The sequence below is a fragment of the Harpegnathos saltator genome, unplaced genomic scaffold (genome assembly GCF_003227715.2).
Source record: "Harpegnathos saltator strain DR-91 unplaced genomic scaffold, Hsal_v8.6 scaffold213, whole genome shotgun sequence".
Classification (NCBI taxonomy): Eukaryota; Metazoa; Arthropoda; class Insecta; order Hymenoptera; family Formicidae; genus Harpegnathos; species Harpegnathos saltator.
Genome location: NW_020229999.1, coordinates 752763 through 893685, shown reverse-complemented (window position 1 = coordinate 893685; position 140923 = coordinate 752763). Strand labels below are relative to the sequence as shown.

Sequence of the window (140923 nt, the reverse complement as noted above, 5' to 3'; positions counted from 1 at the left end):
GAGCGCGACGAGCGCGACGAAGCGAACCGCTTTCACATCGCTGATATATCGCTGATATATCGCTGAGCAAAAGAGCCTAAGCCCGGGATGTGGTGATTCGGTAAACACGACGAAGACTCATAGATCAGTCGCTGATCCGTGCTGCCGAGCTGTTCTTATCTCGCAGGACGGACCGCAACGTTCAGCACGGTGACCGGCAGGCATGGATTGGTGTTGGTCGAGTCGATTGTGTGTAAGTGCCTCAGAAGAGAGAGAGAGAGAGAGAGAGAGAGAGAGAGGAGAGAGAGGTTGTGACCGGGAGAGAGGAGGTGACGGCGAGGGCGAGCTGGCGAGAACGCGAGGGGGTTGGGAAGAAAGAGGGAGGCGATGCGATGGAGTGAGGGACTCGAGGGGTTGCGGGAGGCTGGAAGGAGCTAACCGCATCGTAATCAACGTAAAATGGCGTCGGGAACAGGGAACGGAGAACGGAGGAGCCTCCTGAGGTCGTGCCGCCATTGTTGATCACCCTCACCCTCGTATAATACGTGCTATACGGTTCGCCCAGGGATGCACCCTCCGCGGGCACCCCGTTTCGACGTTCTTACGTCGCCCGGAGGAACTTTACACCGCGCGGCGCAGAGATGGGCGCGAGAAGCGCTTTACACGATCGTGTAGGAGAACGAGATTTCGGAACGTAACTCGAGACTTCTCGAATCACCCGATGAGACACCGGTGACATCGCGTGACAAGGTAGACAGATAGAGAGAGAGAGAGAGAGAGAGAGAGAGAGAGAGAGAGAGAGAGAAATTCGTCTGGGTATTCGCGTCGTGTTCAAACAACCCAGAAAACGATTCAGCAAACGGCGCGAAAGAATTAGCACGGGTAAAAATAAGCAAAGTGAGATCCCGGCTCGCGCGAGAGCCGGCTGAGCCGCACATAATTATTTCGGCAGGGCGTAACATTTTCCTCAACTTTGTTTCTCGCAGCGTCATAAGAAGCGCCACAATGTAGTAGCCGGATTTTGTATTAAGTACTTGCGCAAACCCCTTTTTGTTACTCGCGCCGCCGTTTCGCTCGGCCCGGCTCCGCTCCGCGTCGTTCCGCGCGCGCGGGCGACGCTTCACTTTTGTATTTTACGATAAATCCACGGTTCGCGCGCTTCGCGGCGAGGAGGAAGCGCGCCTCGCCCCGTCCGAAGTTGGATTCGACCCTGCGGGATGCTCGGCAAGTCGTAATAAATTACGTAGAAGTGGAGCCGTGAGCGGAGATTACTGGCCCGGTTTCTCCCACCAGCCGACGGCTCCTATTTCACCACCAACCACTCCCCTTTTCACCACCGCCTGCACGATGGCGATGGCTGTTTCACTTAAGCCCGCCTGCCTGCCTGCCTGCCTGCCTGCCTGCCTGCCTGCCTGACTGCCGTTGCAATTTTGACGAGCGCACGCCAAATGCGACGCTAATGAAATCGGCTCGCGATTCACGCTGCGAATCCAACGGCATGGAAACCGCTCCCGTGTTTTACGTTCAGGCACGTTTCACTCGTGCCGTATGATCTCATTTGCAGCTTCGCGCGCTGCGGCTCGTATTCTTCAATCTCTTACCGAGCGGCGAGATACTCCCGAACTCCCGAAGGATACGAGCGGCTAAGTGTCGCAGCGTGGCGATTGACCCACAAATCCTACTTGCCCACTCTGGGCCCGGATTTCTCAAAGTCGCGCGAGCTTATCGATTTTATCAACGTACCAAATTGGGGGGGAGGACACTTTTTTGTGGAAAATATATTTTCTTTTGTGTGACGTATCTTTAGACTGTTCACCGATAGCTGACATCATTCTCGCTATACTTACGTACGACTTGACTTTTTTTTTCCACTTCCAAAAATAAAATCGTTAAGAAAATGCTAAGTAGTCCAAATACGAAAAATTGCGAGCGAGGCATGCGCTGCGTCTTTAACCTTTCGTAATATAATTGTATCTAAAGTGCGCTTCCAATATAAACGAGCGCTTTGACATCAGGAAGATACGAAAACGAATTCGTTTGCTCAGAGACATTTTCGAGGTCGACACGGCGAGAACGTCGAATTAACAATCATCTCTCGTGATTTCGAATCCGTCCGCAGCGAGCATCGCCAACAAAGTCGGGGTAATTCGGATTGGCTGCGCGACGGATCGCATAAAAATTCAGGGAAGTACCCTCTGAACGGTTCATTTCACTCGAGCTGATCGTGTTCGACTCAGCCTCGAGGGCAACATACATTATGGTGTGCTGACTACCTACCATCTTCTCCAATAACGCAATTTAATCCCGAGAATGATGTAAGGAGCGCTTTGCACCCGTTTCGTATCTAGAATACGGTATCCGTTCTTTCTTTTTCTTCACCTCTCCCTTTTTCTACATCTGCCTCCCCTCGAAATTGCGCAAGCTACACGAGTGAGATTTAAACGCATTTTCTAATTCACAGAGTTGCAGTACTTTGCTCATGGCGATCGTATCGGAAAAGCTTACGAGATTACTGGAGCGTGAATCGATCTGGATGAAGTTCTTGTTAAGAGAAAGGAATGCGCACGAATATTCCGAGTCTCGTTTCTTCTCTGTTTGACAAATTTAGCATATACCTGTCTGGTATAATTATTTACATAGTTTCACGCGGGCAATTTTTAGCAAGGTTTGTATCATTCAAATTCGAAACCTATCAAAGCGTGTCTTTTTGTGTTTACAATTTCACACGATTATATGTATCTTTTCTATTGTTGCATAAAACGCAGACAGCTAAGCCTCATAATTATTCAGTCCACGATTTTTAATATTTTATATTTAAATTTGAAAAATGTAGATATTGCATATTATCATGAATTGGAAAATATCAATCGTTCTAAGATTGAGCAAATGTTCGTTACCAATCGTAGTAGCGGACTATCCGCAATACTTCTACCTTATCGGTTGAACAGGAAGCATCTTCAGCATCTCTATCTGATAACTATGCTGAATATTAATGTCATACCTAATGATTTATCCTCAGCAGCGCAACGTTATCAATGACTTTTCAATCAAGCTACTAAAGATAAATCACCAACCATGATACTAAAGATGCATCCCACTTTCCGACGGTAACAATTGCCAGCTACTAGTCTTCTACCGACTACTAATCTGCTACCGACTATTGGTACAGATTCGAAAGCTTACATCTCTCTCGGAATATTTTATGAAATATACTTTATTCTGTGTGATAAATATAATTCTGTCTTTTAAAACGTGTGCATTTAGAAAAATATTTCGTACATATCATTCTCTTATTGACTGTTTCAAGAAAAGCGACAGAAGCGCCTTCCAAACATTATTCAGAATAAACCAAGATATTTCACGATGAGAGCGAAAATTTAATTTAGATACGACGACGAAATGCAACTATAACATTATAGTATATAATATCAGCCTCAACTTGGCCAGCGACAGTAATACATCACAGCAACATTAAATTGCTGTTAAAATCTCACAACTATAATCAACTTTCGTAGCTACCAAATAGAGCCAACAGGCCTAACAGATCGAGGAGAAACCGTACAAACGACACAGTCTAAATTCCACAGAAATTTTACGCTGGAATATTATCGGGACTAGAATTTTTCGTCAGCATCTCGCCGCTACTTCACACCGTATAATCGCGAGTACGTTTGAATAACCCGCCCTGTGAAAAGTCAGCATGGCGAAGCGCGCTCCCACACAGAAGCGACGCATCCGACGACGTGCGGTACCCTGTGAAATGAGCCGTACGGATCGATAAGCGATACGCGACGTGTTCTACGACGTGGTCGTGTCGCTCGCACGCCATAAAAAAGGCATCACGTGTTGATAACATTAATCAACGGAGATAACACGGTAGCGCGCTATCCCAGCAGAACGTTGCGACCGGCCGCAGAATAAGGTACGTGTACGAGTTCGCTCTTCAGAGCTCTCTCTCTTTCTCTCTCTCTCTCTCTCTCTCTCTCTATTGATATTAAAAATATCACGCGTCGCGTTCGCCACGTCGCCGTTGCCGCCGCTGCACTGTGTGTGTTTTGCTTTCCCACTCGCCACAAGCGAACAGCTGACGCGACGTCTGCCGGCGCGCGTGCGTCTCCGCGCTATGTATGCACGTGCGTCCGCGTATGCACCACGACGACGACGACGACGTCGACGACGACGACGATGACAACGACGACGACAACGACGACGACGACGATGCGATGCGACGCGCCGCGACGCGCCGCGCCGCGCTCCGCTCGCGGTTACGGCCAGATGTGTGTGTATGTGTGTATCGTGTGAGATAACTCGCGTGTAAGTATAAAATAAAGATTGCGATATCCGGACTACACAGTGCTGTCGGTGGTTTGACTCAGGAACGTGCTTCAAACACGCTGGATCGCTTCATAATCATTCATGACGCCACTGTTCATTAATCTCGCGGCGCGGCGACCCGCGCTCTTTGACGCTCTAATGGGGAATTTTTAATTTAAGGAAATTTTCAAGACGTAATTTACGACGTCGAGCCACACGGAGAAACGGTGCTATTCGTATTTAAAGGACGGTATTACAGACGGCATTATTTGCCTGTCCCAGAGCGAGATTTCAGAGCGAAAGATTAATTTCGGTCGCGGAATCGTCACTGTTCGCGTCCTCGTAAAAATGAAAGAGGACAATCTTCACGGACGAGTACAGCCGTGACTTTTTCTTCGGTTTGGTCTCGCGTGTGGCAAAAGAAACACGGCGGATCTGCGATTGCGCAATCCATAGCATATGTTCCTAATCGGCCACATAACAGTTTCGTGAGGAAGATACTATAGTATCGATGTTTCCAAACACATATCGATGCGCGTTTCACAAACACAAGGACGTCCAACACATGCGTGTTGTATCCCGAGATTTATTCGACTGGGATGTACACGAGTTAACGTTATATCACGCCGTTAACCGATGGGTTTACGGTCCGATGATACGTAAAAAACCGCCACCTATCGACATTTTCATACCCTCGCTGAGGAAAAAATAAGTTGAAATTGCAGCGAGAGCTCGTGCGGAATCTTAGGCATTTCTCCATATTATAAGCTACGAGACTCTAAGCGAATGCGCCTCCCGGGAAGATATGACGAATACAAATCGCTCATGTATTCAACAATATGTTGCCGCATATCACGTGTAATATCAGAGCGCGACTTTTACGAGCACTAGTTCATCATTTATTAATAAATCAGCGGACGCGGCGAAGCGTGATAATTATATCTATGGAAATGGATATCGATTGGAAGACAAGATGAAGGAAATCGTCGACTTCAAGTCTTCATCTTTCCGCCTGGCACTTTTTACGTTGAATATTAAAATTCGGCATTTTCTACGTTAAATATTAATTCGGGAAAGGGAATCGTTGACGCTTGGATGTTTAATATTTATCCACGCCAAAATGTTAAACATATATATCTCGAAGATTCTGAGGTATCAAAACGTTTGATTAAACCGGATTAAACCGGTTAACATTTCCGCAGCGAAAAAAAGCTTCCGCGTTTTATCGGGCGAGCGTATTGTAGCCATCTTATATTATATCTTATCGTTTGATAAACGATCAGATATATATTCGTAAATTCGATGGTCCAAGCTGCAGAAACAAAATCTTGCATTACAACACGGAAGTTTCAACGCGCTTCTAACGCGTTTCTTCTTGCGAAAGTCTCCGGCGCGCACCTCCCCACACACCTCCAAAAGAAGTCCACTGAAAGGTAAAAAATCGTCGCGATCGTTCAAAACGATTCGCAGTATCGATCGTTCGATTACTGATACAATCGCCACAAACCTAACTACGTCGTTGTATACGTTAGCAACTTAGCAAATCTTACTCAGACTGCATTAATCCGTCAATAATAATTTGACGATAAAGCGAACAGTTTTCCGACACACGTGGTCGTCTCCTCTCCCTCCTCCTCCTGTGTATATATCGCGAGCGTCATTTGCATTAAATACCATTCCGAGAATTAAGGAACGAGCTCGCTTCTGGCTCGCGACCTCAATAGGCATTTGAATAAAAGGCCTTGCGCCTGGGAAATATGCGGCTTCAGATGAAATTTAATCAAAGTCACCTCTATATTGTGCGCCTGCTCGATCTCGTCGAGAGCCTTCAAAAAGGCCCACGTCGCAATTCTCGTCGCGGTAACAAGTCAGCTAAAGAGAGCGAGACGTCTATAAATTATTTCACCCCACGAGTAATACCCCGTTCCCTCTTCGGCAGAAATTAAACGGCCCAATCAGTTTTAAACGTCTCACGTCTACTCTGATCCCTTTAGGTGCATTTTAGCACTCCGTGTATATCGATTTTTAAGATTTTTGGGGCACGTGTCGCCCCCATATATACTATCTCATCAACGGTACAAAGCGTGAAGTTATATTTAGAAATTGTTATTATACGGAAGGGTAATCATCAGTCAGGGCGTCATCTCGTATTTCTTATTACGCGAGTGCTCGACTACACCGGAAATAAGAGGTTCAAATTAAGATCGCATAGCCGAGTTGCTCTTATGCATGCTGCCGCTCAACTTGTTTACCGTGGCTGCATCTCAAACAATAGCGTAATTACCGTAAAAGACAAGCGAGTTGTGCCGCCAACCTGAGCGAAAGCATTCAGCTATGCAACAAATCGTACAACCGCATTGCGCGATGCCGTAATTTCATTAAGACAGAACGGTGAGGTTAGGGTAAGACGGAGAGAGAGACGTTACAAAAGAGTCGCGAATGTATTCGGATGAGACTCTCGCGGGCGATTCAAGCTGTGTTTTCTTCTTCTTCTTCTTCGCGTGTCCGCGATTATACAGCTCGGAAGAATGTCTTGCCAAACGAACGGAGGAGACCACGCCGTCGGAGCAGAGGACCGCTTTGTGCCCGTTCTGACAGCCAGCGCGGACATTTCGCCGCGATTAGAGAGGCTGGCGATTCACTTCGTCTCTAAGTACAGCGTGGAGCCTGCCTTTTTCGTCCGAGTGCCAGGACGGTGAGCTACTTCTCGATAAATTTACATGCCAAAAGATTGCTCACACGTGAAGAGTACCACAAAAGCGGTGAGAATCCTCCACGGAGAAAAAGAATTGGTCGAATTACCGCGACGGTGCACGCACCAAGTTACTTTTGGCTGAAGGGACCGGAATTTCTGACGTTTAAAAGCAAATTCGGCTCACAGGAACCAAAAATTCTGCAGCTCTCTCTCAACCAAAACGCGTCCGATTCGTTCGCCGTGTCACGTCAAGCCGATCAATCTTTTTTCTCCGTGTAGTCAACAAAAAAAAGTAAAGGCCAACTTTACGATCAAATTCCTTTTTTATCCTTTTGTTTGTTTTTAACAAAAAGCGTTATACCGCTTTCGCGCTTCACATAGCGATTCAGTCGGATATTTTCCGACTCTCCGTCTAGATGATCTAGATATTTTCGCAAAACGATACCAGGCACGTTTACGAATTAGGGATCCCGACTCGCGTGCGTGTTACAGAGTAAATTTGATCGGCGAGCACATTGATTATTGCGGCTACGCCGTTTGCCCGATGGCCATCGAGCAGGATATACTTGTCGCCGTGGCATTGTCAAAAGATAACGAGATTCAGCTCACCAATGTGGACCCCAAGTACAAGGACTTTCGATGCACTTTCGAGGGCGTAGGGTGAGTACGTAACTCGATAAGGGCCTAAGTTTGTTAAGAGGCGGCGCGGAGTTAGCCGTATAATAGTTTAGACAAGTCCGCCAATTTATCGACAAATGTTTTAATAGTCCCGCGTGCACAAGCCGCGCGACATCGTTATGAAAACTTTTCCTCCCCGAGCTACCCCGACGGGGTGCCGTATCTGCCACGCACGTACAGCGCGTTTATAGCGCATAATATCGCAATATCTGCCCCATAACGTACCCTTGCGCCTGCAGTTGCGGTCTCCCGAGCACTTATAAAGCACTTATAGCCCCTTAACAATTTAAGCCTCTCTCGATCCCGCGGTCCCGGCCATCTTGGATTACGCGATGTTGAAGCGGGAATTATCTTCAATTTATCCGCGCGGCGTCTGCATACATCGACGACACTCGCTCGTGAGTAAGGTCCGTTAAGGTGATTTTCCACTTGGCGAGCGAACAGAATCGAATAAAGAGCGGGAATGGTTAGCTCACGGCGTGAGGAATCCCCGACGAGGAATTATAGTCGTCCGGCGGACCGACCGGCACGCGTAACGCAAGAAAAACAAATGACATCGCACGCGCGTGCACAACTTCTCCTCCTCCCTTTCTCTCTTTCTCTCTCTCTCTCTCTCTCTCTCTCTCTCTCTCTTGGATTAAATTAACCTCTGCGCTTTCTTTGCTCCTAGTATAATACCCGGCAAGATAATACGAACTTTCTTAATCTCATTCATTATTCAGTGTCGCGCCACGTCAGATAGCGTATAACTCAGCTCGGGAGCTTAACGAACGTCCTGTAATCGATTTTCCGGATTTTCGCGCGTTATATGTAGATCTCACGTGTACTTAATTACACGGCGATATTACGTAACGATGGGAACATACACCCGTGTGTATGTGAGACAGAGAATAGTAAAGGAGGGAATGGGAAGGGAAGAGGGAGGGGAGGAGGGAATTTTTGATAAATCAGGCGGAATCTGTCGAGCGTTGATCCTGACGAGCGAGGCGAGAGCGGAATCCTACGTGCGAACGTAAAATGTAGCGCAGTCGCACGTTTCAGAGGCCGCATTAGCGATAGCGAGAACGGAGGACCGACGTGGTACAAATATTTTCTGTGCGGTGTAAAAGGAGCTCTCGAGGTAATCCCGACGGAATCCTACGTTCCTACGGGAGTCTTGGCCGCGGTGTGGGGCAACATTCCTGCTAATTCCGGCCTCTCCAGCTCCAGCGCGCTCGTTTCGGCCGCGCTACTTTCAATCGTGCACGCCAGTCAGGTGAGGGAGGTTCAATTACTTGTCTCGAGCGAAATTTAAGGTATCACCGAGGACACGGGATTACGATATCTCGATGTCGATGTCTCTCCCCCGGTTCGGGGGCGTTCTCGTCTCGTCGAGAGCGCCTCTCGCTTCCGAACACTCGTTTATTATAACTTCGAGCAATCGATAGAAAAGTCATTTGATGCTCCTCGATCAACAGCCGTGACACGCGAATACTCGAATACGATACAACGGTGACTCGGAGATATTATTTGAAGGGCGACCGGCGACTCATCGTTTTACAAAATAATATTATAAGCATTTGTCTAATGTTGAAGTCGACGAAAACAACAATTGATGAGCGACTCGCTGAAGAATCCCGCGAGCGTCAAAGTTGCAGTCGGCGAATTACTTTTTCACAATTTAACTGACACTGAGTCTGAAAGTTGTCTTCTTCAAGCAGAGTTAGATTGGGCGAGGTAGCCCGAAAATTGGAGTCCTCTCACGTGTGTGTCCGACCTATATTTCTACGAACGATGTGAAAACGAAAGCGCGTATTCGTCGCGAACAGCGGAGACCCTTGGAAGTATTGTGTTTGCCAAGTGGATCAAACTACCGATCACCACCTCGTATAACGTTTCTTCATTTCTTCCACGGACACCCCTCCGAACGTAGATCCTATTTCCTCTGACGGTTTCGTGTTTGCTCCAACGGATATTGATATCGGACGCGCGCGACGTAACTATCTTCGAGATACTTCCTCCAAACACTTTGTATTGCTCTTTATACGTCATTACCCCGTCCCCCTCAATTTCCTGTCAGTCCAATAATCAACGTGTTGACTGGGAGAAGTTTGCCTTTGTCGTATTCCGCGCGCGATTCCTTTCTTATTTTATCTTTCGTCGCGATTGACAGTCGACATCTACATCTATATTTCAAGTTATCGATATTTGTTACTGCGACGATTGTCATTGCTGTTTCGCGCCAATATGCGTGTTATGTGTTACAGTGTCAATTGTCGAAGCACGAATTGGCGACTGTCAGCGCTCGCGCGGAGAGACATATCGGCACTCAAGGCGGCGGAATGGACCAGGCTATCGCTTTCCTCGGAAAATCAGGTAACCGCGCATCTGTCAAAAGCGCATCTGATAAATTAATCTCATCCCGTTAATTAAATTAAAGCAGCTCGTAAGATTATTTCTTGCATAATTCCGAAAAATCATCCTGTACCTTTCACCTCATTTATTCAACTCAGTCAGTTTTATATTTGCTCTTTCTCAGAACAGTCAGCGAGTATGATGATCGATGAGAAAAAAGCAATTGCGCACAATTTAAAAAAATATTAAAGAATTAAATAAAAAAAATCACATTTGACTACCAGGAACAGAGGTACGTCGCGAACTTTTCTGCGTGGAATAAAAGATAAGATACGAAATCTCGGGTCGCATAGGAAGACTCATCGGTGTCTCACTCTGCCACATTATTTTATTTGTTTATCAAGGCACGGCCAAGCTGATAGAATTTAACCCCTTGCGCGCTACCGACGTGACGCTACCGGAGAATGCCGTGTTCGTGATAGCGCATAGCCAGGCTTATCACAACAAAGCCTCGACCGGCGATTTTAATCTCAGGGTCGCGGAATGCCGATTAGCCGCACAGGTATTGTACCTTCAACATCCTCCTCATATTGTTCCTTCAGCATCCTCTACCGCAAGAGAAAATCTTCCCGTATCTTTGTTACTCGCACACTGGCTTAAAATAAAACGTGGATTGTAACGTCTCGGTCTGATTGATTTTTCTCTCTTTCTCTTTCTCTCTCTCTCTCTCTCTCTCTCTCTCTCTTTCTCTCTCTCTCTCTCTCTCTCTCTCTCTCTCTCTCTCTCTTTTTCCATCTACGCTCTAAGTCTACGTTAAACTCTTTAGAGATCCGCGAATAGAATAAGAGCGAGCGAAGACTAAGCCAAGAGACTAGCGAGACTCGTTTTTCGATTACGCTCCACGCTCGTCGCACGCCAATGGACATTGATCGATGCGTCCGCTGTTTGCCGGGTGCACTTTCTGTGGCTCTTACGGCTCCTCTAATTCCATCCCTTTCGCTCGTCTCGTCCCGCCCTGACGCTTTCCGAAAACACTCAACTTCGCTCAAAAATACCGATCGCGAAGACAAACGGGAGAAAGACGGCCTTGACGGCTAATTTTTTATTTCGCTACATATTTTCCCAGCTGAATGACGCTTCTTTTCTGCGCAGATGATAGCCAAGAAAAGGAACAAAGATTGGGAGCGCGTTCAAAGATTAATCGACGTCCAAGAGAGACTCGCCTTTAACTTGGACGAGATGATTACCGTAGTAATGACAGAACTGCACGAAGAGCCGTATACACTTGATGAGGTATACATTGTTGTGTTATCCGTAACAAGACAGCGGGGTCGCTCTCTTTTCTTTTTGTATATCTCGCGGCGAGGCGAATAGATCTCCCCGGAGATCGTTATCGGAGATCTCGTGGGGAGATCAAGGGAGAGCGGGAGAGCCAGAGTCTCGTGAATTGCGCCGCAAAAAAGAAACAGAAAAAGAAAAAAGAGGTGACTCAAAGCCACGCTTCATTTATCAGTAATTTACTCAATTGCGTTAAGCGGCTCGCAGCTACGCGCGAATACGCCTCGCTGAATTTCTCGTCAACGGCGAATCAAAGGGTTATTATCGGGACCGAGTATCTTTCTATCTCCCTTTTTCTCGTCCGTAGATCTGCGAGAGCCTCGGCACGACCTACGAGCGGCTAAAGGAGACGTCTCTCGTTGGTTCCTTTAATACCTCGCAGACGTTCAAGCTACGTCAACGAGCGCTGCACGTTTTCCAAGGTAAAACGCATCAATTTTCATGCGCCGCTAAATCGCGGAATGCGGTTTTATATCCGATAAATCAAAAGAGCTCATCTGCCCCTCCCTCGCCGCATATTTTCTTCGGACGATGCATTTTCCGTCTTTTTCTTACTTCCCCACTTCTCTTTTCTTCGTCTTGTTCTCTCTCGCTCTCTTCCGCTCTCCCGCCGCATCGGGAACGAGCAAGGGTTTCAGCGCGTTTCCCGTGAACGCGAACGAAGTTCAGCCGGCTAAGAGAAAACTTCTCAAAGCTCGCTATTAAAAAAGTTGGGGCAAACTACGTTTCGCCTCATTACGCTACAGCAATTACGAGAGTGTTTAACCGTTTTGCCGCCCTGTGTTACCGCCGATATTACCGGCGTTAACGCGAAAGAGAGGCACCGCGAACCGCCGCGCCGCGCGTTGTCGATGCTTCATCGCGACGACGAGAAGTCTCGGTTTCACGCATGTGAGAACGCGCGTGCTGGCGTCATCAATCACATGCGTGCTCCTCTCCTGTTCTACCGCGCGCGAAGTTATAAATTACCACGACGGACATGTGTATCGATCGCGACCTCCAAACTCGCTAAAAACCGGCTCGAGTTCGCTCGCCCGCTCGCACTCGCGCAAAATCGATCGCTGCGGGAACTTCGTCGAGGCTGTTCCGAGGTTATCGCGTTATCGTCGCCGAATATCCCGCGACCGCGAGAGTCCTCTTTAATTTTACACACCGTAGAAAGAAACTCGAGTCGCGCGACCGAGTAGAGACGACCAGGCAAGAACTCGTGCTTCAGAAGTGAGTAAGCAGTCGAATGCCGCTTGCGAAGACGCATTCGAGACCGCATCAAAAGACTCCATTGGCACAATTGAGAATAATTAATTGCGGTTAGAAACCTCCCGCGAGGATTTTTCTGTCCCTACTTTACTGTCCGTAGTTTTCGTCCGATTCCCGGATAACAGCAGATCAGTTGCGCAAACTGACTATTATTCCGAGTAATCGCTGAGTTCTACCCGCGAGATAGATGCAAACATTAATTTAAAAAGTACTTGTTAACACCCGCCCACGTCACTTCGCGGCGACGTCCTCGACTGGACTTGGCATCTCCGCGTCGCGTCGAAAATCGCGTCGTTCGTTCGCGCGGCCGGCGCTGACAGAATTTGTCACAATTAACCGCATCGCTGCCTTTACGTCCGCAGAGGCCGGCAGAGTGCTCGCGTTCCGCCGCGCAAACGAGGAGGAAGGCGGCATAATGGAACACGAGAAGCTCCAACAGTTGGGTAGCCTCATGTCGAAGAGCCACGCCAGTCTCCATAAACTGTACGAGTGCAGCCATCCCAGCGTGGACGCGCTCGTGGAGAGAGCCGTACATTGCGGCGCATTCGGCGCGAGACTCACCGGAGCCGGGTAAATATACATCATTATGACAAGTCGGATGTGTGTCCGTAATAACGCACGCGGCTAGCGAAACGCGAGTGAAATTCAAACGGCTCAAAGTGAGTGAGCGCATTTCGGAGAGGAGGGAAAGGTCGCTTCGTTAAATACGACATCGCCGGACGCGTATCTTACCGCGCTCCCTTGTTATTTAACATGCATTCCAATTATTTTGTCAGACAATACACTAACTAACATTGAACGTCATGACGGATGATCGTGTACCTCAGTGTATTATTACTTTCGTATGCCATGATCGGTACGTTATTCGCGCCGTCGCCGTCGCGGTGATGACGAATCGCGGAGCAAACCATCGCGACTAAACTCTCGCGGCGCTCCCTGTTGCAGTTGGGGCGGTTGCGTCGTAGCCATCATCAGCAAGAACGAAGCTCAACGATTCGTGGACGCTCTCCGAGCGGATCTCTGCCAGAACGGTGCAACAAAGGATCGCGCGGAGCTCAAGGATATGGTATTTCCGACGGCACCGAACCAGGGTGCTGTTATTTACAGTGTGTCAACATCGCTCGGAATCGTAAAGCCCGAGCCATAATAAATATAACGGGGGGTTCTGTCTCTCTTTCTCTATCTCTATCCACCGGCCCGCGTCGTCCCTTTATTGACATTCCATTATTTCTCCCCATCGCCCGTCGTTTCAGTCGTTCCGGTTTTCGCTCTGTTTTTCACCTCCCACCGTGAGCTCTAATTGACGAAAGGGTGTCACCGGTGCCGTTCGACGCCGCTTTAACGTCAGGTCGTCAGGCTCGGACACCGTCGCTATTACGGAATTCCAGCGACGAATGGGCAACGCGCTTGCTCCGCGCGGAACATCGCTTTTTGCCGTTTAATTGTTTAGCTGTGCATATAAATCCGATTTGCCGCGCTCGCGTTAAATCGAACCTGCCGAATGGAGAACGCGAAAGTCGCATTCGCGAAAGACTGAGGCTGATCCCCGGTTACACACTATGCCGGATTACAAGAGTGTGATATACTCACTTTCACACATTTCTGATTATTCAGAAGAGAGAACGCTTATGCGACAATGATTGGAGCAAACATTTTTTACGAGCATGTGCGACCGTTACGTGCGAGTTACAATCTATTGTAATTTATCCAATTTGTACCGTTTGATAAAAGATAGTAATTCAAAGTATACAAGCATGTAATACCCGACAGTACGAGTGATTATTAATAAAAGCGCTCATTTTTGAGAGAGATGATTACGTATAGATAAGCAAGTAACAATGCTACGGTGCGACAAAAACCTGTAATTCATCGCTGGACGATAACGCAACGCTGGACGAGAAATGCGCCAATCGATTCTCTGAATTCACTCTTTCTATGGCGCTCTTTTACCTCCCCTCCTCCCATTCCCCCTGACGAGCTATGATGTAATCTCTAATGAGCTACGACGAAAGTTCGTCGTAGCTCTAATGAGCTACGACGAACGGCGCGACGGCGAGCCAGCCATTAAGGTCATTCTACAATACGTGTCGTAAGTTGTAAGCCGTAAGAACTGATCAATTACAGCCCATTATTTTTATAATAATCGACTGTGATTCGCCAATTCTTACGGCTTACAACTTACGACACGTATTGTAGAATGACCTTTAGACCGCTGAGGCGAGGAGACGGAATTTGCCGCGGCGAAATTTCGCTCGGTTTAACGTCCGCGTTAAATTACCGTCATTGCGCGTTACGTGCTGAAGTGTAAAGTGCAACGTGTTCACGGGGAACGCGCGATCGTAATTTATCCGTTATTTCATCGTGTGTTCCGCGCGTTCAACTTTGACACGGGACCTGCGCGAAATGCGAATATCGCGGTTCTCCCGCAACGTGAATCTTAACGTGACGTTACCGTACCGTTACGCCGACGTCGCTAGCGTCCTTAAAATATACTGTTGTCAGGTATCACTCGGCACGTGCCGACACCGTGCCGAGAAACGTGCGGGAAGATTCTTATTCATCCAATAGGACGCTGCACCTGCCGCCGCCCTTAAAGTCCGACGGCGATATTGATTTTCCGCCGACTGTCTGTGCCGATAAATTGCACGGCAAGAAATTACCGGTACCAAACGGTACCGTTCCTTCAAAGGAATCTCACTTTCGACTCCAATCGCATAGACGTTACACGCTTCGATGAGACAATCAGGATTACCCGGATACGAGAGACGCTCATTGACACTGAAATCAGAGTTCCGGAGACGCGAATATCGGTAACGATAACGCCTCGAGCGCGCGCGATCACGAGCACGTAGTTGTAATTTCTTTATTATTTTACTATCTGATCATTCCATTGTGTCACAAAGTTTCCACAACGGAGCTGTAATAAACAAGAAGCAACGACGTCTACGACGTTAATTGCGCGACCAGGCGTGAAATTAAGGTACCGAATAAATGGCAAATACTAAAGTCGAGTCTCTTCTTATCTTCATCGAGAAATTTCCGCGAATTCCCGTGTCGTCGAGATTTCGTCCGCGACGATGCTTCGCGCTCGCTGCCTCAGCAGACATTGATTATAATCAACTCACGCGCACTAGCAATATCTATTCGCGGTGATACGAGATACACCCCGCTAATTCCACGTTCGCGCTTGTGATTTCGCGTCGGGCTACGCTGCTAACACGAGCGCAGAATCCACCTAAGATCAACGATGCAACGGAAGAATACACGTGACACGTAAAGGCGGTGCGATAACGGGCCCTGTTACGTACGGCCGCAAATCACACGGCGTTACCTCCCCAGCTGTGTCGTCGCGCACTCCGAAGAGCAAGAAAAATGACTTTATAACCCCCGGCCGCATAAAAACCATATCCTAACTTCGTTTTTTAACTTGCGCGCAGATAAACCAAAGTTAAAGCCGAGGGCTGAAGTTGAAGTATGTATAGAGTCCCCGCAGGGATTTCCCCCTCGCTTTCTCGACCCTCAACTTTTCGTTCTTCATTTCGTTCGAGCAAGACGGATCTTGTAGAGAGTCAGAGAAAGGGAGATACATTAGCGATGAACTTGAGCAATTCTCACGATGGAATCCAAGTGTTCGATGTGAACTCGTAAAATCTCGAGCGATTCAATCTCTAGGTTTCGTTTCAGCGACACCAATTTCGGGTGTTTGCAAAGAACTCTTTTTCTATCAAGTGTTAGACTAATATAAAAAATACAATTCAAACCTCGTGAGATACAGATTTTGGCGTTTCTTGCGTTTCTACGTAAAAAACGCAACACGAGAAATAAATGTGTATAAGGAGAATTTTAGAATCATAAGGCCCAACTAGACAGCAGAAACTGTAGAAAGAGCACATTTGTTCTTCGAATGCATTTTATATCCGTCAGAAACGAGAAACTAACTGCTCTCCCAATATTACAAGTACCACTCGCCGACCTCTCATCGTTCTCATCACAGATTAATTCCCGCGGGGATCTCAAGACAATCGATGTTCGACAATCTATCGCGAGAATTTAATTCCAGCGGTTGATCCTCGATTTGCAGGAAAACGATGTCCCATCTGTCAGAAGCGCGGAAGTCTCAGCTTTACAACGATTTTTGTTTCACGCCTCTACGACGTCTGAAGATGAAGCTATCGACCATCTTCATCGAACTACGCTGCTCTCGATCGGCTCGCCGCTCTCCAGATGGCAGCTCAATGGCGTGTTTACGTATTATTGTACTATTTACTATTACGCGTGGGTGGGAGGAGAGTGTTCGCATTACCCGACGCGCTTTTCGGAAGACCGCTCGGAGCCACGCGTGACCCTTTCCATTCCGCAACCTACCGCAACGTGCTGCGGCCTTGCCCCCACCACGCCGCACCATGTGCCGGCAGCTGTTCGCACGAGACCGCTCGACCACGTGGTCTTCGCTCTCGCTTCCGCGTGAACAAGCGTCGCCGGAGACGAAGACGGAGTTCGCCGTGACTTTAAACCGCTGCAACTCGCGAGCGAATTGACGAAGACGCGTGCAGTAAAATGCAATCTCCTCGGCGCGCGATCCCGCATGCATACATGACACTCTTTCACCGTCGATTCGCAGGATTGCGCGGGTAGACGTCGCGATAAATGTCGTCTCGACATGCCTGCACTACACGTCGCGTTTTCTGTTGCTTGACGGGACTATCTAAATTCCCTACTGTGTTTTATCGCAACAATAGAAAATTGTTGCGATAAAAGTGGTCAAAACGAGAGAGAATAATCAGAAAGAGAGAGAGAGAGAGAGAGAGAGAGAGAGAGAGTAAATTGCAAAATAAAATATTGATCTCTTTCGCGTGAGTTCTTTCAGCCAATTAAATTTTTAATTGTTATTCTAAAATATTATGTACGAAAATATATATTTATATATCCTCAGTTTGAAATATTCACACGACATTACGCACGATATCATTCACATGATATTATACGTAGTTTGATGTTAAGTTGCAAAATATGTGTCAGAGCTCGAATATATTTCGAAGTTTCGTTTATATTACGATACTGCCGAGCGGATAATTTTGTTGCATTTTGGATATGTCTCAAAATATAGAAAATTCCTAATATATCGCAGTGATATTAATATTGTTATTTAGAATATATTCGATTTCACGTATCTGACGTGGAACTAATAATTACGAGATTAGTCAATGGATAAATAAAACACCCGAGAATATTACTACACGGTTATCTACGCTTTATCTTCGACCAATTTTCACTCAAGTTAAATTAAACCTGCACGCGTATAGCCAGAATCTACGGAAGCTTGACAACAAAGCGGTCAGACAGGCGTACATGTATTTGACCAGTACCGATTAGCTGAAGTTAAAGCCGCAGCGTGTACAGTGTCTCGCGGAACTCGCTAGGGATATCCAGCTTAGTGTATCGCGCTTGTTCAACGCCACCGCGTCTGTTTGCGAGTAAAACATTCGTTCTCAGCGATTACTTCGATCGTTGATCAACGGATATCCCGGGCGAGTGTCGAAAGATTCACGACGGCGAATGGAGTAAGTCCATAACGCGCTCGGCTCGTCTCGTGTAAATGTAACATCATACTTTAAGCAAGCTTTGTGAATCGCAAATTCGCTCAGCTTTGACTCCGAAGCAGTCGATTGTCATTTAATTACTGTTCCGACGCTGAAGACAAATTGCGATAAATACGTGCTCGAGATACGTATATCATTTTATCTCCTCGTGAAGTAAAACCGATTAATATTATTCAAACACACATCGAGGCACTCGTGTATTTTGCACAGGAATATATTTAACGCGTTAATGATTTGACTGGAATATTCCTTTCCTGTATTTTCCGACGTTAAAAGTCATGCTCCTCGTCACATATTCCTCGTTGAAATTTCAAAGCATGTTACCGGTACAAGTACAAAGTTATCATGAGTTGCCTTCGTTTATTTTTCATACGTTCGAAGTATTTCGTGCTATTTCCCGTGCGTTTATGACATGAATAAAAGAATGAACAGGGTGCGTCTCGATACGTACGGAAGAACCGCAACGACACATACAAGCGCGCGCGCGCACACACAGTTTGATACGGCAGCTTTAAATGCGCTACTCCGTAACACCCCACGCTGCGCATTTCTCGTCGATTGTTCACACCTGCGGTTTTCGCTCTTTTCCATCCTTTCCATCAGGTTTCTCGGGGTGCGCGTGCACTCTCTCCGACGAGTCGCGACGATTTTTCAATTGCCCAGTAAAATGCTCGCCAATATTCCCAGAATATATAGAAACCTATGGAACCGGTATTCCTCTTGCCAGGAAAAGACTATACCCCACGTGGTTTTTTGGTTCTCGCAAACCTCGCGATGTGTTCGACGGGACGAGCGATATGGATCTTTTATGACGTACTATTCCGCTGAAATCGAGGCAAATTTCGCCCTATCTTTCTCGATAACGCGCCAGAGAAATGCGCGCTGCAGAGCTTGCACACAAGTACATATCGCGCACGTACGTGTGTGAGCGCGTGTTTTCTCGGATTCGCTGAAAGTATAAGAGAAAACGGCGTCTTATTTCGAGAACACTATTTCCGCGTTCTATTTCCGAAACGCATCCACCGAAGCGTGAGGAAGGAGAGGAACGCCGAAAACGGGGAACAAAAATGACACGGGCCTATTTCCGGGAATACGTTTTGTTGTACACGTGGGACATTCCCCGGTGAATTGGCGTCGTTTAAGAATAATATGGAGCTATCGGTATCGCGGGCTACTTCGGCACGTGGACCGTTATGTTATTATGTGGATCCCTTCTTCGCCGAGATTAACTTTTTGTGCGAAATCGCTCTCGAGCATCGCCACGTGGGAAGGTATCGGGATAAAGAAAGTGAGAGGAAGGGAAGACCGAGCAAGCAAACAAGCACCGTCTCTAATCTCCAGCGAGCCCGAAAACAGAGAATAGAACTTCAAGAATCGACTCGATCGCTTTCCACGTGCGTTTCCACGTGAATTGAAAGCCACGTTAGCCACGCGCACATCTCAGCTTGATATCCTGTCGAGGGAATTGTCTGTCAAAAGACACAAGCATCGGATTTATTCAAAGGACCCGTTGTCCATTGATATGCATACGGTAAAGGGTCCATGTTCCTTTTCTCTCTCCTTCTCTCCCTTTTTCGACCCGCAAATAAAGTTGAAGCAGAAGAAAAGCTGGGGACGATCTCGCTATATATAGAAATATACGTCGACTAGACGCGCTATATTCGCGCGGGCACAACTGAGATTTTTTACTCTGGAAGTCATATCACGAAAGAGACATTTATTTATTAGAAATAAAATCACGCCCTATGGTTCCTTTACTTTGCTCGAATAACAAGTGACGTGTGTTATTAATTTATCGTAAAAGTATTAATACATATTGTCCACTATATTTTGCGCTTTAGCTTTAGTTCTTTTGATACGTGCGGCCTATTTAGAAGTAACTGTGGGAAAAAAGACAGAGAGAGAGAGCGAGGGGGAGAGAGAGAGAGAGAGAGAGAGGGAGAGAGAGAGAGAGAGAGAGAGAGAGAGAGAGAGAGAGAGAGAGAGAGAGAGAGAGAGAGAGAGAGAGAGAGAGAGAGAGAGAGAGAGAGAGAGAGAGAGAGAGAGGGTGAGAAAGGAGCAATTTATTTGTGCATGACTAGCTCTCGTCGATAAACGCGTCCGACAGCTTAAAGTTTAGCCAAATGTTCCAGTACGTAAAAGAAGTGAATGGAGAGCGAGCTTTTGTTGAGCGGAGTACAGTGCTAGTAAGATCTTTAATACTCTATTCAATCGCCGTCACTTTCGCAAGTGAACCCCCTCTGAGGATATAAACTCTTAAAGTTTCAGAGTCGCGTATCCTGAAAGTAGCTCACGAGCATCCATCCGCCGTAAATCTCTCCTCATAAAACGCTTGAAAAATCTCGCGCACTTATCTTGGCATTCTATAAAATGCACTGAAACGCAATGAAAAAAATTCGTACAAGTTTTATCTTTTAAAAAAAAAAAAGTAAGAAAAAGTCAACAATTTCGCGAAACCAACAACTAGCGATTTTCGAGGATTCTTGCAGGATGAAAAGGATACAAGAGAGGAATGTTGTAAGCTGGCATTGTAGCTTCCGAGCTCCTCAGAGAAATTGTCCTCTTCGAAACGGTCGTGAGATTAAAACCGCTTGAAACCGAATGATAACATCGCAATGAAAATTGCAATAAGAAGTAACGACCCGAGACGCGAGAGCGCTTTTTCACTCGCAACTCAGTCATCGGCATAAGTCTACGTTACGAAAGCGAATTCCGTGCGCAAACCGAAAAGTTGGAACAATTTCTGAATTCCCCCATAGCGACAGCCGCGTGCAATGACTTTTTTGTCAAAAGAACGTCTATAATAACGCGCGAGACACCGCGAAGAGGAGTTCCCTCGCTGTTGCTGAGAGAATGACGCATCATAATTATGCGCACGACGGCTCTCGAATGTCGTATTTAGAGAGGAAAAGACACATTCGCCTTGAAATATTATTTCTCTCTTGATGCGCAGGATTACTATAATATAATACTAGACATAAACAAGAAAAATAGGTAGAACGCGCAGTGAGCGATGGTAAGAGAACAAGGAGAAAGCTACACGGAGACCGAAGCGGAGAAGATGCGACACTGAGAAATATAGCTCATTTATTTCGAGCGCGGTTCAATACCTCATTTAATGGAGTCAGATAGGAGGGGGGGGGGAGCGGAAAGAAACGCGACGCGGAGGAGAGAGAGGAGTTTATATTAAAATATATATTTTGCGAATCAACCGAGGGGGACCAGGAGTGGAAAGTGAGAGGCACGGCAAGAATCTAAAGGAACGCTCGACGACGGAATAAGATTCGGATGAAATTCGTCGACTGGAGCGACGGATTTCGCGAGACAAGCGCGGACTACGTTGCGAGTTTAACGATGGAAATTCATTTCCAGAGAGATGCAGAAATCAACTTAACGAGCTGCGCTCTTGCCGAGGGAAAGCCGACGATATTCCCCGGCATATTTTCTCAAAGCTTTTACCGCGCGTAGTAGCATTAGTTCCCCGGGACGTAAGGTGTTTCCGCGAGAGAAAGCACCGCTACCGGCCACGTCATTTTTATCTCCCACTCGAAAAATAACCGCCCCATTTTACTGTCCGTCCAGTTTACTCTACAACGAGAGTAAATAAGGGAGACGATACATTTTCGCGTGCGGGCCATGACGGCATTCACCGAACGAGAAAATATGACGAGGTCGAAATCTCGCCTCTTTTCCTCTCGAACCACGCGTTTATAACCGCCGCGCCTATTAATGCCGCGCCTGTATATTTACCCTCGCAATTTCAACACCGTCGGAATTTTGGAAGGGTCTAACGTGAGATATGTGGGAACCGTGCTGCTGGCGACGCGTCTTTCCATCAGGCGGCGATAATCTCTGAATCCGCGTCGATAATATAAATTCTATAAAACAGCCTTACACGTGCGTATACGCGCGTGTATGTGTGTGTGTGTGTGTGTGTGTCTGTGTATACGTGTGCGTATGCATTTGCAAGGGATACGAGTTCACCGGGTCAACGTAGGATGTGGAATTTTCAATGGCTGACGCACGTGTCGTATAATGTGCTTGTAAAGTGATCCCAAGCTTAGTTGCGAAAATGTATATGCGTCTTCCTATCTGTGACGTAAGCGGCAAAGTAGAAATAGAGGATGCGCGTGCTTATCTTTATAATCAGACATTTAATTCTGTAGCCTGATTGTTATGTGCATTGCACAATTAGAATTGTTCTACTGTTTTGAAAAACAAAATAGTATATTGATACATTATTAATAAGTTATTTTGCTTCCTACATGCGATACGTGTGATTTCCCTGTTTAAAAATAAAAGAAACATTGATCCTTCACCCATATGCCTGTACTGAAAATTTAAAATGGTTGGAAGATGAAATTATTCATCGAACGGTACAAGTAAACAGCGCGTTTCACAGATAAATTATTACATACTTGTAATAACTAGTATTCGAAACTGAAATAGATCGTAATTAACTGATTGTTCATTAACGATAATTTTTCAATTTTGCACAAAACACGCCTATTGCTTTTGATACATGCGAAAGTGTCAGCGTCAGTTTTACTGCAGCGAATATTTCCGTCTAAGCGTGTTTATCGCGTGTGGCCGGTATAATTTCAGAAATGAGCTATATGCGGGCGCAGATCGATAGAATCCGCTCGGAAATATTCGGACACAAAATAACCGCGGATAATAGACAGCCACGATATGAATCAATCTTTAACCCCGTGCACAAAAACCGCGCAATATTTTCACACTTTCGTCACGCAATATTGTCACAGCCAATTATTTCGCCGGTGTAAAAGCTTGTCCTGCGCGTGAATATTCGGCCGTAAAAATTCCCGGAATATTTAAGAAACCGAATCGTACACGCGCATGTATCATTCCCCGAAAGTATTCACCCAAGCATTTCGCAAATAAAACGTTTCTTATTTTATGTTCTTATCCTGTACAGTATACTCTGAAAGTAGGGCTCAAGGACACCAGGGAATTACAGGACTCGCGAAAAGAAACACTAAATGCTCAATCGAGACAGATCGAAAGATCGACTTTGTCGGAATTAAAAACGACTTTCGATTTTGCCACAAATAGACAAGCAGGATTATACGGAGCAGCAAATGGTTTTTGTTTTCTTCCGCCTGCGAGCAAAAGTGCAAAGCAAAATTGCAAACGGATCATCCGTTTGATGGACCGTGCACAACCAGCAGCGAAAAATCACCTCACATCGAAAAACTATTTTTTCACTTATGTCAACTAAGAAAACTACCTTCGCGGAGACAGTAAAGCCTTAAAATCATCGACCGCTTTTTCCCGTCATCATCCCGTGCAAAAAACAACGGTTTCCTACCGTACTCGGAAAGAAACGAGGGTATCGAAAAGTACAACTTTCGTTCGTACCAAAGACGAAGTAGTCGGCCACCTTAACTTCATTACGCAAGTTTTAATCCCTTCGTCGGCGCGACGGTGGACGAGGGTACGCCCAAGTTACCGCGCTATTTGCGTAATACAGAGTCGACGGAACTTTACCGTCGTAAAGTCGCTCCCGATTCCTTATTGCAACCTCGGTGTCAAAAGGAAGATATACGAAGCTCCGGCGCGCACGCGCGTGCAGGAGTTTATTTACATCTACGTATCCGTGCGTCTTGTTTATTCATTAGAGTTTCAGTCGGGTACAAATATCGGAGATACCGCCAGCGCCGAGTATAACAGTCCGTGTTACTTAATAATAATTCCAGCCGCATTCTCGCGAACGCAACTCGTCTAATATCACCCGTGTCTTGCAGCGAACGCGCACTTCGTGTCTCTCTTTCCTCGCTCTTGGATTACGGCAGGATTGTGTTCGCGCAAATCCGGAATCTCGCCTTGACTCCGGTCTCGTACGAATAAATGTCCGGTTCGCCGAGCGCGACTCGCTGCGCAAACGTTTATATCACGCTACACGCATCGGTGGTTTATTTGCGATGGTTATTTAAAAGGATAATCCGACGCCTCTCGTGGCGAGCGCGGGCGTTGCGCGCACATTCCGCGTTCCATAATTACGGTTTTTCAGATCGTTTACGGTCGAAGGTCGATTTGATTAAACGACAACACGGCCAAAGGAGCAACAGCGCGTGTGTATGTCTCCCGTATGAACGCGATCATTTCCACACGAAACGATGATAATAATAACGAAAACGTATTGAAACAATAACGAGCGTCAATAACACGGGCTAAGAAAAGTACGCGAACAGTCTGGATAAGTAAATAAATAATCGCGTCTGACATCCAGCGCGCGCTAGATCCCCCCAGTCGCGATAACGATTATAGGTGGAAACTTTATAAATCATGCAGCTGACAGTTGATCAGTATTAATTGAGAGAAACGAGAATAAAATCTACATTGATTTATATACGTCGGCATTAGCGCGTGTATCAAATCAATTTTGCCTCGTGTTCGCATGGAAATACGCGGAATTAATCCGTCGGTCGTACACAATACACGTAAAAAATAAAATTGGAGCCCTATCGAATCCTCAACGTTGTTTAACGTGTGTCGCGAGTTCGCCGAAAATTGATTTGCTGCCAACCGTAGAATTTTATTGTTGTAATTATCGCACGCAAAGATGCGTAATGCGATTTAAAAAAGAAAAAATTTCTCGTCCGATAAATGCAATAGAACGTCGTATCGTCCCTCAATATATAACTGAGCTTTTAACACAGATGTGATTAAAATGTGGGAGTTTAAGTACTATTTTTTGAAATGCGAGTAATTGGAACAATGAACCTTCTTGCACTCATTCATTCGACGCTGGCAGTTTAACACAGAACGCACATCTTTCCGCTTGTAAAAGATTATTATTCGAGCGATGATTCTCGAACGAATAAAAAGGGAGGAAGAAACGTACGCGATGCACAACATGGCGAGCGCGACATCACGGTTCCATTTCCGCCGGAAAAATATGGCAAATCGATCGGAGTGTACACACTCGCAAGATATGAAACGGGGGCCTTAAAGTAGTAACTGCATAACGCGTAAACAAGCCGCGTCATAAAGATCGCTCTGCTGGTGTCTCAATACTTTTCGTAACGCTAATAACGAATCGTCAATTTCACGTTATATACCCCACCGAATCCGAAACTTCGCACAAGGGATCCTATAACAAACTCTTTGTAGTAACTTTGTAATAAAGAAAAAATTTTAAACGTGTCTCTTCTTCGCGTGATGTTTTTCAACACTCTTTATAACTCCTATATTTAACTTTAATAACCGCGCCCGTTTATTCGTTAAAACGCGATTTGCTGAACGTTCTCGCGAAATCGCAAAAGTCGCTCATCACGACTCTTGATCCAACGTCACCTTCGGTAAGGTGTATTCATCGAGACTGTAACGATGAGGCCAACGGTCGCAGCTAAAGTAAATCGGCGTCGGGCAAAGACGCAAAGACGCGACGATTATAGAAAATCTCGAGAGAAACCGATCGAGCGGTTCAAACGCACGAAAATCGCGTCGCCCGAGTAACTTTTCCCATCAACGGCCGGGAAAGAAAGGGAAGCGGTGGGACGTGTCGCTGCGTATACCGCGTAAGAAAACGTACTTTCCGATTCAATTTTGCTTTTTCCTCCCGGTAATATAATACGTGTCAACAGGCTGATCGCGTTCGCGGCTACAAGAGACTCCATAGGCGATGGGACATTATAGACATATTCGCGCAGGCGTCCTCAGGCTTTTCGCCGCGGCGCGGAGATAACTCCAGGAGGGAATTCCACGAGACCGAGAGCGAGGCAGTCGGCGCTGAGCCATCTTCGCGCGATATCGTCCGTTCTACCCCCTTGATTCTTGCGTCGCGGCACAGGAGTCCGCGACCTCGCAGGATGATCCGAGCGCGCGAGCTTAGATTGATCGCGACGTAAGAAGGAGAAAATACGGTCGTGAGGAAGTTGGGTTACATCGCGGCTGAAAGTCGCACGAAGGAACATTTCCGAATTCCGCGGGGGATCCATGTGCTCGCAGCATGGCTATCATGCAGTCCTGTTGCTGTTGGCAGTCCGTACGGAGGGGCAGTTTCGCATGTGCGATTTATACCGGAGTGAGTACCGCGGCGGTTTAATGACGAGTGCGCTTTAATGAGACGGTGCAGACCGCGAACCGAATCGCTGAAAGGGAAATTGGCCGAAATCACGAGTAAGAGCGAATGAAAAAAGGTGAACTTTCCAGATACATTGTTTAACACGCGAATTTAGCTCGATGGGACACAAACGCTACTTTCCTACCTGTACTTTTTGATTTTTACGCATGGCTGTTTGCGCGCCTATTTTAGCACGAGACGAAATTGATTTCGAAAGTTTTAGAAATTTTAGAATATTTTACACGTGCCGATTTTTTCACGCGTGTTTAGTCGCAAAAAGTGTGAAATTTTAGATTTTAATATTTAGACTTTGTTTGTATATATGTAATAAGGAGTAGCAACGATAAAAAGCAACCATTGCAAAAAAATATTGTCATAAAGTTGTAGATTATATCGCATTAGATGCGATCAAAAGCTTCTTGCGTTGCAATGTGAAAAAATGTAACAATTTGTGCAACAAATAGAACAATTTGTCTAATAGAATATGTTTGATGAGTAACCGGAGATAGATACGTGTACGTTTAATGCACGACTTCATCACTTTTGGTGGAGCTGTCATACGAATTAGTAGTGCGAGTCAATATCGAATCGTGCGTTTTAAAGCGTAACGCTAAATAATATTACGATATATCACATAATTTTCAAAATTCTCCTTTTCGTAACAATATATAAGAACACATAGATCATAAAAAATATAAATCATGTAAAAATATATAAAAGATCCGAAGATCCCGTGATTGGAAATATATCCAACCACATTGCAAAATATATCGTCGCGCAGATATGTGCGCATTTCGTAATATAATTATATAACGGAAATTACGCAAATACTCCGTTAATGCGCAACATTCGTATGTCAATACGAAGCCATTTACTGAATCAAATTCAATTATGTCATTAGTCGAGCGCAACGAAACTCGCTCGTAAGAAACGGCGAGATTAACTGGTGGCTTTCGTATGGTTGATAGTAAGAACAAGAGTTCGCTCAATCAATCTTTAATATCATATATAGTTTCACTTGCTGTGGTGAAATTAAACGCCACCGCATAAATTCCGCTTTGGGACTTACCTTGTTCGTAACAAGAGCGTCTAAAATGATTAGACGCATGCTTGGCATAGAAATATTCGTCAAAGTCAAAAAGAATGTTTGAAAAATATCAAGAAAATATCTAATATATTTCTTAATGTTTCTTAATGTTCATTTCGAATTTTATGACGTTCTTTTCGATCTTCACGTTTTTCAAATCTAACATTGTAAAAACGAAATTGTTTCTTGTTTGCGCAAGTATAAAATTACATTTTTCGCACATTTCCCAATCTGTATAAAAAGTTCCTTTTTTTCAAAATACGAAATCAATACTCTTGCGTCGATAAAGTAATGAATATAGTATTAGTGCATTAAAAAAATATATATCCCGCATCTCTCAGCCATGATACAATATAAAATAAAATAGAACGTCAGTGTAAATACACAAAAGTAATTTATGATCGGTGATTATATCGAGCCAATAATATATGAAGAGTCAAAGAATGAAACGATGGATTCGCAGCGCTGGAAAAAGTATATTCTGACATTTTACTTTTCTTTTTTCTCAAAATAATCTCGGGATATGGAAGAAAGACTTCCATATTTTTTATCAGACTTATTAAAACACAAATATAAACAAATAGAAAAATAGAAATGTGTTTTGACAGAAATTCTTCAACGATTTGTTTTTTTTTTGTTTCCATGTAAATCGACTCCGAAAGGCACGAGAGGGACAAACCGTTGTAAATTTTATATGGAGATACATCGCGAACGCAACACGTAATATTGGACATTTGATCACTATCGCAATCGACGGTTTATTAATAATAGAACATTTCATCGCGTATACCACGTATTCCGGTTGCATCATTGAACCGACTAACAACTATTGATCAGCGTGTCCTCTCGGGAACATATCAATTCAGACGAAATATGCATATTTGCATGAATATGTGCGATGTTACACCCATACGCATACACTCATACGTTCGCGTATGCGTACGCACTTCCTCACGAAGTCGCTGCTCGACGCGACACATTTTTTCGTCACTATTTCCGCGGAAACAGCTGTAACGACTACATAAAAAAGGGGGAACTCGAACCGATATATTTTGCAATATCCGCAAAAGCTTTCGACTGCGAACAAGGTCGCCGCAACCTAGCACTCGACCCGCGGACAATTTCGCCTTTCGGATTCGGTCCACAGCGACATTTTTCGATTTTCCTTTAATGGACAGAACGCTTTTGAATCGTAAAAAACACCAGACAATGTGCGCGCAATGCATTCTCCATGTTGTCAATTACATTAATTTGTTTAAAGAAAAATTTCACCAACGTATTCGATTCAATCTCCGTGTGATGAAAGTCGTGAAAGTGATTAAAAACGTCGACGATTTTTCTCGATTAAAACTTTGCGTAACACAACCGCGATAAAAACATATTAAAATACGAATTTGCATCACAATTTCCCGGACAAAATAAACGCCGCGTATTTTCGTTATTCGACGCGAAAATATCCATCTCGTGTTTCGTTACAGTGTGCGTGTACGTGCTCTCATTGCGACACAAGCGTAACGTGGAATCGAAACGCACTTGTTATATAATAAAAATGCTTCCCGTTCGCGGATTATTACGAGAAGCGTAAAGATTAGATAGAACGGAGTACAGAACGGAGGAGAGTATAGCATCCGCGCGCAGGGAAGACGAAAGGAACTTCGTCAAACTGTTATCCGACGAGAATTTGCATAATTTGAAATGAAATTAATAATACTCACGAAACATACCCAGAGCGCGTAGAAGTTACGCGAAAGTCATATTGTTAATTTCCGCGGGAGACTACCGCCGGAGGGAAGGAAATTAAACACATGTCGGGCAATCTTTATCTTATAATCGCTAAAGTTAAACGGAACGTAATATAATCGTCGTCGTTAACCTTCCGCCTATCTCCCGATTATCTTCCGGGCGAAGAAACAGTGCTCCTTTAACCGCCGAGCGTACTTTAATTCGCGGCGACAAACAGTTAGGACTTGACGCGCTCGCGAGAGAATCTTATTTTCCGGGGATCAACGTTATCATTGTCGCACAGTTATCGTTACTCCTCGCGGCTGCGAATATTCATAAAGAGAACGAGAAAAATAAAACGAAGAAGAAGGGGCAAAGTGCGCGGCGCCGGTTAGCCGGCTCCATTAATTGTTTCATTCGGTCCTCAGGTGCTGATTACAAAAGCCCGACCTCATTATACACTCTGTAACGCCAGGCAGCATTTATTCTACGACGTCGAGCTCACACCAATATCTGATCGTGTCACTAACCATCTACAATAATTGGCCAACTCGAAAGGACCGAATTATTTGACACATGCGTCCCAAATCTGTTCATCAGCCTCGACTTGCTTTCTCTCTTCTCCTGGGAAGCTTAAACATCCCCTTGTCGCCGAAAATCTATATTCTTTCGCTATCCGAAAATATATTATAGGCTAGGTTTGCTGGGCCTCGATTCGCCGATAATCAGACTCGCGACAGCGTTTCTGCTAGAGGAAATTCTTTTTTAAAAACCCATTTGAAAGTACTTTCAAGGTGTGATACGATGCAACAAAGCAGAACCGCGCTTCCCGATTGATGTTTATGCAAGGCGTCGCCATGCGAATCGCTTTTATCGTCGTTTAAAATTTAAAAGCTCACTCGGACCGCGTCGTTCTTGATGGATTTATAGAACGAGAGATTCGAGTGACCATAAATACGATCCTGAAACGGAGGGTCGAGCCGCGCAATATGCCCAGTCAGCAAGCTCGAGGGGATGAGAGACGCGATGAGACGGATAGGACGAAGCTGTGAGACGTGTTTTTGCCTTTTTCCCACCCCTTTACCGGTCTCCGGTGCACGGTTTTAGCGGCAACAGCCTCCGAGCCCTTTTAATTTCGCCATACAGCACGTTAAAAAAAAAAAGAGAGAGAGAGAGAGAGAGAGAGAAAGAGGACATCCGAGATTCGAAGGCGTCTGACCCGAAGCAATAACGGAAAAAAGTTGATCCGCGACTTTATCCAGAACTAATTAATTATATGCATATCCAGCGTGCATGATCTCGCGACGCGTCACTTAAAAGTAATATCTTCCCAGGAAACGCGACCGACGTTTATTAATTCGATATAATCAGTCGCAATAAGTATATCGCGCAAAATATTACGAGCATGCATATGTATGAGTTTCAAATTTATTCGTAATTATATACGGCGATCATGTTGTGTGCGACGGCTTAAAACAATATTATTTCGGGAAAACGTTCGGCGGCAGCGAGAAACGTTTAATTTAATATAATTTCCTACACATTAATTATACCAGTAAAATATTGCAGGTTTATGTGTCTGTAGGTGTGCGAGTCGAGAATTTATTTATAATTCTCAAATTAACTACCGGTCCATTAATATACACGAGCATTGTCGTACACGCGCGTGCACGTTATAATCAAGATATGCTTTTACATCGAAAAGAAAAGTAATAGGAAATGGAAAAAAAAAGAAAAAAAAAGAATCAACGAAAGCCAGATCTGGGGCAAAATAATTGTTTTCGTTGCGGCGCTTCTCCGATGTTAATTAAAAGACGTTTCTTCGGTGGTTAGATCAACGTTGATAAATTTAAATAGTCGAAGCGAGACGGAAATATTGAGCGTCTCTGTCATCCGTCGCATATAAATTAATCTAAAATACATGTAATACTCTCTCTCTCTCTCTCTCTCTCTCTCTCTCTCTCTCTCTCTCTCTGCAGACATGTATGGATGGCCACGCGCAAGTAGCTACGATCGATCGTTTTATAAAGTTTCCCTCGCCGCTACCACGATGATCTCAATTCTCTTTTTCAGTTTATTTTGCAAATAAATCTCAATTGTATGAGCGCGTGTGCGTACAAACGTTCGCCGCGGGGAAGAAGTTCGACGTCGCGTCTCGCGCCCCGACAAATTCTCCTCTCTCTCGCGCGCGATTTGTTCTCGGAACAATGCTGAGTGTTAAACTCCAACTGTGCTATTCGCTTTAAAAATAGTGAGACATCCGAGCCTTAGTATTCACAGCATTGCCGCGCGTAAAATCGTCATAAACAATACGAAAACACGATACGTATACTAGAATATGACACGCGAATGCGACATGCGTGTTGAAAATGTAAGCGTACTCTGCGTTGTGTAAAGGTCATTCTACAATACGTGTCGTAAGTTGTAAGCCGTAAGAATTGGTGAATCACAGTCGATTATAACAAAAATAATCGACTATAATTGGTCAGTTCTTACGGCTTACAACTTACGACACGTATTGTAGAATGACCTTTACAATGCGATATCGCGTAAGGTAACGACAATATATATATATATATATTGTACAACTTTTCGTTTAATTTAAAGCAAAACTCACACGTCGTACGCTCCCTCGCGCACCACTCGTTGCAATATTAATTAATATCACGTCATATATATATATATATATATATTATATGAGTGTCCTCAGGCTTAACTCGCGGAAGCTTGTCTATCTACGGACAAACAAGCCGAACTAATGTGTCTGGCTGGACACCCCGGGGAAATTCAGCCGCCTAATAAAGCGCGATGACCATCGTTTAATCCTTTCAGCACTAAATTATTTTGAACCTCGACGAAAAGTTCTATGCCAAGTTCATTTTTAAATTCAGCGCATGTATTCGAAATATATTCACTGCTCGAAATTCGGGAAATCAACGACCTAACTCAATATTTCTGTATTTGAATATAAAAGGTGCAAATATGCAAAGGCATATAGCTAAAACTTATGTATGTTTGTAGAAATTTAAAATAGAGATGCGAAGTAAGAAGTATATTATTATAAGAGAAAATTAAAACAGCATAAACTATTAAAAGAGAGAACAATGTATATACAATGTATGTAAAATATTATGTGTAATCAAATGAATAGGTATATGAGAGTAGGTACGTTATTTATTTATTTTCTTTTTTTGCAGGAGGATAGAGTGGAATAAAGACATAATAAAAGACATAAAATATTTAAAAAGATAATATGAAGGCAAAAATATGATTAGAATTATATGTAAAGTCACTCCGAGCATATCGTTTAAAATATTAAGATACAAATGATGCCGTAATTATTTCGAGCAATGTATATATCGAAATATGACGCAACTTTTTATTTGTAATAACGCAAGTAGTGATTTTAACCCCGGAGCAGTCGCGTGGGTGACACGTGTCAACCAATCTTCTTTTTTAATATCTCTGTCTATCTTCTTCTCTTTCTCTCTTTATTGATAAAATTTGCAATTTTAAACGATCTCTGAATGAACTAACATTGTAACGTAACAATCAACTGATGACACAAATCAAGAATATGAACAATGAAAAAGGAGCATACCCAAGATTTATAAAAAAAATAATTTAATAAGTTTTTAACTATGATTTATAACTGACACTGTGTATCGGTAAATTCGTATTTATTTTTGAAGCGCGACTGCTCGAGGCGATCAATGAGATTAAAAAAAAAACCATCAACTTAGAATTCTTTGTTTACATTTCTTACTCACCGAAACGATGGAAGTCAAGGTTGGCCATACTCTGCTGAAACATAGAAACGACCGTTTTAATCAATTCGAGGTTAAGTTTAGGTCAAACAAATACGCATAGATACGATTCGATCAACCTTTCGCGATCGTAAATTCGAGTTATCCCAACAGTCGTTACAGTTAACTGTAGCCCGGATTTCGATTGTAAAAGGTTAAATATAGAAATACAGAATCTATGAACTTACTATCGAGCCAACCCTGCTTGGCCCGAACCGGTTCCTCCGGGACAGGCATCCTCTGGAAACCACAGCGATGTGGTGGTTATCGGTGGTGGTCGTTCCGTTCGCAAAAACAGCATCTGAAACAACGAGTAGTTTTCCTGTTATTAGTTACGAGCGGCGGTAGAAGGATCGCGCTCGATCCCGACAAATTAGGAGGATGAAAATTAGAACGTGACACTCACCCTTCACATTTTGCGTGGATGCTCCCGCTGCTCACTCGTGAATCACACGCGATCACGACGCGAGTACCGTACAAATTAATTAACACATATACACTGATTAACACACGCGAGAGCAGTAATAAATTTCGCGACACTTACGGAGAAGCGACGAACGACGCCATCGACGCTTCGCGAAGGAACGCGACATGGACGAACATGTCGCGCTTTTCGCACGTTTCGCCATCGTACCGACAAACGCGCAATTTCGAACGCTTGCTCTCTAAAATTTTACGACACTCCCGTTTTGTCCACTGTAATGACCGATACGCGCAACCGCGACGTCGATATCGTAAATTAACGTACGAAAACTAATAATCGTACACGATAAATTCGCGACACTTAAAAACACCGGACAGCGTCCCGGCGAATGATGCCATCGCGATGCTTCGCGAAGAAATGCGGCGTATCCGGACGTGTCGCGGACTTATGTGCTTTGTTGACATGTTTTGTTATTGCGCCGGCAAGCGCGTCACTTCTCTGAAACGCTCACTCTCCAAATTTGACGACGCTCCTGTTATTTACCGTAACGGTCGACGCGCGAAAGCAGCGCCGAACGACGCCGTCGATGCTTCGCGAAGGAATGCGATATACACGGGCATATCGAAGGTCTAGCCGTTTTGTTGACACACTCGTCGTTACACCGAAAGACGCCTAATCTTGAAGGTCACGCGTCCTTGGTGCGCCACCGCCGAATTATGCCGAGCGCCCGCACGTACGGCGTTTTCACACAATCAGCATGTATTATCTACCGTAATGTTCGATTATCCGATGCACATTCCGACGTCAGTTATAGCGGTCCTGTACTATGCAGCAGTTGCCGCTGAAGACCGTCGCACACAAAATGACATAATGCGTTTGCATCGCGTAAGATCGTCTCAACCAATGAAGAAGTCTAGGAAAAAGTTATATTATTTTGTAAATGAACATGGCAACTTTTTCCTAGATGCTCATTAGTCGAGGCGGATTTACGCATATGCATCTATGTCGTTTTGTATGCCACAGCCTTTACCGTGTATTGTCTGTCCTTGTTTACTAGAACTTTGCTAGGTTAGAAAAGAATTTCGGAACGATCAACGGACTTTACTAGCGTCGTTTGCGTGACTCATTCGTGATCATTGCGTACATTACATGGGGAGAATTAACTGAATAGAAATAATACAGAACCTGGACTATTTCGGTCTCCACGTTGCAATAAAGTGATCGATAAATCAACCTCCGTGATCTTCGACGTGTCGCGCGCCCGCCTCCGTGCGTCTGCTCTGAATATAGTCACGATACAACTCGTGCATGAATGTATCGAATTCGATCGAACTCCGGTGGAGAATGTTTTCCTACCTCTTGGATCTTAACACTTTTTAGAGCCTTACAGAACCGGAAATCTGGCTGAATATTTCAAATTTTAAACTCGTAATTTCTTAAACTGCAAACATTCGCGCTCGTTCTTCTCTCATTTTCGGGCGAAATATTATAAAACACGAATCACGAATCGGAGCTATCCTTGAAACTCGACCGCCGTCGTCATGGTCGTCTTGGTGCCGAAAAGCCCATTTTAACGAACGTCAAATGAAAACGAGGACGTTGGTATATTCGTTTAATATATCAATACTTGTTTATAACATCGAAACCCGCACAGGATTGGATGGCATCGACGAGATCTCCCTTGCTGACGATGCCCGAATTAAACTAACTCGGATTATTGCAACGGACATACGTGGCCTTCCGGCTGCAAATTGGTAGCCGGATTGCCTCGAGTGCCAGCGCAAAATCGAATTATTCTCTGGATATTGAACCGCCGTCACCTGTCACAGCTGTTTTTACTTCCCATTTGCGTAAATCGATACCGCAACGTATATACATATATATCTATAAGCTAAGGACATCTGCTGATCTGAAGATCAGGACATCTGTGCAGGACATTTCGATCCGGTGGAGACGAGATTCAATTGCGCGAAAAGATGCCAATTATTAAGACGCGCAATGTATATGGACGAGCGTACGCTGAATTACATTCTGCTTAAATAAAGACAGGCTAGAAGGCTAGAAAGGCTAGAAGGGCTAGAAAGGGGCTTAGAAATCTCTTTTCAATCTTATTAAAAGTTCGACCATAATTGACTAAAGTTTCGATTAAAATTTTTATCGGATTACATCGCGAGTGAGCGCACGCGTTAAATAGACTCTATCCGGGCCGTGCTTATTACCACGCGGGATAATATGAAATCTCGCGGAAATTGGGAACACTCTCGCTCGGTTCCAGATATACTTCGCGGTGTTGGCTTTGACTACCGGCATGGTCCTGCTGGAAGAGAGCCAGTACTTGACGGGGAACCGCTCTCTGCCGGAGTCGTCCAGCATGCTGGAGGCGGGAACCATATCGCCGAGTAAGTACCGCACGTCGTCGGTCGCATAATCGCGTGTGCGTAACGCGTTATAAAATTCAAAAGCGAGTTCTACTGCGAGTCGACGACGCGCGAGCGTATTTAATTTTTGTGCTGTAACGGGGGAGATATACACCTCTCTCTCGTGGTATATCACGCATGGAATTGTGTACGAGAGCACTCGTGTCCACAAGTAGTAGTCGGCTTCGCTTAAAACGATATCTGCTTCTATTGCTTCAGCGACGGTTCGGTTCAACGCAATGCTGCTTGTCTGCTCCTGCTGCGGCGTGCTGTGCAGCCTCCTTCTTTTGTACGGCTTATTGAAGGTAGGGCCAAATTTCGGAGCAATCGATAGAATGTGTCTAGCGTAGTGTTGTTTCACTTGTCCGTCCGAATTAACACGCAGATCGCGTAGGAGAGATTTTGGTTGGAAAAGCTGTAGAATATTCAGACGAACTGCTTGTCTTCCCTACAATAAGTAGAACTGTCTCGTTTTTTAGACGCTCCCTCTTACTTACATCAGACAGAAGAGAAACGGTGAAATCCCCATCTCATCATTTTACGAAAATTTTTCCCTCTTTCCCCCGCGGCGAAATTTATACTCATGTTTTCGTGTCTACGTGTATTATAAGTTTACCCGAATAAATTTCCCTTCCTGTTGCCCTGCACACCAAAAATCATTCGTCTTCCTCAAAACGTCGGATTTTCGCGGGCATTTTCACATCTATTATGTTTGTTACTGAACTCGAACCCGTGAAAATGTGCTGGAAGATACTTTCGCTTCCACTTGGAACGTAATGAAACAGCACTATCGCTGCTCCCCCGAATGAAAGCAGTATGAAAAGCTACAGGTATGACGCAAACGCGTTGTTCCCAGGAGGTACGTTCCATTAAACGCAACGTAGAATGGACATTTGAATAAACGATTTATATGAGCTACTGCTAATAAATTTCTCAATGCAGCGTATCATTGATGGAGGGAGTTCAATTTTTTATTTACATCTTTCTTGCATTATGTGTCGTGTATGTTTGAGTATATACAATCACAGATAAATTTTAAAATAAAAATAGAAAACCGAACTCGCCCGCGCGCGCTGTTCTTCATTCATTGCCAAGATTGTGCGATACGATTACGTAACAGACGAATATATCGATTCTTCATTTCGGTCTATCAATTTTTTCCGGACATATTTTCTCTGAAATATCTCACACGAGGTTTTATTGTTGTTCTCTCTCCCCTTACTCCTTCTCATTTGCGCGATATTGACAAATACTTTTCTTACTGACTAGAGGGGTTTTTTCGCCACGACATTGTGCATACACCAGTCGTCGGTAAGGCGCAGTACAATTCTCTTTGCGTGTTAGATATTATTACGAGTGACAAAGATCATAAACTCGCGTGGACGAGCGAGGAAGGGAGGGAGAGAGAGAGAGAGAGAGAGAGAGAGAGAGAGAGAGGGCGAGTGCACGTTAAGAATCTCATTATTCTGAGTAGATCCGTTTGACTATGACGAATACCGTTAATAAAACAAACCGTAACAGCTCCACACGATAAGCACCATAAGTGTACATTCATAAATGTTAATAGCGGCAGACGCCGCTAATGACAAGCTTTCGAGGGAGCACGCGCGCGCGCGTAACGCATGAAAAGTGTCTAATTTGAAAAAATCAACAAAGAGAATATACCCGCCGCATATTACATCGCATTACCGAGCATTTTGCGGAAATTTCATGTTACCGCACTTTTCCGCGTTTTATTACTTCAAAATACGAAAATCGCAGACTGAATGAAAACGCGTTATGCGTTAACTTAAAATTCTTGAAATTCGCAAAACATTCCGTTTGCTACGAAACTGAATCGCGAGATAGAAATTTCACAGGAAACACGCGTGCATTTCGCGAATATCGCTCATTCCCGCGTAAATAATTGTTCCCAGGATCGCAAAATGTTGCTGATTCCGTGGATCATCGTGGTGATCGCTTGCGGCTTCGTCGACGTAGCGCATTCTCTGTACCTGATCTTCGTCGCTGTGAGTATTTTGCAGAGCGCTTTTTCGAATATATCTTCACACAATAATTATCGAGGGTAATTCAATTATGACTCGATAATAATTGATTCGCTTATTATTATTATTATTATGTCAAACCGAACGATAACTCCGAACTCTATTCAAGCTGCAACATCTCACTGTGGGTAATATCCCGTTTAGCTGGTCAATTTTTTTATAAAACTAACTCACATAGGAAACGCAGAGATAAAAAATAGTTTAAAGATCGAACAGGAAATTAACGACGTAAATTTCTAAATATATAGTAAGAATATTGAAGAAAGAATTTTTTAGTTAGTAGTTACCCTCTCCTCATACGTATGATTTCAATATTTATCATTTTTATTATATAGAAAACTTTCATATTGAATTTATAATTAATAACGTGTTAGAACGCGTTGCACGATATAAATTTGCATATAATACATTTTTTTATTGGACAGTTTTACGCAACATGGCGATCTATTAAAATTTTCAACGATTTATATAATATGTACTTTCTCCTTTTTATCTTCGTTTCTTTCATTTTTTTGAACGCTCGAAAGTTACGAATAAACGATCGCTTAAAAGGGTCGTAACTATTTTAGGAGAAGCAGCGTCGTGCTGCGCGAGAGTTATTAAAACTAAAGTTGACAGTCTTGCAGAATAAGCCGTGGAAAATCCAAGAATACATTCAGCGGAAAATAACACGAAGCATATTCGCGTTCGTTTTCGCAAGGCACTGCCATACTGTCCAGATGCATTTGAATATGTAAATTAGGTCTAACGAACTAATTGTAGCTAAATTGGTTTGTTGTTGTAGCCCAACTTCATCCCGGCAACGGTTATGCTCTACACGTTAAATTTCTTCCTCCTCTGCTTGAACGTAAGTACTCTCTGACTAAGTAATGTTGCATATTCGTCACGGTCGTAATCGCACATAGAGATCGCCAGCAACCAGCAAAACTCGTCGAAGGATATCTCAAGTTCCCCGCGTAATAAAGTACAATAAGACAATATATTCTGCTTCACAAATGATAATGTAAAACATAAAAGGAGCCTAATCTCTTCGCAGATGCGATCTTCGAAGTGAATTAACACCAAGTAGAAAACGAAAGAAGAAGAACGAATATTAGTAACCGTTAATAAAAAAAAACACTGATTACTAATTATCCGAGTGTTATTCGATTATTCGACTGCTAATTATTACACTCGTTACTTATTTTCGCAGACGTTCAATCGCTCAGCGTAAATAATCGTGCCCCTTACAGGTGTATTCGCTGTTATGTGTCATCTCGCAGTACCAAGAATATCTGGCTGGTCGCGGCACCGCCGCGCATGACTACGAATACAGGGTTAGTATTTGTCGAAAAGTTCACGAGAGAGCGGAAAAACGACGGGGTACGGGAGAAAGAGTAAAGTGGATTGCTCGGTCGCAGCCGCGTCTCGCGAAAAGCTTACCCGGCAAAATGTAAATATATGTACGAACGTATCGGGAATGTACTCCACCGAGATGAAGCAGACGATTCGTGGGAGTATCGTATAATGCGAATATGAGGATTCCCTCTCAGGCTATAGTAGCAGCAACAGTAATAGTAAACACACGGTAGAAAGCGATCCGGTGTAGGTATCGCTCGGGCAACGATAGAAACGAGAAGAGCGATAACGCTGAATCAACGGTTAGTCCACGGAGGAGGAGCGCGATCGCATGTTTCCTGAAAGCTAACGAAGTAATGAAGTAAGAGGATATCCGTAGCAACGTCCATTATTTCGTAATCAATATCCCACGGAAATTGATCGTACGTTAGGTAGTCCGCGTTGTATCTTCTTCCTCCTCGTCTTCTCTTTTCCGTACGTCACAAAACGCAGCATACGAACCTCTTCTCTCTCGTCGCAAGTTGCGTCGACATGTGCGAGCAACATGAGGATACAGTCTCTAAGATACTATCCTTGCCGATTCGAGGTCGATCTCAGAGAAACGAGAGAACAATAGCCTGAGACGATTTCCTCGTGACGGTGCTTCGACTTGAGTTGCAAACCCTTACGAAAGGACTTCTCGCTAAACGTGTGTGTTTTGACCGGCGAGCAACTGTTGAATCATCGCGAAATTTGTTCGCTGTAAACACGTCTCATAGGGTACTCTTTGAAGGTTCCAGTGGTAAAATACGTAACTCAGCCGCCGACTACGACCGCCACGTCGTGTTTAAGTTCACGAAGAGGGGCGACCAACAACGAGACAAAGGCCACGCCGACTCAAAGTCCCACGGCGTGTCACAATCCTCTCTTATCGGAGAGAAGTCCCACTGGGGGTCGGCTGTCGAGAAAACACGTGCAGTTCCCCGATACAACGTCGCCGAGTCAGGTACAGAGACCAGGTAATCACGTGTATGTTGGTGTATCTTTGTCTCGCGGGGCTGCGAAAGAAAGCGAGAAAGAGGAAGCTGAAAATTAAAGCAGAAGAAACGTCTCGCGCGTCGTTCTCTCTGCTGTTGTCGTCGACATCTCGACAGGCGTCTCGCAAATTCGCGCGTTTTAAGCTCTTGCTCGATACCAATTTCTGCTGTCATGGCTTTCCTCACTCGTCAACGGAAACCGCGATTGTTGTGACGTGTCATTTCATTCCCTGTTTCTCTCTCTTTCTCCCTCTCTCCCTCCCTCCCTCTCTCTCTCTCTCTCTCTCTCTCTCTCTCTCTCTCTCTCGTTCGCTTGAAAAATCGTCGAATATACGCGCGGCAGCGTAGCAAATATTTCGCGGTAAAAACATCGCGCCGCGAAAATGAATTCGACGTAGTTCGAAATATGCGGCTGTCGACGGAATTGAAATTAAATACTTTCATCTTCTCTTATTACTCACGCGCTTTCACGGTAACACTATCCAATATGGTCCTAACCGCGGGGTTGCGCATCGACTGAAACTATCGCCGTACCGCCCCATCGATTGCGTGAAATTTTTTTATTGGTATTTCCTTTTTCATCGCTCCAATCTCACGTGCTAGATACGTCGATCTCGAACGTCAATTCAACGTTGTAATAAATATATCCCGCTGTTAACCATTCAAAGCTGTGCATCGGATAGCTTTGAGTAGTTAAACCTGAAAGTGAACGAAATTATAAAACGACGTCTCGCGTAACTGCCGTCGACGACAGTAATGACGACGATTGCTTCTTGAAAATAATCCAAATTTTCGAGAAAAGAAAAACTGTGACATGTGACACGTGACACCGAAAAAACGAAGAGCTGCTTCTCTACTTTTATATTCGTTTGCTCGTGCTTTTTTGCCCGTCCAACTTTATCCTTTGTAGATAATTAAATGAGCAGACGACGCGGATAGCTCTTTGAGGTATCTGTTACGCACATGCATGTTTCAGAAATGCCAACGGCAGAAATCCCGACTATATGCTCGCCGAAAATTGAGCGCAATAATGCAAAAGCCTGGCTGCAACCTAATGACGCCATAACGATCGTGGTCAGCCAGTCCTCCCCGTCAAGCGACGATGGACACGTCCATTACTCGTGAACAGGAAGGAATATATTCGACCAAACGTGGAAAATTGTTAATAGTCCGAATGTATGCGAGTGCCATGTGCACTTCGCGAACGTACGCGAGTGTGTGAGTGAATGGAAAGGATGGATGATGAAAATGATGCCTCGATGTAAATATATAAATGGATTTTTATAAGAAAAAATCTGTTACAAACACCGTTGATTTACTTACCTTTGTCAGAATCCTATCTACTAACTTGTGACGTAGTAACGATCACTTGCGCTCAATCGAGCATGAAGAATTTCGCCCGATTTCAACCCTTGGCCGCGAGCGAGTCTCTGCGAGTCTTCACAAGATCCATCAAAGGTCTCGAGGACGATTCGCGTCAGCTGCTCGGGACACTCAAAGACCGATAAACCGAGACGTTAAACAGAGAAGTTCCCGTCGAAAGGGAGGGAACATCGAAAGGTAAGAGAGAACGTTATCGAAGCGCAAAACGTGAGTTGAGCGCACCGCCGCTAAATTACAACTCGATCGCCGCTCACGTCCTCACCCTTGCGTCAACATCATTAATGATTAATTCTCTAATCACTTTGGTACGTATCGTTATCCCGCGAGATTACTGGCAGACATGTAAACCCAACATCGAGATCAAACGGCACTTCCCACAAGCGCGTATAAGTCACCTTTTGCCGAAAGCGGATTACAACCGTCAACCTTCTCAGCTCTCAGCTTCTCATGGGCGTTCAATTTACTCAGGGAATACATGACCATATACAAGATCGCAATGGCGGGCAACCGTTCTAATTCGTTAGCGTCCACGTGAATGTGTCGAAGATAAAGGTACGCTTCGGCCAGTCCATCTCGACCGAAGAGAACATCAGCAACATTCGCCTACAGCAATAATCGATCAGGATCATCGATCATCGACCCGAAAGGACCGTTTCCTCTTCAAGTTAGTATGCGTCTGATCAAAGATCAATCCCATAATCAGACCCATTTCAGCCAGCAGGCTAACGTCCTACAACGTAAAACTTGCCGATCTGATGACATCTCGATCGGCGAAGAGCACGACGATTTCGATATCGTCACGATACGTTGTAAAAGAAAGACACAAGTTACATATATGCGTGTTAAACATTGAAGAAGTCAAGGTCGATGAAAAATATCTTCTTATGATTATTTGACGATTGTTAATTAGAAACGTCCAGAAAAATTCCAGTTTTGAAAGAGTTTTCATCTGCAAAAGTTTTAAGTCCAAGGCCAAACACCATCTGCGATTACCCGGGATGAATAAAATTTCTCTGGGCCCAATGTCGTTCGCCAGATCGATTTTCACGGCTAGCTCGATAGTGTCCGCTTTCTTGCTAACATCCTCGTTGCCTTTCGATTGAACAAGTGTTTTTACGGCCTCCTGCCTGTCGTCGCGACACATCAGATGGTAGACTTCGGCAATCAGATGAAAGTGATCATGAACACAAGAGGTACAAGCACGATCGCGCACACGAGAGAAAAACGGAGGAAAACGGGCCGCCAATCGAATACGCGATCAGAATGCCAAATTTTGCAGAAACCGCAAAGAACGATCCCAGAATACCGCGGATATTCGCCGGGGGAAACTCACCCAGATATATCGGCGACGCCACGTAGATGCCCAAAGATAGCCCGCACACGAATCTCGCTACATATAATTCCCAGGAAGCAGAGAAGTGACGGAAGGATGAAAAGTTTAAACGTTGAGTTAACTTTTGTCAGGTCGAATCTATTTTCCGATCTCGGACGAGAACGCAGTCTCTTCCTACAGATATTACGTCAAATCGAGAGGTAATTATAGAAAATTGCTTCGTCAAAGTCGAGTTCTCGAGTGAGAAAATCAATTTAGAAAAGTGGACAATCGAGATAGCATTCTTTTTTAACCAGAGTGACTCTCTGCGACGTACATTTAACAACGTACGTCGCAGAGAACAGTTGATATCCAGACGAACGTTGTCTCTGTGTCTGTTTTAATAAGATCACGAGATGTTTAGGAGCAATCACCACTGTCGTGCAAATTTTTTTTTTACGAGTGCAATATCACTTTAATTCTCTCTCTGTTTGTTGCGATTAGCAATATCGTTATTGATATTAATATATACAGTACACATTAATGAGAAACGTATATCCGATAAAGTAAATTAAAACTTACACGTTGCTATAAAGCTACATCACAAATTAAAATTCACAACGTCCGAAGACTTTTTGATCGTGCTTTCTCTTTCCTTTTTCTCCCCCTCTTCGTAAATTATTTCTTCATATTTTCGATGAAAATTATGCTACGTAAAGATTCTTATGTTTCACTGATATGTGCAAAAAAATGTTAGCAAACACGTAACATTCATCCATTAGAAAAGGAAAAGATATATTTACAAGAAAAGATGCGACAAATTTTTATCCGTTCGTCCATTCGCTGAAGTAAGAATGGAATAATTAACAGCCGAATCGAAAATTTGTTTATTTTAATCAATACTGCGAGGATGCCTTTAATCCCACAAGCAATGTAGAATATCGCTCGAAATATTCATATAGAAGGCGTGTAATTACTCACAGCGACGCTGCGAAGGCTATCATTAGCCAACCAATTATCGTGGGCACAGTTGTAGCTATTATGCTGCTTTTCCTGCCAATGAAGTTCACGATGAATATAGAGACGATGAAACCCATACGGACAAACCGACAATAAATGAAGACGCCGCCTACGAGTAGTCAGGCGTGGCAGCTCATCGTCACTGTCGTTCAATTTTGACAGAATAAGCGATATCCGGTCAAGAAATTGGCCAACAGACATTATACTTATGTTGCCTGGTAAAATAATATATTTCTAAGGGGATTGACGACATTGTCCTGTAGTAGGCAGGGAAAAATTATATTTATAACAAAACTTATTTTTTCCTGAAAGATTATATCCGATAATAGCATAAAGAAAAGCAAAATTTTCATAAAAATAGCAAACACCTTCAAACAAACAGGTTGTATTTCTTCCCGATTATCACGATTATCACAGTAAGCTTCTCCATTTTATTTCTACATTTTAATTCTTCTCCAATGCCACACCTATTCTATTATAGCCATAAGAAATATAATACCTTGGTGTTAAAAGTATATAAAAAGTATTAAAAGTATATAAAAAATCACAAATTTGTTGAAAGAGGTAACAATGCTCTTTACAGTAAGATTATAATTCCATTGCGTTTTTTATATCAATCGCTTTGGCCTATCGGGAAATTCTTAAAAGTTTCCTTTACAACGTCCAAGTCTTCGCTCCTCTCGAGAGTAAGTTTAATTTCAGTAACTTTCCGTTGATCACTCGGTAGACTTGTTTTGGTTGTACAGCTTGTAATATCAAATTACTTAATTGCTCGAATGCAATTAGTGCGATGCCAGACGTCAGCTTAAACTTAAGCTTAATCCCACAGTCTCACACCGCACCAACACTATTGCGCTCATGCTTACGTTGTAAATTTCAAGCGGTTACAGTACAGATTATGTCACGCGAAGTAATTATAACGGTAACAATGACGTATGCAGGTCACCCAAGGTCAAATTAAATTTGTAGTTAAAATAAATGGTTTTTTCAACATCAGTTATTAAATATCCCGATTAAATTAAGCCCATATTTAAAATGAAATAATTTCTCTCAACGTCAAATTATTAAGCATTTTAATTAATTTGTGAGGAGATATTTGTAACGAAATTTTCTCAATTATTAAACAGTCTGCATTATTCAATAGCTGACAAAAATAATTTTTCTTATCACAAGTTTATAAAGCCATTATATTGTTAAGCGTATATATAAAAAGCTACAATCTATATTCTTCATATTTTTAAAAATATCACATACGTATGTGTGTGTGTGTGTGTGTATCTAGAAAGAAAAACATATCAAGAAGTATCACTTCATCGCATAGTTCCTTCGTCAATTTTCGGAACGTACGGAAACGAGTTTTCTGGAAAAATGTACGTCGTTGGATGGCAGATATAAACTCAATTTCGAGACAAGTTTCCCTCGATACACTTCGCGAGGAACGTTTGCAGAGAAAAGATAAACGTGCAAGACTTCCCCTCTCAATTCAACGTTACGCGCGTCGTTTGCTGTGCAGCTTGTTTTGTATTTGCTTCATGGTCTTGTCTTTGGTCTAGAGTATATAGAAGAGCATGAATAACACATCGAAGAGATTGAACACAGTGAATATTCAAAAGCACACGTGCTTTCCAATATCGTAAACCAAATTGAGATACCATTTCATAACAGAAGTGAACGAACAGAAGACGTTCGTCAACAAGGCGATCCTGTAGCAGTAGTTGTTTGTAAAAAAAGATCTGGTTAAGAGGTATCGTTGTTTCCTGGAAGCTACAAAAATAAAATAATAGCAAGATAAAAAGATAAGTCAAATATATAGAAATTTCCAACTACAATATAAATATTAACTACAATATATATATAATATTTCTACAAAACAAACAGCTTAGAAAGAAATCCACTTTTAGATTTACGTTATCCAGATAAAGCGTACTAAAAGATATTCAAATATAGCTGAGAATGGTAAACGAAAAAATTATCGTAGTCGAGGTTACATAAAGAGAAAATAAAGGTCACTGGAGTGTCGGAACAAGCAATTGACGGTTATTGTGTATCGTTTTAATAGCAAATTTATTATAGATTATACGAAGATTGATATAATCTTTCAGCGAGTGACGTTTCAAATGGTATTATATAAATGTTGTATTAATTACATAAGTCGACATTGACAATGAAGGGATCGTTTCAAAAACAATTCTAATTGCTCAGATATCATTTAACATTAATTGTACACTACTATATGGTATACACAGGCCTTATATATATATATATATATATATATATATATATATATATATATAATGAAAGCTATGAATTTCAATTATAATTAACATTAGACGACATTTGTGATAACATTTGTCCGTCTCTATAAATACCGAGCTAAAAAATTTATATATATATATATATACGAGAAATGTGTGTGTGTGTGTGTGTGTGTGTGCGCGAGCGCGCGCGCGCGCGTGTGTGTGTGTGTATATTGTCAAATCGACAGTATAAAGTTATCACAGATTTACGAAGTGTTTTGAGTACGCAGGTGCGTCGCAGCATCCTATCATTAAAATAAATTATTTACAGCAGTAACAACTTTGTTTTTTCAATTTTCGTAATTTCAAAGCACGTAATATTTTGCTATAAGTATATAATTTTAATTTGCGAGTATACATATGTATATATATATATATATATATATATATATATATATATATTAACGCGAATATACAATGATCGTTTGATCGCCCAATGTTATTTCAGAAAACAGACTCTTTGTTGTTCGAAGGAAAGAAAATAGGGAGAAGAGAATCACAACGCAAAAGAGAAATCGATTGTAGAACGATGAATGTCGCATTAATAAATAAAAGCTCGATATGGCACATTTTTATATCAACACCGCATATGTTATAAAAACGCGTATGCTTATATGAGCATGTATAAATATGTTTGTTATCTAACTATACAATTTTAATTTACAATCTAATTATACAATTTCATATTATTTATAAATTATTTCCCGAATTCTATACAACGTCAAGGCGCGCTCGTTAAAGTACCTGGAACCAACATCGTGAGTAGACGCAACAATAACAACAGTAATAAATCAAGCAGTGTATTGTACCCATTGAATACTGCTTCATAAAAGCAAAAGTAACACATTTACATGTTACTCACATGAAACCGCAGTCGATCAAGTCATGTCTATCGTGCATTCTCCCCATAATCTTTTTGCAATAACAATTTACCATCATGGTAGTTTTATGCAAACATTCCTCAGCGGAGGAATGCGGTTTTATCTTTTCTTTCAATAAATATTCACGATGTAAGGAAATTTCTTCGCTGCGAATTCAAACTACATATTCTTTCTGTCGACGGTTTCGTTAACAATTGTGAATCCATTCACTAACGTCAATAATACACTATACAACTAGTTATGTAATGTCTACCGACAAAGTGTTATGTTTACAACTCGTAATATTACAAGACTCTATTGGCCAAAGACTAACGCTTCTTACCCCGCATAATAAATATATATTAATTACAGCCTCTTAAAAAATCTACGGTGTCAATACTCTTATAATCTTTTATACACGTAGAGTGAGGCATTTTCAGTTTATTCACTCCTAACAATAGATCAATGTGTCATTGAATATCCGGGCAGACAGTTGTGCTTTTTATAAATATCTATAAAAAAATATCCCTCTAAAGACAATCGATGAGAACAAAATTGTTTACTTTGCTATACGCGAAGATTTAAAAAAAATAAAACGATCATTATTTAAATAACAATCATTGAAAGTGTCAAACAAAAAGTTTCGTCGAAAAAGGACTAGTCTAGTAAAAACATAAATTTAATAAATAAATAAAATATAGTAAAAACAAATATAAAAACAAATATGAGTGTACGCTCAGATTTTATCGCAGAATTAACTTTAAAGATGCGATGCTGTATAAGCAATTGTTTTTAAGAACACGACAATGCATGATGAAATTTTAAGCGTTTAAACAATGTCAAAAATATATCGACAAAATAAAACGGGAAATGAGATGTTTAAGGAAATGTAATCTACTACCAGATAACTAAAATAAAATTTCATAAAAGTGCAATAGGGTAGATAGAGCTCGGACATTTATTTTCTTCTTTTTGCATGTATATGTGTAACTCTCCTCACATTTACGCATAATTTAAGAACATATTTAATATACAAGGTTATTATCGAGTAATAAAATGAAAAACCGATTCTTCGCGCAATTCACGTCTCATATACATGCATAGGCATGCAATTATTATGTTCAGTATCATTCCGGTGCATTCGTTTATACATTATATACATGAATATATTAATTATCTTTTAACATAGTTGCTCTAAGTTAATTTACTGTATACCATAACTATCGAGAGTTATAGCATATAATGCACACGTTTCCCTTTACGAGTGTAATATTAATATCAGTTTTTATTTGAAATATAGTGGCTAACCAAAAGACGTGTCTCAATGATCACAAATAATGTAATTGGGTCTGCTATCTGTAGTTATAAAATAATGTATTGTGCAATAAATACGAAGCCTACAGTTGGTAACCGAAGAGACTCGTCGCCGTCCGCATGATAAATCCATTCAAAACAGAAAACGATTTGCCGGAATATCAATCGCGCCGCAACAGCTGCTAGATGGTGGATTCTCATCATCAGAATTGTCGTACCGTTTCTGAACGGACCGCGAATGTCGTCCAGATAATGACAATGTCGCCTGTTGCTTCAGCTCTTCTATGTAAGCTATGGTATCGTCCGCTATCAATCCCTGCAAGTGTTTACTCAAGGTCAATAATTCGGGCCTGTCGTCCTCGTACATCCCATCAAGAGCTCCCGATTTTTCATAGAACAGTATGTAAGGTGTGTCCGGCGGCTTCAAGTTCTTGAACTCCTCGAAAGTGGTGCACGACGCAAAGCTATCGTTAAACTTGTACCAATTTTGCTTAGAGTCGCAGGCGTATGTGAAGTAATGTCCGTAATCCATATTATAACCGGAATGCACTACGGCGGCATATAAATTATACGTTTCAGTGATCGAACTTGGTACCGTGGATACCGGCAACTTTATGACATCGTTGTACACTACTTTGTGGCGCAATTTCGTCCTGAGCCGACTGTCAAAATCGTACCGAAAGTGTTTCAGCGACAAAATCAGGTGTGCGGGCGCCTGTAAAATTGTGATGATTCTGTGCGCGTCACACAACTTCATACATTTGTCACAGCGGTATTTGTTTTCGCCCGTGAGCTTCTCCGGTGCGAGATAATAGTTGATGAGATCTTGAACCGAGACCTCTTGGTTCTCCTGCATCTCTTCAGGAAAACATAGTTGGAGATCGCGAAATTTGTCCGTGTTGTGTGAACTGGTATTACACTGTGCGCACTGGTAAGTAATCTTGGACTCGCCACCTAATACTCTATGTACAAGAGACGTGGATGAGATAACCGTTTCTTCACCACCTACAGATTGTATACCACTGTCGGTGGAATCTGAATGATAATCACTGAGCCGTTCCGCTTGTACCAGATCTTCACCTGTTATAAAAACATTACGAATATAATATATACAGCGAATCGCACAATAAAAATAATTATATAATAAAAAAAAAGATAAAGTTGAAAGAAACATGAGAGCATGTTTTATATGTATAAAATAATTTTCTTATTTCTATTTTAGTAATTGCCATCATTACCTTGTGGAAAATCCGCTAATGATTGCGTTTTTTGACGGAACATCAAGCCTTCAGTTAGATCTTCTTCGGTAATCCACCGCTTGATAGTACTGTCTGTAGAGTTTGACGCAGAAGTTATTCTGCTCTCCTGTATTTCGATTTTAGATTTAATACCACACGTGGAATCATTTTTCCCATTGGTTGTATTAATTGCTTTTTCTTGCTCGTGTAAAACATCCAGAAGATGACTGTATGAAAAAACAATTTTGTCAATTGCAAATGTCTTAAATTTTTGTTCATCACATGTAAGATATCTTATTAAAATATGCTGTAAGGTAAGATGTTTACATTTTTTAACCTAAAGTTTGCATTAATATATACAGGTACATTAAATTTCTTTTAACTACAAATTCTCGAAAAACCAACTATTGCAGTAATAAAGTATATACCAACCAAAGAAATTCAGAACTATCCTGTTGTTGCCCAGGTAGAAAATATGATGGTCGTGATGCTTCAAATATTTCATTTGGTGACAGATACATCCTCTTGGAATATAATAATAAAGCAAACAAATCCTGCAGTTTCCTCAACAAAGGCATTCCTCCTGTTTGATTCACAAGGCAATTCAGTACCTCATGACAAAATTGTCGAGTCATCAGTAAGGCTTGCAACACACTATTCATGTAGCATGTATTTCCAAGGTTTTGAAGCCCAACTTTTCCAGACAATTGTCCCTCTGGTTCAAGAATTGGTTCTATCATACAGGTATCGACTAGCCATAATGGTTCACGATAAAATTCCTTGATAATATGCATGCGTGGCAAAACTGGAAAAGACTTTTCTACATTTTCAGGTAGACGATAGGCCGGAAATCTTATACTGGCTAATTTCACAATGTCGACTAAGTGCTGTATACATTCTCTGCTGGATTCTGAATCTTCTTTCATTAAACTACTTATCAATGTAGGTACAGTTTTAATCAATTTTTGTATAACTTCCTCAGAGCTTAGCTTTCTTAGAATGTGATATATAATAAAGGAAGAATTATGACGGATTAACGGTACCACTAATACTTTGCACATAAGATTCAGTATGTCTAATGAAGATTCCATGACTTCCAAAAGAACAGAATATCTCTCTTGTCTTTCTAAGCCAAGTATGAATTCCATTATCCAGATGCTGAGTTTCTTGTCACGCCACTTTGGAAGCCAATTACATAAAACCGTCAGTGCCTGTACTAATTCATGGTTTGACTGTGATTGCAACAGAATCCACTCCACTGCCTGCGGAATAAAACTGTTTTCTACCAGAGCCAATATCACAGCTAATCCCGGGCCTGGCTCCTCTTTTCTCTTCCTATCCGATATTATACGATACAAAGTTTGAAGGCAGTTGAACAGGAGTTCATGACCGCTGTTCTTGGTATTGCTACAGACCACCTTCAAGAAGTTTTTGATCTTGCTGGCATTGTCATAGAACTCTGAGATTTTTTTAGGCTGTGGAGGTAATTGGAAAGTCGACAGCCTCACGATCACTGCTTCACATAGTGCCGTGTGATCGGCCGACTTGGGCAGGTACACTCTATTATCTAGCATAGTCTTAAGAAGCGCGGCCAAATGCGACATGTCCCTGATGTCCGTCTTCTGCAGCAACGCGGCGACGTCCTTGGAGATCGGATCGGCGTCGTCGGAGTCCGATTTCTCCTCCACATGCGGCAAGATCCACGCCATGATTTTCGGCACCTCGGAAATGTTCAGTATTTGGCTGTGTAGGATATCTCTCAGAATATCCTCGAAATTGAGCAGTTGATTAAACGCTCGATCATCACGTAATTCCCTCAGCATCAACCAACCATCCGCGATCTCCGCGTCACTTCCCACTACTATGAAATCGAAGCACCGTTTAATAGAGATTCGCAAATAATGTTCCGCATCATTCGGATGGCGCATTGTCAGACTATACTCGGACCCTTCGCCGTGGCTTATTCTACCTTACAATTAACGATACGTACTACTCCCATCAACGATCCTCAGACTGACGGCGAAGCTCACGAAGGAAAATCAGAATGACCTCATGGTGGGGCAGAAGAGTAAAAAGCGAGAAAGCGTTACGCCATAAATTATACGATGCTCAAGAAGAATAAACCAAAGACACAACGGGGATTTCCAGTAGCAGACCGACCAAATCCTGTCCTCCCATCTTCGAATAGTAGTGCGAGTCAACAGCATACCACACCACTCCACCGTTGTGTCGGTGTGAATGCCACTTAAACGCGAGGCGCGCGCGCGCGCGCCGCGCGAGAACGACTCACAAATCGCCGCGAGTTTCTAGGGACACGAGCGCGTCAATCGGCGTTGGCGCCGATGGTGTCCCCTCACTAGTGGAGTTTCGACGGGAACGCTCGTTCGGCACGGAGCGCGAGAGAGCGGCCAAGAATAGCAAAGGACACGCGAATCTAGCCGTTCCGTAAATGAGTGGCTGGCAGAGGTGTACGACTGAAGGCGACCGACCGAACGACCGCTCCCTCCGATAGTCCGCGAGTCAAGTCGAGACTCGAGGCGCGTCCGACAATACAGTTCGCGACGGGAATACGGCTTCGCGCGCGCGCGCGCGCCAGGGACCCATTTCCCTCGTATATGGAGCAGATTCGCGGGAAACGCCTATTTCACGTGCCGTATCCTCGCGCCCAGTGAACGCAAGTGCGTATGTGTGTGTATATGTTTGTGTGGACGTGGAGCGCGTATGTATAGTGCAGTCGTCGCCGTCGTCGTCGTCGTCGCTGCCGCCGTCGCCGTCGCCGTCGCCGCCACCGCCACCGCCGCCGTCGCCGTCGCCGCCACCGCCACCGCCACCGCCGTCGCCATCGACGAGTATATATACGAAGAGCAAAGTTGGACAAGCTCGCGACGGAGCAAAGAGGAGGGAATCGAGAAAGAAAGAGAGAGAAGCCACGATAGACGGACCGGACAGCTAGGGCGAAACAGAGTAAGAGAGAAAGAGAGAGACAGACTGACCGTGCGCGTGTGCGCGTCCAGTAGTGCGCCAGTGTGCGTCCGCTTGCATGTGTGCGTGGATGCGCGTGTGTGTGTGTGTGCCAGCGAGAAGCCCAAGAGAAGAGGAAGAAGCCCGTAAGTAGAAGGCGCGAGAAGAGAGAAGTGTAGTAGCGGTTATTGCGGAAGTTCGCTGCTCTCCACGTTTAAGAAAGACAGAAAGAAAGGGAAAGAGCCAGAGAGAAAGAAAAAGAGAAGAGGTGCAACGGTAGCCGCCGTCGTCTTCGCCGCCACCGCCGTCGCTACCACCACTACTACTACTACCATCATCATCATCATCATCATTATCATCATCATCATCTCACCGCCGCCACTATTCTACTACTACTACTATTACTATTACCACCACCACCACTACCACCACCACCACCGCCACCGCCACCGCCACCATCATCATCATCATCATCATCACTACCACCAGCGCACGCACGCGCCACGTACATACGTATATACGACTTACGCACGCACGCACGCACGTACGCACGCGAGCGAGCACGGTCGCGAAGCTAAGCGCGTCGTGCTTCTCTTTCTCCGCCGTCGCGCCGGTGCAATGTCTCTCGAGACACGTTCGAGCTCGGCCCTGTTCAAGCGAGCCGAACAGCTCAAGCGCTGGGAACAGTCCGAGACGAATCGCGAGCCCGCACAGCCGCGGCAAGTCGCGCGCAAGATCAAATTCTCGGCGGACTGCGTGTTCCTGGCGGCTTGCGCAGCCAGCGACAAGGAGGAGGTTGTGCGTCTGCTTCAGAAGGGAGCGGACATCAACACCGGAAATGTCGATGGCCTCACCGCGCTACACCAGGTAAGGGACGCACGATCCTGTCGTGCACTACCTCGCGACGATCTCGCCGTCTGTCCGAATTGGAACACGAGAAGTTCGCGGCCGAGCGAGCTTCGTCCCGATTTTGACAGCTTTGCTCCTGCGGGATGCTCCCCCTCTGTTCCCCCTCGGACCTTCTTCTTTCGTTCTCATCCCCCTCTCTCTCTCTTTCTCTCTCTGTGTCTCTCTCTCTGTCTCTCTCTCTGTCTCTATTTCTGTCCCTCCATCCATCTGTCTCTCTTCCCTTCCGAACGTAATCCCGCAAGATGGCTGCTACGAGGCTCCAGCTGTCTAATTCGAGTATTACTCGCGGAGATTCCGTCGCATTCGACGTGTCAATGAGAGAGACCGCTCACGGGGAAGGAAAAACGTGTAACGTAACGCAACGCGTCGATCTTGGCTCTCGATGCGACGGCGTCGAAGTACGGGCCGTCTCGCCCGGGGATTGGCACGTAATCGCCGTCGCGAGAACACGAACCAACGGCGTCTGCTCTTAACCGTTAATTACTATTTACGTGCATTAGAGAAGACACCACTGCGAGCGGTAACGCCTTGCTGTGCTGCAGCAAAAACGCTAACCTCACAACGCGAGACCTGTCGATTCACCGAGCCAATTGGCGCGGATCCTTGGAAAGAACGCTGCTCTTCTAGAGAGAGACCTCTTGTCTCCTTCTCGCTTAATTCGTTATTAATACCCGATCGATAGCGTTTCAATTCCGTGACTACAATGTCGACACACGACCGTCGCACGACCGTTGTCCGTTTTACTCGATATTCCTCGGGATTTTATCTCTCACTCGTCCCTCCCGTAACATAACTTACGCGAGCTAAGAGTACGTGAATCTGCGCTAAAATCCTGTTATATTAAATTTTATTAGGCTTCGAAAGTGTTGTTGCACCGCGCGCGTGAACGTGACACGTGAGAAAAGTATTAGAGAAATGTCAAGTGAGAGAGGTCAGAATGCTACGAGAAAGCTTTAATTTTAGGATCGCGCGTTTTAGAGACGCGTTGTTGAGGTTTCTCTCTTTAAGTATTCCGCGACTCGGCAGTTCATTGAACTACGTTGCAAAAAGATGTGTCGCTCACGGGGAGGTTTTTATCTTTTCATATTTAATTTGATAAGATAATTGCAGCTTTGCATTATTAATTTTCCGCTTCTTTGTGTTTCACAGTTTCAAGTTGGAAATTGGATTGAGCAATCAGAAGTAATTCCATTTAGTAACGCCATTTAGAAGTAATTCAGAAATTCCGAGAGATTTTTCCATATCACTCCGAGACACGTGCCTTATCTCCGTATTGTTTACGATTTTACGTCGAGAATGTTGGAATATCGAGTAATCATTGAGCCCAACATGTTCCCGTGTCACATTATTTTCAGCACAATGTGTGTGACTGCGCGCGTGCAATTCACAAACACAGGACATTTGGTTTGTCGTCAGTGAGTAATTGTATTCCTCGTTGCACGTTCGTTATATTTATTTTTAGCCTGACGAGAATTCCATCATTGTTGTGGGTTCGTTAAAACCTTGCTCTTGTCGATTAATTTTACTTTTCATCCCCGCCACAAGAAAGAGAATCAATTTTCAACGCGGAGATTTAAAAAAAAATCTGAGCTCACAAAGTGACTCCCCGAGGCACACACGGTTGTGTGGAATCGTGTGGAATCTCATCACATTCGCAACGATTTTTTTCGCGGACAGTTTTTGCGAGCACCAACCTATTTCTGGGTGTTCCTGAAAGCTGACGCAACTGGGCAATCCGGAACATCTAATACATACACGCCATAATGGTCATTACACGCACACTGTAACGAAATAATTAATGAGAGTACATTAACGAGAAGGTCGGCGCAAGAATGCTCGGCGGACGTGTGGAATATTCGTGTCGCTGTTATAAGTCAGAGATATTGTTAATTAATCCGAGAGAACAAACTCGTCGGATAGTTGATTGATTAAATTAATTGATGCTCGTAATAAAATGTCGAAGCGTATCTTCTAAAATCCGAGAAAATGCTGGTCTCAGCACAATCGCGTAGATTTGAAAAGATCGATAACGACGAGACGCTACAGCAGACTTATCAAAGACTCATTAAGCGAAATAATATATTTTCCACAGCGTGGAACGACATTGATGGTTATTTAAGCGAGAAGGAAGTTAAGGCATTTCATGGATTTGCGAAAATAGAATGTGAAAATACATCAGGCATCAAATGCTATTTATAGCTCACAGGCTGCAGCATCTGTGTTCAGTTTAAATCCTCTGTGTCTGGCAATGTTGTAATACGTGCCTGATTTTTTCTCAAGTACAAGTAATAACGGAGGTCGTCGCAGGAATTTGCATGTATCAAATGACACGGAGGGCGAGATTTACGTTTTTTAACGCACACTCTATATTCGGGGGAATCGTTCGTTTCTCGAAGCAACGGGCCGACATGGACCGCCCGTGTCGTTCATTCCGCGACACGTTTTGTTCAGCAATCTATCGTTAAAATCGTTGTCCCAAATTAGAAATATCACTCCTCGAATATGCGTTCGTACATGTTTTGTAAAACATCGTTGTAACGAATTATCCTCCTCCGTATTACGCGGAAGTGCCGACTGCGATTATGGTTTCTCGACGACGCGATGACGCAATGGAAAAATCTATTAGCGCATTTACAACATAATGCCGTCGATTCGAGCTTTGGACAGCGACCAGACTGGGCAAAATCGACGGCGGTCGATCTCGAAATACGTCCGGCTGATCGCGCGCTTTCCTCGGGCACACTCGCGCGCGCGCGCGTATATTAATACAATCGCCGTGTAACGCCGTATTCACACGACGTTATCGTAATCACCTGTGTGTAACACAGGCCTGCATCGACGATGACTTGGACATGGTGGAATTCCTGGTGGAGCAAGGGGCCGATATCAATCGCGGGGATAACGAGGGATGGACACCGCTGCACGCTACAGCGTCCTGCGGCTTCGTCTCTATTGCCAAGTGAGTGTACAACTTGGTCTTTACACCGCGATCGTGTGGAAAATTACATTTCTTCGGATCATGTGTCGTGGCCGCGAAAGATGAATCAAAGATGTTAGTCGCGCGGTCTGCCTCGCGTTGCTGTCGTCGTTGCATCAATGACGTTCAAGACATACACGTAAGAGCGTATGTTCGCTTTGCAGATACCTGATAGAACAAGGATGTAATCTGGCTGCGGTTAACAATGACGGCGAACTGGCGCTCGACATTGCAGAAAGCGACGAGATGGAGGATATGCTCCAACAGCATATAAATAAAGCAGGTTTGCATTTGCATCATGTACCTTCGCGCAGGATGTCCGAGTTGCCTGTTGCGTAAATTTTAATTATAGACTTCCGAGGAAAATATCGAAACCGGCCGCTCCTACGTGGCCGTCCGTCGCCGAAATATCTCGGAGCGGCGATGATTTTGCGAACGACGTCTAATAACTGCATAAACGGCGGAAATTAGTAGACGTCTGCTTTTCACGCGTGTGTATCGCTCCTTCCCGCGAATTATTTATAAAGTCATATTTCCGAGATTGCACGTGTACGCGCGCGTTCGCGCGTAGACTGTGCGTGAACGTTGGCTACAAACTCGCACACCGCGCTCAGACGCGGCAAATCGCGTATTGGCAAAGATGCCCTCTTCCATTGACCCCTTTTCTCGTTGCTGATATAATTTTACGTACAATGGCACTGAAATAGTCTTTTAAGTGACGCCTACTTGTGACAGGGATCACACAAATTACTCGCGTCTTGCACGTGCGAATATAATAATACTCGCACAGAGATGTACCAGGAGAAATCACCGATGTTAGAGAGACGTTTCTTGTTTTTACGACGATGTAACATAAACGAACCGAGCCAACGGAATCGAGCCGAGATCCATCGATTTCTGCTTGATTATTTAAGAACGGTGAATCGTTGGGTATGTACAGCACAATATATCTAACTTACAGGCATAGATTGCGATCAGGCTAGGAGCGAAGAGGAACGGTCAATGCTGAACGACGCGAAAGCTTGGAGATCGGGCGCACCAGGCAAAGATTCCATGCATCCTAGATCAGGAGCCACCGCACTTCACGTCGCTGCTGCCAAAGGCTACATCAAAGTCATGCAGTAAGATATCGCTTTCCGAAGCAAAATATTACCGTCGTCTCACGTACGTAATTGCGCGTATAGTGATATTTGCTTTGATATCTCTGGAATAAGTCTTAAAAATGCGCAGTTACTTACGGAATGGAGCCGATGTCTATCGGATTTATTTAAGAAATTTTACAATTTTCTGTTTTAATGAACCCACCCATGTCAAGTTTATTTATCTTTCATGTAATTGTTTCAATACTTCTGTGCAGCATATTACTACAAGCTCGATGCGATGTTAATGCACAGGACTTTGATGGATGGACACCTTTGCACGGTGCAGCACATTGGGGTCAACTGGAAGCTTGCAAACTTCTTGTTGAAAACGGCTGTGATATGGATATGAAAAATTACGCCGTAAGAATACGTTTGTTTGTCGTAATTATAAAGAGCTTAGTCTAACTTAGACTGGCTCAGGCTAGTCCAAGTTTGATCTGGACTGGTTTAAACTGACAAGTATAATTTCTAGAATAATATTTTCATCTCGGTATTTCACGTTTAGGGTCAAACTGCTTTCGATGTTGCCGATGCAGATATCCTGAAGGCTCTCGAGGAGCTGAAAGAGCAACAAGCACTTATATTGAAAGACAGCCCGCAAATAATTAATAAAAAGCAATCGTCTATACCAAAGAAACGGTACGCGATGCAAAGCAATATTGACGAATCAAACATAAAGATATCAATTTTTTACTTCAATGTACTGCTAAACGTTACAGCGTCTCAACGAACAATGAAAATGCAATAGCGGCGCAAGAATCTACGGAAATCTTTGAAGAAGAAACGCCAAACAAAGTTAAGAAGGTTGAGTTAGAGATTCAATCTGATAAAGAGGATTCCAGCACTAGTACAAACAGCGACGTCGGTAAGTTGCTCGTGTGCGTTACACCAAACATTAGATCTAATCCGCACGTTCACTTCTACTTTCTATTTTCTTCTTTTTTAAAGACGTGATTATATTAATACGAAATAACGATCTACAACTTTACACAATTTCCATATGTATTTATTTATTTTTTTTTCTTTTCTGTGAAAAGAAAGTGAAAAGAGAGAGTAATCGATGTTTTGTGAACTGCTCTTTCTCACACAAATCTATATCCTAATGTCCAGTTTTGCAAATCTAGTTGATGTACGTTAACTGTAATTTGTATTTCTCATAACATTGCTGCATGGACAGAAGCAACGCGTGAAACACACATGGAAGAGAGTGATGGTGAAGGTGAATCTGAGACTAGCTCAGAATCACACTCTTCCACTTTCTCCAATCAATCTGATAAGTCTAACCACGCGACATGTCTTACAGATGACGGTAAGTTTGATCTGTAAGACTGGTTTTTTCTTACAATACAAATTATTATATCCACTTTATTTTTTGTATTGCATGTGTTATCGGATCTTGTGTTGAGAGCATCTTAAAAGCTTACTGGATTGGTTATTGCTGTAAAAATTTAGCTCTAAAAGCTCATATTTTTATATTTTCCTTCTTCCGCATCGACCATTTTTGTAATTTTCAATTAATTATATTGCAGAGAAGAAAAATAGAGTAAACAAGGATGAAATTGCACCCCATAGTCCAGTATCTCCAGTCGAAAGTAACAAAGTTCCTAATCAGGTAAAATATCTATTCTAATAGCGGAATAATTTTTGTGTTTTATACTCTCGACTAATTTTATATATCTGTACTTTCTTTCGAGGCTCCAATATTGCCTCCAAAACAACAGACTGATAACAACGAGGAAGGCGTCGTACCATCTTGGAGACGTTCAGGTTCCTTTCGAAATAGAGTTCAAAGTACTGAAACTACTAATTCAGCATCTACAAGTAAGTTTATCGCACAATACCGCTATCTCACAATTTCGAAATCGAGCATTCAACAAATGTATGTCCCTACAATCATTTCAGAACTTGAAGATAAGGATAACAATATTAAGATATCAACGGTACCGAATAAAGTGAGTGCCGAGCCCGAAGTGGTATTACGGAGGACGCATAGTTTTGAAACGGACGAAAAGTAAGTTCAACCATAATATTTCGCTTGAACGCGGTGCGCTACATCAATTTTTACAATAATTACAAGTTCACGGCTTTTATACGTAGCAGTACGTCGTGTATATTTTTTCATATTTTTCATTCGCTAATGATATCAACCGAGTATGCTAATGCTATTAACAGCAGCGCTACAAGCTACAATCAGGATACTGTATTATATATGCATACTCCGTGTGTTCGCATTAATAAGGAGTCTTAGCATTTTTGTATCTGTAATTCGTACGTCTTCATATTATATATCATGATAAATTAGAGTGTAGAGATATGCATGGCACGGTGCATGTGATGCAGGTTTTATGAGCAGTACTTGGCATTACAAGCCCGCATCAAGGCGTTCTCGTGCCCTACCCTCCATTGCTGCAATGCAGCTACTCCTACTCACACCAATGCTACGACCCGCTCTGCATCTCTACGCGAAACACACAGGTATATCCGCATGCTTTTCATCAACGTTTACAATAGCTTTGGTTCGTAATACAAGCTACAATTATGTCGACGTTCGTCAGTAATTCTGTTTCACTTGCTCAAAACCAATAATACGATATGTAGAATGTTGTAATGTGTTATCATACTATTCATGTTATTTAAAAGTATAAATATGCGAGAACGCGAGCCATTTAGCTTGTACTTTTTTTTTTTTTTTTTCCTATACGTTCTGTGTGAATGAGCTTTCGATGTAGCTTGCTATTTGTTATTTTAACCTGAAACTTTGAAGTGCTTCAATTTAAATTGGACCATAGTGCTAATCGGATTATAAAGCGTCAGCTGTTAACAATTCTGAATAAGTTACTTTTGATAATTTTATATATATATATATAAATAATTAACTTTTATTTATTTACTTGACTGTACCATGACTTGATAGATAACTATTAATTGATGATCTCTATAAAACTGGAAGAAGATAGGGATTTATAAATTTATGTTGAGATATCTTCTTCGAGAAGAAACTTGAGAAACAAGTGTTGCTTTCCTTAGCCATGGAAATGATAATGAATATATTTTTAACTTCATTTGCTTCCAAATGTTACATTTCTTTTCAAAATCATGTATTGCTGAAGAAATTCTCAATCAAAATTATATTAATGTGCAAATTCATAAAATTCGTTATTAAAATATGTAATCGCGCCGATACAGTTTATCGTTATGTATTATTTTTTTTTTTAATTATTTATTTTATCCTCACTCTAGAAAGAAAGAAGTGAAATTAAATTTGGAATTATCAAGACTGCCACAAGGAAGCAATACACTTTCACCAACATCCGCGTCTAAAACATTGGCATCGAGTCCATTGTCATCCACCACAACAACTATCACCACTGCCACCACAACAACAAGTCCTATTCCAGTCAATCAGATTCGCAGGTAAATGAATTTTTCTATTTGGAGTCTCTCTACGATTACTACTAAATATAATTTTAAATCTAAATATATCTTAAACTTCACACCTACAAGTAACATCCTAACAATTTTTTTCGCGAAAAGGGATCGAAAGTGGATTGCAGTATTTCACTGTATCTTACGAAGCATATCTTAGAAAGTGAAACAGCCGCAAAATTTAATTTTCTACTTCTGTTCTCTGCAACGCATTGAAATTTAATTAAAATCGATTTCTCCATTCTTGAACTTTCAATTCTTTCTACATGAGTAAATGAATTTTATAAATTATTAATTTTTATAGACTGATTGTGTGTATGTGTGTATTCTCAGCAATATGTACGCGAATCTCTCGAACACTTACAACATCAGAATACATTACTACATGCACATAATTGACATCTATGTATTTATATTTTGCATTGTGCGTTATAATATTAATGTGGCTGGATAGTGTTCAACCAGTGGAAGCTGCATCTACAGTTGTATCGAATACAAATAATGCAGTAGCAGCTGCTCCTGGAACTCCTACCACACCAGGAGGGAGCAAGCTAAGTCCGGGAAATATCTTCAAGAATTTCTTCAAGTGGGTACTCACTCTGCTCGGAAGATTCTCTTGAGACACTGTGATTTTTGCGTGTCCTCGAATATTTTTTTCTTTTTTATATATATACACATATATATATATATATATATATATATAACTTTCGTTTGCTGGCAGTAGCATGGAAGTTTTGCTTTTCGCAGTGTGATTATATCTTTTTGTTTGCATTAATCTTGTTCTACATTCGAATCTAGACGATATATAGTTATCTCGTTCACAAATAACCACACGTTTCTGAATCTCACCGGGGCGCTCGCCCGCTACATGATCATTAGCCAATAAATGAGAAAGAAAAACACCGCCACGAACAAACGCACTTATTACTTCAAAGTCGTAAATTGTGATTCTGTGAGAACGCACTGTGATGTGACAGACACAACGACACAAGGCTCAGCCCACTGCAGCAAAGGCCTGTCGATATTCTGTGGAAATTTTGTCGGCTGGAGCAAAGTAGAGTATTAGGACATACTACAGCTCCGCTCCTCCCTTCGAACTTGCGATTAATCGAGGGTTCGATACGGTATTTCACTACACGGAAGAGGCCGTTCGAAGCTATAGCATAATAATTATACATTACACTAGGTATATACATTTGAAACAAAGGGGATATATTAATCGTTATTTACAGGGATATACGTGTACTCTTTGCTGTTTTATGTGAAGTTTTTTGACATTGCTTACAGATTGTGTTGAATATAATGCTTACTAAGAATTTGGTTTTCATTGCACCGATATAAAACGACTACTGACGATATCGTACACATGCCTCTCTTCGCTGCATTTTGGACGAACTGATCTTCTCTCTACCTCGTGCATTTTTTTATACATATGTACAGATCCTTCGTCCCGCCGGTGCGCGATGAGGAAAGCGAGACCCAGAGGAAAGCCCATGCGAAGAGAGTAAGGGAAACCAGACGATCTACGCAGGGCGTGACGTTGGATGAGATCAAGAGCGCGGAGCAGTTGGTGAAGAAAAAACAACAGAACAACGAATCACCGGCCCTGACGCCATCCACGCAGGTAGCGTCGAATGCCGTGAGAGATTCGTCGCCGTTATTGCCAGATATTTGAAATAAATACGCGATGTGTGAAATATTAGAAGACTCATAGCGGTCGAATAGGTAGATGGACGATTGCTCATACTGCGTGAGACTATCGCTGCAAAGTGTCTTGCGCAAGTTCTCCGTCTTAGATAGAATCAAAAGTACTACCTGTGAAGTGATATTTTTATTTTTTATTGCGTTCATACGGATGGCAATGTAGCGCGAGAATTAATATGCGACACGGAGCACACGGCGTTTTATTTATGTATTTTTTTTAATAACCCAGCCTACGACTACGGTCAGCAATACAGCTTCGATCACGGCTACGATAACGACCGCAACCTCGACTACCGTGACTGCGAATAAAGTCTCCGAGGAATCTAATTTGCCCGAGAGACGACCATCTTGGAGATTAAGGGTAGACAATGGAAGCAAGGTCTGTGTATTAAGAGAATCATTATTCACGTTTATGCTATTAAACACGCGACGAACAAAGGTTCAAGGGTACCACGTTTTTAGTGAGATCCAATCGCTGACAGATCGTCGTGCCACGTCCCGATGTGATTCATCGTGCGTGTCTTTCGATGTCAATCGCCGAATGTGCGAATCTCAATGCATCCGTAATAATACTGCTGATTTACCGTTCAGTTTCAGTTAGAAGACGCCAATAACAGACCTACTGATAACACAACGGCCTACATGAGAAGACCGTCCGGTGGAACCGGCATACCTAGACCGTCATCGGCGCCAGTCGAGACTATCGCTACCAGCAGTACAGAAACCACCATTACATTACCCCTCAGAAGATCGTTGAAGCAACCAGACGACAAAGGTAAGGATCGATAAGATAATAATAACAGTAACGAGCATTTCAGAGAGAAACACATGACGTTCCTCTCTGGAATGTTTCTCCGACTATACCCAATATACTGATGTTTGATTGCCATTCGAGACGTTGGACGTTTCAGGAGAATTCCATTCTTCACGTTTGAGTAAAGTATCGAGCGGCGAATAAGTGTTTAGTGTAAATATTATTCGACATTGCTCGACGAATATTCGACGTTGGAACTCTATGAATAAACTAAAGAAAATGTTCAATCAGTTTGTATCGCGTTGGTAGCGATTGTGTTAGTTTATCGAAGTTGATGTATGTGTATTATAGAACAAGACAAGGAGAACGATAGCAGAAACGCACAAGCCACACAGGCCGTTATTCAAAGGAGACGTCGGCCTAAAAGAAGATCGACAGGTGTGGTCCACGTGGATATGGATGTGAGTAACGATAGAATCATCTGAAACGTTATGTCGTGGTTATGTCAAAAATATTCGTTAGTATCATAGAAGAGACTATAAAATTGAGAGTAAAGTTTAGAGTCTTTTTAAGTGCTAAAAAATTACCATCGACGAAAATCTCAAACTTGATAAACGCTTTCGATAATACGTGGAAATTAAAGTACAAGTGATCGCGAGTAGAAAGTACAAAGCGCGCAGAAGTCTAAAATCGCATTTTACCTCTCGCAGGAAATCGACCCAGAAAAGCAAGATCTAACTGCTGGCGGTGACTGTGACGACTCCAAGGTCAATCACAACGAAGTAAGTCTCTTCCGGCTCAGAATACTGAAACTGTTACATGCTGTGTCAATCTCAGACACTAACACGACGTTACCTCACTGTCGCGGATATAAAGCGCTGTTTCTAGAGGGGAGAAAAAAAAAGTTACTCTGACCAAAGTAACAGAGATAGATCACGCCGGTACGAGAAACACTAGTTCGCCGCTTGATGGATGGATACCGCTGCTGATCTAAAATACATCATTCCGCCTGTCGTTCTTACCGGCCTTCGGTTTACAAGACCCTTCTGACGCCAGAGCGTCTGTCCGAATTTCGATTTACGAGTCTCTTGCCACGGGTTTAACGGAGCACGTGCCAAAAATCCAAAATTGGATAACGCGCAGTAAGAAGAATGACGCAGTGGGAAACATAACGCTCGTAAATCGGAGGGAGCAGTACGCACCCGATGAGGCACCGTCTCGTTTTGGCACCTCTCAATCCTAACGAGTTTCCCTTTCGTCGAGCTCCGATTGTTGAACAGACCGAGGTGTGCGGTCAGCCTTTTGGCTGTCCCACTGCGTCATGCGAAATTCACGACGCGAAGCAATGAGACACCGCAGAAGCTCAAAGAAAAGAGACACTCGTCTGCCGTTATATTCGTGTCGATACACTTTTTCGCGATTATTCAGTAAGCGTCGCTCCAGCGTCACTTTTTCATTCATTCCGACTCATCAGGCGGCTTTCTTAAACCGTGGCAGCTTGCTGCTTATTTTTAGCTTCTTGGAAGAATAACCTCTATTCCGTACATTCTTTGACAAAAATAGTCCAGCATTTGTTATTCTGTCACCTACATTTCGCGCGAGATGCGTTCGATGTATGAGGGAACTTAAAAAAAAAGATGATGGTGCAAGACTGACGTCAGCGCATAATTTTACTTAATTCCCGAATAAACATTCGTAGTCTTTCGCGTCCGTGGGTCTTCGGATTGACTTCGGGACCGAGAAACAACGGAGCTTAAATTATATCGGAGAAGTTAATCGCTAAATTGAGCAAAGGGGAAAAGACCAAGATGATCGTGAACACGGCCTGGCCGCGTCCGAAAGTATTCCGTCCATCCTCGGTATACAATGCGACGCTGTGACATTTAGAATCGCACGCGTGCCGTTCACTTGTTGCTCTCGTGAACGCCGCTGAAACACCTCGGTCTTTTATATATCGAGATACACAGGTCGTTAACGCTCGTCTATATAAATCTCCTCCCGCTCTCTCCCTCTCTCTGTCAGAAGAGAGGTATTACCTAATATATTATGAAACTTATATTCACCTACACACGCGCAGGCGTTGAGTCATGTGTATCTCTGGTCGGACAATCTGCGCCAACGTAAAAATAACGACATCTCGTGTCACAGCGCTTGCTAATTAACTGGTCTATATTTAAATATTTATAAGCCGTCTCGCTTATATGTTAAGGCAAATGTTAAAAGCGTGATACAAACTACACTCACACACACACACACACACATACATCTTCTCGCGTCTCAGGAACACACAACCTTGATACTTGTGTGGGTCTCTGCGCGCATTCCAAAAATAGCACATAGTAGTGATGCTTTGAAGCAGCAAACCGTCTGATGTCTTGGGTTCTCCTGCCCGGTCCCCGTCAGTCTATCATTCGCGGCCCGCGCCGTTGGACACGCGCGCCCGTCTCTCGCAACGAAAAATCAACAGCGTTTGCGCTCACGGTCCCACGGCCTGTCCCGGGAGACCGAGTGGTGAGATCTTCGTGCGAGTAAACGTTCTCTCAGTGACGGGCCTCGCGTACAAGCTGCCGATGCCGTTGGCGGAGCCGTAATAGTAAACGTTTCTCACGTGACGCAAACCATGTCTTCGTACAGAAAGGGAGCGCAGGCTAAGCCAACAACAGCTGCGGGCCTGAGAGCTCAGGCGTCAACAAATGGGCAATCAATTTTTGGAAACAGGTCACGGATCAGCGGACTGCTCGCGCTCAATCAGAACAATTACGCCAGCCTGTTAGGCGTGAAAAGCCCGAATCTCTATTCCTCCGGCTCGTCCGGCATTCTGAACAAGAGCGCGAAGAGCAGCGATCTCTTTCGCAAGAGCCCGTACACCAAGTCCACGTCGTACGACGAACGACGTGCGACGAATAGCCCGAGTTATCCGAATCTCTACACGACATATGGCGGCACGACCACCGGATACGGCGGTGTTACTCTGCCCTCTCACGTGGCTGTCAACGCGGCCTTAAATCTGACGAGTTCGTCTCCGAGCTTTAACTACTTGAATTACAACGCGAATACGCGGCCGCATCTGCAAAAGACCGAGAGCTTCAGTAGGTCAAAGATCAAGCCGAGTCTCAGTATCGGGTCGAGAAGCTCCAGCCTCCAAAGTTTAACTAGTTCCGAGGGATACGCCGTAAGCGATTGCATTTCTCGATTAGCGCGCGGTCTGCTGTTTCGACGGAACCGATCGTCGAATAATTGAAGCGTTATTCCCGCGGATGTTACTAATCATAATTCGTTCCATTCGGTGTCGTTCCATGCGAAATCTAGGTTTGATCGAAGCTGAAAATGACACTTGTTTTATTATCCTGTTTCAGAGCGGAAACGATCGTTCCAGCAGATCAAATAGATTAGGCTCGATATCCTCGATATCGTCGGAAGCATCGTCCGCGCCGATCAGAATAAAGTCCAGTAGTTCTGAAAACGGCGAGCTAGACTATAAGAAATTATACGAGGAATCTCAAGTGGAGAACGAGAGGTTAAAGGACAAACTGAAGCGCTCCGATGAGCAGCTGAAAGAGGTGAGAAGCTTGCTGGAGAAAGCGCAAACCAACCAAAATAAAGTCATCCTCTCGGAGGCGGAAAAGCGGGAGAGGCGAGCCATGGAGAGGAAACTTTCCGAAATGGAAGAAGAGCTGAAGGTAAGCCCAGATCTCTTACGTCTCTTCTTCCTTTTTTTCTTTTTATTCGCGATGTGACGAACGATTGTTTTCTGATGTGAAAGCAAAACTGAACGAACGCTTCCATGCGTCGATATTCGAATGTAATGAGAAGATTGGACACAATTATGTCTGTGATTTTATGTGTACGAACATTTATACCAGTATTTATCTATCTATTTATCTATCTACATGTTTATATATGTTCACAATTTTAGATTTTTTTTAGTTTAGTGTCATCGTCATCTCTCTTTCTCTCTTTTTTTTGTTACGTTGCTGCAACTGTTAGCGACAAGGAAAGGGCAGCGTGTCGAGAGAGATGGTCGTTCTTAATAGTTTTTTTTTTCTCTTTTTCATACGAAGACCCGAGGGCTTCGGCGCATCTATTTTGTACGCTTTTTCTTACCTGCTATTTTTCTTTTTTGGTTTCAGTGGAGCTTTTATTCTCTTCCTTATTCTGTATTTGTGATTTGTACTTGATTTTTGACACGCGTAGAGAAGGACGGCGACCATTTTCGCCAGTTCTTCTTATATTTTCCCTTGAGTTTCGCTTTCTTTTTTCTGTGTCTTTGTTTTTCGGAGAATTCCCAATATATAATTTAGCGGGGAGTCGCACGCGGGATTTTTGCTCATGAGAAACAATGAGACGCGAATTAATTATATGCTTTTGGCTATTTTGGGACTGGCGGGAACAGCGGCGGGTTTTGGGCTAATCGTTTAACTGTTTACAGCAATTGCAAAAGCTCAAAGCTGAAAATGAGAGATTGAAAGCCGAAAATCGGGCACTTACCCGCGTCGTATCCAAACTCACCAATACTAAATAGGTAAAGGACACAATGACAGCATCTGCGTCATAACGATAGACATCGTATCTCACGTACGGCATTAATTAATTAATCGATTGATTAATCGACTGATATGATTACAACTTTGTGTTCTGATCGCCAATATTAAAACTGAAACGAATTACCGCTCATCTCTTACTTATCGTACAGAACTCAGCTTTGCAAAGTACGTATCGAGAATGCGTAATGCGCGATCGTTAATCAATCTTTAATCAAACAACCGTACCAGCTTGTACTTTCATGAAAAAAAAAGAGAGATCTCAGGCCTGCTATATAACATACATACAAACACACACACACATACACACACATCATGCTCGTCTGTTTCATGCTGAATACTCTATAATCACCACTGTATACAATCGCATACATCTTATATGTGTGATACTACTAATAGCACCTCTGTCTCCGCGACGTACGCGATTCTCTCCACGTCTTTGTTCACACGTTAACGCGTACGTACGCTTTTATATAGACACGTAGACGAATCGTCGAGATCGTCGTCGAGAAAGAAAAATTCGAGATCACGTGTCATTATCGTCGCGGCTGTGATTGTTGTGATGCATGCTGCGAACAAGCCCGTGAAATAATACATCTCCGCTAAAAAACGCCGCGTGATCTTTGAACGAAAAGAGACGTAGAGACGCGTAGTCTGTCATTCGCGCGATGCGTAGGAACGACGTAGACTCTGACGACCTCGCGACTCTGGGAGAGCATTCCTCCGCATTTAAAAAGCACACACTGCTTTTTATAAGCTCGGCCACGGCAGCATCATCTCCGGCGATCAGTCACCGCTATGGCACGTGTTCGGCACATTCGAGCGAATCCATGTCACGACTTTGCAGCTGATCATTTCCTTCTCGTTTATTCATCACGATTGTAACTGTGTGTGTGAGAGTACTCGATCTTCCTCCCTTCCTGAGACACACGTTAGAAATTCGTTAAAAATCAACATCCACCACACTGTATTAACTTAGGTCTTCACCTCTCTTCTATCTCTCTTTCTTTCTCTCTATCTCTCTTTCTCAGAAAGCATGTTAAATGTTTAAACTCTGTTGCATCTTCACTGCACCCCTTACTATACTCATTGACTCATAGATCCACTCTGACAAGATGACCAAAGTTCGTGAGGTTTTGACACACATTATATATAATCCGCCTCTCTTTAACTTCTGTGTATAATAAATTACTGCATACTCATCACACAACTACTTTTTCCATGTGATACGCACTAGAGAGCTTTCGTAATCAACGATATTATTTTGTAGCGTTCTGAAAAAGTGCTCAACGCGAGAAAAGAACGTGGCGAGCGGTTTACACAGTATTAGTTGCAACTGGTAAACATTGCTTCAGAGAACATTGCTCCTCTCCCCCATCTTCCCACGAGATGCACGTGAAACGATAGGCGAGTAGTAGCGTGGAAACGGTTCTCTTACGACTTGGATGATTAACTCGCGGTTCGATTGTTACGCTAATTAAGGCTACCACGCCGCATCTTCCAAGCCGTCGAGTCTCGCGCGCTGATGGAGCCTCGCTTAGATTGCGTACAAAGGATGAATCGTCTTCCAAACACGTGCAAACTCTATTGTAAGATATATAATTGTGTGTGTGTATGTGAGACAAGTTTCACTATATACCCCCTAAGTTCAAATCTCGAATCTCTACGACCGTCTATAAATAACTCACTCCGAGATACCTACCCGTCAATCATAGTGCTCGGCATCGATTAGATGTAAACGATTGCTGTTATACGCACGAAGGATACTTGTGTGTACAAAATATATAATGGATACTCGAAGAAAAAATAAAACTTGTAATTCATCTCTGTTACATTATACGTGCAGCGTGACAAAAAGACCGTCGTAAATAGACGATACGCTTCTTGCTGATCATTCATATAATCATACTTCTTTCTGTCTCTTTCTCTCTCTCTCTCTCTCTCTCTCTCTCTCTCTCTCTCTCTCTCTCTCTCTCTTTCTCTCTCTCTCTCTCTCTCTCTCTCTCTCTCTCTCTCTCTCTCTCTCTCTCTCTCGGTTCTTTCATAGTACTCGAGTATACATCTGTTAATTTTGCGCTAGTACAATACAGTACCCGAATACTTTCTTTAACGAGTCTTTTGGTTGCAGTAATACCTGTGAGTGCCTCTTTCCGTTCTTTACATTTTTTTTCCTGTTTACTTTGTGAGCACTGATACATCATTCCGTTTATAACGGCATTATTTCTCTATACTCTCCTCTGTATAATGTTGTACGTTCTGTCGCATTAGCGCACGAGAATTAGCGAGACGTCTTCTTTTTTCTAGGTGATGGAGCAACTAAAATGCGAAAATCAGAGGCTAAAAGACGAAAACGGTGCCTTGATCAGAGTAATCAGCAAATTGTCCAAATAAATCTGTTTGTAGTCTCAACTGCACGCCGCTGCAAAATCTTAAGTTGTATCATCAACTGTGTCGAATGAATTGCTTTAACCGTCAACAGCATCAACAATTATTGCTAGTGTTCTCACGAATGCGCGCATTCATGCTATCGATGATTTTATCCTCGTGCTGGTAATTTAATTTATTATTCCGATGGTGAAATCAGTTAATTATCGCATGGCTGTGCCAAAGGCGAGAAAAGAGACGTTACTCCTATTCCTAGACTGTGAATACTTGATCATAAAAGACTTAGAAATTTTACTTCGTGGAATTAATTTTTAATGTCTTAGAGAGATGATGAATTTTATAATTCACTGAAACCATATGCCAATGTTCTTTATATAGTTGAAAAGAGAACGAAGGAAAAGAAAAAAAAACGAATTCAGGTTTACTTTATTCGATTATTAAGTAGCGACGAAGCAAAACTGTTAATCTCTACGGACAGTTTTCTTTTTTATCAAATCACGTTATCGATGTTGATTCTTTATAAGGACATTTTGTAAATACGTAACGATAGACAACGGTGATGTGGCATTTTAGTAATTGAAAGAGAGAGAGTTTTTATCCGCGAGAGCTACCCTCTAAACAGCACTGAGTGCGTATGTGAAAAAATGAGGATATCCGGAGTACATGGAATCGTAAGACGAGTCCGTTTGCATTACCGAAGCAATAAGCAATATATATATACATATAGATATCTGTTACGCTTTGACTAAATTATGCAGATGGTAAAAGGAGGATGAGTCAAAGAACATGACCCTCGATTGCTACTCAAGTGGCCTTTCTCTGAAGACTGCAATTTATAATCCTTCCATCATTGCCATTTTTTGCAGTATAAGCGGTAATCTGACGCGTACAGGATTTAAATGTTTTTAATTATTCTCTCTGTAACGATACACTTTCTTATATGATAATATCACGGATGACATGTCAAGCATACTTTTTGTATAGACACCAGGATCTTTTAATCTCCCTGAAAGTACTGAAATTGTTGTGTAACGTTTAGAACTGCGGCTGTAACTTCAGTTCGAACATTGTCGACGGTAGAATCTGTGTTATTACTTTTAACTATCTCTGTCCATTGTACGAAAATGCTGTTACCTATTATTTTCTTGTATAGCAATGCCGATAATGATTGTCCAATATGCTCTGGATGTAAAGATACTGGATAAAAGACGGATTTATAAATACTGAATAATGGAATGTGTAATTAACAGTTGGCATGTTTTTTAATGATATTATTGTAAACACAATTGTAAAAAAAAAGGATGACTCAATGTAGTTATTTCGTAATGAAATTTATTAGAAAATAATGTTCTTGTGTAAATATTTAATATACAAATTCACACGGACCTCAGCTTTATCGACCTGTTTTAGTGTAAGTCGCGTTTACGTTGACGAAATTTTTGAATATACTTGTGAAGAAGTGATAATTGCAATAGTATAATGATATAGCATAATATGTATAGTTTTTAAGTGTCTATCTTTACAATGATCGTTAACAATACGTTCGCGTTTAATTGATTCTATACATATCTAATATGAAAAAGGTAAGTAATCATAATAAAATTACTCTTATACATATATATATATCTCGAATATTTTGTTTATTGAAGAATATTGTTATTTACAACATCTTGAATTATGAAACTAATTCTGTAGTTTCATTCCGATTTCAATAACCTCTCCATAATTTTGGCAACAGCAGCCATATCTGCACACTGCTTTGTATTTCTCGCTATTTCTCCTATTAACGCCTTAAATACTTTCGTCTTACCCTTTTTATATAATGCTACAATTTTTGGATTTTTCTCAATAACTTCCAGACACATTTGCTCTAACAGTTGTTCGTCTGATATTAAAAACCAATTGTGTTCTTCAACGATCTACATAATACACAATACAGAATACATCATACAGAATAAAGTTATGTATAATAATTAAACATAACTAAATTAAAATTCGAGTCTAAACGCTGTACATATTTTTAACAAAAAAGGAAAACGGAAAATTTTACCTCTCTTGGAAGTTTGTTTGGCTCGGTTATTAAGACATCCAAAACTTTCATTGCTATTAGTAAATTAATTGACTTGTCTTGTAATAAGTCAATTACCTGGCCAATGAAGTCGTCGTGTGGTGCGCTGAAAATTTGTTAAGTGAGCATAATTTCACAGTCGAGAGATGTTATTTAGCTTAAACAAAAGGAGAAGAACCTTACCAAAATTCAATCGTCAACTTATGCTTATAAAGGAAGGTCAATAAGAAGTTGACGAGAAACTTTGCGGCTAGCTGCGGTTCGCGCCTCTCATCTTTCTGTATAATTCTATTAAATAATCGCAATAACTCGAAGTCACTCTAAAATAATACTATGTGTTAGAAGTATTCCCGTTCTTTTACCCGTTTGATCATTCATTTGGTATTTAATTTTACCATCAAAGCTACGATTGTTTCAGGCGCTATCTTGAATACGTTCTTTAATCGCAGACGTATCTGTTCCGGCAATTCAGGTAACTGTTGTCTCAATAATACAGCATCAACCAGATTGTTTTTATTCGGCAAATCTTCTCTGACGTGTATGCGCAAAGACGGCAAATTCGTCTCGGGCATAAATCGATAATCCTGCAAAGCAAGCTCACTTGTGACAGATTCAACGATGAAACAATCAAACACTACATTGAATCGAGATACTCTGTTACTTCTTTCTCTTCCTTTTCGCGCATAGGAACAGTTCTCTTCTTAACCGCGTCCCACGTGCATGTCTCGTTAGACATTTCACCGCCGGCTTCGAGAATCGAAATATGCCTATTTATTTCGTACTTGACAGCCGCCGCTACAGCGCGCACGCTGCTGATGTTCTTGATTTCTGTGCGAACACCCAAATCTCCGTCCCGATTGCTCACAGAGACGTTAGCGTCCACGCGAAATGCTCCTTCTGCAGTGGAAAAATTGTAGACCACAGCTTGTAAGAGCGACGAGTGATAATTGCAAGTAAATCATTTTTCACCTTCCATCTTGCCGCTACAAACGCCCAATAGCTGCAGAGTAAAAGCAAGCTCCTTTACAAGCGCGGCTGCTTCTTCGCCATCGACTAGGTCTGGCTCAAATACGAATTCCATCAGAGGTATTCCGGCGCGATTCAGATCGATTAAGCTCCTGCAAAGATATTAGATGAAATAACTGATTGAAATAATTAGATTTTATCTAGTTGAGACAGTCAAGAAGAGCTGATGATGTCAATAAATTAAAAGTACCTTCCTGTACTTTCGTTGTGCAAACTTTTGCCACTGTCTTGCTCCAATTGAATCTGTTTGATTTTAGAGGACTTTGAGTATGCCTTTTGCACTCTCGGGCCGGACACATAGAATTTAATCGCACCACCGACCGCTATTGGCTGCGCTTGTTGAGTAATTTGGAATCCTGCCTGAACAAAAATTACAACTGAATGAAGATAAAAATGCAAAACGATGCAAAGAGGCTATCTTGTGATATCCTTATTATTCACAGGCAAATCTGCATAAAAGTAGTGTTTCCTCTCAAACAAGGATAGCTCGTTCAGTCGACAGGACAATGCCAAGGCTGTCAGTACTGCTGACTCCACGCATTTTCTGTTCAATACCTGTGACATAAACATATCTACAATAGTGATAGTCGTCACAACGGATGGATTATTTATGAATAACTTACTGGCAGAGTCCCTGGTGTGGCACAGTCGAAAAACGTGATGCAGGAATTAAGCGGACTGACAAAGTTAGTGGATGCGTTGGAAAATAATTTCGACTTGGTCGCAATCTGAGCGTGAATCTCCAAGCCCACGCAGGATTTCCATTGCTCTCTGAATATCAAAAAAATTAATTAATTTGATTAAAACAGCTTGATATTAACGTATCACGTATTTCTGAAACGCCGATGAATTTGTTTATATTCACAAGTATATAAACATTTATCATAACCTCATTTATCATAACCTTATTGCTCACCGCGTTCTTGCATCTTCCTGAACTTTAGATGAGAGAAATCGCTGTGAGAGACTGCTACTTTGTTTTTTAATCCACTTGTGCGCGAGAATATAACGTATCTCTCTCCTTGACAACATGATTTTAAATCTTCCCTTTAACATTTAAAGGGAAAATATAGCAGAGGACGCAATCACAGCTGACCATGCACACAAGTCGGAATGATGTCATTAGGTTTTAACGCAGACAAAATTCAACGAGTCGAACCTTCGACAAAAATAATGGTAATCGGATGATTTAATGTTAAACTAATTTTAAACTGTCGTACATTTAAAAAATAAATAAATATGTCTACATAAATCAGTCAATTAAATAAAATAAATAAATGAATAAACTGATCGTCGTGAGTTATATGGAAATAAAGATACGCCTGACTTGCTGTTCATTAATATATACTACTCGATTATAACAAAGATGTTTGACTGAGTGTGTTTGTTGAGTCGTATTACGACGATGCAGTAAAAATAGTGGAGGCTCGTAGCAGAGGAACTTGGAAATATATTTTGGACCAATAGATCCGAAAATGTTTTTTTTCTTTTTGAGAAAATTAGAAAACATATTTACAGAGTATGTTATTCCGGCACAGTTTCGATTTCTTTCTGTTATTATATCAAAATTTATATAAAAATAAACGATAAAATATTCGAATGTATTCAACATTGTCGAAAAGGAAAATTATAAATTAAAAAACTTTATATTCAAAGAAATTTGTAGTTTCTGTTTAAATTAAAAAAATTTAATGTTGAAGAAATTTTATGTTCATTCTATTCTCAGAGTTGTTCTCTATAAAAATATATAAAGATTAAAATATTTTGCTCTAAAATTGTGTTTGATTAAATTTACAAATATAAAATGGACTATGCAATTATATTTTATTAAAATGAGGGCAAAAGAATAACGACATAATATTTTTTAAACAACTTATATTTGTGAATGTAAAAAATTCGTTTACAGACGTACAAAATTTTTTGTGCAATGTAAATATAGGTAATTGTAACTGGAATAGAAACAATCGTCTCCACAATTGCCGCTCTAATGCTTCATGACCCTGTGAAACATTTTTGTTTCATATATTGCTATAGTAGTGATGTAAAAGCTTCATAGTCAAATTATTCGACTCACTGACACCTTACAATTTTCTATTCATAGCTGTTAATATATATATATAGTTGCTGCCATTGATTCTTTTTTAAAGAAGTTGGAGTCGTGCAACATAAAAGGATCATTTCGCATGAGACAAACGGATCATACGGAATAACGAGATTGTCGATAAATCGTTATGTTCACTCAATAGCATCGTCCTTAGATACGCTAAATGGCTCTGCTACAGTTTCAGTACCACAGTCGGCGATGACAACATCCTTCTGTGGTCTATCTCGTGAATCTGTGCTTGTCTGCTCAATCTGGCGGATTATGTCCTGTAATAAGAAATAAATATACAAATGAATAAAAACACCATACTTTTATTATATTACAGCAAATGTATTATTATGTACCATTCCTTTGATGACTTTGCCAAAAACAACGTGTCTACCATCCAACCATGGAGTTTGCTTAACTGTAACGAAGAATTGAGATCCATTGGTATCCTTGCCAGCATTGGCCATTGACAACCAACCAGCACCATAATGCTTCAGCTTGAAATTCTCATCTGCAAAGCGATCCCCATAGATGCTACGACCTGGTAATAATAAATAATTAAATCAATAAAGTTAGTAAAAGCAATAAATAGTATTAATCATATATTTAAGATATGTATTCAATAAGAAATAACAATGCATAAATGAAGAAATATAAAAACATAATACAGATATAATACAGTTATAAATATGATAAACATAAATATGAAAATATAAATATATTTCAAGTACAACAAGGTGTAAATGAAATGGAAATTTGTCTGTGCAAAACCTCCAGTTCCATCTCCCTTTGTGAAGTCTCCTCCTTGGATCATGAAATCCTTGATCACTCTGTGGAACACACTGCCCTTGTACCCTTCACCCTTTGGCTTCTTGGCAAGCTCCACGAAGTTTTGCACTGTTTTCGGAACGGTTTTACCGAAAAGACCGATTTCAACTCGGCCGATGTCCTTATCACCAATTCTTATATCGAACCATACCTATAAATTTAATTAATCTGAAAAATTTCAGTCCGACATATTCGGCAAGCGCGCATTTCGGAACAAAGCCGTCGTTTAATTCCGGATCATAAATGCAGACTCATGGGATTTTTCCATCTGCGCGCAAGACAGAAATATCTCGTAGCAATCGCGAACGATAAGGCAGCGGTGGCGATAAGATATGCCACGTATTCATGGACCAGCATCTTCCTCGAAATTTATTCACTTGCTTAACGCGACGCTTTCGTTTCAAAAACCGCACTGCGTTTATATCGAGGACTAGGCTCTTTGTACCTTGTCCGTGACTTTTGGTCCGTTTGCGACATTGCTGGAGCAAGAGGCCGCAACCACCAGGCCCAAGAACAGCAGCAGTTTCATCGTGTCAAACGCGATTCGAACCGCACAAACAAAGACCCCTCGACTGCTGGTCGAGCCGCGGTTTGTCATAGTTGACCGCTACCGGGTGCAAACCGAGAGCGCATGCGTGCACTTAGAAATGTGGGAGTGCCCGATTGGCCTGTTCCTCAACAGTGGTGTACAGCAAAAAGGGTATAGAAACGATAAGGCCCCTTGCACAATGCCAGGCAACAAGCAATAAGAATAAAAATAGACCAATCACAATCGACTATTACAAGAATAATCTATTGTGATTGGTCTATTTTATTCTTACTGCCTGTGCCTGGCATTGTGCAAGGGGCTTAAAGCGACAGGGGGGAGAAAACACCCTCTAGACACCTCTCTTGATCCCTTCATTACTTTTCATCTCTTCGTCATTCTCATCTCTTGACTCTTGTAGCCTTAGAAAATGTCACGTGATATTTCAATGCCTCTTCAATCAAACGAGATTTGTTTTAAAGGACTAATTTCCATGACTAATTCCCGTGCCGAACGGTGCCATTCAACGCTCAAGATTCAAGCATACGAACTCACTGTGTTCGCTTTATTTTTGCAGTCTGACATTCTTGGAAACAATAATTGAATAATTTAAAGCAGTTTTGCGAGAGATTTGTCTTTCTAATAATCTTCTTCTGTTAACAATTAGTACCTAGGTGACAATAATCTAAGTTACATCACTGACAAGCACAAAGTGACATCAGGTATTGCGAAACCCGACTCGTGCAAAAGTTCACAGGTGTTACAAACTGCATGTACCCGCAAATAGGTTACATATACGATACACTTAAATGCCATCTCGCCAAAAGAAAATATTCTCCTTTTATCATAATGCATTTCTCTCACGAGAAGTAAATGGCATTCAAGATCAAACTTTTTACAATCCGCCTGTTATTCCTCTCCCACTCCTGTCGCTTCCAGCGAGCTTATTTGTAAGCATGTTTTATTCTTTTATCAATCAAGATTAAGTATCAGTCATTAAAGCCACAGTAACAGTTCATTGAAGCTCAACTTGAACATAAATGGGCTATTAGAGTTGCAGAAATATCTCCATTGATTCATCATTGAAACGTCCAATAACTCGACGTTTTCCAAGTAAACACAAATTTTATCCTTAATCTCCCTCCTGTGTTTTACGACAATTTACAATTAACTCGTATTATGTGCGCATTGTATTAGACATTTGCTCGAAAAGAGGAGCAAGCTGAACATGAGAGAACGCAAAGCACGTTGTAACGTGCTATCTATCTTATCATCTTCTTTTTATTTACTGCAATATTTCATTCTGATTCATTTTTCAAGAGACTCGCAGCATAACACCGCAACAATTAAACCGCGTGTTTTCGAATATTTGCCTCCTCCGAATCCATCGAAATATAAATTGCTATAAATATTAATATAAAAAGTCTGATATTTCCTCTCGTATGAATATTCATCTGAAATGGATACAAGTACAAATAAACTCGATTACTCGCATTGATCGACGAACAGCGAGACGAGCGAGAGTTACATAACAGCAGAGAGAAACCTGAGCCTAATATTACATGTGTTGTACGACAAGCTTTTTGGATACATTGATTGGCGTACGCGAAGCAATCCTAGAAATATTCTATTTGTAACCAATCAACGTATTCGAAAAGATTGTCGTACGACAAATGTAATATTATTAGCCTGAGAGCGGCCAACACGACATTTTCTGCGACACCGACTTTCCGCACTGGGGAAGGACGCCATCTGCATCCATTTTGAGAGGGAAACTACGATAGTACATCCAGAGAGTAACCTGAGAGCGGCCAATACGACATTTTCTGCGACACCGACTTTCCGCACTGGGAAAGGACGCCATCTGCATCCATTTTGAGAGGGGAACTACGATAGTACATCCACTTTCAGGTCTCGGTGGTAAAATCTGCATATGGTGGAAGTCCATGCTACATCCACTTTCAGGCGGTTTATGTCCGTGCTGCAATGACAGTTGCCATCTCTATGCCAGACTATGCCGGTGGTCTAAAAAGAGCGGGGGAGATGCGGGGAGGAGCAGAAAAAATAAAAGTACGTATTAAATGTTAAATCTTCGAATATATATTGCCGTATCAAAGTCTCTTCTATAATAAATAATTTGACATGTATGGAGACGCATGATGTATCGTTGTCCGCGTCCCGTTCACTTCGTCTTGTTTTTTAATTCAGCATCCCGTCCGCTCCGGACATTCGCTCGTGGCACTGACAGTGGCCGTCGGTGAGCATTCGATCCGCTCGGAGGAGCACGTGTTATTCACGTAATTAACGTGACGAGACTCCGATTATAAATATCCCGCGAGTCGACGAAATATTTGAACTTTTAAAAAAGCATCAAAGAAAATCACGTTAATGTTGTCATGGGTAAAATCTCACCCCGGTATATATTTTCTTATTTTCGAAATAAAAAAAGCCAAACGAATGCAATTAAATGTTATTTATCATCATTGAATATTAAATGAAAAGTAGAAGAGTTATTGTCCGCAGCGGATAATCTCCCTGTATAAAATGTCGAACTGAAACATATTAAAAAATATTGATATTTTGAATACGTCTGAATTCTGCTTTCTGGTCCGAAGAAAGGGAAAATAAAAAGTATTAGTTCTCATTAAATTTCACCGCGCTAAATGCGAGATGGCAGTAATGAATGCTTCGCATTAACAAGGATTCAATTCGTTTCAAATATGCCTTGTATTCAATCGCAATCGATAATTTTTAAATGCGAACTTTCGTATTGAAAAATATTCACTTCTTCTCCTAATCGTTTTCGGATTCAGATGCATACAAGATTTTCACGTTCTATTCCCCGTCGCATTAAAAAGTATTCACCCGCGATCCAATCTGAGAGCGGAATTTACGACAAAATCTCGTGAATGCGAAACAATACTTTTAAATACGACATTTTATACAGGACTAATATTTAATAAGAGCGCGACTAAATTCACATAGGATGAAATTCCATTCTTTAACGCTACCATGACCTTTAATTATTCTCTGAAAACGGCGTCATAACAACTTACACTCTGTACAATTAGTTGCTAACACATTTTCTAATCGTATACATTCCTCTTTAATTAACATAAAGCTAACAAATGTCCGATGCTTCGACAGAGTAATTTTCTTTATTTTCAGTAATCAATAAATAGAGTGCATCAATGTCGAGTACAGTTGAAAAGCCTCCTCGCATTCCCCTCGTCGTTCCGAAACCTTCGAGAAAACAAGAGACGCTCAAAGGCAAGTCTCTCTTGCTTCAACCGCCGCCAAGGCCCGCAATGTTTACATCGCGCCGATTGTGTTGATCGGCTCGCGAGCGACGACACTTTTTGCCCTTCGTATTATAATACTCGCGCACCTCATGCATTCTCGACCTCATTCCATCAGCAGCAGCCGTGCGCGACGCTCTCGTCACTTCCGTCTCGTGTAATTAAAAGAAATATATCTCGTCGGTCCTCGAGATACTCAATCGGCAACGCGTCGGCATCTCATTCATTAACTGCACGGTCGAATCGCGAGTATCAGCATTAGAAGCGTGAGCGAGTGAAATCCGAAGGACTTCAGCAGTCGAGAAGCAGAACGCCGGCAACGATACGTCACGTTTCCAGGTATGTGGAATCATTTATTACGCGGGAGGTCTCCGATAACGAGAGCGTACGTTTGACGAATTTTCCGGGAATAAGAAATCGGAATTTCGCACTCGGCATTCACAATCCGTCATCATCCGACTAGTAATCATCACTTTATGAATTTGCAATTACTTTCGTCAATCTCTGTCTGTCTATCTATTTATTGCGTTGTTGTATACAAAAGATATTGATCCAGACAGAGACGGATAACGGTCCATGGACGTGGAACTCGAATATCTCCTAAACGGTTAGAGATACAGGCTTCGGACAGGTACCAAATTAAAGCCCTTTCAAAACCCTACATTTTGCACTACATGGACGACTCTCTACTCCCAGTAGAAGCGGAGATATCGACGGAGAAAGGTTGGAAAACTTTAACCTTCGATATCTCCTAAACGGTTAGAGATACAGGCTTCGGACAGGTACCAAATTAAAGCCCTTTCAAAACCCTACATTTTGGACTACATGGACGACTCTCTACTCCCAGTAGAAGCGGAGATATCGACGGAGAAAGGTTAGAAAACTTTAACCTTCGCTATCTCCTAAACGGTTAGAGATACAGGCTTCGGACAGGTACCAAATTAAAGCCCTTTCAAAACCCTACACTTTGGACTACATGGACGACCCTCTACTCCCAATAGAAGCGGAGATATCGACGAATGAAGGCTGGATATCGACGGAGAAAGGTTAGAAAACTTTAACCTTCGATATCTCCTAAACGGTTAGAGATACAGGCTTCGGACAGGTACCAAATTAAAGCCCTTTCAAAACCCTACATTTTGGACTACATGGACGACCCTCTACTCCCAATAGAAGCGGAGATATCGACGAATGAAGGCTGGATATCGACGGAGAAAGGTTAGAAAACTTTAACCTTCGATATCTCCTAAACGGTTAGAGATACAGGCTTCGGACAGGTACCAAATTAAAGCCCTTTCAAAACCCTACATTTTGGACTACAATGACGACCCTCTACTCCCAATAGAAGCGGAGATATCGACGGATGAAGGCTGGATATCGACGGAGAAAGGTTGGAAAACTTTAACCTTCGATATCTCCTAAACGGTTAGAGATACAGGCTTCGGACAGGTACCAAATTAAAGCCCTTTCAAAACCCTACATTTTGGACTACATGGACGACCCTCTACTCCCAATAGAAGCGGAGATATCGACGAATGAAGGCTGGATATCGACGGAGAAAGGTTAGGAAACTTTAACCTTCGATATCTCCTAAACGGTTAGAGATACAGGCTTCGGACAGGTACCAAATTAAAGCCCTTTCAAAACCCTACATTTTGGACTACATGGACGACTCTCTACTCCCAGTAGAAGCGGAGATATCGACGGAGAAAGGTTGGAAAACTTTAACCTTCGATATCTCCTAAACGGTTAGAGATACAGGCTTCGGACAGGTACCAAATTAAAGCCCTTTCAAAACTCTACATTTTGGACTACATGGACGACCCTCTACTCCCAATAGAAGCGGAGATATCGACGAATGAAGGCTGGATATCGACGGAGAAAGGTTAGAAAACTTTAACCTTCGATATCTCCTAAACGGTTAGAGATACAGGCTTCGGACAGGTACCAAATTAAAGCCCTTTCAAAACCCTACATTTTGGACTACATGGACGACTCTCTACTCCCAATAGAAGCCGAGATATCGACGGATGAAGGCTGGATATCGACGGAGAAAGGTTGGAAAACTTTAACCTTCGATATCTCCTAAACGGTTAGAGATACAGGCTTCGGACAGGTACCAAATTAAAGCCCTTTCAAAACCCTACATTTTGGACTACATGGACGACTCTCTACTCCCAGTAGAAGCGGAGATATCGACGGAGAAAGGTTGGAAAACTTTAACCTTCGATATCTCCTAAACGGTTAGAGATACAGGCTTCGGACAGGTACCAAATTAAAGCCCTTTCAAAACCCTACATTTTGGACTACATGTACGACCCTCTACTCCCAATAGAAGCCGAGATATCGACGGTTGAAGGCTGGATATCGACGGAGAAAGGTTGGAAAATTTTAACCTTCGATATCTCCTAAACGGTTAGAGATACAGGCTTCGGACAGGTACCAAATTAAAGCCCTTTCAAAACCCTACATTTTGGACTACATGGACGACTCTCTACTCCCAGTAGAAGCGGAGATATCGACGGAGAAAGGTTGGAAAACTTTAACCTTCGATATCTCCTAAACGGTTAGAGATACAGGCTTCGGACAGGTACCAAATTAAAGCCCTTTCCAAACCCTACATTTTGGACTACAATGACGACCCTCTACTCCCAATAGAAGCGGAGATATCGACGGATGAAGGCTGGATATCGACGGAGAAAGGTTAGAAAACTTGAACCTTCGATATCTCCTAAACGGTTAGAGATACAGGCTTCGGACAGGTACCAAATTAAAGCCCTTTCAAAACCCTACATTTTGGACTACATGGACGACCCTCTACTCCCAATAGAAGCGGAGATATCGACGAATGAAGGCTGGATATCGACGGAGAAAGGTTAGAAAACTTTAACCTTCGATATCTCCTAAACGGTTAGAGATACAGGCTTCGGACAGGTACCAAATTAAAGCCCTTTCAAAACCCTACATTTTGGACTACAATGACGACCCTCTACTCCCAATAGAAGCGGAGATATCGACGGATGAAGGCTGGATATCGACGGAGAAAGGTTAGAAAACTTTAACCTTCGATATCTCCTAAACGGTTAGAGATGCAGGCTTCGGACAGGTACTAAATTAAAGCCCTTTCAAAACCCTACATTTTGGACTACATGGACGACCCTCTACTCCCAATAGAAGCGGAGATATCGACGAATGAAGGCTGGATATCGACGGAGAAAGGTTAGAAAACTTTAACCTTCGATATCTCCTAAACGGTTAGAGATACAGGCTTCGGACAGGTACCAAATTAAAGCCCTTTCAAAACCCTACATTTTGGACTACAATGACGACCCTCTACTCCCAATAGAAGCGGAGATATCGACGGATGAAGGCTGGATATCGACGGAGAAAGGTTGGAAAACTTTAACCTTCGATATCTCCTAAACGGTTAGAGATACAGGCTTCGGACAGGTACCAAATTAAAGCCCTTTCAAAACCCTACATTTTGGACTACATGTACGACCCTCTACTCCCAATAGAAGCGGAGATATCGACAAATGAAGGCTGGATATCGACGGAGAAAGGTTAGAAAACTTTAACCTTCGATATCTCCTAAACGGTTAGAGATACAGGCTTCGGACAGGTACCAAATTAAAGCCCTTTCAAAACCCTACATTTTGGACTACAATGACGACCCTCTACTCCCAATAGAAGCGGAGATATCGACGGATGAAGGCTGGATATCGACGGAGAAAGGTTAGAAAACTTTAACCTTCGATATCTCCTAAACGGTTAGAGATACAGGCTTCGGACAGGTACCAAATTAAAGCCCTTTCAAAACCCTACATTTTGGACTACATGGACGACCCTCTACTCCCAATAGAAGCGGAGATATCGACGAATGAAGGCTGGATATCGACGGAGAAAGGTTAGAAAAATTTAACCTTCGATATCTCCTAAACGGTTAGAGATACAGGCTTCGGACAGGTACCAAATTAAAGCCCTTTCAAAACCCTACATTTTGGACTACAATGACGACCCTCTACTCCCAATAGAAGCGGAGATATCGACGGATGAAGGCTGGATATCGACGGAGAAAGGTTAGAAAACTTTAACCTTCGATATCTCCTAAACGGTTAGAGATACAGGCTTCGGACAGGTACCAAATTAAAGCCCTTTCAAAACCCTACATTTTGGACTACATGGACGACCCTCTACTCCCAATAGAAGCGGAGATATCGACGAATGAAGGCTGGATATCGACGGAGAAAGGTTAGAAAACTTTAACCTTCGATATCTCCTAAACGGTTAGAGATACAGGCTTCGGACAGGTACTAAATTAAAGCCCTTTCAAAACCCTACATTTTGGACTACATGGACGACCCTCTACTCCCAATAGAAGCGGAGATATCGACGAATGAAGGCTGGATATCGACGGAGAAAGGTTAGAAAACTTTAACCTTCGATATCTCCTAAACGGTTAGAGATACAGGCTTCGGACAGGTACCAAATTAAAGCCCTTTCAAAACCCTACATTTTGGACTACAATGACGACCCTCTACTCCCAATAGAAGCGGAGATATCGACGGATGAAGGCTGGATATCGACGGAGAAAGGTTAGAAAACTTTAACCTTCGATATCTCCTAAACGGTTAGAGATACAGGCTTCGGACAAGTACCAAATTAAAGCCCTTTCAAAACCCTACATTTTGGACTACATAGACGACCCTCTACTCCCAATAGAAGCGGAGATATCGACGAATGAAGGCTGGATATCGACGGAGAAAGGTTAGAAAACTTTAACCTTCGATATCTCCTAAACGGTTAGAGATACAGGCTTCGGACAGGTACCAAATTAAAGCCCTTTCAAAACCCTACATTTTGGACTACATGGACGACTCTCTACTCCCAGTAGAAGCGGAGATATCGACGGAGAAAGGTTGGAAAACTTTAACCTTCGATATCTCCTAATCGGTTAGAGATACAGGCTTCGGACAGGTACCAAATTAAAGCCCTTTCAAAACCCTACATTTTGGACTACATGTACGACCCTCTACTCCCAATAGAAGCGGAGATATCGACGAATGAAGGCTGGATATCGACGGAGAAATGTTAGAAAACTTTAACCTTCGATATCTCCTAAACGGTTAGAGATACAGGCTTCGGACAGGTACCAAATTAAAGCCCTTTCAAAACCCTACATTTTGGACTACAATGACGACCCTCTACTCCCAATAGAAGCGGAGATATCGACGGATGAAGGCTGGATATCGACGGAGAAAGGTTGGAAAACTTTAACCTTCGATATCTCCTAAACGGTTAGAGATACAGGCTTCGGACAGGTACCAAATTAAAGCCCTTTCAAAACCCTACATTTTGGACTACATGGACGACCCTCTACTCCCAATAGAAGCGGAGATATCGACGAATGAAGGCTGGATATCGACGGAGAAAGGTTAGAAAACTTTAACCTTCGATATCTCCTAAACGGTTAGAGATACAGGCTTCGGACAGGTACCAAATTAAAGCCCTTTCAAAACCCTACATTTTGGACTACAATGACGACCCTCTACTCCCAATAGAAGCGGAGATATCGACGGATGAAGGCTGGATATCGACGGAGAAAGGTTGGAAAACTTTAAACTTCGATATCTCCTAAACGGTTAGAGATACAGGCTTCGGACAGGTACCAAATTAAAGCCCTTTCAAAACCCTACATTTTGGACTACATGGACGACCCTCTACTCCCAATAGAAGCCGAGATATCGACGGATGAAGGCTGGATATCGACGGAGAAAGGTTGGAAAACTTTAACCTTCGATATCTCCTAAACGGTTAGAGATACAGGCTTCGGACAGGTACCAAATTAAAGCCCTTTCAAAACCCTACATTTTGGACTACATGGACGACTCTCTACTCCCAGTAGAAGCGGAGATATCGACGGAGAAAGGTTGGAAAACTTTAACCTTCGATATCTCTTAAACGGTTAGAGATACAGGCTTCGGACAGGTACCAAATTAAAGCCCTTTCAAAACCCTACATTTTGGACTACATGTACGACCCTCTACTCCCAATAGAAGCGGAGATATCGACGAATGAAGGCTGGATATCGACGGAGAAAAGTTAGAAAACTTTAACCTTCGATATCTCCTAAACGGTTAGAGATACAGGCTTCGGACAGGTACCAAATTAAAGCCCTTTCAAAACCCTACATTTTGGACTACAATGACGACCCTCTACTCCCAATAGAAGCGGAGATATCGACGGATGAAGGCTGGATATCGACGGAGAAAGGTTAGAAAACTTTAACCTTCGATATCTCCTAAACGGTTAGAGATACAGGCTTCGGACAGGTACCAAATTAAAGCCCTTTCAAAACCCTACATTTTGGACTACATGGACTACTCTCTACTCCCAGTAGAAGCGGAGATATCGACGGAGAAAGGTTGGAAAACTTTAACCTTCGATATCTCTTAAACGGTTAGAGATACAGGCTTCGGACAGGTACCAAATTAAAGCCCTTTCAAAACCCTACATTTTGGACTACATGTACGACCCTCTACTCCCAATAGAAGCGGAGATATCGACGAATGAAGGCTGGATATCGACGGAGAAAGGTTAGAAAACTTTAACCTTCGATATCTCCTAAACGGTTAGAGATACAGGCTTCGGACAGGTACCAAATTAAAGCCCTTTCAAAACCCTACATTTTGGACTACAATGACGACCCTCTACTCCCAATAGAAGCGGAGATATCGACGGATGAAGGCTGGATATCGACGGAGAAAGGTTAGAAAACTTTAACCTTCGATATCTCCTAAACGGTTAGAGATACAGGCTTCGGACAGGTACCAAATTAAAGCCCTTTCAAAACCCTGCATTTTGGACTACAATGACGACCCTCTACTCCTAATAGAAGCGGAGATATCGACGGATGAAGGCTGGATATCGACGGAGAAAGGTTGGAAAACTTTAACCTTCGATATCTCCTAAACGGTTAGAGATACAGGCTTCGGACAGGTACCAAATTAAAGCCCTTTCAAAACCCTACATTTTGGACTACATGTACGACCCTCTACTCCCAATAGAAGCGGAGATATCGACAAATGAAGGCTGGATATCGACGGAGAAAGGTTAGAAAACTTTAACCTTCGATATCTCCTAAACGGTTAGAGATACAGGCTTCGGACAGGTACCAAATTAAAGCCCTTTCAAAACCCTACATTTTGGACTACATGGACGACCCTCTACTCCCAATAGAAGCGGAGATATCGACGAATGAAGGCTGGATATCGACGGAGAAAGGTTAGAAAACTTTAACCTTCGATATCTCCTAAACGGTTAGAGATACAGGCTTCGGACAGGTACCAAATTAAAGCCCTTTCCAAACCCTACATTTTGGACTACAATGACGACCCTCTACTCCCAATAGAAGCGGAGATATCGACGGATGAAGGCTGGATATCGACGGAGAAAGGTTAGAAAACTTTAACCTTCGATATCTCCTAAACGGTTAGAGATACAGGCTTCGGACAGGTACCAAATTAAAGCCCTTTCAAAACCCTACATTTTGGACTACATGGACGACCCTCTACTCCCAATAGAAGCGGAGATATCGACGGAGAAAGATTAGAAAACTTTAACCTTCGATATCTCCTAAGCGGTTAGAGATACAGGCTTCGGACAGGTACCAAATTAAAGCCCTTTCAAAACCCTACATTTTGGACTACATGTACGACCCTCTACTCCCAATAGAAGCGGAGATATCGACAAATGAAGGCTGGATATCGACGGAGAAAGGTTAGAAAACTTTAACCTTCGATATCTCCTAAACGGTTAGAGATACAGGCTTCGGACAGGTACCAAATTCAAGCCCTTTCAAAACCCTACATTTTGGACTACAATGACGACCCTCTACTCCCAATAGAAGCGGAGATATCGACGGATGAAGGCTGGATATCGACGGAGAAAGGTTAGAAAACTTTTACCTTCGATATCTCCTAAACGGTTAGAGATACAGGCTTCGGACAGGTACCAAATTAAAGCCCTTTCAAAACCCTACATTTTGGACTACATGGACGACCCTCTACTCCCAATAGAAGCGGAGATATCGACGAATGAAGGCTGGATATCGACGGAGAAAGGTTAGAAAACTTTAACCTTCGATATCTCCTAAACGGTTAGAGATACAGGCTTCGGACAGGTACCAAATTAAAGCCCTTTCAAAACCCTACATTTTGGACTACATAGACGACTCTCTACTCCCAGTAGAAGCGGAGATATCGACGCAGAAAGGTTGGAAAACTTTAACCTTCGATATCTCCTAAACGGTTAGAGATACAGGCTTCGGACAGGTACCAAATTAAAGCCCTTTCAAAACCCTACATTTTGGACTACATGGACGACCCTCTACTCCCAATAGAAGCGGAGATATCGACGAATGAAGGCTGGATATCGACGGAGAAAGGTTAGAAAACTTTAACCTTCGATATCTCCTAAACGGTTAGAGATACAGGCTTCGGACAGGTACCAAATTAAAGCCCTTTCAAAACCCTACATTTTGGACTACATGGACGACTCTCTACTCCCAATAGAAGCGGAGATATCGACGGATGAAGGCTGGATATCGACGGAGAAAGGTTGGAAATCTTTAACCTTCGATATCTCCTAAACGGTTAGAGATACAGGCCTGGTTCTGGCACCAAATTAAAGTCCTTTCAAAACCCTACATTTTCGACTACATGGACGACTCTCTACTCCCAGTAAAAGCGGAGATATCGACGGAGGAAGGCTGGATATCGACGGAGAATGGCTGGAAATCTTTAACCTTCGATATCTCCTAAACGGTTAGAGATACAGTCCTGGCTCTGTTACCAAATTAAAGTCATTTCAAAACCCTACATTTTGCCGTAAATGGCGACTCTCTACTTCCAGTAGAAGCGGAGATATCAACGGAGAAATGTTGGAAGACTTTAATCTTCGATATCTCCTAAACGGTTAGAGATACAGGCCTGGCTCTGGTACCAAATTAAAGTCCTCTCAAAACCCTACATTTTCGACTACATGGACGACTCTACTCCCAGTAGAAGCGGAGATATCGGCGGAGGAAGGCTGGATATCGACGGAGAATGGCTGGAAAACTTTAACCTTCGATATCTCCTAAACGGTTAGAGATACAGGCCTGATTCTGGCACCAAATTAAAGTCCTCTCAAAACCCTACATTTTGCCGTAAATGGCGACTCTCTACTCCCAGTAGAAGCGGAGATATCGTCGGAGGAAGGCTGGAAAATTTTAACCTTCGATATCTCCTAATCGGTTAGAGACATAGGCCTGGTTCTGGTACCAAAATAAAGCAATGTTATTTTGTCATACAAATCTATCGACACAACGAGTTTAGTCGAAATCGATTGCTATTGATCATCTCGTTGGATTCACGCCGAGAGTGAAACGTCAGTCTCGGCCGTGTGTTGGGAAGCCCAATCTCGGCAACGTTGCGAATCAGAGCGAGATGGAGAGAACACATTCCCTCTTTCTCTCTCTTTCGCTTGGCTCGTCAAAACTAGCCGAGCGGTGGGCGGGACTTCAGACTGATAGACGGGAGCAGTTTCTCTGTGTGTGTGTGTGCCGACTACATTGTTACATAGAAACGTATGGCAATTGAAAATGTTTAAGCATATACCCTGAGATTCTATCTGTGTGTATGACACATGTGTGTTTGTGTGTGTATGTGTGTGGGAGTGCGTATATGCACACGTACGTCACGCCCACTTTCAATACAACACATGCACACGGACCCAACTACGCTAAGAAACGCCTGCCGGAGTATAAATAAATACTAACGTAACGCTGAAATATTTTGGAAAAATAATTTTGGGTACACACAAAATATTATCTTATTATCATATATTTATATATCGATATAAATCGTATATAATCTTCATGATATTAATCATATACAATCTCAATTCTTATTTTTTTTGTGCATGTTAACAGGTTAATTCATGTTACAAATGCATAACAATGCGTGAGACCGTGCTTGTCAAATACGCTATTGTGGTTGTAGCACGGACATAAACTGCCTGAAAGTGAATGTAGCACGGACTGCCACCATATGCAGGTTTTACCGCCGAAACCTGAAAGTGAATGTAGTATCGTAGTTCCCCTCTCAAAATGGATGCAGATGGCGCCTTTTCCTAGTGCGGAAAGTCGGTGTCGTCGAAAACGCCGTGTTGGCCGCTTTCACGTTCCTTTCTGATAACAGGAAATTTCACGAAATAACTCGAAACAGTTCGACTATCGATCTTGAGAATTGTTCCGCTTTCAAGCGATTAATCGCGTATGAGGCCAACCCGGTGCCGAGTGCTGAATTAATAAACACATAACGAGAAGAAATTAAACGATTTCTCCAACATTTCCAATGACCGTCGGTAATCTCGAAAGCGCTGAGGTACGTATGGAAAAGACACGTTCACGATTTCATTGTCCTTCGCATCGTCAGTGCGAGAATCGGACAAAATGCATTTTAATTCAACTAATCACTTTGATGTTTTTGTTACATCAAATGAATATGCGTTTTTCCGTTATCGTACACTTATTTATCATCACCGTGAACATGGTATGATGATGCATGCTATTGTATCGAATGATTAAACAGGGCGTACAAAATATTGTTTATGATTCGTTTTGAAATATTCGACGTTTCAAATCCTTCGAAATTTCTGGAAGAAACTCAAATAGAAATTGTCTGTAGGGAGCTCTTATGCTGAACAAGTTTGGTGAACATATTCCTTCAGAATATGATCACGTACAATATTTGACATATTACACATATTAATCTGTTCAGCTACAATAAATTCGTTTAATAAGAAAAGTAAGAAATTAAAATTACTTCATTCCAATATGTCTATCAGAGATATTGAGAAAAAGTCGCAAGTATGGAAAAATATATAGTTGTGAAATTTAAATAAACCTGTTTAAGATGGGCAAGGATTCAATACAAGATGGAAAAACCCAGGCAGACTTCATTCAGGAGAAATTAAATTTTAACATCGATTCTACGGATCCTGTGACAAAAGCATCTTTATCTGATCATCTAGAAAATGAATGGATAGATATACTTGGCAATGGCCAACTTAAAAAGAAAGTCATATTAAAGGGCAAGAATGGAACACGGCCAAATAGAGGTGACATATGTACCTTAAAAATAATTGGCAAACTTAAAAATAATCAAAAAATAGTGGAGAATTATGAGGATTTTGTTATACAGTTAGGAGATGTGGAGGTTGTACAGGTATTAAGCAAAATCTTTTATTATTTATGTATTTTTATTAATCTGCTTGTAAAGTAATTCTATACTTAAATTACAGGGGTTGGATTTAGCAATTGCAATGATGGATGTAAATGAAATTGCTGTGATTGAAGTTGATCCTAGATTTGCTTATGGCATACTTGGACAAAGACCTGATATACCACCCGATGCTACTATTGAATATACAGTTGAACTGAAAACTGTTGACTTAGAGACTGATATAGATACACTAAGCATAAAACAGAGAAAAGAAATAGGGTAATCTTTTTATTAATAAATTAAGAATCTGTTTTTGTATTATTTTTAATGTTTGCTTTTTGTATTGAGCCACAAGTACTAAGAATGAAAAGCTTTGTGTACGCTTAATTCAATTTACCTTTATGTGTAATGTTTAAACATTTATTTATGAAGGAACAAAAAACGAGAACGTGGAAACTGGTGGTTTATACGGGATGAACCATCTCTTGCAATACAATGTTACCGAAAAGCATTAGATTATCTATCACCGACGATGAATGTTACAAATTCGAGTCAACATGAAAAGGAAGAAACAGTTGGTGATGCTGAATTGCAGGATTTATTGGAGGATCGCATGAAAGTATATAATAATTTAGCAGCCTCACAAATGAAGACACAAGCTTATGACTTGGCCCTGGAAAGTGTAGATAATGTCCTGAACTGCCAGCCACAGAATGTAAAAGCTTTATTTAGGAAAGGTATTAAAAAATTTTCTACCTCTGATATTTTAATTTTAAATAAACCGATATTATGTTCTCTCTGACAGATTTATTTCAAAATTTTAATAGGAGAGTATAATTTCTGTATATATATATTTCTGATTGTAGGGAAGATATTACATTATAAAGGAGAACACGAGCAAGCCTATCTAGTTTTGCTTCAAGCTGCGAAATTAGAGCCGGAATCGAAAATTATACAAACAGAATTGGCAATCTTAAAGGAAAAGAATGCTAAGGACGCTCTTCACGAAAAGCATTTGTATCGTAAAATGCTTGGTACAAATAAAAATACTAATAATTCAAAGAACATGAATATGGAAAAGAAACAAAAAACTAACAAAGCTATATGGGGTCTGATCGGAGGAGCATCTGCTGCTGCTCTAGTTGGTCTGCTGGCATACAGGTTTGCTACATGAAAATAATGAAAACCAGGAGCGGATAAAATTAAATATTAAATTAACGGGTTGGAAAATAACGATTCTCATGAGAACAGAGCATAATTCCCAACTAAAAAAAAAAGAATACACATTTTCTCATTTTTAAATGTTTCTAAATATATGGTAAAATAATATTCTATAAATTGTTTTAACACGCCGAGAATAAGTTACGTGAGTAATAATCCGATAAAATGTTTGAAGTTTGGTACTATATATAAGTTTCTTTAGGTATCATCGTTAGTGCAACACATCCGAAGAACACGCCATTATATTCATATTTACATTGCCGATATCTAATAATTACATCAAACAGCTACATACTCGCGATATATGATTAAAATAAGCGTTCCCTCTGACGCCTCTAATACAAGAGTTACAATTTTATAATACACAGAATAATCAAAAATTACACAAAGTGCGATTCTCTCAGTACTTTATACAATGCTCTGTTCGAAAACTATGGGTAATAGTCGTACAATCAGCGGCATTAATGTTGTCCGATCCCTACAATCAAGGATTTGTATTTCTATAAAAAAATATTTTATCTATTTTATATATATATATATAATTACGTACGTGTAATTATTATATATTAATAAATATGTCATGTGGTTCAGATATTTTATTTCATGAAGAATAAATTCAATTTTTCATATGATTATTATGTTATGGCATATTATTTACCATTAATGGACAACGTTAGTGCATTTGATTGTGTATATAAATATATATATATGTAACATCTGTATTTGTACAAAGAAAATATTGATAAATAAATTTTACAGTTGGTGATGTTATATGTATTTGTAATTGTGTTTGAAATTTCGTAAAACTGCTCAATGATATATATTAACTATATTATACAAAATTAAATAGAAGCTACATATTACTTAATATTATCACATATTTTATATATAATCTACTGATCATTAAAAATATTGAAGATCATATATCTACGTATTTGTTATATTTTTCTACATATGTACATATGCAACGTGCCGACATTTTTAAGAGTGCGATTCAAATGCTCACTTATTTTACGAGGTAGTGAAATTTGTCTCATACGAAAAATATGCATGATATTAAAAATACATATTCGTTCATCTTTAAGAAATAAAATCAAGTGCTAGATTGTATTTCGCGATATAAAATAAATACAGAAATATGTATGTATACATTATAAAATTCCTTTAACATTCTTTATCAACAAAATAACAGTGTCTAGATTTTGCATTCGAATAAAACTACAACAGACTCGAAACTTGAGCAAACATAACTGTATACATACACTACTATTTCGTCTCGCAAGTCTAGAGATTATAAAATGGCGAGAATTCACGTATCAAATATCTCTCGATCTCTTCTATTTTACAATTGTTATTCATAAGCGGGACCGAATCCTCGATATTTTCTAAAGAAACCTCCGAATAACTCGTACTGTCATAGCACGCTTGATCCGCGTTTAAAAGACTACTTTGAAATTCTATATCTTGATAATCAGGTAAATTCAACATCTCGTTGCAATTAGTTTCAAACTGATCAACAAGCTCGTTGTTTGATAATAATTCCGGGTTAGTGACTTGTACAGTCAACATTTGTCCTGTGTTAATATCTACTAGCGAAAGAACTTGTGGAGTAGAATCGATTACAGGCAAACTTGTAAGTTCTAATGACAAATTTGGACATTCAGCGTTTTCCTCCGAGTTCGTCGACGAAGGCTGATTCTGCGGTTGTAATTCAACACTCGCAATTTGTTCATTAATATTCATAATCGATTGATCTTTTTCCTTTTGCTTCATGGCCGGTTTACGTTCTTTCTTGGTTTTTAGCTTACTAGACTTCGATCGTTTTGGTTTTTCCGGCACTGGCACAAGATTACCATCTTCCGTTTTCATAAGCTTCATCACCTATTCGGGAGCGCAAATAAATTATAATCATATATAAAAATCCATCGTATTATCTGCATTTATCAAGAAAAAAAAGCAATAAAAGTCAAGCTTGGATAAATAATATAAGATTTTGCGTGACATTACCTTCTTCTTCTTTTCCAGTGTAATTCTGTGACAGGCCTCCATGTGACGAGTGAGATGGTGCGAACGTTTAAACGCAGTGCTACACTGCATACAAACGAACGGCCGGTGCTGCGCGTGCGACAATTTGTGCCTCTTAAGCAAACTGTTCCTCTTGAACGCCTTGCCGCACTCCTCGCATATGAATTGCCGCTCTTTGCTGTGGATGTAGAGCACGTGGTCCTTGAGGATGCTGACGCTGGTAAACGTTTTGCCACAGTGCTCGCACACAACGTTCCTCTCCTCCACGTGCAGGTGCTTATGTCTATCCAGATCGGTTCGTCTAGCACATTGGAACGTACACCCGTATATGTCGCAGGCAAATCGCTTCTCGCCCTTGTGTATGCGTCTGATGTGTTGATCTAAGGCCCGTTGCGTAAATAATTTCTTCGAGCAGATCGTACACGAGAATATAGCCTTTATAGGTGCATCCCTGTTAACTTTGTTGAGGTGCAACGCCGACTCCAGATGCCGAAAATAGTCATCCTTCTTGACGAACTTGTGCCTGCAGCTGGCACAATAATGCGGATCTGTAAGACAACACAATGTGTGATAAGCGGCGACACGATGAAATGTTGATTTCAATGATATAATTTTAATACTCACCGTTATTTATCGTTTCAGACTCGCTCGACTTCGAGGTGTGAACCGCCTTGAAGTGTTCGTGAGCTTTCTTCTTGGACGCAAAACTTACCTCACAGTTGGGACACTTGTGATTATTGTGATTCTGCATATGGGATAAATACGTCTGCTCGATACTAAATGTTTGCGAACACTGTTCACATTTGAACTGTTTCTTCTTACAATGGTTCTCCTCGTGTTCCTTTTTATCTGTGTCTGATTTTATCATATCTCCACATTCTGAACATACTCTGCCGCTTTGATAATTATGCTTAGCTCTGTGGTGGTTTAAAAGGGCGCGTTTTGGGAAGCTTTTTGGACATACGTCACATAGATACGGATGTTTGATAATTCTTTCTCCATGTGCACGAAACAAGTGAACCTCCAGATGTTTCCGTCTGGCAAATTTGTCATTGCAATGAGGGCAATTGTTCTTCTTATGACCTTCCAAGTGACGATCTAGGTGCCTCTTGTATCTGAATGTCATTAGACACTGCTCGCATGTTTGTACTTGTTCATCTACATCCGACTGCTCTAGATTATAAATTTTTATTCCATGCTTTAGTTCAGATGAAATAGTTTGTTTTGCGCAATTGCTATCTTTGTTTATATTGGAATTTATATTACCATTATTATCTTTTGTAAGAGGTTTGATGGAACAGTTATAAAACTCTGTTGTTTGCTTTATATCTGTACACTGAGCTGTTAAGTCCTTATTAAAAGTATAACATTCATTGTTATTGATAACTGTCGATAGATCATCTGACTGTTTAATGGAGTTATCAGAGAAATTTGAGAAAGCGTTGTAACCTAGACTCACTGTGTCAAAATTCTCTATAGAGTCTGAAATATTGATATCCATTGACTTTTCTTGCTTCACCTCTTTGTTCTTTGTACCATGTTCGGACTCTTCAACATTTTGTAAGAGTAAGTTTTCAATTTTTATAAAATTAAAGTCAATGTTGCTCAAGTTAACGTCATCCAAGCTGTTTCCTTGTAAGCCAATATCTGAAGTGCTAGTGGAAGTAACGGAAAAGTTGACACCAGGATCCTTACTTTCCAAATGACCGATGCACTCTCGCAAATAATCATAATTCTCTATTTCACTATTCTCTGCATACATGTTTGGCATAGCATCCAGAGTTGGATAGTCCTAAAACAGCAGCAGAGATTGCATAAGAATCAAATTCGTTTTCACTGTCATATAATATTACCGCGAGTGCGGTGACATAAAATTCGTCGAATGAGAGATATCTGACACAAGAAGCATAGTAATTCGTTTCATGAATATAATTTCTAGGCACATTCTTTCTTACCTGACAGTCAAACAAACGTAGCGTCATCATTTCCGATCATGCAGTTTTGACAATTGACAAAACTCGAAATACTTGTGCGAAAATATGATTCTCATATTACAGGTGAGAGAAAATGTCACATCCAGTCTGTGAATTTTTCGGGGGGTTTAAGTCAAACGTTAATGAAATCGAGCGAATGCCTCGAGGCATCTGTAAAGTAATCGCACGACGCATAACCTAAAGAACGTTTCGTGCAGAAAACGCGAAATGTCCATGTTGCATATACATATCAGAAATATAGGTAATTGAACTATTTTACCCGCGACGAAAGAGCGTTAATAAAGTTAATGGTAGGTGGCGTTGCGATGTCTTTACACTCGTTCAATATCAGATATTAATTTGCGCATTATAGGGAATTATTTTTTTTTTACTTCAACGGAAAGAAGTTAAATAACATTTTATCTACAATGCATCCATTTATTATAAAACAGTCGTTTGTCCGTTCGACTGTAGGAATGTATTTTAGAATTACCACTTTGGCACGATGCGCAGTTTAAACATGGCGCGAGAGAAATCGATATCGATCTTCGATCGATATTATGCGACAATTGTTGAGATACGAATTTCACTCGCGAACAAGTTCGCATTGCGGCTCCGTTTAAACACGCTCTTCGTTTCGCAGTTTCGAGCATGCTCTTATCCACCATAATTGTGAAGGAACGAGCAAAATATTGCGTCACGAGCAGGTATGTCAAAAGTTCTCCCATTATTTCTACAAGAAACAAGCGAGTCGATGAAGATTAAGTCAAATTCACGTTGTGAAATTTTGCAGGGAATCGAGGGTTTACTCAACACGGAACGACCAATATGGCGGGGGTAAGTGCTAACGCGAATATCAGAGGGAGAAGGAGATAAATGAGAACGTTTTCCAATTATACATTCTGATATTAGGTTGAAGTTAAGGTTAGGATTTAAAGTCCCTTTGAAACAATCTACCGAACTCGCGACAGAATTCGGGACGGAATTATGGTTATGAAAAAAATTCGATCTATAAATAATGTATAAATTTATGTCGCATACATATTCACGTAGATACACCTATATATCTCCTCAAACCCGGACAACACAATCCTCCAAAGAGTGCCTTAAAGACGTGCCCAAGGACATTCGCAAGATGTCTTTTGGATAGCTAGACGGTATATAAAATTACAAGTGGAATTACGATCGAATTCTGTCGCGAAAGTATAATACAATACTTTACAATTTAAATCCGAGTATTGATTATGAGCGTATATATACGAGGAGAAAACACTTGACAGCCAGAAGGAATGACAGAAATATATTCGGTTTATTTCGTATGCACCATCATGTATTTCACATTTAGCTATTAGAACTCTTTTTTTTGTTTAATATTGTAATTTTGAACGATACACATTTACATATATGTCATACACATAAAATTTACGCTGGGATTAATTAATTCTTTCGATAGAGGTACTTTCGACTCAACGGCCAAGCGGCCGAGTTTCCTTGAGACCTGCGATAGCTCGTACATATGTATGTATGTATGTATCTATTCGCCACCATTTTGTGTTCCATTTTGTGAACATGCGTCCGAACTTCCTTACAAGGCAAAGAGTCTTACAGGCTATGATATGTATTTTGTTTTGTATGCAGTTCACGTTTCAATGTCACTTCGATCGTTTCTTTAGTCCGACTAAGAGAAAGGAGATAATCAGCAGAGAAACAGAGATACTTGAGAAAAAAATTTACACGTATAGGAAGCTATACGATACACGAACTTTGATCGCAACTCGACAGAATGATAGAACTCGATGACGCACAGCCACCATAGAAATTAGCAATCGGTCTCATAAATACACAGACAGTCGCAAACATTTAGAGTATCATTTTATATATGGGAAAGGATAGGAGTTTAACATATACTGTATCACAAACGACTACAATTTCAACGCGTGTTTAGAGGGAAACTTCATTCCGTACTTGTTGACTGAATAAATAATAGCATTTATATCGGAATTCTCGGAAGAGTACTTATAATGTTTATAATTGACATTATGCGATGTAACTTTCACACAGTACCTCAAACAATGAACTAAAGATTAGTTTGTAACATCAAAAATGCTTAAAGCTCAACATATCACATTTTAAGGATCTATATTCTTTGGAACATAATGAAAAAGTTGACATTAGGTAAGAGATAACGAGGCTTTGCAAAACTCGACTCGCAGTTACGGTCAAAATTGATACTTATCGACCCGCAACAACCCGCACACAAGGCAACAAAAGTCCACACGAGCGCGTGCAAAATTAATCCATAAGAAAATCACCGAGTCAAATCGCGAGTTCGCGTCGGAACATCACATACGTACGGTATAGCAGGGCGGGTGTGTGTTACTTTATAGAGAGATATATATATATATATATATATATACACATATGTATATATACACACCTCGAGAAAATATATGAATATTGTGTAAATATGTAGAGAGCTTAGATATACATACGGATCGAAGATAAAAATATAATTTCAATAGGATATAATAATATATGTATAGTATATATATCTTTCGTAGTTAACATTCATATTTAGAACTCTCTTAAATGCATTAGGCATTTCGCATGATATGTTTTGAGTTTCACTTACACAGGTAGGTTAACGTTTTTCTTTCTCCTGGTTTTCCGAGAAGTATCGAGAGTTAGAAGATTACAATCGTAATAATGCCTTCAGGGGACTCTCTCGGCGATTATAGCACCAGTGGCGTGAAAAGCGACGGTTCGCTGAGAGTTTCTCTTCTCCTTCTTTTTCCTTTTTTTCTTTCTTTTCTCTCTCTCTCTCTCTCTCTTTCTTTTTCGTCCTTTTTTTCTTTTTTACGAGATAGTTGACAGGTACTCTCTACGCATACTGGGATTGGAGCATCGCCGTTGCTCACCGCTGTTGCTCGTGAATCGCGAACGTGATTTTCGCGAAACGCTCAGCTTGGCGCTTTCCACACGATCGAGCTTTCATAAACGACATTGTGTGTGTTACGATTCTCGAACGCGTTCATCGTACTTGAGTCTTCCACGCTTCGGAAAGAACGTTTTGCACGATCTCGAACGAGCGTCGCACTTTAATGTTGCGCTTTCTCTGACGAGTAACGATTAATATTAACGAATTTCCACAGAGTAATATTTCATGTAACAAGATAGCCACAGACACAATTATATATTTAGTATTACGATTTCATTAACATTAGTACAGTTAACGGAGCGATTTCCACGATATTATTACTCGATAGAGCGATTTCCGCGATTAAATACTTAACAGAGCGATTTCCGCGATACTTTAGTAACTTTCCCTCCTTTATTATTACTTGTTTGAGTTTCCTCCCGTTTCTTCTTCTTCTTCTTTTTTTTTGTTGTTGCTTTAAACGAACAGTATCCATATCTAGATTTTATTTTTCTTTCCACTAAGAGTTAAAATGCTTCTCATTTTTTAATTTGTTTGTCATGGTATATACGCATATATATATGTATGTATTTATATAACACTATATATCTCTGAGAATATAAGCTAGCGAAGCGAAACTTCCTCCTTCTTTGATATGTGTCCGTTTACGATGTGATAATCATCCTACGATAAAATTCAGCTTCTTCCTGCAACTCCACGATACGACTTAACATTATTACGAGTATAACGTTACTGATAGTGTGAAGTTCTTTCGGGGGGAGGGGAGAAATACGGATAGATATGCAATATTATCCGACGTAGTCGGGTAAACGTCTAAGTATACGATTCCTAAAGGTAGACTCACGGAAACATTGAACGGATTACGAGCTAATGCATCGATCGCGCTTTTCTTCACCCTCTTCTCTTCCCCGTAGAAAATATCTCTCTCGCCGTTGAGACTGTCCGCGCGACATTTCGCGTTTCGCACCGCGATTGTACGCCGGACGACCGTTCGGCAAAAAGAACGAATACTACGATCTGTGCGTTTGAATGTGTAACGAGACGCGCGATGGCAGACTCGTCGGTTTCTCAGGGTCCCCAATTTCTGGTTTCTTCGTGTTCAAAATTATACGTTGCGCTCTGCTAGCGAAAGTCGGCAAGTGTAGGATGGAGGATACTTTCACGGTCAAGAATGCTATTTCGCTCCGTGGAGAGGTTATCTTAATTTTCTTTCACATCACAAGAGACCCGACGCCGATCTTTTCGCAGAGAGGACCCAAAGTCAGCCACCGAAGAGCGTACCTCTCGTCACGACCCGTGTGATTGCTGGCATCCTGACTTTTGCCGGGGGATCTCTCGATCCTTAACTAAAGATGTGAGTCACGCGTTTCGACAACATCGTTGTGTCAGCGTTTCGTTGAGAGAATATCTCGCTACAGCGTCTCGGGAATCCTCGAGCGAGATAAAACATTATCTCGATCTCGACCTGTACAGCGTGAGAAAAATTGATCGGTCGTCGAGTTAACGGAAACGGAATTGAACAATGCTGATACTGCGACGATAACAAGTACTCCACATCCTCGTTTGTGCACGCCTCCCCGCCGTGTTCTTCTTCTCGACTATCGTACTTATCTTTACTACTGTAGCCACGACTTATCACGAACGACTAAGTGACTCGCTAATCTCTCACTATGTCTCGAAAAGGAAATATCAGCCGGCGCGGCGGACTGATTGCCTGATGAATTTTTTTTTCTTTTCCTCTTCTGCTTCTTCTGCTTCTCTTTCTCTCTTTCTTTCTCTCCTCTCTCTCTCTCTCTCTCTCTCTCTTTCTCTCTCTGTCTCTCTCCTCTCTCTCTCTCTCCCTTTCTCTCTCTCTCACACACAAACGGCCCACATATTATGTGTACCTTACCCTTAAAAATCATTAAGAAACACCTTCGTCGAACGGCGCTCTTCCTTATCATTACGCTAGCGTGTCCCTTATTCCTTAGAGACCTACGAGACGGGCTGCTATGATATGTGTGCTAGACTTTTGTCAGTCGCGCTATTCGAGGAAGAAACAACCTCGAAGGCGCATCGCGCCATGCGCGAGTCTTTATTCCCCGAGGTAACACTTAGTCTCACTTCTCGTCGCATGGCTCTTATGCTCTTTGTCATATATATGTGTGTGTGCATGTACGTGTGTGTATGTGTGTATATATGTATGTGCCTATGTACTTCCCGATGTATCGTTGACTTGGAGCAGTGTGTGTGTGTGTGTGTGTATGTGTCAGGATTAGAAAGGAAATTGAGATAATGTCGAGTCGACAGACTTAGTCTAGGTACTCTTCACAACGACTAAAGGAGGATTTGATTTTCTTGTAGCTTATCAGTGTATACTTCCCCTTCGTCGTGCCGTCAGGTACGTGAGCGGAGTGTTTAGGCGAACGGCGGCATTCGCTTGAACAGCCGGTTGCCCTGTCCGGTGATGCGTTTCTCGCCGGAGGTGTACTGGATCACGGACTTGATCTGATCCGTCGCCACCGGGCCGATGCAGACCAGGGGATCCTTGAAGTACGAGCAGACCTGCAAAGTGCGGTTTCGAATTAATGATAGGGCTAACCAGGGGTTGGAAAAGTTGAAAAAGTTTCAAAGTTAGATCGCTCAGACAAACTCTCACATAGACACTCTTAAAAAGTCGCGCCGCTATAAAAGGAACGAAGTGGTGGTTTTTTTTTTTCATTTTCCAATCGTCGGCTATCCTTACGTTCTATAAATCAAACGAGATAGATCCTTACCTTCCTGGGTGTTTGCCGATGTCGTCTTTGTAGCTGACAGCACAGTCCGCGGCTGATGTCGCACTCGTTCGACATGTTGCACTCCTCGTCTGTAACAGATGCATCGTTCAAGTCAATGTCCGCGAAACTCTTCCGCGGTTCCCCAGAGAGATGATCATTCAACTCACTATACAGCTTGTTCGAAGTCAACGGCGGTTGACACGATCTCGCGTCGCGTCCTGGAATTTGCTGACACATTAAGCCGGTCTCACAATCGTTGTCCCGCCTGCACAGCTCGCCTTGTTTCATTCCAAGGTCATCGACGCACGTTCCGATAACTGGAACATCCAGTTCGCGATTATCCTCCCTCTCCCTTCCCTCTCTCTCTCTCTCTCTCTCTCTCTCTCTCTCTCTCTCTCTCTCTCTCTCTCTCTCTGTCTCTTATGTGAAAGACTTCAAAGGACGAGGGAGAGAGAATAGGGCACTCTTCGTCACTCTCAATAGTGCAGATTAGATTGACGAGTGATGAAGGATTTTTCGTGAGGCATGTTATCGCACTGTTTCATTTACCTCCATCGGGATTCATGCAGATGGTGCCTGGGCAACAGTGTTCGTTGTACGCGCATTTCCTCTCGTAACAAGGTTCCTCCGTGGGTTCTGCACCTTCCCCATACATGCCGTTGTATCCGTCCGAAAGCGACTGCTTCGTTCAAAATGTATTACTTAGCATCGCGAACAGATTCTCAGAGTGTTGAATTATAAAGGAGCACTTAGAGCGGCAGAACTGATTCGCAAGATCGCGCGAAGATAAATCTCTTTCAAGATTCAAGGTATAACAAAGAAGAACGGGGGAAAATAAGCTCGAAAACGCAGCGGTAATTCGACGGGAGTAAACAATTTCGCGCATTTCAAGTTGACGTTGATTAACCGGCCAGGAGAAAACTGATTTCAAATTCGCGGGGAGGTTCCCGTCGTTAAACTCGAGCTTGGAACTTCGAAGACGCTCCGCATAATGGAATATCCGATATGTAAGACAAAACGGCGCCCGCGCGAATTGCGTCGTAATTTCCCGAGGAACGGCGATTTTTCTCCCCTCGCCGATTCTTCTCACTCTCCTCAGTTATCCATCACCGATTGTCAGGGTTACTCATATTTCCAATCTTGCGGAAATCGATGTTTATCGCCGCATCTTGCCGCGGACTTCCGATGCGGACGATAACGCGCTGCTTTCGCCCGCAGATTATCACATAACTCTGCTTACTCGCGACGCGTTACCTTGTGCTTCCGTTCGAACGAGCGAACGTACAAAATAAAATAATCATACCGACTTTAACACGAGCACGGTAACGCATATGTAATTACATGCATGCTATTAATAAAATAATTTGTATAGCTCGCTGGAATTTTACACACACATACACACACACATATGCGCACGCGCGCGCGCACACACACGCGACGAGGGAGATTATCTCGCGTAAGCGAGCAAAGTTGCAAATTGAAAGGCGCGCGGATATTATCGAGCTCAAATAAACGGCGGGATTATAGTTCCTTACCTACGGCTGAGACGTAGTAAAAGTCTCCGCAGTAACTTCTGACGCGGGCCGCGTCGCGCCGCGGGGGTGATTTCGCTCAATCTCCGGATCGCAATCTCGAGGTTAATTCACGAACGACGTCGAGTGGAAAAGCGAAATAAACGTAGCCACCGGAGAGTTCCTCGCGGTGGTTATGCAAGTGCGAGCGCACGTCGCTCGAAAATGAAATATCGATCGTACGTGACCCGTTTACCGCGGCAGGATATCCGTCAATTGAATCAAACCGCGAGCAATGCGAAAAATACTCTAACATTTTTATTCTGGTCTTTCGAGGCCCCGAGGTCCTTCTAGGGAAGACCGAGGGGCAAAATCCGCAGCTTCCGATAAAGATTCCCGCAGGTCGGAAAGACCGCCGAAACGATGTACGAGGTGCTTCGGGATTTTTATCGTCGTCATTCGAGGCACGTCTAAAGGCCGGTCGATAGATTGGAGAGCGTCTCTCGCGCATCCTTGCGACGTCTTTTTAGACGAGCTACGGAAATCTAAAAGGCGCCGCCGATGAAAATGCCAACGGGCGCTGAGGCGTGCTAGTAAAGGCTAGATTTTTCTACATACCTGTAATAGCCCCGGACGGTTCATGTAGCTGCCGTGACCGCCGTAACCGAGATTGGACAGCATCTCGGGGCTGAAGCGGTTGAAGAGGCCACCCCACGCCTCGACGCCGATATACGCTGTGTTCGCCACCAGCACCAGCGTAATCACCGCACACGCGTTCATGCCGCTGGAGGTGTACTGATCTTCGGCGCTCTGCAATCATTGGCGAAAGAAAGGCCGCTCGAGTGGACTCACGTTGAATCTTTTCATTGAAGGCGCCGAGACGAGAGAGGCGAAAGCCCCGGTTATAACGAGGGAGAGGGAGAGAGACGTTATTAAAGGGCGACCGTTACGTATTGTTATGCAAGTGTCTCTCATCGGTGTACACACAAGTCGTCTTTACAAACACCGAACGATCGTTTGAGAAACGTTGTTAAAACGTGATATTTTTTAAACGGGCGTGGAAGATTCATTTCGCGATTTTCAGAGGCGGAGAGGAGATTGTTTTAGATTGAGAAAAATTTCTGAGGGAATATTTTACATTGTAGCTTCCTCGTGAGAATGGGAACGTCTGAAAACGCTATTGCCAGTCGTTGATTAAAACTGAATCTGTCTAAGACGCGCCATTTAGAACTAAATACGCATCTGCGACGCAACCTGCAAAACGACCGCATCGCGGCCTCCGCGGAGGAGACAAATACGGGGCGATCAAATTGCGAAGTCAAGAGAGAGAGAGAAAAACGAGAAGAGATTCGTTGAAATTGCGACGAATTCTGCGGCAGCCTTTTCTGCCTCGCGTATTTCTCGCAGGTGCATATTTATCTTCGTGCTGTTTACTCGACTGGTTTTGTTGCAAGCAGTGATCCGTAAGACGACGCAGTTCGCCGTTAGCATCGAACCCGTTTTACACGACGGCTTATCGTACAGATGTCAGTGACGCGATGCTTTTACTACTTCTCTCGGGGCGATCTTTTCCCGATCGCCGATATTACGATTTCGTAATATCGCCGGCGATAACAGAATTCTCAGCGCAATTCGTCGGCGTCATCGCCGCACCCGGGAATGTATCTCTCTCCTCTTTCGCGCGATTTACTGTTAACAAGATACCGCGGCCGGGAGATGCTGCACGGGATATCTGCGCTCCGCGGTATTAATTATGCAATTAATAACTGAGCGCACCCCAGAGTAATCCCTATCGTACACGTTCAACCTGAATTACCTGCTTCGGAGGGATCGCGATTAGCGATCCCGACACGCGTGGATATCCGATAAAAAGTTGTTTCACGGATTACACGGGATTACGGCGATACGACAAATTAAGCCCCCCGAAAGATAACGCGGAACGTAACACGCGACTCTTGCATTCCGGTCAAGGACTAATTGCAACTTATGATATGAACAGTTCGATGTATGCATGATACGTTAAGCCATTACTAACGATAACCTCCAGTATATGTGTAGCCGATAGTTCTTGTTTCATCAATCTCGCCTATTTTTTATCTCCGGTAAAATCGCTACGCAGCGTTCTATGCGCGTCGCTTGAATGAATTGCAAATAAAACAACGATCGGAGTGAGCTTGCTGCGAGTCGTTCGCGACGTAAGAAACCCGCGGCGTACAAATAAGCTCGATGGTTGGTTTTAGTGGCTGGTTTCCTGTGACCCAAATTCGTCTTTTCGCCGCGCCGCGCGATCGAGTTCTTCTCTTCTCCCCGATCGTGCCCCGATTTTAACTCGTTCAATCGCGTTTTCGCATTTCTCGCCATTTTAACCCTGCAAATTCGCCGAGGTCGTCGCAACGCCAAGGACGACCTGCAGCCAGCGCAATGTGCAGGCAGGATAACACACTATGGCGAAACACTCGCGATATGACGTCCGCAGCGTTACGACATGTGAAACATCTAAAGCACCTCGTCTACGTGCGAATTTGAGCGGTGTCGCACTTACAAAACGATCAGCTCGTCCGGAACGCCGTCACACCTCTCGACCAGGAAGAGACCAGGGTACTTCTCGGCGGCTTTCACAGGATCAACAAGTCCTCGGTGGAGCTCGCTGGAGGACTGAGTTCGTGCCGCACTCGCTCTGGCAATCTATACTTCTACGTCGTTCCGGTTGCCGTCACAAGAGCGCATATACACGGTGGCGCATGCGCCACCGTCGCTCCGTCTTCTCTTCTTCTTCTCCTCCACCCCCATTTTTTCCCTTTTTTCCCACCACTCGATCACGACCTACGTGACATTTTGTTCATTCAGATCTTCAGCTTCCTATCGAGCGGCCCGAGCCGATGGCAGGCTAAGAGGAAGCTGTTCGAACGAGTCCATTCGAGCAACTCTCGCACTGATAAATGATGAATGATGCATTGCGAGTGACACGATTAAACGTCGCAGCGATACGTGATACGCGAGTAACGCGTAGTTCAAAAGAAGGGTGGAAGAGAAACGAAGAGGGGAGAAATTACGCGAGTACTCGGCGGAAAAATCGAAGCGTTTCATTTAGTGTTTAACACCTCGCGCCGCAGAGGCGGTCTCTTTTTTTTCTCTCACTTATTCAGAATACCGTATGGCAACACCGGGCTCATCCCGCTCGCAAATTGCGACGTCCGGATCCTTCGGGATACTGGTAAACACGTTTAGGAAGCACGCGGCGCGTCGTAGTCCATGGAACAGCGAGTTGGCCGCGTTTCGCGAAAGGTCAGAGATAACGTGATAATTTCGTTCCGCTCGGTTCAGAGGGTTGTTCCTCGCGCTAGGGGCATTCCCGGCCTCCCAGAGTGCCACTGGTTACATTTATCTTGAATGTATTTCCCAAAAATCGTGAGTAATCGTTGCCCGGGTAACCCCTCGTCCTCTCGCGCCAGGACACTTTGCCGCTTGTTCGTTTGTCGGTGTTCATTTACACCTACCTACCTACCTACCTACCTACCTAGCTACGTTTTAGCCCGCTCCTCGTCGCGCTCCTTACGCCGCCGCTACCTCGCTCTCTCTTGGCCGTATTGATCCAAGGTATCCTGATGTGCCCGCCGGGCGGATTCGCTCCTGTGCCTGCTCCATATACTCGCCCGCGAATCCCCAGCGTTGGACCCGTGTACTACGTATACCGGGTAGTTTGCGAAAGCAGAAACGATCGCGTCAGCGTCAGCCCGTCCTCTCGCTTGAAGCTTGCTTCCGGCAAGAAGCCTCACAAGAGCCGTCATTTAGCAACGTCTGAATTTTTCATGAAGCTCGCTCTCTTACGACAGAACCGGGATCCTTCTCAAGGAATTCAACTACGACGGAACGGTCTTCGAAATCGGGACTTGTTGAGCGCGACGGTAGACTCGAAGAGGCGATTTTTATGCTGCAGCTGGCAAATGTCGCTTGGCTCGAGCGGAAAGATGTAGGGAACTTATCCAAGCACGCGACGGAAAATTGGATTATTCATCCGCTAGCTTTCGCTATGTTTCAACCGTTGTCCGGGTTGCTCTTCGTCAAGGTATAAATGACGATTAGCTGAGAATCGATTCAAGCCGTCCAAAAAATCCCTTGGAAATAAATATTAAAATATTTGTCTAGAAATTATCGATCTTTCTCTTTCTGTCCTTTATTTACGATAACAACTCTCGATAGCTTATTTCCCAACCGAGGAGGATCCGAGCGAGGATCGAAAGTCCTCACGACCGAGAGGGGTTCGGAGGAATGTTACGCAACAACGCCTACGACTGCCTCCTCTTAGACCTCGAGAGAGGATACTCGGGAGATTTTTACTCTCGCATATGTGTAATTCTTGAATTATGAAGCATTGTCTCGCTGGCGATATTTGTTTGTCGAACGAATCGCCGCTTTCCTGCCGTCATCATACGAGGAGAGTAAATGTTCATCGAGCTATATTCGTTTTTATGTAATTTCCCTCGGGTTCTTCATTCACTAGCTAGTTACTGAATGAGATTGAACTTCTCCGCGGCAGAGGAGTTGCTTTCTTTCTTTCTCCCGTCGTTCCTAGCAATTTCTCGACATTCAGCTTTAATGTCTCCGTAGCAACTAACAATTAATCCCGCGAGACCCAGTTACGACGTCGCTCTTCTCTTTTCAGAAAGGAAAAGACATGGGACGAGCGGAGTCTCTCGCGAAGAAGGATCACCATGAACGAGTCGCCTCGCCGGCGATTCTTCGTCGACTCAGCGCGACTCACCGTTCATCTACGTGAGGCAGCCACCTGTGTAACGAAACGTTGGTGAGTGAACACAAGACGCATTGCATTCACCTTTTCGTACGCATCGGGTCGCACGCACCATTAAATCGCTTTCGTTCCTTTCTTTCGCTCGCGACGTCTCGCCGTTTTACCTCGAGGAACGTTACCGCGGCCTTGCGTGTCACGCAGGGGCTAACAGATCTTTCCCAGACTTCCGCGAAGCTTCGTCCACCGTGGCGAGAACAACGTATTACATCGCGCGGTGTAAATAAAACGCGCACGAACGGAAATTTACGCGGCTGGGAACGTCACGCAGCAGCAGCTCTCTCTCTCTCTCTCTCCTCTCTCTCTCTCTCTCTCCCTCTCTCCCTCTCTCTCTCTCTCTCTCTCTCTCTCTTTCTCTCTCTCTCTCTCTCTCTCTCTCTCTCTCTCTCTCTCTCTCTCTCTCTCTCTCTCTCTCTCTCTCTCTCTTGCTCGCTCTCGCTGACGTCTGGGTAAAATTAATTTTTCCCCCGGGGTCAACCACGCGCGACATGCGATTCTCAATGGTTCTTCCTAAGCCGCCGTTCCGACCGTCCTTCTTCCCTCGCCAAGGGAAAACGCGACACTGGCCATTCATTCGTGAACATTTGCAGAGAGTTAGATGCTCGCCCGAGGGCGATCCGCGTAGTACAATACGCGTCCTGCATGGATTTCCGGTTGAATTCAATTTTGCAGCACACCATGCGATATTTTGCAGTCGCAAAAAAGAATTAATATTAAAATTAATCGCGTCAAAGCGTTAAAGTCGGCGGAGCGGAAAGACTGCGGAAATGGTCTGTGTACGCGCGCATGAATTATTGTTTTAGTTTCATATACGTGTGCAGGACTGATTAATTCTTTACGCTATATATTTTATTACCTCTCTCTTGTCGAGCGTTTGTAGATTCATGGCCGCGTCGCTTACGTCACGTGACGCTACGTTCTGCGCGTAGAACGGTGTTCACGATCGGCGTTTTACTTTCTACAATTAACACGCGTCATTACGTACGTCATTACATAAGCTCTTATCTCGCCGAGTTCACGGGAGGAATTAATGACGTCCACGTAATGCGATATCGATAGCCGCAATTGCGAGGAATTTTTTCTGCCGCCGCGGCAGACAAATTATTCGCAAGCTTGCTTCACGCACGACTACACCCAACGGAGTTCACAGACACAATTAATCGACATCGCGACATTTCGCGCCCCCACACATTTTTTACCTTTATCCCTCCGCTCATGAGATGAATGCAGAGTTAAAACAAATTCCCGCGGCATGATGAGACAGCAGGGAAGTGCGTTAAATTTAACACGAGAAAAAAAAATACCCGAGAATAAAAATGATAGTGGAAAATTGTGGAACTAGAAGATATAATCGCGCGGGCTGTCGTTCGCGATACAATCTTGAGGGTGAAATTTATTTTAGCCGCTTTCCAAGCGATAAATACCAATTTACACGTGATCGGAGTCCCATCGGTGTGTTGTTTCTCTCCTCTCTCTTTCTCAGAAATACGTGAAATCACCTGGCGGTATCGTCGCAGCGACGGTACTTGAATCGCCAGGTGACTTCCGGCAACATTCGTTGTAAATGAAACGCGCATTATGGAATTGGCGCGTAGGCAGGTGTCCGATGTTTTATGTGCCACCGTTCCGAAGATCTTTATTAGTGTCACGACCTTTCAGCCGAGGCACGTGTTGTGAGGACAATGGGAAGAGTTATGCCGGAACTGCCGGAAGCGACGTTATCAATGCCGCGATGACGTCATTCACACGTAATGACCGGGGGGGATATTAAAAGTATGATCGATTTGGAGAATTAACCGCTATTTTTAATGAGGCTGTGTCATCTCTCGAGCAATGTGCCGTCGCGTCGCGCCATGACGTCAGGTTGCTTTTATTTCCGTACGGGCGGGCTGTGTCGATGAAACGTGATAAAATAACCACACGTTTGTGTCGTACAAAAATGTATTTAATAAATAACGTCTATACAACAACGAGAGAGGGGGCGGGGAAGAGAAAGAGAGAAGGGTGAATAAAGGTTTGGCAGGCTCGTCTTCGGGCACCTGTACCTGTACACTCGAAGCCGGCGCGGAACGTCCGCGAGGCAGGGGTGTGAAATACGAGGAGGGTGTGCGGGGCACACGACGTGGAATTTATTCGTGTCGAGTACACGCGAGGTCGCCGTCAAAGTTCACGTCGCGCGTACCCCGGACAGAGCGAGACTTTGATCCCGGTGCGAATTCGAATGAATCTTCATTAGCTCGTAGTGAAGATTCTCCGCGACGATAAAACTGTCCGGGCCAGTTAATTCCCCGAGGTTCCGAGCAGACGGAACCTCTCGACACTCCCGCCGAGGAAATATCGTCGCTAAATCGTCGAAAGAGCCCCGAGAGCAGCGACCACCGCGAGATACCGCGTAAGGTTGCATTTGCATCTCCTCTTCTGCGATCGTGGGAAGAAACAGCAAACAGACGACGTCGTTCGTGCAGATCTCGGCAGATCTCCGACTTCGAGACTCGGGGCTTCAGCTGCGCACACACCCTGATCCGCCTTAAAGCCGGCTCCCTGCGCAACAGAGTACCTGTACGCGCGCACACACGCACACAGACGTGCACATGAGGACGTGTTTAAACATTGAAGCGCATAAATGCAACGTCGGCCACTGCTTGCGCGTCGAGAAGCGGTGCCTCCTCGCGACCACGTTTCCGCGTGGAATCCTATTTCGAAATTTAAATAACTCGAGAACACCGTGTACCCTGTCTCTCTCCCTCTCTTCCTCTGTATCTTTCTTTCTCTCTCTCTCTCTCTCTCTCTCTCTCTCTCTCTCTCTCTCTCTCTCTCTCTCTCTCTCTCTCTCTCTCTCTCTCTCTCTCTCTCTCTCTCTCTCTCTCTCTCTCTCTCTCTCTCTCTCTCTCTCTCTCTTCTTTCTCGTCGCTCGTATTCAGACGAGATGCGCGAGATTGTCGCTTGTGTGTTATGAGCGCGTTTACACTTCCGCTGATGTTAATAATAAGAAGACGCGCACGCGACAGCGTGCGAGGAGAAGGAGCGAGGTCTCGTTGTTACTTAAGAATCCGAAGAGCCGAAGGGACGAAAAGCCCTCCCCCCCGGCTTCCTCCGTGGGCGTGTTACTTAATTGCTTTCGTACGCTCTATCCCGAGACTGGGGAAATAAATTAGTATTCCTTTGTACATTTATACAAAATGGCAAACTGGTGCCGCTTGCGTGATACGTCACGTAATACGCGACTCAACCGAAGGGAAGGGAGAGCCCCTCACACGCCGGTGATGCTGTGCAGCCAGGGCTTGAAGTAGGTCGTCCTCATGTACACACCCGGTAGATACGGGGCCGCGCATTTTATGCCATGAGAAACGGTCCCGACCAGGAACCACCTGCCGTCCGGTCGCTGCATGACCAGCGGGCCGCCGCTGTCACCCTAAAACAACAGAGACATCATTAATTTCTGCACACGGTGCTCCTTTGGAGCTTGACTTTGACGCTAAGCGAAGCTACGGGACGGGTGAGAGAATTCTATTCGTTCCTCTGTGGAGGAACGAGGAACTCTCTTGAGAGACGAAACACACCGACGCGTCTCTGCTCGAGATGAGAAATAAGAATAAATCGAATCGCGTACGACCAAAGCCTAAGGAATGAAAAGAGAAATAAAAGTACCAATATGAATTTCTCACTCGTCGATAAAGTCGACTAATCGTGCTATCTAACGCGAGATCGGGAAAGCAACGTGGTTAATGGCCATGGAGTATATACCTCGCATCCCTCTGCGGGCTGAAGGATTAAAGCCATCGCGGGATAATAAATCATAAAAATAAGTAGAATGCGCGCGATAAGATCGTAAACGCGAGTGCGATATGCGCGTGGCACGCGTAGCCGCGAGTAATCATGTCATTCGACCTCGCGGGGAGGGGGAGGGGTCGAAAGGGCGGCCTTAGCGATTAGAACGGTAATACGCGAACGAGCACGGCGAGGAGCGAAATCGTCAGGCGTGCGAATACCTCGCAGGAGTCCTTCTGGCCGTTGGCGTAGCCGGCGCAGAGGAAGCTTTCCAGAATCAGCTTCGAGTGGCCGGCGGTTTGGAACATCTCCTGGCAGACGGAGTTCTCCATAATGGGCACCTGGACCTCTTGCAGCACCGACGGTACGCCACCATCTGTCGAACGCGAGGGTACCGTTAGCGGGGACCTTGACCATGGCGAATCTCGCCGGAAGAAAGTCGCAATAGGCGAGCCCGAATTCGGCGCGCGTGCGACGAGGTCACGCGAGAGTCACCGTCGTGAAAGTCGTCGTCGCTATGCTAACGCGCGTCATGCTAACCCGCTCCATTTCGTACTTTCTACCCAGTCTCTTTCTGTTTAGTCCCGCGAGAAATCCCTCCGCGCGTATGTGTATTACGCGACTCGTAGTGCGCGAGCAAACAAGTTGGCCGCGTGAGAGGATTGATGGTACGCACTGTACTTGAGCCGGCCCCAGCCTGTCACCGTGGCCATTCGACCGGTGAAGTCGATGCCGTCGTCCGGCATGCAGATCGGCACGATGTGCTCGTCGAATTGCACCGGCGTCTCCAGCTCGAGAAGCGCCAGGTCATTCTCGAATGTCGCCGGATCGTAGCCGCGGTTCACGATCACGCGGCGCACGTTCTTCGTCACGCTGCGCTTCGACTCCAGCTCGCCCGAGATGTCGAACTCGCCGAACACGGCGACCAAGGACGCCAGGAAGCTGCGAACAGTCGGACGAGGCGATTGCGAATATATTTATGTCTTCGTGTCTTCGCGATATATCGCGACAGGTGAAAGGTCGGAGCTGTTGCAGGTCGGGACTCGAATTAAAATTGACTCTCCGCGCTATAAAATGAATAACGACTCCAGAAGAGAATCAAATATGCGATGTAAAAAAATTATACATCCGACATCGTGACACGTGCGAAAGCTGGGGTTAAATAAATTGGAGCGAAATAAAATTCATTGGAGCGCGCTGAAATATCACGAACGTATGACAAAGTAACCACGAAGCAATAACATTCAAGCGATTTTTATCTCGGCAGATGCTTTCTGGGGCCTTCGACGAAATGTTTCAAAGAGAATCCTCCTCTAGCTTACCCCGGTTGGCAATGGGCCGCCGTTATCACGTACTTATCGGTGATAAGTACACCGCCGCACTTATTCTTCGTGAACAGACCGAGCCAGGTAGCCTCGCGAACCAATACCTGCCATGGCCATTCTCCGAACATTGCTCCCTTTCCGCCGACTATTTTTCCCGCCCTCGATATTAGGGGTCTCATGCCGCATTCTGTCAAAGCGAAAAATCTCTCCTATACTTGTTATCGCCTGTAGTATCGATCGCAATTTATCGCATTTTATCGTGATTAAATCAACGACTGCAATCATTCGTACCGGGAGAAAAATCCAGAAAATAAAAAATATTTATTCGCTGGATGTGTATTCTGATAACGTATTTATTTAAATATCATTCTTTTCTTCGAATAAAATAAACAATGGCTTTTGTAAGAATTTACAGATTTTTAAAAATATATGTACATATTTTCTCTCTTGAGAAAAATTTATTCTCGATGGGAAAATATATATATATATGTGTGCATTATATTAATATATAAATATATATGTTATCAGTAATTCCCCACCGAATAATTTTTTATTTTTTAGATGTTCTTAGTTTGTTGCATCATTGTTACTTATGATTCTTGCATTTTCTGAACTGACTAAGAAGGTGTTATGAAAATTAATGACACGATCAAATGGTACGGCGTTCGATATGACGAAACTCAACATTCGTATGTCGATTGCTCACTTACGATTCCGAAATTCTGGCGTGTTGGTCTCCTCCGCGGCGTTGCTTTCGGTCGCGTTCAGACTCTGTTCTTCGAGTATGGTCGTTTCCGTGCTGCTGGGCGACGGAGTGGTGACTCTTCTGGTCGGTTTCGGACGTTTTGTCGTCGTCTGAGGTTTCTTGGTCGTAACGCTCTGCAACGTGCTCGGTTTAGGTTTGGAAGTAGTCACTTTAGTAGGACGCGTTGGTTTCTCAGCCGACGACGGTCTCTGAGTCGCACGAGTAGGTCTCTTTGTGGTCACCGATGGCTTCTTCGTCGTCACCGAGGAAGATGGTGGTCGAGTCGTGGCTCTTCGCGTCGGTTTCTTCGTCGTGCTACTCGCTCCGACCGTCGGTCGTTTCGTCACGGTCGCGGGTGTCACCGAAGTCGTTGTGGTGCCATTGCGGATGTAGACTACGTCGCTTAAACTCTGGAGAAGCCAGCCAAAAGAAGAAAGAGTGATGACGAGATAATCGCGCGTTACTTTTCACGGTACTTTTCTCCAGCTTATTTCCAAGAGTGAATATTATTAACGGTATTATATATTTTACATATTATTTACCTAGATTTTACATATTCTTATCGCGTCTTTATTGCTCGTTTATGTAAATCTTGAGGCAAAATTAATCGACGAGGAGAAAGCGTCAGCGCGATACTAAAAAGTGTACCAGCGCTTGATGAGATTCGCGGAACGGAAAGTTTTTCAAATTCATTAAAATTTATCGGCAGCAGGGATTTAGGGAGAAAGCTGAAAGTTCAAAGGTAATCGGGCTATCGGCGCCCATAGCCGGATCCGGTACAGAAATAATGAGATTTTAATGCGAATCGAGGGAGCACTACGCTTCTATCGCTGAAAGCGCTGAAAGTTCAAGCGCTTCCGTGTAAAAAACCGAAGCGACTTGTAACTCGGTCGAACGATGGCGGCGATAGTGCATAAATTCTCCGGCCGGACGAATGTTCGCGTTACCTGGAAGTTGCCCTGTAGCGACTCGATAATCTTGTTGACGAAAGCGTCCACCTTGTTCGTCAGAACGTCATCCTCGATGAACGTGGGCGTCGGGATGTCGTTCTCGCTGATCAACTCGATGTCCGGGTAGCCGGTGTTGTTGTACGTCTCGACGATCGTAGGCTTCTCCTGCTGCGAGATCGGCACGGAGATGTTGAGATTCGGATTGCGCACTGGCGGGAAATTGATCAGGTCGTCGGGCGCCGCCGTCTCGTCGTCGCAGGGTGCGACGGTGGTGAACCTCGTGGAGTCACGATCATCGGTACGGTCTGTCGTGCCTTTCAGCACTATCGTGTTGATCGGCGTCAGGTTCACATTCGACCAGCTGAGGCCGGGCGTCGACGGTCTCAGATTGAACGTCGGCTTTTCGGACCATGAGGAGATCGTCGTCCAGATGACGGGTTTCCTCGTGCTCGGCCGGGTCTTCGTGCTCGTCAACGTTTGGATCGACTCGGTGCTGATGTCGACGCTGGGTTTCGCACTGCTGGTGTCATCCTTGAGGTTGACGCTGATGTAACTGGTGGAGACCACGTTGTTGTTGGCGGTGTTGGAAATGACGGTGCTGATGTTGTGAGTGATCGTGGTGGATACGCTGGGTTTCTTGGTGCTGACGATGGTGGGTCTGACAGGCGTGGTCTTAATCGAGCTGGAGACTGGTTTGGTGCTCCCGCTCGAGGGCTTCCTCGTGGCCGGCTTCTGGGTCGTCTCCGTGGTGAATTCCGTACCGAGCGGCCCGAGAACTATCACCGTCGGCGCCGGAGGGTTCGTCGTAGGTCGTTTAGAGTAGCCAAAGCTGCTGGAGGCACCGTAAGTCGTTTGCGTGGAGGGCCGCGAGGCGTATATGTTACTGGAGCTCGGCTGCGACACGTAGGTGGTCTCGATGCCGGGCGTAGGAACCAGCTCGTAATTGTAGTACGTCGAGGATGGCCTGTGCAGCGAGCCGGGCTTGTAGAAGGTGTAAGGGAAGGTCGAGAGGATGGCGGGGGTTGCGGGAGTCGTGGGACGGTAGTTCAAAGAGGTGATCTTGGTATGGGTGGGTTTGGACGTCTCGTCGATGCTCACCCAAGCCTGAACGGGGGAAGAGCTGGGCATCTGGAGCGTCACCGACACGTCCGAGTTCGGTGTCGTGTCATTCAAAATAGAGATGATGTGATTAATGGCGATCTCCTCCTTGTCGAGCACGTCGTCCTTCTTCTTGTTGCCAGACGTATGTTGCATGCCATCGTAGGCGACGGTCGGCACCTTCACCAACTCGTCGTCCTTCGCGCTTGACACGCTCATCGGCGTGGTGACCTCGAGCGCTATTGAGTTGGTGTCGGTCGCTATTCTCGTGGACACCTTCTTTTCGATTGTACTCAGCTTCTCGTAGGTGTTGGTCATGGTCAGCTGCGTGCTAGACGGGTCGCTCGTAATTCTCTGCGCATTCGCGTACATCTGGGTCACCACGGGCATCCTCGTCATCATCGGCGTTGTTGATGACTTTGGACCTTGCGTTGATATAGACGTCGACTTGACAATGGGAGACGACGGCCGTTCGGTGAATTTAATCCAAGCGCCCGACGACGTGCTGCCGCCAGCCTGTGTGACCTTTTTGTCGACCGACGTCTCGGTGACGGGTCGGAAGATCTCGTCCGGGTTGTGCGGCTCTTCGAGCATCGTGCCGTTCTCGTTCAGCAGTATCGTCTCCGGATCGCTATGGTTGTTCTTGCTGATCCCTTGGGAGAACAGCGCCGGTAGTTGATCCACGGGGTCCGCTATCTGCAGAATCTGGTCAGGGCTCAACAACGTGGTGACCGGGTTCATCGCGGAGAGGTCTTGGTGGTCCTGAATGTCGTTATTGGAATCCGAATGAGTCAACAATCCCGGCAGTCGCAGGTCGTCGATGACCTCCTGCTGGCCCAGAAGAGCCGGGAAGTCCTCGGCCAAGTGGCTGACGTCCGGTTGCACGGGCGTCTTCTCAGGATTGCTCGTCGCGTCATCGTGCGACATCGAGGCCTGATTCGAGCTGGAGATCTTCGTGTACGTGGTCTCGGCGCCGTTCAAGTGATTCGAGACGCTCGGCTTGTCGGTCTTCGTGATCTCGCCGCTCGGCGGTAGCGACATGCCGACCGGTGTGCCGTCTGGGTTCAACAGGATGGGTATGTCGGGTACGTGGTCGATCTGGTGCAGGCCTAGGAGCTCTTCGGTGGCGGGCAAGTCGCCGTTTCCGTTCGCCGGGCTCCTCGGCGGTAATTGGCAGCACGCACCGAAGAGGAAGCCGTCCATGCAGGCGCCGACGACCTCGCCATTGCGTCGCGTGCATTCGTAATTGAACATGCATATCGCCGGCTCGCTCGACTTGACGCGCGGAGGCATTGTAGGCCGGCACGCCTTCGGCACTATCGTGTAGCCGCCGAACAGTTTTCTGCCTGTGAAATAATTAGAGTCAAAGGTCAGCTTCCTCGCGACACGCTCGTCGTTCTTCTACTTTCTTTCCTGCTCACCATTGAACACCACGCGCTTTCGCACCACGCGGCTGAATTGCATTTGCATCGCGTTTGAATGGTACTTTAATCAAATTTGAATATATGAATCTATCAAGCTACATGCAAGGGGACAAAGAGATGGGAGAGGGGAGCTCGGGAGGAGCTCGAAAATAGAGCACACAAGTCGAATTTTATCCTCGAGAGGATTTCCGTTTAGAGGAGCCGCAAAGTACGAAAGCTAACAAGAAATGTACGTGAAATGTGTTTGTATTTTATACGTGCGCTTCACATTTTCGAAAAATTCCACTCTGACTCTGAGAGGAGAACGACGAAGAGAGGAGGGAGGGAGAGAAAGATAGAGGCTGCAATTTCCATCTCATAAATAATTACAATTAATCATTATTATTCCGGGCACATCGCGTCGCATGACGCGAAGAGGAGGCTCCTAAAGACCGCTCCGTTTGGTATTTGGGTTGTGGAAGAGTATCGCGTTCGCGTAGCTCGCGAACGCTGCCCCAAATTGCAACTCACCCTCGAAGAAAAATCGGATATATCGGGCCACGCGCGATCGGAGATTTATATCGACACGTCAATGCGCATCCGTGTGGCTGCGCGGACGTTTAAATAACCTAACCGCCGTTTTCGCGCCGGACTAAAAATACACGGACGCCGTTTATTCCGCGACGATTCCGTTTCCGGCCGATGTTGCAATCGCGAAGACGGCAGCCGGCGATGAGCGCGCGCGATCTCTATAAAACAGCCGCACTTTAGACACGTCGTACGTCGAATCCGTTTTAAAAGAGACAGAGAGAAAGTGAGAGAAAGAGAGAGAGAGAGAGAGAGAGAGAGAGAGAGAGAGAGAGAAGACACGCGCGAAAGTTATTTCCTCGGCAAATCGTGTTTATAGCTTCTTTCGCCGAGATAGCTCCGATAAAGTGTTCACGCTAATACGTTCTCTCTCTCTCTCTCTCTCTCTTCCTCGTCTCTTTTTTTCTCGTGCGCAGTCGCGCGCGTTTATTCGCGAGCGAGCGAGAAAATATGAATCATCGACGGTATCGCGCGTTAATGCCGAGGTACACGGCGAGGAAACATCGGTTAAGAAGATGTACACGCGTCCGCGTGTGTGGCTGTGCACATACGCGGCTATCTTCTCCGGTTATGCTTAGCTGACCGAAGTATAGACGAGCAAGCATGTAGGCTCCGCACGTGCCTTCTTCTACACGCTTGCACACTGCCGATATATGATGACCTACTCCGCGATCCGTTCGCGATGCCTGTCTGGGTGGACTCGTGGCGTGCCAGATTTTGCTATGCGCGGGCCCGCGCATTTTACACGAATCGCGAGTCCGTGCTCATCGTCATCGGTATGCCGCGTCCGCCCGCCTAAATAAACAGCGCATACCCAGGCGTGTCGAGAACTCGCCGTGAAATTGCTTCAAAAGACGTCCCAATTCCCCGGACGTTCTTCCGGCTCCCCTCGGGGCCGCCTTTCGAGCCCCCGCGGGCTCTCGGAATAAAGAGGAAGAACGAGGTGTGACGCGTGAAAGAAGTATCGACGCGTAGAAGCGATCACGTAGAAGAGACAATAAAAATAGTAATGCTACGAATGACGGAAATATCGGCGAAACTCGGCGAATCTCAGCGGTGAAAAGCGTCGTGCGAACGGGACGGACAATGGCGGACGCTGAAATTATTAACAATTGTAGACCTGTAAAATTCGACGGACATCATTTTCACTGAAGCTTGGTGCGCTGAAACTCGGGCAGACTGCTCGGCCATTGCTCGTCGTTCCCCGTTCGACGTCGCGGATTGCAGTGACGTGTTTTCGCGCGCGGAAATTGGCGTATCTCCCCGGCGGCCGCCGCGGCGCGCCGGAACCGGCAACTTTCTTTTCCACGCGACGCGGGAAAGAGAGTGCAATTTGCAATTTAGATCAACCGCGGGATTGCGCACGCTCGCGAAATATGGCCTGGCTACGTGACGACGGACGTTACGCGAGCACGTGACGCGCCACTTAGCGACAAGTCCGAGCGAGCCGAGACACCCCGAAGACGCGTCGTCGTTCCGATTCATTCCCGTGACGTAACGAGTCGACGAGCGTTAAATACGTCAGCTCGATCGGCCCGATGTATAATGCAGCGGCGGACGTAAAACGGGAAGCGGCCGCATCAAGGATGCACGGCCACCAAAAGCTCGGCGAGCCAGCGAGGTTTCGCGAATTATTCATGCGAGTTCAATCGAACGCACAATGTTGCCCTGCCGAACGCTGCGTGGGATCCGTCCGCTCGTAAACGAACGCGTACAATTCAGCTACGTTATGCAAATCATGTTTCGTGCCGAAAAATGCGACGCACTAACGCGCGTGACCGACGACAGATCGATAGCTTCTTATAATTATTGTTTCTTATTGATCTTTCTTATATTTTATTATGAGATGCTCCAAACGACGTAATATCGCAAAATGCGCAGGCAGTCCTTTAATAATTAAAACGACCGAGCTCTTTGCATCCCCCAGTGTGCATTTCCCAGGACGCGCATATGTTTGCACCGGTGTGTACAGGGTGCGCTTTAAGATAAATAAGCGGCAAGGGTAATATGAGGATTACTTAAAAGTCTCCATGAGAAATTTTGCTACTGCGCGTTTTACCGCCTCGGCCGAGATTTGATAGTTCCTGCAGATTCACCGCGATAATCCGCAGACGGCGGTCGAGAGAGGAAATTGCGAGATGCGAAGAGCTCGTCATACTTTACGGGCGATCAGCAGGTGAGAAATGGTCGTTGCATCATCGAGCCCGTCGCGCGCGATTGAGATCTTGATTTCTCGTGAATCAAATTTCATACTGCCCAGATACATATATATATAATTCACACATATGCATGCGCGCGCGACAAACGCGCTCTCGGGGAAAATACGCGATGTTCAATCGAGCCCGTAGAGATTCGACGGCGCAAATGGATCGCGAAAGTGTAGCGCAGCGTAAAAGTCTCGCTGGCGTTCGCGCGGGAAAAAGCATGATATATGATAAATTATCACAGAGCTGTAAATGTCACGAAGGATGCCGAGCGCGCTCGCACGCGCGCGCGTGTTCGCATGCTCGCTCAAGCGACGCGCGTCGTAAATTCTCTTGACACAAATCAACCCGCGAAAGTGGAGAAAGGTGAATTTCCGATATATAGGGCGACGTCGCCGGCATTCGCTAATGAGCATTCAAATGTGGTGTTGCACGTTCGGTATGCGAAGCGCCGCATGGGTCGCAAGTTAATCTTCGCGAGCGCCGAGTCGTGAGAGTCGCGAGAATTTCTTTCAGCCACGGTAGCGACACATTGATATATTCGTACGTGACGCGGTCGATACGCCACGTTATCGGATTCGCGATTATTATATAGGACGCCCCAGAATTCGCGGGATCCTCCTACGCGCGGATTTTGCGAAATTCCAAATTCTTCTTCTACCCGCGAAAGCCACGCGCGTGATTTTGTTATCCATTCGTGAATTGCGCACTCGCGACGTCAAACGCTCCGTAGAATCTCGAAACATAATTTAATTCCTGTGACATTAAAAGTTCCATTTGAATTGGCCTCGGGAGAGAAGAAGTTTCAGCTTTTCTCTCTCTCTCTCTCTCTCTCATCCTTGGAGGTTTTCCATTTGCTGAAACCTCACCCTTAATTTATCATGTTAAACTACCAGGCGGCCATTAGAACTACTTTTCTTGAGTTTCCTCTCGAATGTGCGCGCACTCGGGAGAATAAGTGATGAGAACTCTGCGGTACTTTGTGTACAGATAATACCTTTAACGTAACTGTGCAAGCCGTGAGCCGCAATCGAGAGGTCTCGTAAAATTTTTATGCGACGCATCCCGCACTAATATTTCCGCGCTACTTTCCCGGGGCAGCGAGGCCTAAGTAGAATTCGATGTCAATATTTGTCGTGTGAAAATTTTCCCTAAAGAAACGCTGCGTCGGTGAAACGTGAAATGTCGCGAGCGCGAGCGCGAGCGGTTTCCCCGGGCGACCCTTGACCTTCCCTCTCGCGGCGCGCTCGACGAAAAGGACCGAGGAGGAGCGACACCGATATTCGCGCAGCTCGGCAGAAAATCGAATTTCACCTCGTCTACGCCCCAACGCGGCCGGAATAAGCGGCGTACAGCGAAAAGCTCCTTCCGCCGCGGCTCGCCTCTCTGTCGTTGATTTTCCTCAAAGAAAGACGGAAAGTAGAATTCGGTGTCAGTAATGACTGCCGACTGTCGTACTTTAACGTATCATTTTGCGGTGCGAGCCGCGCCGCGGCGTGCATATTAACGCGACGAGAACAATTTGTAAAAGTAGAAATCCTCGAGTCTGCCTTGTTTCTGCCTTTCTCATGTATTCATCATTCTCTGACGTTCGTGACGACGACAGCTTTATTGTCTGCACGGCATAGAGCGTTTAGTGAAGCGCTATCGTATGCGAATTTCATTTGTACGATCCGGACCTTATTATCCCGGTCTTTGTAATACGCTCATATATTTTAGCTGTACATTAACTTTTCAAACGATACACATGGGGCGACAAGCTGCCCCCAACCGGCGATAAAATATCGTTCAACGCTATTAACGATAATTGCTAACGCGAACGTAGCAGAATGCATGTCGGTACCAATTATCCTAATTACCTTCATTCTGGGGCGTCCATGAGTGAGAGGAGATGCATGTCAGAGTGAGGAGGACGAACAGCGGACACCAACATACACCTTTCTCAACAGCCATCTGTAATCAAGCAGATCGGTATATTAATTATTCAAGAAACAGACATTTTTATATCTCGGGAGATTCGGGTGCATCGCTAATGCACAACTGACGCGCGTAATTCGAAGAAACGACGCATTTACGGACTTGGACTTATGAGATATTTTTTTTTTCGCTAAATACGATCAGCAGAATATGCTGTTTGAATTTGGCGAAGGCGTCTCGAGAACATTCTACACACGTGGAGGGGATATTAAATGTCTCGGAGAGATTAGCACGGCGTTAAATAAAGAAAAGGAAAAGAAAAACAAAATTCTCCTCGAGCATAAAGGTAGCTCTGCTTTAAGTGAACGTTAATTTATTTATAAAAGTGGCCCGTGACGCCGGCTCGACGACGGTCTTAAAGTACACTTCAGTGTTAAACCCGACTTTGAGATGTAAAAGGCGACGTAAAATACACATGCACTTGTGTATCCACGTGAGAGAAAATAGACGGCAGGTTGCAATTTTCCCTTTGCAGTTGGAATTCCTCTCACGATATCACGTATAATTGGACAATCGAGCTGCGCATCGAGCGCTACACACACTTATTCCCCCCGCTTCTATGATAATATCAATGAATACAGGTACAAAATTCGTCGAAACCGAAAGATACGTTACGTCGAAACGAGATACCTGTTTTATTATTACGCGTTATTTTTCTTCCGGGACGCCGATCGTGCAATTTGCGAGAATAAACCTCCGCGCCGATCGACCGCCGCGTAAAATTCGCATCGTTTTCAGTTCGGTCTCTCGATATACGGCGATCGTTCGCCAGTCGTAACTTTCCAGATCTGGTTACCAGATCGGTGTACATATTTGTCCTTCGTAACGGTACAGAAATATCAGCCTCGCGAGTATGTCAGAAAAACTGGAAGCCGTGAAGATGATGAGCTCGCACCGGCCCTGGGGCTCGCTTAATCGACTTTACGTTTTATCCACCTACCTGCCTACTGATAATTACTTATTTTGCCACGACACATATACGCGTTAAATCGTATATTTGTTTGTCGCTGAAAAGCCCGCGGTTTTTTTGTATGTAAGTACATGTGCCGACATATTTTTAGAATTTAATTGAAAAGCCGAGCGATCGTAATGCGCGATACATGCGCGCAAACGTTATGCACAAGATAAATATTAATTACTGTATTAAATCGAAAGATAATATGTAATGTAATGTCACATCAAATAGAATTGCAAATCGCGGTTTTAATTAAATTCGGTACGATTATGACGCGAATATATGCCCAAGACAAATGCCACCGCCGCAGTGTGCGCACGGTTTTATGAAAATTAATTCTATTGTAAAGCGCGCAATGTCGCTTAACAATCGGTTCGCGCAGCTTGCCGTTTTAATTTATGTAATCCATTGATCCACACGGTCGGACGCGAGTACAACAATGGTTAATAATTTAATGTCTTTTACGAAGAGGCTGAATATGTGAAGGGTTAACACCGAGGTCCATAATATTTCACAAACACGGATCGATGCCTCTTCTGTGTGTAACATACGCAGTAGTGGAGGCATCGATCCGTGTTTACTCTACGTTGTGCATATTATGCTTGCACATGAAAAGAAAAGCTTAAATAGTGTAGCCGTGTGCGTGTCTGTGTACGCGAGCAGGTCTATTAATAATGTTCACAAGATGCGAAAGAACCGACGTTTCAGGCGCTGTTATAGTTTACAAGGAGTACACGCGCGGCCATTTTGAAAGTTTACAATCGCGTTTCAGCGATAGCCGTATTAAAAAAGCAGACGAGTGACATCAGGCGTGAGACGAGGCGAGGTGAGGCGAGGCGGAACGACATCGTTAAACGTAGACCGCGACGCGACGAGCGACGAGACGAGACGCGATTTTGCCGTCCTTACTTTAGCCGAATCGCACACGTTCCCGTAAATCGCCACGTAATTCCACGCCTTAGGCCTGCACCACACACGGGCCTCCTGCACTCACGCGCCGCTCGAAAAATGAGGAGGAACATTGCCCTGGACCTATCTCTTCCTCCTCTCGGCAGGAGGTTCACGCTCTCACACGCGAGCACACTCACGCGCGCGCGGACTGCATGCGTGTTACCGGGATCCCGTTATAGTCAGTCACAGGCCCGACGTGTGCGATAGTCGCAACCGGGCGGAGGAGGAACGGGGACGAAGTGTGGGGTATCGGAGGAACCTGAAGGTGTGTAACGTCGCCGGTGAGATGTTCGCGGCGGGGAGTGGAGGTCGCTCTGACGAACGCGAGAGATGAGCGGAGAACGGACGACGACAAGCGCGGGAGAGAGAAAGAATGAGTTGGCGAGCGCCGCTGATCGCTTTAACGCAGCTCCACCAAGGCACTGCTAACCCAGTTCTACCAATTCGCCCCCGTTCTGTCCCATTCCCGCGGCCCCTTATTGGGTAACCCATTAAAGCCCACTGTTTCGTCGCGGGGCAAGGGTGAGTGATCGGAGTCACCTTACCGAACTGTCACTGAGAAGATCCAGGATAAATCGTGCACCAGGATAGGTGCACCGACGCGACCGAAGACTCCAGCAGTGCACACACTATGAAAAAAAATTTAGCATCTCTAACAAAACTGTTTAGTTGAGGCATTTTTTAATAGCAACCAAATATCTTATTTTATACAACAAAATATTTAATTGTCTCAATTAAATATATTTTTCTGCTTTGTTCTCCGGGCCAAATGATTTTGTTCTTAGACTTCATGTATAAAAATTAAGCATTTTAATTATTTTATCCATAAAAATTACATAATAACAAAGTATTATTTTACATAAACTAAAATAATGCCCAATGAATACTATTTTGTCTTTCTGTGCACTAAAATTTAGATTTTATATATTAAGAAAAAATTATAGTATTTTTAACAAAATTCATATAGTTAAAGCTTTCTGGTTGCTATAACAAAATTATTACGTTATATGAACAAATCGTAATCAAAGAAAGATATTTGTTTACAGGAACTAAACAGTTTTGTTGGGCATATTTTAACCAAATTATTTTGTTGTTACAACAAAATTTTGGTTCACGCAACAATACATTTTTCCTAGTGCACCTAAGAGACGTCCTCGGTCATTCTTATGATTTACAAGGTGGTTACAGACGACCGGAGTACGCCTTGATCATGCGAAGACCGCTCGAGTAAGGATCATTCCGAAGATTTCGAAAAATCTTCTGGTTAATTAATTGAATCCTGAATACCGTGTGTGTACGTGATTATCGATGTGTGCCGTTCATTCAAAAACCGAGTCGCGAGAGGAAGAGAAGAGCGAAGGAGAGCACGCGAATTTCAGGATTCCGGCTTTCGAGCTCGCGCGTTTCACGTCGAATCGCGAGATTTCGAAATTATAGACGACCACCGCGCCGATCCCCGGAACGCCGCTCGACATTTCGAAAATTCTCTGTGTATCCTGAAATTCCAGAGGTAATTGCGAGCGTGGGTCGCGAGAAAGCGAGTCTCATTGTGGTCGCGAGTGCGCGCGCTCTCTCGCGCAACGTGAAATCTGGTTTTGATCGCAGTTGATTGAGACAAATCGCGGCGCACAACGGGCTTGTCGTGGGATTTAAATAAAACAGCGAGTGACGCTTGGGTTGTGCTGAATAATGGTTTTAACGCACAAGCCACACGATGACTCCGTATAAATGGTGCCGCTCTGATTTTTAGTGCGATCCGTTAAAGTGAACTGGACGATGCGGCGGCGGTGGCGGCGGACGCGCGATGCGAGAGAGCACCGATGTTGACTATTAAACCTCTCTCGCCTGCTAACCCAAAAGTATCGGAACATCCGGCCGGATTAACGCGACTCGTCGATCAAACGTGTTATGCTAATTTAATTAAGCGCCGCATTATCGCCGCGTCAATTCGTTCTAAATACAGCGCGATAGCACATTTACGTTTTAATTGTTCCGGCGAGCGCGCGCGAGGAAAAGCCGAGAGAGAATGAGAGAGACCCCGCGACAGCGCGTCACAGAGACGAGAGCGATTCGCATTTCGCGAGTTCCATAGGGACGACAAGGAGTAACAATCATCGGGCACGCGCCCGATTTTACTTTCGCGCGTCTCCCCTGCGCGAGTCTCGCACAGAGCGCGCAGAAATGAAGCAGCGCGCGCAAATTACGATGCAGCCGGACTATTAGCATAATCCGTCCGTAAATCATCGCGGCTGAGCGCTGAACGTTAAACGGTAAGGTTAAACACGGTGGTTTACATTGTTCACAGTTACCGCGGCTCAGGGACGATCGCGCGACGATAACGCGGCGTTATCGCGTCAGCGGTAATAACATAGTCGCGGGCGCGTTTGTACGGATTACGTCGTGGGAACGTTACACCGGCGCGTTATACACTGTTAACACCGCCGTCTTCGCCCTTCGCACACACACGCGGTCGTGTGAGCATGCGGAAGTCACTTTCGTTGGGAGGTGTTCCGTTTTCGCGCGCAGCGCTTCCTGGTTCTCGCCGTTCTTCGCGTCGATCGCGACGAAGACGAACGCGAGACATGAGCGCGGTAATCATTCCCCCCCAAAATGGCGAGCGCGCGATATGAAGCGATCGATCGCGATTACGCGTTCGCGGGAAATCCATTTCTCCCCCTCCCCCGGCATTTTCTCCATTTCGCGAATCTCGAAGGACGAAGGATAAGACCGGCCGCGCGTGGAGCATTTTCTCGGGATCTACTTTGGATCCCGGATGATTTCCCGGAATCGAGGTTCAAGTTAGAACTGTAATGTTTCAAACGCGCGATTCCAAGTGGGGAACCCAAAGTTTTCCCGATATATCTCCCGGTTTGTATTTCACGTGGTTGGAGTGTCATTTCTCCCTCGATTTTTACCCCGCTACGAACATCTCTGGTGCGCGCTTCCGATCGTGTAACATTACTTTATATATTTGTAAACTAAACGTAAACGCGTACCATTCAATCGCGACCTGACAGTGGTCTGTCAATAACAGACGTTAGCGACTGTGTGAAGCAAAATAGCCAGTTCCCGTGATATTTCTGTGTCGGTTTTAAACGGAGAACCGTATGCTTGCGACAAGAATGGGATCTAGTCATAATCTGCGCTGCGGGCAAATTTCTACGCAATGCGAAGGACATTGCTCACACGTCTGTTCGTATATTGTGCGAGTATAATCAAACCTCATTGTACTGAAAATAGTGTGCGTCAGCCGAGCGCGATAAATTTAAAATCTGCTAGGCGCCTCTGTTGGTCGCCTTTGCTCGCGTTCTCTCTCTCTCTTACTCATATTAATCTTCACTTCCTATATTTCCACGCGAGTCTCGTGTTTTTAATTAAAAATACTCTCCACCGCATGCATTCCTCCTCGCGCTCTTCTAAAACCGTTTCCCCACAGGCGCGTTCTCTACCACTCGTTCTCGTCGTTGTAATGTTTCCACCCCTTGACGGTGGCGGTGGCGGTGGCGGTGGTAGTGGTCGCAGCCAGCGCTGGACAGACGACGTTAACATTCCCCGCGCACTTTCCGAGCTATCTGCCGCGGCGATCAATGGTAAACGAGTCCTCCGCGGTGTGTTTTACTGCCGGCAAGGCGCCGTCGCGCGCGTTGTACCTGCCGTACGCGCTCGCGGGAATTCTCGGCAAGCCGGGGAAAAAAATAATGTATACGGCGGGAAAACGCGCCGAGAGGGTCCCACGCGTTCGGCGAGGATCCTCGTTGGCCGCCGCCGCCGCCGCCGCCGCCGCCGCCGCTGGCGCGGATCCTCACCGAGATCCTCGCCGAGATCCTCTCCGTCGACCTCTCTCGTCGAAGTCGACTCCACGTCGAAAATTCTTCCGCGTTCATTGGCCGTCCGTCAATGTCGGGGGGACGAGAGTGCGCGAGGCGAGCGCGACGTCGATGCACCTTCACGCGTGCCGCGGAACGCATAGCTCGACGGGACCGCGGAGAAAGCTCAGTTCGGCGTCTCTCGCGTTTATTGGATCTGGGTGACCCGATTGTGCGTGGCGCAGCCTCGCGCTCTCGACGGTCCTTGCGACCGCGTCGTCAATCTGTCGTTGCTGATGGATCCTCGCAGAGATCCTGAATTCGAACAGGGTTCGAAGGAACCGCTATCGATCGCCGACGGGCGATCCGCGCCCAGCAGTTAATGACTGCTTTAAAAACCGACGGGAGACACTAACGACCGTTATTACAGATTCGAACGTTAATGACGTCTTCATTAATAGTCGATGCCTTTGTCGTATTAATTAAACGTATTTCTTTTTTCCTTTCCTCTCCGCCGACGACTCGACGGCCGGATTTCATTTGACAAATGAGAGAAAGGATGATTTGTTTCTTTTTTCTCTCGTTCGCTTTCTTTTCTCTTTTCTTCGCGCTACGCTGCGAAGAAAAGATTCACGATCAACCTCGTTTCGAGCGCATTCGCAATCGCGGACGATTCAAATTAATCGGAACCGACCGGCGGGTGGGGGAAGGGGACATCTTTGGCCTCCATTTTCTCCTCGAGCGCGAATACGAGCGTCGATTATCGAGCGACGGTGATTAGCGAAATAATCGAGAAAGTAGGAAATCCGTGCCATTCGAATGGATCACAGAAGCCGCGACGAGACCGTGAAACGACTTGAGGCGCGTTGTGATCCGCAGACAGTCTCCGCTTTCACTCGATCGTTTCAGACATTTCGAGCGCGGTCGTTCGTGCAAAACCGATCGGCTCCTGCCTCTCGGCTCGACACGACAGCCTCTGCCGGGGTCTACCGGTCTCCCGCATAAAACATCGAAAGTGACAGCCGGTATTGTGCATTAACGTTGTTCACGTGCCAATGCTCGCACGGAAGGCCGTGGGACCGTTTTTGCGGTTTATTTACGCAGTTCCGCTACGAGGGAACCTCATCTCAATCTAAAAAAAATCTGGCACTTTAACGGAACTTGGTACATCATTGTACCACGTAGCAGTCGATTGTATAAGATGCTTTCAGACGGTCAGAATTGCGTTTCCTAGTTAGTTAGTTGTGTGTCCCAGTGAACATCGAGTAACAGTAAGATTACATCAATGTTATAATTTCCCACTTAACAATGCAGACGCGGCATAAGACGAGACTCTGTCTCGTAACACTTACAATGTTATGTGGGAAATTACAATATTAGTGTAACGTTTCTGTTGACTATTGACGTCGATTAGAATATACGTAAAATATTCCCTCTCTGACATCCGTTTTTTGGCTACAGTATTTTGGGTCACGTGAGAATTCGCACAATAGCCCGAGAGTTTGGGGGCGGGAAAATCGCTTTCGAATGACTTTTTATTTTACATGAAAATCGCATTGACAGAACGCACGCGTTGCTTACGTTACATTCGAGCGAGAGTCGCGAGGTAGATTTACGTGCTTTGGTAACGGATTATTTTTTCCCGTTTTTTTGCGACCAGTTCGAGCGCTCGCGCGCCATCCTAAATTAGCCATGAAGGCGCCGTGTGTTACGGCTACGAATTTTCTCCCGCGGGTTAAACGGTAAAAGGCATCGCGTAGAAACGTTAAATGCACAAATCAGCCTACATGATTGGAAAGAGCGACAACGAACTGTCGAAGCGTCGACAACCGTTACAGCTCGCCACCGCATACCTGGGTTAGGTACACATCGTCAGACGTGCACGTGCGTAAAGGATGTGTGCGTTAAGCGTACTGCTCGGGGTCAATGTGTGAGATTTCGTCGAGTCTCTTTCGACAGACACGGAGGAATTTCAGGGTCCGCGAAAAGTGAAAATGCGTCTCAATCCGTTCATCACGCTCACGATCCTCCGAATGTCCGTCTCCCATCGAATTCCCCAATTTATGAATAAGAGCCGATAAGAGCCGAATAATTCGGTAAACGTGGGCATCCGAGAAACGGTGGTATCCTGTGCCGCGTATCAATCAAATTACAAACATGTACACACCTCCATTTTCTCCTCTCTTTCGATGAAGATAGCCGGGAATATGAAACATCCATAAATCCCATAAGAAGAAACCGCCCGTAAACTCTGCTTGAGGATCGAATGTCAATGCCTCGAGATCAGAATATTTTTCCATCGCGCGATTCAAATTGCGCTCGAAATCAATCAGCTCGACAGTCTGTACCAAACGACATCGCGTGTCGTCTGAAACGCGTGATTCGCCGTGTTCGCCAATCTCGCGGTTGCTTCGTGCACACGTCGATGCGTGCTCGCCGTACTGACTCCTCGTGACTCAGGTGTGCGCTTCATGCTCGGTGCATCGTGCGTATCTCGTCTGCCGGCAAACGAGGGCAAGTCCGCGCGAGCCAGGTCGATACCTGTTACTTGCGTCATCGATTTGTGCGCCGGAGATCTTCCTGCAACTTTCGGCGTCTAGCTCGTGAGGAACGCGCCGAGCCGTGCCGCGTCCACGTCGCGCGGTTAACGACGCGTGGATGAAGAACACGGGGAAAAACTAGACGTCTTCGTGGCGGAGGAGGAGAAAGGGGCGGCAGAAAGAAAGAGATGGATAGAGGGAGAGAGAGAGAGAGAGAGATTGAAACGCCACGGTGCAACGGAGCATGCCAAATGTTCTTCTACGTATAGAAGTGTACGGAATGCCTCGTTTACCGTCGCCCAATGTCGGCAGGAGAGGCTTTCTCCTGTTTCCACGATCAGATCATCGTCCGCGCGATTACGCCGATTTCCGATCACGTCCTGGTTCCGATCTTCCGCCGCCGCGCCGGTCTGATCAAGCGCGTTCCCTTCGCCGATATTGAATTCCATCGTCGCGCGATTACCCCGCCGTTGCACTTTCTCCCGCGACATCAGGTCGATCCTGCGAACCTGGGCGACCCCGGTTCACCCCTCGACGACGACGACGAGTCCAACGCCATTTTCTCCCTCCATCCCGTGAATACGAATCAAGATCAAGCGAGCTTCGAGCTTTTGCAACGACGCCTATCGCATGACATACAAATTCTCCGGCGAATTAATTAATCATTTATTCGTGCGCGCGCGCAATCCACCGAATCGTCGAATATATGTATATTAATCGTATGGGATAAGCCGATTTTGCGGCAACACGTTGAATTTTCCAATAATTTACCGAAAGGGCGGTAATAAATTGGCGAATTAAATAATCACCGGCGTTAAATTAACACGAACTATCGCCAGGGACCCTCTCTGATAAGTCCCGCACGAGTGTTCCATCGCGAGTACATTTTTCGCGGGTCGCAGACACACGCAATTCCATCAAAGCGCACATAATCCACAATTATAATATCGAGTCGCGACAATGAACTTTCCGGTCCATTCAAATGCAAATACGCGTTCTCCAAAGACCACCGGAACGAGAATGCGTGACAAAGACGAAGCGACGCAAACCGCTCAAGCCAGCATGCAACGGGAACGACCTCCGTCATCCGTCTCACCGGCCCCGCCATCGATCAAACAACCCCTGAAGAGCCGAGCCACTTACCGTGCGCATTAACCTTGCTTGCAAGCGAGAGGGCCCGCGCGTTAAGCGCGTCTCATAACGTCGCTTAAATTCCGGCAGACGAGCCCGCTCCGCCGACGGTCCGCTTCCGCTGCGCAGAGAAAACGCGACCTTGCCCTTGCTGCCACTGCTCAAAACGTCCCTTCCGGATACCTTCTTCAGCTCCTGCCTTCCGGGCTCACCGTTGCCTCCTACCGTCCGCTCTACCTCCCGCACTTCCTCACTGAACTTCGTCGCGGTTTGCCGATCGGCTTGCCGACCACGCGCTACGCCAATTACCGATCGCGGATCTACCTGCCCCGGTCGCGGTCTTGCTCGAGATCGGATTTCGAGTCGGTGCTCGCGATCCCCGCGATCCTCGGATTCCGTCTGTGTCGCGCGCGCCCCGAGCACTCGCCGACCGTGTCAGCATCGGCGATCGAGGGCACTCTCGTCCCCGGCGGTCTCGTCTGTTGACTCTTACGCGCTCCGACCGATCTGTACCGCGCGACGATCGTCCATCCGGCTAGCAAACGGGATGGTACCTGTCTGGCCACGGCATGTGCTGGAGTCGCATGGCTAAGTCATAAGCGGCGCCTTCGACGACGAAGATCAGTGGTGGTGGCTGATGCCCGGTCGGTGGTGGAGGTCGTTCATGGTGGAGGCAACGGAGGCGCGTTCGACGGTAGTCCGATCGAAGAAGAGGAAGAAGGGGGACCGCTTCGCGGAGGACAGGAGCTGTCGAGGGGGCGGAGGTGGTACAGGTGGCAACGGTGAAGGAGGAGGAGGAGGAGGAAGAAGAAGAGAGAGAAGGGCAGGGGCAAGAAGAGAGGGCACCATCGGTCAGAGAAAGAAAGATAGAGCAGAGAGGAAGAGAGAAAGAGGAAGAGAGAAGGGGGAGACTTGGAGAAACCAAAGTGGGTCAGTGGCCAGGTCACGTGGAGAAGAACGGGGCCCCAACGTGCAGGATGGCGACACACTGTCCTACTCATCCAACGGCCGTCTTGGCCGCTCCAGGTTCTGTCTGCCCATTCAGGAAACGCTACGCGATACGCCGTGGAAACCAGACGAACGGTCGCGGTCCTCCCCCCGGCGGTATCCTCTTTCGAGAGACAGCGCGGGCAAGAGCGGCGCTTTTGGCGGAATTCGGACGGTTCGGAATCGGACGGATGAAGAGTCGTGTAGCCGGTCAGCTGACGGAATCGCTAGAGATGTTTGCCTGATGATGCACACACACACACACACACACACACACACACACACACACACACACACACACACACACACACACACACACACACACACACAGACCATCGGCCACCGGTTGATACTTCCGTTGATGCCGAGTCACGTTAACGACACTCGTGCGCTACGCGTATCACACGAAAGCGGCATTCGCGTCTGATAACGAGAGCGGCGGATTACTCTGGAACGCCTCGGACGGTTTCTTCGTCTTTGAGCGGAGGTACCGATAGGCATCGCTAACGGACCACGGGATATCTCCGGGGGTCTGCTAATGCGCGTGAAAATTTGTTCTCCACGTATCCAGCCGAGCACACGCTCGTGGAAAACAGTTAAGGAAATGTCATGGTTAGACCGTAAAGAACATAGTTCTGACGAAGATAACATTGTCACGGAGCCGCGCGAAATCCGTTCTCTCTCGGGTACCGATATTCCTGACGGAAAATTGTCAAAATATCGTCCCTTTGTATTCTTCATCGTCTCCCCGAGCCACTCCCCCTCGTCACGCTTCGTATGTTCGCTACATGATCAAAATTAAGGTCGGCGGTTTCAGCAATAAGCAGAGTGATAAAAGGGATTTGGCTTATTATAATTAGAAGAGGAGCGTAATGGTGCGCATTTTGCCTTTGAGAGCGGCCTGAAAGAGATAAATGAGTTTCCCCCTATTACGCGTTGAAAAAAGGAAGAATTCCAGAACGCTCCGTCTTCATCATATAACTCTCTTGGATATTAATAAGTTTTCTTTATTAAGGAGATATAGAGCGGAAAAGCGAGTCGTAATATAAGCGCAATTTTTCATGCCGGTTTACAATGAGTGTTAGCGGCTCGGCGGCCGCTTTCGAGCAAGTAGCAGTTAAATACGAATTCACCATTTTTACGTTTTACTGAAGTAATTATAAAAAAAAGATTAATTACATACGAGAAAATTTGAAATTAATTTGACGAATATTTCGTTTTTACTGCCGTTTTTAAAAAAACTGGACAAATTTATATAAAATTGTCCTAATGATAAATTTAAATATAAATTTGGGGATAAATATATGTAAAATTGGATAAAAGGTACTGTTTAAAAAGAGGAAAATATTTAATTTTAAATATTCAAATTTTCAGGCACTTATGTTGGTCCAAGCGAGCTTCTTTGAGTCTCGAAATTGTCTTAAAATTTTTCAGTCATTAGATTTTTCTGTCAAGCCATCTGATGCGCGACCTTTCCAACTTTTCTCTTCCGTTATGTGTGCCCCATCAGCAACTAATACGTAATATACTCGTAATATACGTTCAACTTCCGACGTTTGCGCGCCTTTGACTTCTCTTTCTTTCTCGCGCGTGCGAGTAGTATTAAATGTTTCTACTTTCAGATACAAGAGGATAATTACAATAGAGTAGTGTAACGAATAGAGTAGTGTACGAGATAGACGCGTGTGTGTCGTCTGTCTGTCTGCTGTAAAGGTCCGTATACCCCTAATGATATTATCTCATTACCGCTAATGACACGCGCTCGTTAATGGAATGAAGATTATCGGATGAAAAGCGTAAACACAAGTATATACGCGTGCATGCGCGCATATAGCTTTTTTGTGCGTATAAATGTATCATATCTCCGTGAAAAAGCTATTAATTAACGGATCGATTATTCCGCTCGTTAAAATTCATTCTTTTTTGTCATCAACCGGTGAGTTCGCGGAATGAGATAAGGGGGAATGTGTAGTTTCGGCCCAACGGCCGAACGAAAGTGATCTCGTGCTTTATCGTGTTTTATCTTGCAATACCGGGAAAAGCCCGAAACTCACATAAACGTGTCTCGTTACCGTGATAATGCGAGTTGTGCGTGCGAAATTGCAATATCGCCCGATCTCGATTATATGGTTTCGAGCATACAGGATGCGTCGTGATGTGCTGATGTTATTAGCGCGGTGTGGCCGTAGATTTTTACACACTTCGTGTGATTCGTCTCACGTTTAATATTGTTTCTTTTTTAATTAACACATCAAACAAAACAGATGTGTGAGCTTGAACGCATTTCATAATTCTTTTTATTCTTAAATGTTTCCACATTAAATAGAATACCTTGTGCATTGCGCGCGTTCTCTCTCTCTCTCTCTCTCTCTCTCTCTCTTCATCAATCGTAATTATAAAAAGCACTGCAGATATTATCATCTGTGCACATGCAGCGGTTAATTCATTATGCATTTCCAATTAGCTGACTGTTTTAGAACTGTTAAGCATTAATTTGGGAAACAACGTGTATGATTTGGTATGTCCCGCCGCTCATTAATATTCCGTTCACAAAGGAAACAGGTTACTCTCGTAATCCCATTTGTGTAATCGGAGCGAGACGAAATGTTCGACAAGGTACGTCGCGGCTTTCGCGGATGGCGATTCGCTACCAGGAATCTTAATTGGCACATGGTAGCCGAATTTCACCTCATTTCGGAGTCAGATCGTCTTGAGACCGCGTCCATTCCGTGTGATTAATCACACACGGACCGGGGGGCAGGGTGAAGTGGGGGATCTATAAACTCGATTTTCACTCACTTCCACAAAATACATATATATTGAAGAGGGAATAATTTTACAGAGACATGTACAATAGAATTAATGGTAGTAAAATAATTAGTACAGATTATCAACTATATAAAGTATAAAAAGAATAAGCATTTTCTCCAAGCACAAATCTTCTAGTGTAAATAATTATTATCGTACGGCAGATATTCAGTCTTTTCTTTTCTTTTCTAGAGAAATCAGTGTGACATTTATTGCATTCGCGATAAATCTGTTACATTACATGTATAATATGCGAGTGGTTTTTAATAATGTTTAGATAATACACGTTTCACCTAGATAGCGCTAACTACCTCCATAAGTGTTCTCCTGCATATTCTCGGCAGGTACTTTATCCTCAGCTTAATAGGCACTCGTTATCAATATTGCAGCTCCGATAGCGAACGATAATAGCTGTAGGAAACTGCTAATAGAGTTTGATTAGGCTTCGCCGTAGAAACTTCAATTCATCGAAATCAACAATTTTGAAACAACGGCAATACATCGCCGCGACGACGACGACGACGACGACATCGTCGTTGCTGCAGACATATGTCAATAATTGACGATTCTATCCTGTAATTCGTGTGAAATGGTGAAACCACGGAACTATCTCCGTCCCGTATAATCATGGTGAAATTATGACGACTCCCGAGGAATCCATGTGTGGCTCTCTTAAACGCAGCCTTGCAACGCAGGAATGCGTAATTGATAACGGTCTCGGCTACTCATGGCTCTTTCACTTCGGGTACTGTTTTGTATTAACGCTCGACTATATGCATCCGAGTAATATCGTGAAACCCGACTTCCTCATATTGTTGCACGTTTAAGTGAGAGCCCGTTTCGAGGCTTATTTTCTAATCGACGATTGAACGCAGCATTTCGCCTGCGCGCATTTTTAGAGCTGTCGGGCGACTTGAGGAGGCGATTATCAGCGTTAGGAAACGTCAGCAAACACAAAATTAAAATGTACGACTAACATCCCTGTGACAATTTTCTGTGAGGTTTTCCATCGCACGACGATCGACCTCGTGTATTTTTACGTGCGTCGTTTATGCGGTTACTTTATATATCATTAGTGTTCGTGAAGTAATATCTCGCGTAATAAAAATAGCCCGAGCCTGACCTGCGTTCACAATGATATAACAGAGAAGAGAAAGAAGAGTTCCGCGATCTATTAATAATTTGCTGGACGCCAAGTTTTGTATCGCGCAGCAAACGAGCTGCGGCGACCCGAGCAAACGCGCGTGAAGCTTTGAAAATCCCCACCTCATCTTTACTTAAATACTACGCGCGCACGTTTATCGATCCTGCAGAAATGTACATTCAACACGACATTTCGAGTGACATTTCAAACACGACGAGGCTAGATTCGCCGACTGCCGCCGAGTCGTCTGACGATGTGAAACTGCAAGCGCGGCGTGGCGCGGCGGCCCGGCGTTTGACTGTCACAAGTGGAAGAAAAATACAATACACCGCGCACACACAAGTATATGGAGCGGCGGTTTCGAGGTCGCCGCTTTTTCGGTCAAGGTAATTCCGGGCGTTAGGTACGGTCACGCACTGTTCCGAGCTGTATTAGACCACGGTTTCGAACGGTACTTTCGGCTCGCCCGATGACTCTTGCCTGAGAGAGAATTCCGAGATACGAGATAGGACGAGACGAGACGAGACGGGCGAGGAGAGCAGGGGATGAGAGGATGTGCCTCCCATGCCTCCTCGTCGTCATCTCGTCTCTACTTGCGCCCGCGGCGATCATCCGCGGCATCGACGCGGCACCGTGCGAGATCCCGTGGGATAATCATTATGTCGCGCCGGCGTGATGCCGGCCGCTCGAGGTAGGTATACTCTACACCGAGGAGAATATACGCGGAGCTTCAATCCCTGATCGTGAACGTGACCGGCTCCGGCAAGTGGGTCAGGACCTGTGCCTTTCGGCGCGGTGCCGCGCACCACGCCGTGTGTCGTCCGCCACCGAATGGCATCTCATTTACTCGCTCGGCTCACAAACACACGCGCGCCGCCGGCGCACCTGTGTCTCGCGCGGCTTTCTCTGTTCGGCATATACCGTTGAGGAAATTGATCGCGCACGATCAACGACGAACAACGACGCTATTAATGCACCGCGTGTATACTTTGTGTACGTGCGTGTGTACACGTTAATGAGACATATCAGCTGCACTATCAGGCCACTCTCTCGGCCGTTGCGAGCGGCCGGGTATTTTCGCTTGTTTCAACAACACGAGAGCGAGATGTTCCGCGGTGCGTCTCTCAGTCGTCGTTCTCTCCGTCCGTCTGTCTGTCTGTCTGTCTGTCGCGTATTATTATTCCTCGCGGTTAATCCGGCTCGGGGAGACGAGCGAAACTGCGAATTATCGGATACGATTTTCTCCGGCTCCGACGATTCTTTTCTCCCGGCGCGGCGGACATGACGCATGCTGCAAGATCGAGCACACAAGCGTCGGCCGTGATCGTGACTTTCGTTAAGTGGGTTAAGGCCCGTGGCGTTGTGTAAATGTATTTTATAGAGCCGAAAAGAAACGTAGAAAGCATGTAGCGAGACGCTACGTTTATTATATCGCCTGGGACTCGACGCTTCCGATCGAGCGTGTCGCGCCCGCCACTCGCGGACGCGAGCAACAATAGAGCGAACGGGACGCGGCCCGTTCGCCGCGTTACATTGACTTTGACCACCGTGGCAATTTACACGACGACGCGGCGATTCTGTCCCGCGGCGAGGCGTCAATAGACTCTCCAGTCTCCAGCAATTATGCTACCGCGAATCGGTATGCAGCTGAGCCAGTGCATAAACGCGGATTGATAATAATGTATAGTCGGTCATGGTAAGCACTTTGACGAACTGCGCGCTGTTATTTACTATCTCCACCGTTCGTAAGCGGCAACTCTTGCACGGCACGTTCGCATCGCGTCGCGAGTACATTCAGTTAACGAGATACCGCGCGTGTACCCGCGACGTAGAAAAAAGCCACACCCGCGGAACGGATATTTCCCAGCCCCGCGGCACGGCGGGGTGGAAGCTTTCTCATCCGCAACGTCTCTCAACACGTGTTCAAAGAGCCACGTTCCAACTGAGGGATTAAAGGGAATGAAAGCACGAGGGCACACGAAACAGCACGAGACACCTAACCGAGTCGCGACTTCTCGCCTCTTCCGCCCCCCTCCGCTCGCGTAATTGAAAGTAATCGAATCCGCCACGGTGGAACTCTTTGAGGAAGCGGCTGTCGGCAATTGCAATTCTATTTCCCAAAAGTACTCGTACGTTACGAGCTCGCTTCGCTGCCATTTCCGAGAACACATTTTTTCGCGCATTAATATCCCAAATTTATTTGCAAATTTACGCGCGCGTTTGAGAATAGATTGACTTTCGGCACGCCGCGTTCCGCCGCGCCGCTTCCGCCGCGCAGACCCTGGGATATTCGGCCAGGTAAAGTGTCGGGTTCGACGTCGGCACGCGAGAAAGCCAATTAAACGTAACACAGCTCTTCGTACGGGCGCCCACGTGCGATCCATGAGCGGCGTAAAATCACAAAGTACCGGAAACCAGCTCGTGCGCACACAGCGCGCGCGCGACGCCATAAATTCCCGGCGATCGTTACAGCACCTAATCCCAGGGAAGGATCCGAGGCATTTGGGTCGCGACGCCATGGCCAGAGAGGGGAAACAATCGATGGTCATGACCCAGGACACAGCCGGAGAACTGGGTCAGGATTGCTTCGTGCCCTTTCACGTAGCGCGTTCATTTTTCTCCGCCGTCGCTCACTCGCGCGCGCGCGCGCTCAGCGACTCCCATAAACGCGCGAAAAAGTTTCACCCACCCGCCCGCCCTCCTCGCCGCCAGCGCCGGTTGCTCTTTCCCTCGTCCGCATCGCCGTCTTTTACAGCTTCGTCGTGTTCCTTTCCCTTCCCCCTCGGCGAGAAAGAGAAAAGCGAAAATTCCTCGCGTCCACGTCGGAGAGTCCTCGTTTTCGCGGTGGCGTGGCGGCCTGCGTGCGAACCTGCTTCCTCTTCGCCTGGGCGAATTCGAGCTCGCTTATTCGCGGATAACCGCGAAAGCTCCAACGCCGACGACCGACGAAGCACAGCGTTCGCGTCCCTCCGGCTTTCTTGCCTCGCCGGGAGGAGCCGGAAACGTGACGCACGCTCTCGGGAGAGTCGCGCCGCCGTGAAATCGCCGCGACGTCATCGAGAATGACCAAGGTCAGACCGTGACCCTGGGCCGCGGGCCGCGCTGATCCTGAAGAAAATCCGTTGATCGATCACGGCGCGACGCGACGCGACGCGACGCGCTGCAGCAGCGCCGACGCACTTGCCGCCCTAGGCTCCCCAGGCTATCTCGCCGCTTCCATCGCGCAGCACTGAACACGAGAGAGCATACCACTCGAGCAACCTTCACGTGCACTATTTTTGCAACGCCGCCGTCGCATCGGTCAGCAGCCAGTGCGCCGCGCTGCACGCTAACCTGGCCGCACGCTAGCGATCGAAACAGCTAGCTCCGCTGCGCCCCGAGTTCCATGCGGGATCGTCTCGTCGCTTTACCGCTGGTTAAGCGGAGGGTTTAACACCCGACACGACCCGAGACGGGCCGGCGCGCCGCGGCGCGGCCGAGCCCGAGCGAGAAACACGAATATGCATATGTCATTCACATGTAATGTGTAATTCATACGTGATATGCAATTGTAGCGTGTAATTCATACGTAATATGTTTATACAATTATAATATATAATTTCACATGTAAATACCGCGCGCACGATGCAGGCGGGGTCGTGGATAAGACGAGAAGTCAATGGCGAGATGTGCTTCCTCCGGCCTGAAGGAGCGCACGCCACGAGAAAGCGTTTCGCGAGATTCATTGGCTTTGTTCGCGGTGGGCTGTTTATTTGTCGCCTGGTCTTTCGAAATCTCAGGTGCATATTTATTCGAGTAATTATTTATTCGTTCGGGCGCGAATGGAAACATGATACACGCCGGT

The 140923-nt window shown here is 44.3% G+C and overlaps 11 protein-coding genes across 24 annotated transcripts; 4 read left to right on the top strand and 7 right to left on the bottom strand.

The window, feature by feature from the left end:
• The first annotated feature begins 3784 nt into the window (after positions 1-3784).
• Galk (N-acetylgalactosamine kinase) lies at positions 3785-14188 on the top strand. 2 transcript variants are annotated; one of them, XM_011156906.3, is made up of 10 exons: positions 3785-3901; positions 6813-6988; positions 7481-7648; positions 8708-8921; positions 9913-10021; positions 10405-10562; positions 11153-11293; positions 11646-11760; positions 12958-13165; positions 13541-14188. In XM_011156906.3, the coding sequence occupies exons 2-10, from the start codon at positions 6822-6824 to the stop codon at positions 13740-13742; spliced, it is 1482 nt and encodes a 493-aa protein (XP_011155208.1). In that variant the 5' UTR covers positions 3785-3901; positions 6813-6821; the 3' UTR covers positions 13743-14188. The 2 variants fall into 2 exon arrangements, with proteins under 2 accessions (XP_011155208.1, XP_025154081.1); XM_025298296.1 differs by lacking the exon at positions 3785-3901 and adding an exon at positions 4275-4293.
• Positions 14189-25954: 11766 nt separating this feature from the next.
• LOC105192637 (uncharacterized) lies at positions 25955-41424 on the top strand. Of its 3 annotated transcripts, none has more exons than XM_025298320.1 (8): positions 25955-26245; positions 35599-35722; positions 35960-36045; positions 37657-37749; positions 38570-38632; positions 39018-39101; positions 39896-40108; positions 41116-41424. In XM_025298320.1, the coding sequence occupies exons 1-8, from the start codon at positions 26171-26173 to the stop codon at positions 41203-41205; spliced, it is 828 nt and encodes a 275-aa protein (XP_025154105.1). In that variant the 5' UTR covers positions 25955-26170; the 3' UTR covers positions 41206-41424. The 3 variants fall into 3 exon arrangements, with proteins under 3 accessions (XP_025154105.1, XP_011155207.1, XP_025154107.1); XM_011156905.3 differs by having other exon boundaries at positions 39896-40121; XM_025298322.1 differs by having other exon boundaries at positions 26079-26360; positions 39896-40121.
• Positions 41425-41882: 458 nt separating this feature from the next.
• Positions 41883-43931, bottom strand: LOC105192660 (facilitated trehalose transporter Tret1). The gene is made up of 4 exons (XM_019840149.1): positions 43820-43931; positions 42709-42933; positions 42496-42677; positions 41883-42125 (listed from the first exon to the last, which is right to left on the bottom strand). Exons 1-4 carry the CDS (start codon positions 43929-43931, stop codon positions 41883-41885), a joined length of 762 nt encoding a protein of 253 aa, XP_019695708.1.
• A 4014-nt stretch (positions 43932-47945) lies between these two features.
• Positions 47946-51945, bottom strand: LOC105192636 (ubiquitin carboxyl-terminal hydrolase 35). Of its 2 annotated transcripts, XM_011156904.3 has the most exons (4): positions 51554-51945; positions 49996-51424; positions 49564-49790; positions 47946-49405 (listed from the first exon to the last, which is right to left on the bottom strand). In XM_011156904.3, the coding sequence occupies exons 2-4, from the start codon at positions 51384-51386 to the stop codon at positions 48459-48461; spliced, it is 2565 nt and encodes an 854-aa protein (XP_011155206.1). In that variant the 5' UTR covers positions 51387-51424; positions 51554-51945; the 3' UTR covers positions 47946-48458. The 2 variants fall into 2 exon arrangements, with proteins under 2 accessions (XP_011155206.1, XP_011155205.1); XM_011156903.3 differs by having other exon boundaries at positions 49996-51945.
• A 1005-nt stretch (positions 51946-52950) lies between these two features.
• Mbs (Myosin binding subunit) lies at positions 52951-71708 on the top strand. Of its 8 annotated transcripts, XM_011156893.3 has the most exons (22): positions 52952-53391; positions 56262-56392; positions 56575-56693; positions 57372-57531; positions 57768-57912; positions 58058-58191; positions 58272-58417; positions 58730-58861; positions 59082-59164; positions 59247-59373; positions 59455-59563; positions 59893-60027; positions 60793-60966; positions 61433-61564; positions 62419-62602; positions 62912-63061; positions 63274-63457; positions 63788-63897; positions 64147-64218; positions 66793-67116; positions 67866-67958; positions 70282-71708. In XM_011156893.3, the coding sequence occupies exons 1-21, from the start codon at positions 53143-53145 to the stop codon at positions 67956-67958; spliced, it is 3093 nt and encodes a 1030-aa protein (XP_011155195.1). In that variant the 5' UTR covers positions 52952-53142; the 3' UTR covers positions 70282-71708. The 8 variants fall into 8 exon arrangements, with proteins under 8 accessions (XP_011155201.1, XP_011155195.1, XP_011155197.1 ...); XM_011156899.3 differs by lacking the exon at positions 62912-63061 and having other exon boundaries at positions 52951-53391; XM_011156895.3 differs by lacking the exon at positions 58730-58861.
• A 275-nt stretch (positions 71709-71983) lies between these two features.
• GatB (glutamyl-tRNA(Gln) amidotransferase subunit B, mitochondrial) lies at positions 71984-74629 on the bottom strand. Its single transcript, XM_011156892.3, has 10 exons — positions 74373-74629; positions 74080-74227; positions 73898-74011; positions 73647-73816; positions 73400-73548; positions 73092-73327; positions 72826-73014; positions 72614-72750; positions 72413-72536; positions 71984-72281 (listed from the first exon to the last, which is right to left on the bottom strand). Exons 1-10 carry the CDS (start codon positions 74510-74512, stop codon positions 72060-72062), a joined length of 1629 nt encoding a protein of 542 aa, XP_011155194.1. The 5' UTR covers positions 74513-74629; the 3' UTR covers positions 71984-72059.
• Positions 74630-75314: 685 nt separating this feature from the next.
• Ppib (peptidylprolyl isomerase B (cyclophilin B)) lies at positions 75315-77015 on the bottom strand. The gene is made up of 4 exons (XM_011156890.3): positions 76822-77015; positions 76320-76527; positions 75905-76089; positions 75315-75826 (listed from the first exon to the last, which is right to left on the bottom strand). Exons 1-4 carry the CDS (start codon positions 76972-76974, stop codon positions 75692-75694), a joined length of 681 nt encoding a protein of 226 aa, XP_011155192.1. The 5' UTR covers positions 76975-77015; the 3' UTR covers positions 75315-75691.
• Positions 77016-90427: 13412 nt separating this feature from the next.
• Positions 90428-93217, top strand: LOC105189904 (peptidyl-prolyl cis-trans isomerase FKBP8). Its single transcript, XM_011152303.3, has 5 exons — positions 90428-90628; positions 91160-91471; positions 91548-91747; positions 91901-92205; positions 92335-93217. Exons 1-5 carry the CDS (start codon positions 90599-90601, stop codon positions 92640-92642), a joined length of 1155 nt encoding a protein of 384 aa, XP_011150605.1. The 5' UTR covers positions 90428-90598; the 3' UTR covers positions 92643-93217.
• A 405-nt stretch (positions 93218-93622) lies between these two features.
• LOC105189903 (zinc finger protein 92) lies at positions 93623-96901 on the bottom strand. 2 transcript variants are annotated; one of them, XM_011152302.3, is made up of 5 exons: positions 96670-96901; positions 95981-96506; positions 95339-95887; positions 94697-95262; positions 93623-94570 (listed from the first exon to the last, which is right to left on the bottom strand). In XM_011152302.3, exons 1-5 carry the CDS (start codon positions 96697-96699, stop codon positions 93974-93976), a joined length of 2268 nt encoding a protein of 755 aa, XP_011150604.1. In that variant the 5' UTR covers positions 96700-96901; the 3' UTR covers positions 93623-93973. The 2 variants fall into 2 exon arrangements, with proteins under 2 accessions (XP_011150604.1, XP_011150603.1); XM_011152301.3 differs by having other exon boundaries at positions 95339-96506; positions 96670-96699.
• Positions 96902-101451: 4550 nt separating this feature from the next.
• On the bottom strand, positions 101452-106587 carry spab (space blanket). Of its 2 annotated transcripts, none has more exons than XM_011152300.2 (6): positions 106435-106587; positions 104511-104702; positions 102931-103063; positions 102549-102698; positions 102382-102470; positions 101452-102169 (listed from the first exon to the last, which is right to left on the bottom strand). In XM_011152300.2, exons 2-6 carry the CDS (start codon positions 104670-104672, stop codon positions 102023-102025), a joined length of 681 nt encoding a protein of 226 aa, XP_011150602.1. In that variant the 5' UTR covers positions 104673-104702; positions 106435-106587; the 3' UTR covers positions 101452-102022. The 2 variants fall into 2 exon arrangements, with proteins under 2 accessions (XP_011150602.1, XP_019700093.1); XM_019844534.2 differs by having other exon boundaries at positions 102931-103060.
• A 4977-nt stretch (positions 106588-111564) lies between these two features.
• Positions 111565-133370, bottom strand: flz (transmembrane serine protease filzig). Its single transcript, XM_011152299.2, has 8 exons — positions 132153-133370; positions 122640-122733; positions 115485-117931; positions 114503-114947; positions 113790-113979; positions 113144-113409; positions 112689-112843; positions 111565-112111 (listed from the first exon to the last, which is right to left on the bottom strand). Exons 1-8 carry the CDS (start codon positions 132159-132161, stop codon positions 111950-111952), a joined length of 3768 nt encoding a protein of 1255 aa, XP_011150601.1. The 5' UTR covers positions 132162-133370; the 3' UTR covers positions 111565-111949.
• Between the last annotated feature and the right edge of the window lie 7553 nt (positions 133371-140923).

What these genes read in the sequence shown, in the direction of transcription:
- LOC105189904 (XM_011152303.3), top strand. Translation starts at nt 90,599, where the DNA reads ATGACCGTCGGTAATCTCGAAAGCGCTGAG. An exon ending in GTAATCTCGAAAGCGCTGAG is followed by an intron (nt 90,629 to 91,159) that starts GTACGTATGGAA and finishes AACCTGTTTAAG; the next exon opens with ATGGGCAAGGATTCAATACA. An exon ending in AAACAGAGAAAAGAAATAGG is followed by an intron (nt 91,748 to 91,900) that starts GTAATCTTTTTA and finishes TTATTTATGAAG; the next exon opens with GAACAAAAAACGAGAACGTG.
- LOC105192660 (XM_019840149.1), bottom strand. Translation starts at nt 43,931, where the DNA reads ATGGGTTTCATCGTCTCTATATTCATCGTGAACTTCATTGGCAGGAAA. An exon ending in AATGATAGCCTTCGCAGCGT is followed by an intron (nt 42,934 to 43,819) that starts CGCTGTGAGTAA and finishes GTCACTTCTCTG; the next exon opens with CTTCCTGGGAATTATATGTA. An exon ending in ATCGTGCTTGTACCTCTTGT is followed by an intron (nt 42,678 to 42,708) that starts GTTCATGATCAC and finishes TGATTGCCGAAG; the next exon opens with TCTACCATCTGATGTGTCGC.
- LOC105189903 (XM_011152301.3), bottom strand. Translation starts at nt 96,699, where the DNA reads ATGATGACGCTACGTTTGTTTGACTGTCAG. An exon ending in TACGTTTGTTTGACTGTCAG is followed by an intron (nt 96,507 to 96,669) that starts GTAAGAAAGAAT and finishes CTGCTGTTTTAG; the next exon opens with GACTATCCAACTCTGGATGC. An exon ending in CACTGGAAAAGAAGAAGAAG is followed by an intron (nt 94,571 to 94,696) that starts GTAATGTCACGC and finishes GCTCCCGAATAG; the next exon opens with GTGATGAAGCTTATGAAAAC.
- GatB (XM_011156892.3), bottom strand. Translation starts at nt 74,512, where the DNA reads ATGTTAAAGGGAAGATTTAAAATCATGTTGTCAAGGAGAGAGATACGT. An exon ending in CAGGAAGATGCAAGAACGCG is followed by an intron (nt 74,228 to 74,372) that starts GTGAGCAATAAG and finishes TTTGATATTCAG; the next exon opens with AGAGCAATGGAAATCCTGCG. An exon ending in ACTTTTATGCAGATTTGCCT is followed by an intron (nt 73,817 to 73,897) that starts GTGAATAATAAG and finishes ATTTTTGTTCAG; the next exon opens with GCAGGATTCCAAATTACTCA.
- Mbs (XM_011156893.3), top strand. Translation starts at nt 53,143, where the DNA reads ATGTCTCTCGAGACACGTTCGAGCTCGGCCCTGTTCAAGCGAGCCGAA. An exon ending in AGTTTTGAAACGGACGAAAA is followed by an intron (nt 59,564 to 59,892) that starts GTAAGTTCAACC and finishes CATGTGATGCAG; the next exon opens with GTTTTATGAGCAGTACTTGG. An exon ending in GGGTAGACAATGGAAGCAAG is followed by an intron (nt 63,062 to 63,273) that starts GTCTGTGTATTA and finishes TTTACCGTTCAG; the next exon opens with TTTCAGTTAGAAGACGCCAA.
- LOC105192636 (XM_011156903.3), bottom strand. Translation starts at nt 51,491, where the DNA reads ATGCGCCATCCGAATGATGCGGAACATTATTTGCGAATCTCTATTAAA. An exon ending in GATAGTTCTGAATTTCTTTG is followed by an intron (nt 49,791 to 49,995) that starts GTTGGTATATAC and finishes TTTTTCATACAG; the next exon opens with TCATCTTCTGGATGTTTTAC. An exon ending in ATTAGCGGATTTTCCACAAG is followed by an intron (nt 49,406 to 49,563) that starts GTAATGATGGCA and finishes TTTTTATAACAG; the next exon opens with GTGAAGATCTGGTACAAGCG.
- Galk (XM_011156906.3), top strand. Translation starts at nt 6,822, where the DNA reads ATGTCTTGCCAAACGAACGGAGGAGACCACGCCGTCGGAGCAGAGGAC. An exon ending in CGCTTTCCTCGGAAAATCAG is followed by an intron (nt 10,022 to 10,404) that starts GTAACCGCGCAT and finishes TTGTTTATCAAG; the next exon opens with GCACGGCCAAGCTGATAGAA. An exon ending in GCGAGACTCACCGGAGCCGG is followed by an intron (nt 13,166 to 13,540) that starts GTAAATATACAT and finishes TCCCTGTTGCAG; the next exon opens with TTGGGGCGGTTGCGTCGTAG.
- spab (XM_011152300.2), bottom strand. Translation starts at nt 104,672, where the DNA reads ATGAACGCGTGTGCGGTGATTACGCTGGTGCTGGTGGCGAACACAGCG. An exon ending in GACTTCGAACAAGCTGTATA is followed by an intron (nt 102,471 to 102,548) that starts GTGAGTTGAATG and finishes CATCTGTTACAG; the next exon opens with ACGAGGAGTGCAACATGTCG. An exon ending in ATCGGCAAACACCCAGGAAG is followed by an intron (nt 102,170 to 102,381) that starts GTAAGGATCTAT and finishes CGCACTTTGCAG; the next exon opens with GTCTGCTCGTACTTCAAGGA.
- Ppib (XM_011156890.3), bottom strand. Translation starts at nt 76,974, where the DNA reads ATGACAAACCGCGGCTCGACCAGCAGTCGAGGGGTCTTTGTTTGTGCG. An exon ending in GACCAAAAGTCACGGACAAG is followed by an intron (nt 76,528 to 76,821) that starts GTACAAAGAGCC and finishes TTAAATTTATAG; the next exon opens with GTATGGTTCGATATAAGAAT. An exon ending in AAAGGGAGATGGAACTGGAG is followed by an intron (nt 76,090 to 76,319) that starts GTTTTGCACAGA and finishes TATTATTACCAG; the next exon opens with GTCGTAGCATCTATGGGGAT.
- LOC105192637 (XM_011156905.3), top strand. Translation starts at nt 26,171, where the DNA reads ATGGCTATCATGCAGTCCTGTTGCTGTTGGCAGTCCGTACGGAGGGGC. An exon ending in TTTTGTACGGCTTATTGAAG is followed by an intron (nt 36,046 to 37,656) that starts GTAGGGCCAAAT and finishes AATTGTTCCCAG; the next exon opens with GATCGCAAAATGTTGCTGAT. An exon ending in TCTTCCTCCTCTGCTTGAAC is followed by an intron (nt 38,633 to 39,017) that starts GTAAGTACTCTC and finishes TGCCCCTTACAG; the next exon opens with GTGTATTCGCTGTTATGTGT.
- flz (XM_011152299.2), bottom strand. An exon ending in GCGGCCCATTGCCAACCGGG is followed by an intron (nt 113,410 to 113,789) that starts GTAAGCTAGAGG and finishes GACTGTTCGCAG; the next exon opens with CTTCCTGGCGTCCTTGGTCG. An exon ending in CTGGGGCCGGCTCAAGTACA is followed by an intron (nt 112,844 to 113,143) that starts GTGCGTACCATC and finishes CGCGTTCGACAG; the next exon opens with ATGGTGGCGTACCGTCGGTG.